The sequence below is a fragment of the Salvelinus alpinus genome, chromosome 6 (assembly GCF_045679555.1).
Source record: "Salvelinus alpinus chromosome 6, SLU_Salpinus.1, whole genome shotgun sequence".
NCBI classification, from domain to species: Eukaryota; Metazoa; Chordata; class Actinopteri; order Salmoniformes; family Salmonidae; genus Salvelinus; species Salvelinus alpinus.
The window spans coordinates 46,057,408-46,172,875 of NC_092091.1; the positions used below are offsets into that span (position 1 = coordinate 46,057,408).

A 115,468-nucleotide genomic window follows, 5' to 3' on the forward strand; every position below is an offset into this window, starting at 1 on the left:
AATATGTTGGCAACCATTTTATAAAAGCAATAAGGCCCTCAAACCCGGGGACTATCGTATGATAACTTCCTCCTAAGTGCTGTTCCCGAACAAGACAGACAGGGACAAGACAGACAGGCAGGCAGCGTTTCTCAGCCAGTCGAAATCATGAATTAGCTGGCGTAATTTTCATGGATATATACAAAGAAATGTCAATTGAAAAAAGGTCAACCAAATGAAGTGCAGCTAGTTTGCCGTCTTTCCAGCTTCAGTTTGAAGTGATAGTGTTAGCTGTGTTGTTGGCTAGCTCCTCTGAACAACAGTGTCCTGACGAGTGAGCACATTTTCTATGCCAGGCAAAATCGCACCTCATTAGCTCATTGTTATGGATGTATCCAGAATATCACTAGAAAACAGCTTCAACAAACACAAATGCAGCTACTTTGCTGTTATTCTGGCCGCACTTTTTGACGTGAATGTAAGTTAGCCGTAGTTGGCTAGCTAACAAGCAGGGATAACGTTGCAAGCTAGTATGTGTCACGACTTCCACCGAAGTCGTTTCCTCTCCTTGTTCGGGCGGTGTTCGGCGTCACCGGTCTTCTAGCCATCGTCAATCCACTTTTCATTTTCCATTTGTTTTGTCTTGTTTTCTTACACACCTGGTTTCCATTTCCTTCGGTAATTGTTGTGTATTTAACCCTCTGTTCCCACCATGTCCTTGTGTGGAATTGTTTGTTTGTAAGTGCTTGTACGCTAGGTTACTGGTGCGCTTCGGGTTTTGTACCCATGTAGGTTTCGTTTTGTATTGCCGTGGGCTTTGGAATTAAAACTGCTCCAGCTATTACCTATCTCTGCTCTCCTGCGTCTGACTTCACTGCCACCAGTTCCGCAACCCTTACAGTATGGCAATGGAACATTTAGAACGACCGACTATAGATACAGAACGACTGGGTTGCGTCTCTGGCAACCAAATCGATAGAATGAACTACCAGCCTGGTGGGGTCGCAATCATAGATTTGTATCGGAACTATGTCTTGTGAAAGGATGAAATAATATGAATAAATTCATCAAAATAATATGTCTATCGTCTATATGTCTATCGTTATTTGAATATTTTGGTAACCCTTTGTATAAAAGTGATAATGCTCTCAACGCTGGTGTTTGGAGGATATATTGACAGGGTTTGGCAGCCCTCGACTTCATCTCAGGCATAACAACACCCATGCCAATATATCCTCCAAACACTGGCTTCTTGGGCATTATCATTTAATCGTACCGTCATCAAGGCTCTCAGTCATACTGGCTTTTGACTCAACTTTTAGAACTATAGAAGACCAGGCTTGACTTATTTCAGAGTTAGCACTTTTAAAAATATAGAAAATATTTCACACATTATAAAAGTGGACGGATGAAGAGTCAGAGACTTCTGTGACAGTCACAAAAGTTCAAAATGTCCAACAGCTACACCATTAATATTGACACTGTTAAATTAATGAACACGTTGCTGGGGCAACAGACACCCTTGCACCATGGTCACAGCATAATGAGCCAGTTAACAGTCACATTTTAATTGTGTTCCATGTGGCTGCTGATTTTAACACCAGTGTGGAGAAAAGGATAGGATTAACTTTAAGTTGACATAAGGTACTATACAATGGGGAAAACCCATACAACCTGGCAGCACCTCTTAAAAGGTCTAAATGTTATCACTCTGAACCTCTGGGCCATAACATCTCAGCACACCATTTGTACATCCAACTACTTTTACTCTTTGAATATTAAGTCATTCCAACTTTGGAGCAATGACCAGAGAAAGATACAAACCCACTGCCTCATATTTGTTAAGGTTATATGGTGCTTTAGTAATGTGTGAGAATGTTTGTCACAGCTTATCAGTTCCTTATCAGATGTGACTTCGTGCTTGTGACACCCTTCTCATATTCCATTTCTCCAGACAGAAACAAAATTAAACTTGGCCAGTTCTAGAACAATTTTTTTCTGATAAATGACTCTTTACCACTTCTTCCCTCAGCAGACTTTCCCTCAAAAATCCAACATGTATGCAAGGGTTGGGATACAGTGTAGCATCATTTTTCCTTGCATATGTGCCCCATAATGTCCATCATTTAGTTTATTTTACCCGTAAAAAAAAGCAGAATGTATTGATTAAATGTCCAGACACATGTTACCCCCAGGGCGAGGCTGCCCAGCACTCTGCTCAGCATTCAGATCTGAGTTTGTCTTCCGCTGCACTGTGTCTTAACTTCTTGATCAGCTCATACCAGTAGCACACTCATCAGCACTTGCCACCTGTCAGAGCCAGAACACGACATAGCTGAAATATTCATAGGGGAGAAAGAGGAGGAAGGGAAGCGCTACTAAGGTACACTATAGTATATTTTGGTAGATAGAAGGTGCTCTTTGGTAAAAGGTGTAAATTGGTCATCAAAAAGAAAGGAGGACCAAGGCACTCTTCATATAATTAATTAAAATGCCTGGCCTGCATGGCCTTCGACGAAGCGAAGCGACGCCGAAACGCGTCGGTTTTTAAACAACTTTGTTTCTATTGAACATGCCATACTAATAAAGGCATTTTAATTAATTATATGAAGAGTGCCTTGGTCCTCCTTTCTTTTTGATTCATAGGGGAGAGTTGGGTAAATTGAGCCATTTTTTACATTCAGCATCACTCTGTAAAGGGAAAAATAGTATTATTTCTGACAAAAATATCTACATATACAGTACCAGTCAAAGGTTTGGACCTTATCTACATATACAGTACCAGTCAAAGGTTACTCATGCAAGTGTTTTTCTTTATTTTAACTATTTTCTACATTGTAGAATAATAGTGAAGACATCAAAACTATGAAATAACACATATGGAGTAACCAAAAATGTGTTAAACAAATCAAAATCTATTTTTTTGGTTGAGATTATTCAAAGTAGCCACTTTTGGCATTCTCTCAACCAGCTAAACCTGGAATGCTTTTCCAATAGTCTTTAACTTCACTGCGCTACGGATACCGAATACGGGTTCACTTTCCTAAACAACCGCTGAATTGCAGGGCGCCAAATTCAAAAATATTACAAAAAATATTTATAATCATGCAATCACAAATGAAATATACCAAAACACAGCTTAACTTGTTGTTAATCCACCTATCGTGTCAGATTTTGAAAATATATTTTACAGCGAAAGAAATCCAAGCTTTTGTGAGTGTAGCTTTCAATGCTACAACAGCTAGCCCCAAATGATCATGGTCACAAAAGTCAGAAAAGCAATAAAATTAATCGCTTACCTTTGATAATCTTCGGACGTTTCCACTCACGAGACTCCCAGTTACACAACAAATCTTCTTTTTGTTCGATAAATATTACTTTTATCACAAAAAAACGCCATTTGGGTTGCGCGTTATGATGAGAAAACAACAGCCTCGTTCCGGTCCTGAAAGGAAGATGAACATTTCCAAACGTATCAGATTTAAAAATATTACTAAAAATATTTATAATCATGCAATCACAAGTGAAATATACCAAAACACAGCTTAGCTTGTTGTTAATCCACCTATCGTGTCAGATTCTGAAGATATATTTTACAGCGAAAGAAATCCAAGCTTTTGTGAGTGTAGCTTACAATACTACAACAGCTTAGCCTTATATTAGCTTGGTTAGCTTGGTCACGAAAGTAAGAAAAGTAATCAAATGAATCGCTTACCTTTGATAATCTTCGGGTGTTTCCACTCACGAGACTCCCAGTTACACAACAAATCTTCTTTTTGTTTGATTAATATTACTTTTATCACAAAAAAACGCCATTTGGGTTGCGCATTATTTTGAGAAAACAAAAGCCGTGTTCCGTTCGACAAATCCCCAAAAGTATCCGAAATGGTCATAGAAACATTTCAAATGTTTTTTATAATCAATCCTCAGGTTGTCTTTAACAATCATAATCGATAATATTTCAACCGGACCATAACCTATTCATTAAGAGACAAAAGGAAAATGGGGTGCCCCTCTCTCGCGCGCAGGAACTATTCGCAGGACACTTGACTAGTTTTGAAAAAACTCATTAATTTTTCAAAATAAAAGCCTGAAACTATGTCTAAAGCTTGGTAACAGCCTGAGGAAGCCATTGGAAAAGTAATCTGGTTGATACCCCTTTAAATGGAGGTTAGACGGGCCAGGAAACAAAGATTTTTTTTATAGAAAATATCACTTCCGGGTTACTTTTTCTCAGGATTTCGCTTGCAGAATAAGTATTCTTATTCTCTATCCTAATCTGTAAATTATATGCATATTCTATGATCTGGGCCAGAGAAAATGTCCGTTTACTTTGGGCACGTTATTAAAATAAAAATCTGACCCCTAGCGCTAAGAAGTTTTTTTAAGGAGTTGCCATATATGCTGAGCACTTGTTGGCCGGCTTTTCCGTCACTCTGCGATCCAACTCATCCCAAACCATCTCAACTGGGTTGAGGTCAGGTGATTGTGGAAACCAGGTCATCTGATCTAGCACTCCATCAATCTCTTTCTTGGTCAAAAAGCTCTTACACAGCCTGGAGGTCTGTTGAAAAATTGTCCTGTTGAAAAACAAAATTATAGTGTCTGTGTCTGTTATTTGAACTCTGGGAAGCATTTATTTAGCCTGCAATTTCTGAGGCTGGTAAGCGTAATGAACCTATCCTCTGCAGCAGAAGTAACTCTGGGTCTTCCTTTCCTGTGGCGGTCTTCATCATAGCGCTTAATGGTTTTTGCGACTGCACTTGAAGAAACTTTCAAAGTTCTTGAAATTTTCCAGATTGACTGACCTTCATGTCTTAAAGTAATTATGGACTGTCATTTCTCTTTGCTTATTTGAGCTGTTCTTGCCATAATATGGACTTTGTCTTTTGCCAAATAGGACCATCTTCTGTATACCACCCATACCTTGTCACAACACAACCGATTGGCTCAAACGCATTAAGAAGGAAAGAAATTTCACAAATTAACTTTTATCAAAGCACACCTGTTAATTGAAATGCATTCCAAATGACTTTCATGAAACTGGTTGAGAGAATGCCAAGAGCGTGCAAAGCTGTCATCAAGGCAAAGGGTGGCTACTTTGAAAAATCTCAAATATAAAACACTTTTTTGGTGACTACATGATTCCATATGTATTATTTCATAGTTTTGATGTCTTCACTATTATTCTACAATGTAGAAAAAAGTCAAACATAAAGAAAAACCCTTGAATAAGTAGGTGTCCCCAAACTTTTGACTGGTACCATATTATCAGGATGTTGTGTATCAATGGAAATAATCAGTATTCATGTAAACATTACAGTTTTGAAAAAATAGCTTGTCCAAACAAAAGTGGTATCTAGGCACAAATAACCTGGGTATGAGTAGGTTAAACCACCTATACATTTCTGTACTGAATGAAATATTACCACTACCTTTATAAAACCATGTCTATCTTTATTTCCCAAAAACAATTCAACACATTCACAATACATTTTCTGTCTTTGAATCATTTTAAGCATCTTTTAACACAGTATGAAAGCATCGTCAACACTGTACATCTTTTAGTGTTTAAGGTATTATTATCAAACACACTTCTTTTGATATTAACACCAGTAATTTTACTTTATCTTGTCAGATGTCTCCATGGTTACTGCAACTGAGTCAAAGACTCTGAAACCTCAGGAGGACCAGCCGGCAATGTGCAAAGGTGAAAAAGGCTAGAATTACCATATTGATGCAATGATGCGTGCTGAGCTAGCTTGAAAGCTGTGTCTCTGTGTTATATCTGTTAGTGATGTCCCTTCCTCTTTTCTCTTGTCTGTGTTTGCTGCAGCTGGAGGAAAGACTAAGAACACTCAGACAGACCAGGCAACAAAGGTCAAAGGTGAACAGGACCTGGACATTGACACAGACTGGTCAGAGAGTGACTATGATAGTGACGATGGATTCATAACTGAAGAAGTATGGCAAAAGCGGAAAGAGGACAATGAGAAGAAAAGACAAAACAAAGATTACACAGTTACACCATTACCGAATACAGATATGATTGATGGAGAGATCTCAAGAGAAAAGATTGGAAAGATAAACCAAGAGCAGAGGGCTGCAGCGGAGAGAAAGACTCAGAACCCTCAGACATATCAGCCAGTAAAGGTCAAAGGTGAAAGTGACCTGACAAGTGGGGGAATGAACCAAGAGAAGACAGAGATAGAGGTCCTTCAGAGGTCTAGTCAGGAACAGCCAGCTAAGTGTAAAGGTCAGGAGGGTTGGAGGACCATGCTATAACCAGTAGAGCTGTCTTTTTACATTTAACATTTACATTTTAGTCATAGAGCAGATGCTCTTATTCAGAGCGACTATACTGGCCCCCTGTGGGAATCGAAAACACAAGCCTGGTGTTGCAAGCACCATGAAAGACCAACTGAGACACACTAAGCTCTAAATAACAGCGATGATGTTTATTTCCAATTCTCTCAGATGTCTCTATATTTGCAGCTGGGAAAAATCGTTTGGCTAAAGTCTTGAAACCCATTGTGTGCAAAAAAATGAAGGCAGAATGCATAGGTAAGAGGAGAATGTTAAAACTGATAAGTGAAGTTTATTTGACACAGTATTACAAATATTTTTAGAGTTTGCAAAGTCTTTCAAAAAAACAATCACCAGCCTTAGATTCTCCACCACATTTTTTGTCACATTAGACTTGAAAGATATGCTAACAGAATTGAGCCTGCCAGAGAAAATGGTCTCTAATGTACCCACAGATTTGTACTCAAAGCATTCTTTGTCTCTTTAGATTGTCACATATGGTTGTGGCCATAGAGCTCGCCAGTTTGTAGTCCTAAAAACTGGAAATGAAACCTTGTGGTACAGATAGGGGTCTACCTGTGCCTGAGCACCTTAGTTTAAATATCAACAGTACTGCCCCAGCATCATAACATTTGATTAACACTTGATAACACTTGATTTACATCATCATCAATTCTCGGTCTGGTTGGACTACACGCAGCAGAGAGCGGCAGAAAGACATAGAGAGGAGCGGTTGCATCTCCGACCCTCCGACCCATGTCCACCCCTTCTTCAGTCGGGAGTTGCACATGTGTGTCAGGGAAGCAGCAACACAGGTAATCTACACTCTAGCAAACCATCATATACTAACATATCTCATAGTGAGAGAACCACATCAGATTCATCCTTTCATCTCCTAGTGAGAGAACCACACCAGATTCATCCTTTCATCAAGCATTCATCAAGCATTTCTCAGCCTTGACGTACAGGTCATGCTCCAACAATCACCCAAGTACTCTGCGCACCAGAGACACATGCGCGGCGCGTGTAGCGGAATAGACCAGAATGTCATCGATATAAACCACCACACCCGCCCTTGCAGGTCCCTGAGAATCTCGTCTACAAAAGATTGGAAGACTGCTGGAGCATTCTTCAAGCCGTACTCCATGACGAGGTACTCATAATGGCCGGATGTGGTACTAAACGCTGTCTTCCACTCATCTGCCTCCCGGATACGCACCACGTTATACGCGCTCCTGAGATCCAGTTTTGTGAAAAAGCATGTCCCGTGAAATGACTCAATATGACTCTCTCAAAATATATTTTACACTAATAAATTGCTTTCATTTGTGGCCCAAAATACTTTTATTTTTGTGGTGATTTAAACTGATACATCCTTTCCAATAGTAAAGTCTTACTGATTCCCCCATTTTTGTGTAAGCTTCAGCTAGTAGCCTAGCGGTAAAAGAGGTGAGCCAGCAACTGGAGGGTTACCAGTTCGAATCCCGGGTCAGACGCAAAGAAGTGAGCTAGTAACCGGAGGGTTGCTGGTGTGAAATCCTAGATGCCATATCCTGCCGTTGTGCTCTTGAGCAAGGCACTTAATCCCCCACAACAGCAGCGCCCAGTGTGGTAGCCTCCTGCACCTCTCCTAAACCTGTGTATGTACACTGAGTATACCAACAATTAAGAACACCTTTCTAATATTGAGTTGCAACCCCCTTTTGCCCTCAGAACAGCCTCAATTTGCTGGGGGAGGACTCTACAAGGTGTTGAAAGTGTTCCACAGGGATGCTGGCCAATGTTGACTCCAATGCTTCCCACAGCTGTGTCAAGTTGGCTGGATGTCCTTTGAGTGGTGGACCATCCTTGATACACACAGGTAACTGTTGAATGTGAAAAACACAGCAGGATTGCAGTTCTTGACACAAATCGGTGCACCTGCTTGGCACCTACTACCATACCCCGTTCAAAGGCACTTCAATCTTTGGTCTTGCCCATTCACCCTCTGAATGGCACACATACACAATCCATGTCTCAGTTGTCTCAAGGCCTAACAATCCTTCTTTAACCTGTCTCCTCCCCTTCATTTAGACTGATTGAAATGACATCAATAACGGATCATAGCTTTCACCTGGTCAGTCTATGTCATGGAAATAGCAGGTGTTCTTAATGTTTTGTATACTCAGTGTTTGTATTTCGGAGGGCTTGGGTTAAAAGCGGAAGTCAAATTTCAGTTGGACCTTGTGTGTAATTGACCAATAAAGTGATCTCCATCTTAATTGCTCTTGGTACTGATTCTAAATGAGCAAGTCAATCTCAAATGGATTTGGCACATTGCCTACTTTAATACATTTATCAGATATCAGATAGACATTTACCAAATATTGCTTGTGTTTTTCAGAACACTGCTGGTAATTTTGCACGTGGAGCATTTCTTTAGCGGAGGCTCAATTCAATTTCCAATTCCTGAGAACATCTGACCACAGAACCCTGCCACCAGCAGGGCCTGGGGTCTTGAATTCTCTCAGGTGAAATTACCCTACATTGACTGACTCTACAGTCTTGCTTGACAGGTCATCTTTTTCCAGAGGCAGCGCGGTGAAAAAAGCTGCTCATTCTATTACCTTCAGGTCCATGTCACAACCTTTCAAATGCTCTGGTTCCTCCCCTTTATTAGGTTAGGGAACATTATTTTATAATGCAGGTGTCCATTTTCTCTCAGGTGTATTAAAGTTCCCTAACCTTTGTTTCCTTCTGACCGTCTCAGTAAGCTGGAAGTTAATCAAGTCCAGTCACAATGACACGGGTAAGACAAATCTCTTCCAACCCAACACCATTTTATACAGATGGACATTGTGAGTGATCAACTGCATTTCCAATGTATTTAACTGAAATTGATAATCATAGGTTCCTGTGTGTGTTATTAGTGGGATTTGATTATGCCTAATCAAGTTACTTAATCTCTTTCAACTGCTGCCTGAAAGAGAGCCTATCTTCTATGTAAAACTACCTCATCACCCGACAACAAATTTATTAGATTTTTTATTTTACCTTTATTTATACAGGTTTTTTCTCATTGAGATAATCTCTTTTCCAAGAGAGACCTGGTCCAATAGCAGCAGAAGGAACAACGTTTCAGACAAAACAACTTACATACACTAACACAACATTAAACAAACTATAAACACACATACAGTACAACAAACATTTTACATTTAAAAACACAAACATCTTGTCTAAAAACAGCTGGCCTAAAACAATTACACTCTTCTATGATCAATCAAGTGTTTAAACTCCACCAACAAAACTAGATCATCACATTTTAAAATGTTCAGGAGAGAATTCCAGGACCACGGTGCTAAGTAACTGAAACTATTTCTACCATGACCTGTTCTAATTTTTGGTACTGTTAGAAGCAAATCAGAATGGGACCGTAATTTATATTTATTTACTGACCTGACTAAAAAAGAACAGAGATAAAATGGCATTTTACCCAATATGGCCTTATAAATCAGTGTATACCAGTGTTTAAGCCTACGCAAGGTCAATGACGAGCAGCCAACAGCGCTTGTAGAGATCACAATGATGTGTTAGACGTTTCTGATTTGTAATGAACCTGAGGGCTGCATGATACACTGAATCAAGTGCTCTCAGGGTAGTGGCTGAGGCCTGCATATATATAACATCACTCAAATCTAAAACCGACAGTAATGTACATCGTACCAGCTCCTTCCTGGCCTCAAAAGAAAAACAAGCCTTATGCTGGTAATAAAATCCTATTTTCAGCTTGAGCTTCCTTATCAAGTTCTCTACATGCACAGTGAAGCTCAGCTTATCATCAACCCACACACCCAAATATTTGTACACTTTAACTTGCTCTATAGTATGTCCAGTCAATGTAGCAATGACATGATTTGTAACATGCCTGGCATTTGAAAATACCATGCATTTTGTTTTACCCAAATTTAGACTCAGCTTTAAATCATACAGATTATGTTGTATGATGTTAAATGCTCTTTGGGCATTTTCAAAAGCTAAAGATAAACTACTACCACTTGAATAAAGAACAGTATCATCTGCATAAAAATGAACATCCGCTGTTTCAATAAGATCCCCAATGTTGTTGATATACAAAATGAACAACAGTGGGCCCAAATGCAATATTGCATCATAGTGTTGGAAATTAATGTCTGGCAAACCATCCTTACATTGGCCAATTGCACCAGGCATAGCTGTATAATACAGAGCACGTTTGAAAAAGAGACCTAGGTCTCTGTCTCCCTGTTAAAATGAAGGTTAAAAATAACATTTAAAGTCAATAAGAAGTCCACACATTTATTCAGAAGTTTAAATACTATTTATACAGTCATGTACTCAGAATATTACACTGTCAACCAAAACAGACGAATCTCCACATCATTCTTCATACCGATCAGTAACATCTTGAAACCTGCAAGATCAATAAGGGAGCTGGCTTTCTGTTGTACATTTGTTTGAGGTTTTATTGGTGAAAACGTACTAATATCAGGGTCTCAGTTGTAATCTCATGATGAGACAATTCTGAGTGTGTGGTGTTCAGGGGCAATGGGGGTGTTTGTGCTGGAGATTGCAAGTTCATTACACTTGTATTGAGAAAGAAAGCGATCTGTGTCATGCAGTGTAGGGCTTCATTAAGCCTCCTCTTGAACACTTTTATACTAGAATAAGTGAGACGTCACTTCCTCTTGAACTTGCAGACGTGTTGCTGTGCGTTTTGTTGCTGTGCGTTTTGTTGCCAACCTTACTTTGCTAGCTGACAACTTTACGTTTTTTCTTTTTACTTTTTAATTACCGTTTATATTTTTAGTTTTTCCTTCACAACTTTTTTCCCTCATTCAACTTTTTCACTCCGGACGCTTTATCTGGACATGGTTCGTCAGCACCTTCAACAGCCGAAGCTAAGTAGTAACATTAACATGATGTCTTCTAATTGCAGTCGCTGTACTCATATTATACAGGAGAAAGATCGCCTTACGGCGTGGATAGCTGTGCTGCAAGCCCAGCTTCAGACGCAATCGTTAGGCAAGGGTAATTTCAGTGTAGGAAAGGATGAAACAGCGTCTGTGCCACCAGTAAGTACAGATAGTAGTATAAATCCCCCCCCGCACAGTCCCCGCAGCCGGACAACTTTCTCATGGCTTCTGGAGGGAAATGCTGTAGGAATGCTCAACTGGTGTCGCTCATTCAGCCGACAGAAACTTTCAACCGGTTTTCCCCATTAAGTAGCGAGTCGGAGTCTGAGGCCGAGTCTTCTCTTGTCTCTACTCCTCCCATTACGGGGTCTGAGACGCCGAAGGCTCCCACCATTAGCTCTGACAAATTGAAAACCCTAGTCATTGGCGACTCCATTACCCGCAGTATTAGACTTAAAACAAATCACCCAGAGATCATACACTGTTTACCAGGGGGCAGGGCTACCGACGTTAAGGCTAATCTGAAGATGGTCCTGGCTAAAGCTAAAACTGGCGAGTGTAGAGAGTATAGAGATATTGTTATCCACGTCGGCACCAACGATGTTAGGATGAAACAGTCAGAGGTCACCAAGCGCAACATAGCTTCAGCGTGTAAATCAGCTAGAAAGATGTGTCGGCATCGAGTAATTGTCTCTGGCCCCCTCCCAGTTAGGGGGAGTGATGAGCTCTACAGCAGAGTCTCACAACTCAATCGCTGGTTGAAAACTGTTTTCTGCCACTCCCAAAAGATAGAATTTGTAGATAATTGGCCCTCTTTCTGGGACTCACTCACAAACAGGACCAAGCCTGACCTGCTGAGGAGTGACGGACTCCATCCTAGCTGGGGGGGTGCTCTCATCTGATCTACCAACATAGACAGGGCTCTAACTCCTCTAGCTCCACAATGAAATAGGGTGCAGGCCAGGCAGCAGGCTGTTAGCCAACCTGCCAGCTTAGTGGAGTCTGCCACTAGCATAGTCAGTGTAGTCAGCTCAGCTATCCCCATTGTTGGGGATAGGTTGGGCAAAACTAAACATGGCGGTGTTCGCCTTAGCAATCTCATTAGGATAAAGACCTCCTCCATTCCTGCCATTATTGAAAGAGATCGTGATACCTCACATCTCAAAATAGGGTTACTTAATGTTAGATCCCTCACTTCAAAGGCAGTTATAGTCAATGAACTAATCACTGATCATAATCTTGATGTGATTGGCCTGACTGAAACATGGCTTAAGCCTGATGAATTTACTGTGTTAAATGAGGCCTCACCTCCTGGTTACACTAGTGACCATATCCCCCGTGCATCCCGTAAAGGCGGAGGTGTTGCTAACATTTACTATAGCAAATTTCAATTTACAAAAAAAAGAATGACGTTTTCGTCTTTTGAGCTTCTAGTCATGAAATCTATGCAGCCTACTCAATCACTTTTTATAGCTACTGTTTACAGGCCTCCTGGGCCATATACAGCGTTCCTCACTGAGTTCCCTGAATTCCTATCGGACCTTGTAGTCATAGCAGATAATATTCTAATTTTTGGTGATTTTAAGATTCATATGGAAAAGTCCACAGACCCACTCCAAAAGGCTTTCGGAGCCATCATCGACTCAGTGGGTTTTTTCCAACATGTCTCTGGACCTACTCACTGCCACAGTCATACTCTGGACCTAGTTTTGTCCCATGGAATAAATGTTGTAGATCTTAATGTTTTTCCTCATAATCCTGGACTATCGGACCACCATTTTATTACGTTTGCAATCGCAACAAATAATCTGCTCAGACCCCAACCAAGGAGCATCAAAAGTCGTGCTATAAATTCTCAGACAACACAAAAATTCCTTGATGCCCTTCCAGACTCCTTCTGCATACCCAAGGACGTCAGAGGACAAAAATCAGTTAACCACCTAACTGAGGAACTCAATTTAACCTTGCACAATACCCTAGATGCAGTTGCACCCCTAAAAATGAAAAACATTTGTCATAAGAAACTAGCTCCCTGGTATACAGAAAATACCCGAGCTCTGAAGCAAGCTTCCAGAAAATTGGAACGGAAATGGCGCCACACCAAACTGGAAGTCTTCCGACTAGCTTGGAAAGACAGTACCGTGCAGTATCGAAGAGCCCTCACTGCTGCTCGATCATCCTACTTTTCCAACTTAATTGAGGAAAATAAGAACAATCCAAAATTTCTTTTTGATACTGTTGCAAAGCTAACTAAAAAGCAGCATTCCCCAAGAGAGGATGGCTTTCACTTCAGCAGTAATAAATTCATGAACTTCTTTGAGGAAAAGATCATGATCATTAGAAAGCAAATTCCGGACTCCTCTTTAAATCTGCGGATTCCTCCAGGGCTTAGCTGTTCTGGATCTGCACAGCTCTGCGAGGGCCTGGGATCGGGAGAGACACTTAAGTGTTTTAGTACTATATCTCTTGACACAATGATGAAAATAATCATGGCCTCTAAACCTTCAAGCTGCATACTGGATCCTATTCCAACTAAACTACTGAAAGAGCTGCTTCATGTGCCCTCCTATGTTGAACATAATAAACGGCTCTCTATCCACCGGATGTGTACCAAACTCACTAAAAGTGGCAGTAATAAAGCCTCTCTTGAAAAAGCCAAACCTTGACCCAGAAAATATAAAAAACTATCGGCCTATATCGAATCTTCCATTCCTCTCAAAAATGTTAGAAAAAGCTGTTGCGCAGCAACTCACTGCCTTCCTGAAGACAAACAATGTATACGAAATGCTTCAGTCTGGTTTTAGACCCCATCATAGCGCTGAGACTGCACTTGTGAAGGTGGTAAATGACCTTTTAATGGCGTCAGACCGAGGCTCTGCATCTGTCCTCGTGCTACTAGACCTTAGTGCTGCCTTTGATACCATCGATCACCACATTCTTTTGGAGAGACTGGAAACCCAAATTGGTCTACACGGACAAGTTCTGGCCTGGTTTAGATCTTATCTGTCGGAAAGATATCAGTTTGTCTCTGTGAATGGTTTGTCCTCTGACAAATCAACTGTACATTTTGGTGTTCCTCAAGGTTCCGTTTTAGGACCACTATTGTTTTCACTATATATTTTACCTCTTGGGGATGTCATTCGAAAACATAATGTTAACTTTCACTGCTATGCAGATGACACAAGCTGTACATTTCAATGAAACATGGTGAAGCCCCAAAATTGCCCTCGCTAGAAGCCTGTGTTTCAGACATAAGGAAGTGGATGGCTGAAAACGTTCTACTTTTAAACTCGGACAAAACAGAGATGCTTGTTCAAGGTCCCAAGAAACAAAGAGATCTTCTGTTAAATCTGACAATTAATCTTGATGGTTGTAAAGTCGTCTCAAATAAAACTGTGAAGGACCTCGGCGTTAATCTGGACCCTGATCTCTCTTTTGACGAACATATCAAGACTGTTTCAAGGACAGCTTTTTTCCATCTACGTAACATTGCAAAAATCAGAAATTTTCTGTCCAAAAATGATGCAGAAAAATTAATCCATGCATTTGTTACTTCTAGGTTAGACTACTGCAATGCTCTACTTTCCGGCTACCCGGATAAAGCACTAAATAAACTTCAGTTAGTGCTAAATACGGCTGCTAGAATCCTGACTAGAACCAAGAAATTTGATCATATTACTCCATATTACTTCCCTACACTGGCTTCCTGTTAAGGCAAGGGCTGATTTCAAGGTTTTACTGTTAAGCTATAAAGCGTTACATGGGCTTGCTCCTACCTATCTTTCCGAGTTGGTCCTGCCGTACATACCTACACGTATGCTACGGTCACAAGACGCAGGCCTCCTAATTGTCCCTAGAATTTCTAAGCAAACAGCTGGAAGCAGGGCTTTCTCCTATAGATCTCCATTTTTATGGAATGGTCTGCCTACCCATGTGAGAGACGCAGACTCGGTCTCAACCTTTAAGTCTTTACTGAAGACTTATCTCTTCAGTAGGTCATATGATTGAGTGTAGTCTGGCCCAGGAGTGTGAAGGTGAACGGAAAGGCTCTGGAGCAACGAACCGCCCTTGCTGTCTCTGCCTGGCCGGTTCCCCTCTCTCCACTGGGATTCTCTGCCTCTAACCCTATTACAGGGGCTGAGTCACTGACTTACTGGTGCTCTTTCATGCCGTCCCTAGGAGGGGTGCGTCACTTGAGTGGGTTGAGTTACTGACGTGATCTTCCTGTCTGGGTTGGCGCCCCCCCTTGGTTTGTGCTGTGGTGGAGATCTTTGTGGGCTATACTCGGCCTTGTCTCAGGATTGTAAGTTGGTGGTTGAAGATATCCCTCTAGTGGTGCGGGGGCTGTGCTTTGGCAAAGTGGGTGGGGTTATATCCTTCCTGTTTGGCCCTGTCCGGGGGTATCATCGGATGGGGCCACAGTGTCTCCTGACCCCTCCTGTCTCAGCCTCCAGTATTTATGCTGCAGTAGTTTATGTGTCGGGGGGCTAGGGTCAGTTGGTTATATCTGGAGTACTTCTCCTGTCTTATCCAGTGTCCTGTGTGAATTTAAGTATGCTCTCTCTAATTCTCTCCTTCTCTCTTTCTTTCTCTCTCTCGGAGGACCTGAGCCCTAGGACCATGCGTCAGGACTACCGGGCATGATGACTCCTTGCTGTCCCCAGTCCACCTGGCCTTGCTGCTGTTCCAGTTTCAACTGTTCTGCCTGCGGTTATGGAACCCTGACCTGTCCACCGGACGTGCTACCTGTCCCAGACCTGCTGTTTTCAACTCTTAATGATCGGCTATGAAAAGCCAACTGACATTTATTCCTGATTATTATTTGACCATGCTGGTCATTTATGAACATTTTGAACATCTTGGACATGTTCTGTTATAATCTCCACCCGGCACAGCCAGAAGAGGACTGGCCACCCCTCATAGCCTGGTTCCTCTCTAGGTTTCTTCCTAGGTTTTGGCCTTTCTAGGGAGTTTTTCCCAGCCACCGTGCTTCTACACCTGCATTGCTTGCTGTTTGGGGTTTTAGGCTGGGTTTCTGTACAGCACTTCGAGACATTAGCTGATGTACTAAGGGCTATATAAAATAAACTTGATTTGATGTGATTTGATCCTCTGCCATGCTGTGGCTGCGTTTACACTGCACTTCCCACAGCGCTGCATTGGCACCACAAACACCACACTCCGTAGGGGTGACGGCTAGGGCCCCACAGCTCCTAGTGGAGTAATGGCCTCTCAGACACACACACTGCTCTCCACTCCATACGGGAAACCGCACTCTGCTACAGTCAGCAACTCGCAGGGATCCTGTACTGTAAATTGGGTAGGCATAAATGAAGGAGGCACCTCCAGCTTTAAGAATGCAGCATTAGGAGTGCCCCGCTGATACGTTGAGCTTCTAACGGGTCTGGAGGTGAACCAAACTGCACACACCGGAGTTCAAGAGTTGAAGGGGTGCCTAGTGCTTGTGGAGGGGATGGTGTCACAGTGGCTGATGAATCGGCATAATTCGGTTCTGCTGAGCTAAATAAAGCTAAAGGATCTTGGATGGATGGAGGATCATCTGTCTTAATGGCTGCCTGCTGGACAATTCAGAGAGGATGGTCAGAGAGGAATTGGGAATGTAGGCAAGATTCCTCGCAAAACGAGGATGCCTGAGTAGATGGTGTAATTTGAAAAGAAGAGAAGGGATTGGTCAATGTGCCCCCTTGGGTAAAATACTCTTGTACTTCAGCCTCTTCTTTCATTTGTCTCTTTCCTGGTCCTATTCTAGGAGGCCAGACGGCATGTATCATATTAAAGAGCCCTTCACTCTTCCCCCAAGTAGAGGATGTTTGAGTGCATCTCTATCTGCAGCAATGTCCTACTTATGCACATCGAGCTAATTTACAGTGAGTGGAAAAGGGGTACCACTCAAACATTACACACAGCTATCTCAGGCAAGATCGTTTCACATCCCCTTAAGTAATGCATAAGGACATACATCATTAAAATGTTATAATATCTTGAAAATATCACTTAACCTTACTCAAACAGCATATTCCATAGTACTCCTTTTTAATTCATGAAATGAATGATATTGAGAAACTAGCATGTTAAGAATGATTCTCGCTCAATTGTTCTACTGTACCTCTCCTCATAGATGTTCTATTTTAAGAGGCCGATTCTGCACGTTGTAACTCTGCACGTTGTAACCCTGCACTCTGCATGTACTCTGCACGTTGTAACCCTGCACTCTGCATGTACTCTGCACGTTGTAACCCTGCACTCTGCATGTACTCTGCACGTTGTAACTCTGCACTGCATGTACTCTGCACGTTGTAACTCTGCACGTTGTAACTCTGCACTCTGCATGTACTCTGCACGTTGTAACTCTGCACGTTGTAACCCTGCACTCTGCATGTACTCTGCACGTTGTAACCCTGCACTCTGCATGTACTCTGCACGTTGTAACTCTGCACTCTGCATGTACTCTGCACTTTGTAACCCTGCACTCTGCATGTACTCTGCACGTTGTAACCCTGCACTCTGCATGTACTCTGCACGTTGTAACCCCATCCTCAAGGGGCTCATGAAAATCTCCAACTACAGTTAGACAAACTGAACGTTTAAGAAGCATCCTTCATCTCAGCTGCACGCATAAGACCATTCTGAGACTGGATTTGAGGGAAAACTAGAGTAGAAAATGAACAAAGCTGAGTCTTTTGCGGAATACACAGAGGGAGACAGTGGATTGGCGATTGGAGTGATGGCGTTGTTTGCGTTTGAAATGACATGAGTCAGGATGTCTCTTAGTCCCTTGACAAATATGCCCAATCTGACAGAATGCACACTGAGAATTTGCTGAGCTTTTAAGCAGATACCGTGTCAGAACAGTTCAAACATTGTTATTTCACACACCAAGTCATATTGAAAAAAATTGCTCAAGGATGTGACAGTGGTGGACCAGTCAGTGACACAGCTTCTGAAACAGCAGTAACTTCACTTCAAGGCAATTTTCTGAAAGAGTATTCTACAATGTACTCAGTCTTTGATTGTTCCGTATTATAGCAGCTGCATTGTTACAAAAATGTATACTTTCAGCTTTATACAATAGTCATTGTTTGATTTGAAATGGTACAATTACTATGAGGTTACAGTGCAGCCTGTCAGCTTTAATTTGAGGTTATTTTCATCCATATCGGGTATACCATTTTGAAATTACAACACTTTCTGTGGACTGTCCCCTCATTTTAGGGGAGCAAAAGTATAGGGACAAATTCACTTAAGTGCATTAAAGTAATAAAACGTTAAGCATTTGGTCCCATATTCCTAGCACGCAATGACTACATCAAGCTTATGACTACACATTTATTGGACGCATTTGCTGTTTGTTTTGGTTGTGTTTTACATTATTTTGTGCCCAATAGAAATGAATAGTAAATCATGTATTGTGCCATTTTGGAGTCACTTTTATTGTAAATAAGAATTTCTAAACACTTCTACATTCATATGGGTGCTACCATAATTATGGATAATTCTGAATGAATCGTGAACAATGACAAGTGAGACAGTTAGATATAAATATCATACCTCCAAGACAGGCATTTTTTGAGAAGTATGATATTTGTGCGTCTCATCATTATTCAGGATTCATTCAGGATTTTCCGTAATCATGGTATCATCCACATTCATGTAGATGTTTCTGTGGCATAGCGGAATTAACATGTCCTTAGATTAGAATAAAGCACACACCACAAGCTGGTCGAGAGTTTCAAGTTCCTCAGTTTCCAGATCACTAAGGATCTATCATGGTCCACACACTGCAAAACAGCAGTGAAGAGGGCACGACAACGCCTCTTCCCTCTCGGGACTTTGAAAGTCATAGACTGTTCTCTCTGCTACCGCAGGCCAAGCGGTACCTACGCACCAAGTCTGGAACCAACAGGACCTTGAACAGCTTATACCCCGAAGCTATAAGACTGCTAAATAGTTCACCCGGGTAGCTATTTGCATTGACCATTTTTGCACGAACTTTGACTCATCATTTACGCTGCTCCTACTGTTTATTATCTACCCTGTTGCCTAGTCACTTTATTCCTAGTTATACACTCAGTGGACAGTTAATTAGGTACACCCTTAGGTACACCCATCTATACTGAACAAAAATATGAACGCAAAATGTAAAGTGCTGGTCCCATGTTTCATGACCTGAAATAAAAGATCCCAGAAATGTTCCATATGCACAAAAAGCTTGTTTACATCCCTGTAAGTGAGTATTCATCCTTTGCCAAGACCAATCCACCTGACAGGTGTGGCATATCAAGAAGCTGATTAATCAGCATGATAATTACATAGGTGCACCTTGTGCTGGGGACAATAAAAGGCCACTAAAATGTGCAGTTTTGTCACACAACACAATGCCACAGGACCTCCACATCCAGCTTCTTCACATGCGGGATTGTCTGAGAACAGCCACCCGTTCAGCTGATGAAACTGTGGGTTTGCACAACCAAAGCATTTCTGTCAGAAACCAACTCAGGGAAGCTCATCTGCGTGCTCGTTGTGCTCGCCTGGGTCTTGACCTGACTGCAGTTTGGCATCGTAACAGACTTTGGTGGACAATGGTGGAGTTGGGGTTATAGTATGGACAGGCATAAGCTACGGACATCAAACACAATTGCATTTTATCGATGGCAATTTGAATGCACAGAGATACCGTGATGAGATCCTGAGGTGCATTGTCGTGCCATTCATCCGTTGCCATCGCCACGTCTCAGCATGATAATGCACAACCCCATGTCGTCTGTACATCTGTACACAAATCCTGGAAGCTAAAAATGTCCCAGTTTTCCATGGCCTGCATACTCAGACATGTCATCCATTGAGCATGTTTGGGATGCTCTGGATCAATGTATACGGCAGCGTGTTCCAGTTCATCGGACCATGCAATGTTTTTCAAATCAATTGTCCACAGTGTTGTGATCGCGTGCCCACTGGAGCCACTTCTTTTTAGCTGATGGGAGTGTGACCTGGTGTGGTCATCTGCTGCAATTGCCCATCTGTGACAAGGACCGACGAGTTGTCCGTTCTGAGATGCCGCTCTGCGCACCACTGTTGTACTATGCCGCTATTTAACTGTTTGTGGTCCGCCTGTTAGCTTGCACGATTCTTGCCATTTTCCTTCAACCTCTCATCAACGTGCCGCTGACTGGATGTTTTTGGTTTGTCGCACCGATCACGGTAAACCTACTGTAAGCGACTCCGAGCGTGTTATGATCGTCGGTTCCAGTATCTTAGAAACGGCCGGCCTCCTGGGCTGGGTCTACCGACTGTCATGCGTGAAAAGCACAGGAGGCCGGCCGTTTCTAAGATACTGGAACCTACGATCATAACACGCTCGGAGTCGCTTACAGTAGGTCTCTTGCTTTGCCTATTCTAACAGTAAATGAATACCTCGATGCCTGTCTGCCTGCGTTATGTAGCAAGCCATGGCCATGCGACTCACCGCCTGCAGGAGCGAACCATTTTGGTGAACGAGGGGTGTACCTAAAACTGGCCACTGAATGCATGTACATATCTACCTCAATTACCTCATGCCCTTGCACATCGAATCGGTACTGGTACCCTGTGTATATAGCCAAGTTATCGTTACTCATTGTGTATTTATTCCTTGTGTTACTATTTTTCTATTTCTCCCCCTCTCTGCATTGTTAAGGGCCAGTAAGTAAGGATTTTACTGTTAGTCTACACCTGTTGTTTACAAGGCATGTGACATTCAAATTCAATAACATTTGATTTGAGATTGTAATTATATCCTTCCAAAATCAAGGCAGACTAGAGCTCTTCATCAAATGTGTATTTTTATTGCTGAAGACACACATCTCAGATCAATCTTTTCCATTCAGGCAGACACTGGGGATGCTATGTGACCTCCAGTACTAGCTGCAGTGTTAAGTCAATGGTACTAGGGAGTATACCAGACGTTTTAGGCAAAATCACGACACAATGACATCTAAACCAGAATGCATCACCACAGGAGCATGAAATCTTTCCCAGGCTGCATCACCACAGCAGCATGACATCTAAACCAGGCTGCATCACCACAGCAGCATGACATCTAAACCAGAATGCATCACCACAGCAGCATGACATCTAAACCAGAATGCATCACCACAGCAGCATGACATCTAAACCAGGCTGCATCACCACAGCAGCATGACATCTAAACCAGGCTGCATCACCACAGCAGCATGACATCTAAACCAGGCTGCATCACCACAGCAGCATGACATCTAAACCAGGCTGCATCACCACAGCAGCATGACATCTAAACCAGGCTGCATCACCACAGCAGCATGACATCTAAACCAGGCTGTATCACCACAGCAGCATGACATCTAAACCAGGCTGCATCACCACAGCAGCATGACATCTAAACCAGGCTGCATCACCACAGCAGCATGACATCTAAACCAGACTGCATCACCACAGCAGCATGACATCTAAACCAGGCTGCATCACCACAGCATACAGTTGAGACTAGTATTTTGGTCAGAAAAAAAAAAAAAAATGAAGCCGTGAACAACCATGAATTGATACTATTTTCCTTGTCCGCACCAGCAAGACCAGCTTGACAGTGAGGGCCCCCACCAGCAAGATCAGCTTGACAGTGAGGGGCCGCACCAGCAAGACCAGCACCAGCAAGACCAGCTTGACAGTGCGGGGAAAAGACACCCAGAACAGTGTGTGCAAAGGCAATATGATACGCAAGAAACCAAGCACTGCAACACTGTTTTGACAGCAACCTCAGACACATCATATTAACATGGAATGACATCGCAGCAATGGCAGAAATAGCCTGGTAAAAATGAGCCTGCTGCGTCTATTTTAATGCTACCAAGTCACATGTTTCAGGGCATAAACTGTTGATACGCTACGGTACATTGAGTTTTCAGTGTGACGCTATATAGGACATATTAAATGACCACATTAAGGTGACAGGCTAGCTGGCATCTGGCACCCATAGTGTGCTCTGGTTCATCCAATATCCTATCATCCACACAAATGTATTCAAATTCATGCTTTTTAGGTGCAGGGAAATAACATCAAACAAGTCAAGCAGCTAGAAACATTCAAACATCCTTTAATATTGGGTTTCTCCAAATGGATAAATAAACAAACAAAGCTTTGTAACAATTCTTCATCATTTGGAGCAGCATACATTCCAACACGTACAAACGGAAGTTCTACAAATGTTGAACAGCACGTTAAGTGTTGGTTAACATCTCTTTATTGCAAAAGGATAGCAGGAAGGGGGTACATTCATTTAAGATTTTCATGATTTCTTCTTCACTATAGTGGATAATGCACCAGCACTCTTTGACCTGTGAACTTGTGACCTCCAAAATGGCCCCAGAAAGTACATTAGAGAAAGGTAGTGCACAGGGCTAAGTGACAGCAGTGGGAGCCTTTGAAACGCTGTAGGACTGTTCCAGTGACTGATAGGGTAGGGCAGCGGAGGGGCGAGGGGACCTAGAGTGCACACGGGGGGTTGGCGAGGTCCTCAAACAAAGGCTGCTCTTCGATCCCTCGCGCAAACAGCTTGATCAACTGGCAGTGAACTCTGGCAGGGCAGAAGACAAAGAAAACATTGTCAGGGAAAAAAAGAAAGGCAGGAATTCAATTCAAATGTTGAAGACAGCACAGTGCAGGAAATAAACTTTTAGAAGTGTGTTATATTTCCATGTAGAGGGGTGCGTACCCGACTTCAATGGCAGCGTGGGGGAGGATCTCGCCGTCACAGTTCCAGCTGCTATAGGCAGGGCTGCAGCTGCAGGCCGGGTGGTCCCGGCAGATCTGGCTGAAGAGCTGCTTGCCGTTCTCCCTCAGGTCCAGCTCCGAGTCGTTTTGGCAGTGGCGCGGCGTGAAGCGGAAGCGCCGCACACGGTGCACCTCTACAAAGGTCATGTCAAATTGAAGGGGGGAGGAACAGAAGTGAGAAAGTGAAATCCCTGATACAGGAAAGTGGCGAGTTAACCATCTCATGCAACCACTGCTATGGACCTGGGTTGGAGTACCCACAGAAATCAAGAAATCATTGCAGTAGCCCCATCCAGTGTGGTTACCTGGTCGTCTTTGCTGGTATGGCGTAGCAGGTGGCGAAGGAAGTTGAATCGGGAGCACTTGCGTACGAGGATGAGGTCGGTGGTGCCGTCAGCGACGTGGGCGGCGGGGGACAGGCACAGCTCATACTGGCTGCGTTGATGGCCAGGAACTTCCCTCTGACCACCCCCCACCCCACTTCATATTCTGGGATAGAGCAGAACCAGAGGTTGGGGCTTTGTGGTGAAAACATTGAGCAGGTTTCAGTAGAGACCCATGGCGTGTGGAGTTGAGACCATATGTGCGTTCAGGCAGAGATACTGTACCTACCTCTGTCTGAGACATCTGGAGCAGTCTTGGATTCCTCTGGGGAATCCCCTGAATACAGCTGCCCGTTTTTGCTGGCATATGAAGCATCTGGAAAGCAGGAATGGAGTTGGCTAGCCAAGTGAGCAATCTGCTTTGCACCATCTAGACAAACATGTAATACTAAACTACACAACAGGTTGTACGTGTACAGTATTACATACCCAGCTCTACACCTGGTCTTGTCTCGCGGTGTTCCCGGTATGTCAGTTGCTGGTAGAAAAGACACAGCCCCTTCATAGTGGTGATGTGTCAGAAACGTCTTAAAACCTGCACAAAACGACATCATGCCATATCACTAGCAACAGACTACCGCAACAGTACCAATGGTTGTATTTCCTAAAACAGCTAAAGCTACTCCTCTGACCCACCTGAAAAGTCGTATCTGGCTGGTCCCATCCAGCGTTTCCTCTCGCTGTCTGCCAGCACGTCGCCGTAGAAACCGTATACAAGCAGGGAGATGGAATACCTCAAGAATGTGTTGTTGTGATGGACCGAGCACACGTCCATTGGCTGGGAGTCTCCTGTGAAGACACGCCCCCCCCCCCACAAGTCTAGTATGAGTGATCCTCCACAGATACTGTGTGTGTGGGGTACAGTCTCTTAACCCACACTGACCTCCAGCAGTTTCCTCTTATCTCAAAAGCTTTGAATAAGTAGGTCACGGCTGTCACTTGTTGGTCAGCTGAGTGTGCCATAGCGATAACATAGAAGTGACAAACACGAGACTTTTCTATTCACAATGAATCTCCAGGAATGACCTGGAACAGTGATAAAGAATGCTTATGCTACTAGTCTGTGCTGTATAAAAATGTCAGTTACACTATTTTTAAAGGCAATTTAATTGGAAGTGCTGTTAATATATAGATAGATAACTGCACCCACCCACTATGACATGTAAAGCTGAGGTCACAGGGCCATTGATGCCGGCAGTGGCATAGCAGATGCAGTCCGTTGAACCTGGATACCACACAAAACAAGACAAGACAATGATACATTATGTTCCTGCCTACACAGACAAAAGCTAGCAGTGTGTGTGTGTAATAATAATAATTTGGTGGGTGCTTAAAACTGTCCTCTCTCATACATGTACAAGTGTGTACTAATATGCATGTATTGGAAATGTTTTTTACTGCATATCCCAACACCCATGGAGACTGGGATCACGGCCAGGGTGTGTGTGTGTGTGTGTGTGGGTGTGTGTGTGTAAGATGGAAAAATGGAATGCGGAAATCAACACAGACAGTGTAGTGTACATGAAATGGACCTCATGGTTGACATTAGTTTGTAAACATACGCAGTCATGTCATAAACTGAGCTATTGATGTGATCATTGCTATGTAAACATAGTGGTGTGTGTTCTTTTCACTTTATTAGGATCCCATTAGCTGTTGCACATGCAGGAGCTACTCTTCCACATAAAAACAAAATATACGACAGAGTACAGAATAGCTATAGACAAGAACATTGTTACATTAAATCCAAAATATTACATATAAATAAGATTCTATATTGTCAAGACACCAAGAGAGGAGAATGCTTGCAGATGGCATGTATAGAATGTGTACATGCATGTGCTTGTGAATGTCTGCGTGGGGTCTTGACTAACCTGCGGGTATAATGCTGATGTGGAGACTACAGGGTACCAGCTTCTCCTCCGGGCTGTTCTGGTTTACTCCATTATCCCTGTGTTCGAGAGACCAGGCCGTGAACTATCTCGCTGAACATGCTGTCCCCGCCCACACACACTACTCTGCATAGAGGTCAAAGGTCATGTAACACAGAGGTCAGAACAACAAAACTGATCTTTTTGTTTGTCGTTTGAGATTAATATACTTGACCAGGGGTGTTTTTAGTTCAACTGTGATTGGTTGAATATGATTTAGTGACGGTTGAGCTGAAAACCAGACTACAAAGAGGTCTTTAAAACAGACCTTTGATTACTATAGCGACAATGACATTGAGAACATCTCCATCCTCGACTCACTCATCATATTTCTTTAACTCCGCCTCTTGTCTTCAGGTGGTCCCTGGCATGATTGGCATGCTCTGTAACTATGACAACAAATGACCAGGAAAGAGTTAGACGTCTCAGCATGCTTCACGTTTGTCTTTCAAGTGCTTCCTGTAGTTGGGATACACTTGAAATGTCAACTTGAACAGGTTTACAATTGATTAACTTATATCGCATGATGTTTTCCTAATTTGTTGCATAAATCGATATTTTGGACTTAAGGAGTAATCATTCACTCGCAATATATCGACTAAGCATTTTCCATAAAGAAGTCTGAGATAGAAAATGTCTACTTCAGGACTTCTGCTCTTCTCTAATTGTTAGACATTGAAACAATTTGTAGCCAAAGGAATAGTTTGATTTTATGTGCAAACATTTTCACACCCACCTTATTTTTTTATATATATTTTTTTACACAATTGTTCAAATACTGTATCAATATTTTGATATAAACCCAAGCAGCTGTATAGTTAAATGCAATTCGTCAAAATATATGACTGACAAATGTCCACAGTCTTTCGCTAGTCTGAGAAGTAAACGGGATGTAAAGGAATCCAGTATTCATCGACCATCATCCTTTCCAATGAGTAACTAGGATGTCAGATAGCAGCCGATAAGACAATCGGACAATTTTTCTTGGGTCACTATAACTATATCGATTTTGCCAATTGGATTGATCCCCTCTACCACACAGAACCCCACTAATCTACCGACGGAAACGCACGAGGCGGCAAAAAACAGACCTCCATCCTATGCTAGTGTAGCGTGGTTCATTCTGCGTTGTGTACTTTTAATTGGGACGCTGCCACAACTGACGGTCTGCTAGTTGATTTTTTTTTATTTGCCCTGCACACGAAGAGACAACACACATTATGTTAACCTGTTATGGCTGAAGGGGCAGTATTGAGTAACCTGGAAAGAGGTGCCCATTTCAAACGGCCTCGTACTCAATTCTTGCTCGTACAATATGCATATTATTATTACTATTGGATAGAAAACACTCTCTAGTTTCTAAAACCGTTTGAATTATTTCTCTAAGTGAAACAGAACTCCTGCAGCCCATTTCCTATCCGGAAGTGAGATTTCCGAAAGCGAGGTCTCTGTTCAATAGCTTGTCTATAAATGGGCATGTCACTTAGGACTATAGATACACGTCATACACCTTCCCCTGGGTGTCAAGCGGAAGTGAGAGCAGAAATGAGTTGATTATCTTGTTCAGAGATTGAATACATCATCTTGGATTGAGAGGTCCGCCAATTTTTTTTTTTTTCGAAAGCGCGAAGTAGGACCTGGAATCGCCTTCTGGAAAGCCGTCGTTATGGGCGAATACAACCTCCGGCTTAGATTTTATTTGATACATGTCACAATATCATCCTAAAGTATGTTTTTTCAATATAGTTTTATTATATTATTGACATTTATTTGGGACTTTAGGCGTGATGCGTTGTATGAATTTGTTCACGAAGGAGAGGTTAGCGCCGCATGGCCAGTGTGCTTGCTAATTCAAGAGGGAAAGAGTTCGTTCTGGATCCAAACAAAGACGGTTCTGGACAAAGGACCCCTTGTACAACATTCTGATGGAAGATCAACAAAGGTAGGACCCAATTTGGGATGCTATTTCATATATCTGTCGAACTGTGCTATCGCTACCGATTACCTGGAATCAATGCTGTTGTGTGTTAGCTATTGCAGTAAGCTAATATAACGCTATATTGTGTTTTCGCTGTAAAACACTTAAAAATCGGAAATATTGGCTGTATTCACAAGATCTTTGTCTTTCATTTGCTATACACCATATATTTTTCTGAAATGTTTTATGATGAGTAATTAGGTAGTTGACGTTGGTGTCTGTATTTACTCTGGCTACTCCCGTGCTATTTCTGACTGTAGCTATGATGGTAGCAGTAATGTAAAACTGATTTATAGCTCAAATATGCAAATTTTTCGAACAAAACATAGATTTATTGTGTAACATGTTATAGGACTGTCATCTGAGGAAGGCAAAAGAGCACCAAAAGGAAATAACAGGTGCTGCGTGTACACATTCGATGCACAACAGCACACCATACAATACAAGTAAAATTATACAGAACATAATTCGGACAAAATTAGACATACCTGCACACGAAGAGACAACACATATTAATGTTAACCCTTGGGGCAGTCACAGCTCTCAGGCACCTGCGCGAGCACATGGACACTCACTCAAACACTGTCCCAAGTACTCACAAGTTACAATAGATACCCTAGTTAGCGAGCTTTGTGAAACTTGTTAACATAAATCTTTATATTATGCACATTGTAACAAACTTATGGTTGCAAAACAGTACATTGTGTAACATTATGACGGTTTTATATTAAACAATTTCGGAGCCAAAGACAACATACCTTGCTAGCCGAAGGTCAGGCAAAAGAGAACAATAAAGGGGTAGGGAAATACAGATAACCCGCGATGGGCCAAACCAAAATATACAAAACTTTTACAATCACATGCATGTACAATATTGATATGAAAAAGTGTTTGTACACCAAATAAAAACATTAGCTATGCAGCTGTAATTAAATAAATAAAATAAACTGAATTATTATTATTATTATCAAATTATTAACATCCCCTCTTGACCTGGCCTATTTGAATTGGTCCTTGTGTGCAACTTGGTGCATAATCTAGGGGTACAACATCACACTGCTACACTAGCTTGCTACCGATAGCCAGCTACCCGGCCAGCAGTCTGAATCGCCGTGACCCCAACCAACCTCTACTCACTGGACCCTTATGATCACTCGATTAAGCATGCCTCTCCTTAAATGTCAATATGCCTTGTCCTTTGCTGTTCTGTTTAGTGTTTATTGGCTTATATAAAATAAATGCAAATGAATTACTTAAAAATCATACAATGTGATTTTCAGGATTTTTGTATTAGATTCCGTCTCTCACAGTTGATGTTAAAAATTACAGACCTCTACATGCTTTGTAAGTAGGAAAACCTGCAAAATAATCAGTGTATCAAATACTTGTTTTCCCCACTGTACATACACACACAGATTTTCCAACAATTGTTGACAGACCGATTATTTAATTTATAACTCCCTGTATCACAATTCCAGTGGGTCAGAAGTTTACATACACTAAGTTGACTGCATTTAAACAGCTTGAAAAAAAATCCTGAAAATTGTGTCATGGCTTTAAAAGTTTCTGATAGGCTAATTGACATCATTTGAGTCAATTGGAGGTGTACCTGTGGATGTATTTCAAGGCCTACCTTCAAACTCTGTGCCTCTTTGCTTGACATCATGGGAAAATGAAATCAGCCAAGACCCCAGGAAAAAAATGTTAGACCTCCACAAGTCTGGTTCATCCTTGGGAGCAATTTCCAAACGCCTGAAGGTACCACGTTCATCTGTACAAACACCATAGGACCACGCATCCGTCATACCGCTCAGGAAGGAGACGCGTTGTCTCCTAGAGATGAATGTACTTTGGTGCGAAAAGAGCAAATCAATTCCAGAACAGCAAAGGACCTTGTGAAGATGCTGGAGGAAACAGGTACAAAAGTATCTATATCCACAGTAAAACTAGTCCTATATCAACGAACCTGAAAGGCCGCACAGCAAGGAAGAAGCCACTGCACACGGGACAAAAGTGTTACTTTTTGGAGAAATGTCCTCTGGTCTGATGAAACAAACATAGAACTGTTTGAACGTAATAACCATAGTTATGTTTGGAGGAAAAAGGGGGAGGCTTGCAAGCCGAAGAACACCATCCCAACCGTGAAACACTGGGGTGGCAGTGTCATGTTGTGGGGGTGCTTTGCTGCAGGAGGGACTGGTGCAATTCACAAAATAGATAGCATCATGAGGTAGGAAAATTATGTGGATATATTGGAGCAACATCTCAAGACATCAGTCAGGAAATTAAAGCTTGGTCACAAAGGGGCTGTTCAAATGGACAATGACCCCAAGCATACTTCCAAAGTTGTGGCAAAATGGCTTAAGGACAACAAAGTCAAGGTATTGGAGTGGCCATCAAAGCCCTGCCCTCAATCCTATACAAAATTTGTGGGCAGAACTGAAAAGATGTGCGAGCAAGGAGGCCTACAATCCTGACTCAGGTACACCAGCTGTCAGGAGGAATGGGCCAAAATTCACCCAACTTATTGTGGGAATCATCCCAAAATTTTACCAAAGTTAACCTGTTTGGGCTAGGGGGCAGCATTTTCACTTTTGGATGAAAAGTGTGCCCAGAGTAAACTTCCTCCTACGCAGTCCGAGATGCTAACATATGCATATTATTATTAGTATTGGATAGAAAAAACACTGAAGTTTCTAAAACTGTTTGAACGATGTCTGTGTATAACAGAACTCATATGGCAGGCAAAAACCTGAGAAAAATCCAAACAGGAAGTGGGAAATCTGAGGTTTGTAGTTTTTAAACTCAGCCCCTATTGAAAATACAGTGGGATATTTGTTATGTTGCACTTCCTAAGGCTTCCACTAGATGTCAACTGTCTGTAGAACGTTGTTTGATGCTTCTACTATGAAGGGGGGCTGAATGAGAGGGGAATGAGTCAGAGGTCTGCCAGCAGTCACGAGCTCAGTCACGCGCATTCACGAGAGGTAGCTCTCGTTCCATTGCTTTTCTACAGACAATGGAATTCTCCGGTTGGAACATTATTGAAGACTTATGATAAAAACATCCTATAGATTGATTCTATACATAGTTTGATATGTTTCTACGACCAGTAATATAACTTTTTGGAATTTTCGTCCGACCTTTCCGCTGGAAGATGCACACGCGTTTCAATTTGTTTACCAAACGCCCTAACAAAAGGAGGTACAGTGGGGAGAACAAGTATTTTATACACTGCCGATTTTGCAGGTTTTCCTACTTACAAAGCATGTAGAGGTCTGTAATTTTTATCATAAGTACACTTCAACTGTGAGAGACGGAATCTAAAACAAAAATCCAGAAAATCACATTGTATCACATTGCGCAAGTAATTCATTTGTATTTTATTGCATGACATAAGTATTTGATCACCTACCAACCAGTAAGAATTCCGGCTCTCACAGACCTGTTAGTTTTTCTTTAAGAAGCCCTCCTGTTCTCCACTCATTACCTGTATTAACTGCATCTGTTTGAACTCGTTACCTGTATAAAAAGACACCTGTCCACACACTCAATCAAACAGACTCCAACCTCTCCACAATGGCCAAGACCAAAGAGCTGTGTAAGGACATCAGGAATAAAATTGTAGCCCTGCACAAGGCTGGGAGGGGCTACAGGACAATAGGCAAGCAGCTTGTTGATAAGGCAACAACTGTTGCCGCAATTATTAGAAAATGGAAGAAGTTCAAGATGACGGTCAATCACCCTCGGTCTGGGGCTCCATGCAAGATCTCACCTCGTGTGGCATCAATGATCATGAGGAAGGTGAGGGATCAGCCCAGAACTACACGGCAGGACCTGGTCAATGACCTGAAGAGAGCTGGGACCACAGTCTCAAAGAAAACCATTAGTAACACACTACGCCATCATGGATTAAAATCCTGCAACGCACGCAAGGTCCCCCTGCACAAGCCAGCGCATGTCCAGGCCCGTCTGAAGTTTGCCAATGACCATCTGGATGATCCAGAGGAGGAATGGGAGAAGGTCTTCTAGTCTGTTGAGACAAAAATAGAGCTTTTTGGTCTAAACTCCACTTGCCGTGTTTGGAGGAAGAAGAAGGATGAGTACAACCCCAAGAACAACATTCCAACCGTGAAGCATGGAGGTGGAAACATCATTCTTTGGGGATGCTTTTCTGCAAAGGGGACAGGACGACTGCACCGTATTGAGGGGAGGATGGATGGGGCCATGTATCGCGAGATCTTGGCCAGCAACCCCCTTCCCTCAGTAATAGCATTGAAGATGGGTCGTGGCTGGGTCTTCCAGCATGACAACACACAGCCAGGGCAACTAAGGAGTGGCTCCTTAATATTTTGAAGTGTACCTATGAAAAAAATTACAGACCTCTACATGCTTTGTAAGTAGGAAAACCTGCAAAATCGGCAGTGTATCAAATACTTGTTCTCCCCACTGTATATGGACATAAATGAACTTTATCGAACAAATCAAACATTTATTGTTGAACTGGGATTCCTGGGAGTGCATTCTGATGAAGATCATCAAAGGTAAGTTAATATTTATAATGCTATTTCTGACTAATGTTGACATTGCAACATGGCGGATATTTATTTTGGCTGGTTTGGGCTCTGAGCTCCGTACTCAGATTATTGTATGGTATGCTTTTACCGTAAAGTTTTTTTGAAATCTGACACAGCGGTTGCATTAAGGAGAAGTTTATCTAAAGTTCCATGCATAACACTTGAATTTATCAACATTTATAATGAGTATTTCTGTGAATTGATGTGGCTCTGCAAAATCACCGGATGTTTTGGAAGCAAAACATTACTTAACTTGTTATGGCTGCAGGGGGCGTATTGAAAAACTGGAAAATATGTGCACATTTTCAAACGGCCTCTTAATCAATTTTTGCTCTTACAATATGCATATTATTATTACTATTGGATAGAAAACAGTCTCTAGTTTCTAAAACCGTTTTAATTATTTCTGTAAGTGGAACAGAACTATTTTTACAGCCCATTTCCTATCCGGAAGTGAGATTTCCAAAATCGATGTCGCTCTTCAAGCCCTTGTCTATAAAAGGGCATGTCACTTAGGACTGTAGAAACACGTCATACGCCTTCCTCTGGGTGTCATGCGTAAGTGAGAGAAGAAATCACTTGATTATCTCGTCCTGGGATTGAACACAACCTCTTGGAGTGAGTGTTGCGCAGTTTATTTTTCTTTCTGGGCGCGAAGTAGGACCTGGACTCGGCTCCTGGAAAACACTCTGTAAAGGTGAATATGATCTCTGGCTTCGATTTTATTTGATACATGTCACAATATCATCCTAAAGTATGTTATTTCAATATAGTTTAAGGTTAGTTAGGTTGGCTTGTGCATGCTCCTTGCATCCTACTTGTGCTGTGAAAAATGTCTGTCCTCCTTTTTTATTTGGTGGTGAGCTAACATAAATATATGTGGTGTTTTCTCTGTAAAACATTAAAAAAATCGGACAAGTTGGCTGGATTGACAAGATGTTTATCTTTCAAATGCTGTATTGGACTTGTTAATGTGTGAAAGTTAAATATTAAAAAAAAATAGATTTTGAATTTCGCGCCCTGCACTTGAGCTGGATGTTGTCATAGGTGTACCGGCGTCGGGCTGACGTCGGGCTGCAGCCATAACAGGTTAACATAACACGCCAATGTAAAATGAGATTTTTGGATATAAAGATGCACTTTATCGAACAAAACATACATCTATTGTGTAACATGAAGTCATCTGATGAAGATAATCAAAGGTTAGTGATTAATTTTCTCTCTATTTGTGCTTTTTGTGCCTCCTCTCTTTGGCTGGAAAAACGGCTGGGTATTTCTGTGACTTGGTGGTGACCTAACATAATCGTTTGTGGAGCTGTAAAGCATTTTTGAAATCAGACACTGTGGCTGGATTAACGAGAATTGTATCTTTAAAATGGTGCCTAATAGTTGTATGTTTGAGAAATATGATTTATGAGATTTCTGTTGATTTGTATTTGGCGCCCTGCAATTTCATTGGCTGTTGGCGAGGGGATCAGCTAGCGGAACGGGGTTTCGCAGACAGGTTAAACAATTTAAAGGCAATGCTACCAAATACTAATTGAGTGTATGTACTGTATGTATGTAAACTTCTGACCCACTGGGAATATGATGAAAGAAATAAAAGCTGAAATAAATTATTCTATTATTATTCTGACATTTCACATTCTTAAAATAAAGTGTTGATCCTAACTGACCTAAAACAGGGAATTTTTACTAGGATAAAATTTCATGAATTGTGAAAAACTGAGTTTAAATGTATTTGGCTAAGGTATGTAAACTTCTGATTTCAACTGTATATAATACTCAGCAAAAAAAAAGAAACATACCTTTTTCAGGACCCTGTCTTTCAAAGAGAATTCATAAAAATCTAAATAACTCCACTGATCTTCATTGTAAAGGGTTAAACACTGTTTCCCATGCTTGTTAAATGAAACATAAATTATGTTATGAACATGCACCTGTGGAATGGTTGTTAAGACACTAACAGCTTACAGACGGTAGGCAATTAAGGTCACAGTTATGAAAACTTAGGACACTAAAGAGTCCTTAACTGACTCTGAATAACACCTAAAGAAAGATGCCCAGGGTCCCTGCTCATCTGTGTGAACGTGCCTTAGGCATGCTGCAAGGAGGCATGAGGACTGCAGATGTGGCCAGGGCAACAAATTGCAATGTCCGTACTGTGAGACGCCTAAGACAGCTCTACAGGGAGACAGGATGGACAGCTGATCGTCCTCGCAGTTGCAGCCCAGGTGTAACAGCTGGATCAATACATCCGAACATAACACCTGCGGGACAGGTACAGGATGGCAACAACTGCCCGAGTTACACCAGGATTGCACAATCCCTCCATCAGTGCTCAGACAGTCCGCAAAAGGCTGAGAGAGGCTGGACTGAGGGCTTGTAGGCCTGTTTTAAGGCAGGTCCTTACCAGACATCACTGGCAACAACATCGCCTATGGGCACAAACCCACCGTCACTGGACCAGGCAGGACTGGCAAAAAGTGCTCTTCACTGACGAGTCGCCGTTTTGTCTCCCCAGGGGTGATGGTCGGATTTGCGTTTATTGTCGAAGGAATGAGTGTTACACCGAGGCCTGTACTCTGGAGCGGGATCGATTTGAAGGTGGAGGGTCCGTCATGGTCTGAGGCGGTGTGTCACAGCAGCATCGGACTGAGCTTGTTGTCATTACAGGCAATCACAACACTGTGCACTACAGGCAAGACATCCTCCTCCCTCATGTGGTACCCTTCCTGCAGTCTCATCCTGACATGACCTTCCAGCATGTCAATGCCACCAGCCATTCTGCGAGTGATTTCCTGCAAGAGAGGAATGTCAGTGTTCTTCCATGGCCAGCGAAGAGCCCGGATCTCAATCCCATTGAGAAAGTCTGGGACCTGTTGGATCGGAGGGTGAGGACTAGGGCCATTCCCCCCAGAAATGTCCAGGAACTTGTGCCTTGGTTGAAGAGTGGGGTAACATCTCACAGCAAGAACTGTCAAATCTGGTGCAGTCCATGAGGAGGAGATGCACTGCTGTACTTAATGCAACTGGTGGCCACACCAGATACTGACTGTTACTTTTGACCCCCCCTTTGTTCAGGTACACATTATTCCATTTCTGTTAGTCACATGTCTGTGGAACTTGTTCAGTTTGTCTCAGTTGTTGAATCTTGTTATAATCATACCAATATTTACATGTTACGTTTGCTGAAAACAAACGCAGTTGACAGCAAGAGGACATTTCTTTGCTGAGTATATATGAGACGCATAATCAACTTAATTTGATATCACCCAGCCCTAATCTCCTCACCCTTCACAATGTCCCAAGAGGTGCCATCCCTTTTACAAACCAGGTCAAACCAATTCGGTTAGAGAACCGTCTGTTCACAAAAGTTCCCCCATTTTCACATAAACGTGAAACACGCAGCTGCTACAGCAGAGAATGTCCTTACTTGCACTTTTCTTTAGATATTGTACACAAACATCTCCGTAATACTTGACCTCTTCCTTGACCACACATTTTGTACATACTTACCAAGGTTGTGAACACAGAGCCATTTATGATGTGTGTGTGAAATTCCCTGTGGGAATATCACCATTGGCTGAGGGCAAGAAACCACACCACACTCCTTTACAACTAGGAGCCCTGGAGTCACCACTACACAAACAGCTCACTGTATTTGATGTAAGCCTAGATGGGAGTCAAAGGTGTTGTGTCCTGTCACTACATAGGAACCTTTTTGCAATTACTTCAAAAACATACTCGTCAAGATGAACTTCAAAATCTAGCCCGATTCATAGCAAATGGGTTTCCTTTAATCTCTCCAACTTTTATGTCCTTTAAATCTGATCGGAGATATAGGAACATTGTCAAGCAAAGGGAACCCCGTCAAATACAGCTGGCAAAAGCATTTCAAACTAGTCACTCTAGTGAGCTCCAAAAGTATTGGGACAGGGACACATGTTGTTTTGGCTCCGTACCCCAGCACTTTGGATTTCAAATTGATATAATGACTACTAGGTTAAAGTTTGAGGGTATTTTCATCCATATCGGATAGATTTGTTCGAAATTACAATACTTTTTGTACATTGTCGCCCCATTTTAGGGGACCAGAAGTATTGGGATAAATTCACTAATATGGTCCCATATTCCTAGAATGCAGTGATTAAATCAAGCTTGTCACACTACAAACTTGTTTGATGCATTTGCTGTTTGTTTTGGTTGTGTTTCAGATGATGTTCTGCACAATAGAAATGAATAGTAAACAATGTAGTGTCATTTTGGAGTCACTTTTGTAAATAAGAATAGAATGTTTCTAAACACGACATTACTGGAGGCAAGCAACATCAGCTTCATCATAAGAGCTGCTTATGATGTGCTTCCATCACCAAAAAACCTACATCAATGGTATGGCGAGGACCCGACCTGCCCCCTCTGCCCAGCTCCAGCGACTCTCAGGCATATAATGACAGGTTGCAGGACCAGCCTCTCACAGGGCCGCTACACCTGGAGGCACAATCAGGTCCTCAAGAGCCTGGCTGCAGCACTTGAGACCAAGAGGAGTGCAACCAATTCATTACCTCCAAAAACAAGCAATCCCGTCAAAACAACAACATTCATCCGGGAGGGACAGAAAAGGCCCAAGCATCCTCCTACAAAGCCAGAAACTGGACACCTAGGCATGGCCCGGGACTGGAAGATGCTTGTCGATATTGGCCAGCAACTCATTTTTCCACCTGAGATTGCTTCTACCAACCTTAGGCCAGACATGGTACTCTGGTCCCCTTCACGAAAGGCTGTGTACATCATAGAGCTCACAGTCCCGTGGGAAAACTCTGTTGAAGAGGCCTACGAGCGTAAGAAACTGCGTTACACAGAGTTGGCAGCAGACACAACTCAGCGTGGCTGGAATGCAAAAGTCTGGCCAGTTGAAGTGGGATGCAGACGATTCGTGGCTTCTTCCACCATCAGGTTGCTGAAAGAACTTGGAATCCATGGACAGGCTCTGCGGAAGACCGTCAGAGCAGTTTCTCAAGCAGCTGAAAGAGGCAGCCAGTGGATCTGGATCAACCGGAGGACCCTTGCTGGGCTATAATTTCATGACCCCCCACCTGAGAACCCAATTCAGATCCCTCCAACTTGAGGAGGGCATATGAGGTATGCGGTCAGCTGTAGGGCTGGCTCAGGGAAGAGGACGCCCCTGCCTTGCATAGTCCCGTGGGAAATCTTAATTGGGCATGGGACACAAGCTAAGGCTTGATCACCCTTTAGCTGGCCACCTTTGATGAGGGTGTTTAGTGATTAACCTTTCACTGCTACCAAACCCGGATCCGGGAGCACCCCCCACAGTAAAAAAGCTGACTAGCATAGCCTAGCATAGCGTCACAAGTAAATACAAGCATCTAAATATCATTAAATCACAAGTCCAAGACACCAGATGAAAGATACAGATCTTGTGAATCCAGCCATCATTTCCGATTTTTAAAATGTTTTACAGGGAAGACACAATATGTAAATCTATTAGCTAACCACGATAGCAAAAGACACCACTTTTTTTTCTCCACCATTTTTTCCCTGCATGGGCAGCTATCACAGTTTCGACTAAATAAAGATATATATAGCCACTAACCAAGAAACAACTTCATAAGATGACAGTCTGATAACATATTTATGGTATAGCATATGTTTTTTTTTTGAAAAATGTGCATATTTCAGGTATAAATCAAAATTCTACATTGCAGCTGCAATCTGAAATAGCGTTGGAAGCAGCCGGAATAATTACAGAGACCGACGTCAATTACCAAAATACTCATCCTAAAACATTTCTGAAAAATACACAGCATACAGCAAATGAAAGACCAACATCTTGTGAATCCAGCCATCATTTCTGATTTTTTAAATGTTTTACAGGGAAGACACAATATGTAAATCTATTAGCTAACCACGTTAGCAAAAGACACCACTTTTTTTACTCCACCAGTTTTTTACTCCATCAGTAGCTATCACTAATTCGACTAAATAAAGATATATATAGCCACTAACCAAGAAACAACTTCATAAGATGACAGTCTGATAACATATTTATGGTATAGCATATGTTTTTTTAGAAAAATGTGCATTTTTCAGGTATAAATCACAGTTTACCATTGCAGCCACTATCACAAAACTCACCCAAAGCGACTAGAATAACTACAGAGAGCAACGTGTATTACCTAATTACTCATCTTAAAACATTTCTGAAAAATACACAGCGTACAGCAAATGAAAGCCCAACATCTTGTGAATCCAGACAATATTTCAAATTTTCTAAGTGTTTTACAGCGAAAACACAATATATCGTTATATTAGCATACCACATGAGCTAACATCACCCCAGCATTGATTCAAGGCAAAAAGAGCGAAAACGTTATCACGACCAAAATATATTAATTTTTTCACTAACCTTCTCAGAATTCTTCAGATGACAGTCCTGTAACATCATATTACACAATGCATATAGAGTTTGTTCGAAAATGTGCATATTTAGCATCACAAATCGTGGTTATGCTATGTAATCAGTCAAAACATGGCATGCATTCTGGCCGGCGCCATCTTGGAAGGGCACCTAAGTATACGATTATTTATCGATTAGATTGACAAAAAAAATACAGGTTGGACAGCTAATGAAAGATGCATTGGTTATTAATGCAACCGCTGATTTAGATTTTTAAAATTAACGTTACTAGACATACAGTGTGCGTTACAGCCAGACTAGTGCCGCAATAATGGCCGAAAAATGCGTTTACATTTTTCCACATAAATACGGAATAAAATCATAAATAGCTCTTACTTTTGGACGAGCTTCCATCAGAATCTTGGGCAAGGTGTCCTTTTGTCCAAAAGAATCGTTGCTTTGTTGTAAAACGTCCACTTCAACTTCGGAACTAGCAGCTAACATTAGCTACGTGGCACACACATGTCCAAATCCTCAAACGCAATACTACGAAAATTCAGAAAATAGCAATATACTCGCATAAACTGATATAAATCGGTTTCAAATAACTTCGTTATGATGTTTCTAACACCTATATCGAATTAAATCACAGACGGATATATCTTAGCCCGATAACAAGAGCTATTCAACATGCCATTCTGATGTCCTCTCTTGCGCCTTGGCGAGCGTCCAAAAGAACGTACATGTCACTCCATTGCCTTTTATAAACTCTGAGAAATACGTAGAGACTCCATTCCACTTCTCATTGGTTACTGACATCCAGGGGAAGGCGGGTGCAGTTCATTTCGATCCATAGGGCACACACAGAGCTTTAAACTGATCTGAGAACAGAGACTATTTTTCTGACCTTCGCATGTCCTGTCATGATTTTTGCTGTAGAAAGAGTTCTGGTTCACCCACAGACATAATTCAAACGGTTTTAGAAACTAGAGATTGTTTTCTATCCAATAGTAATAATAATATGCATATTGTACGAGCAAGAATTGAGTACGAGGCAGTTTAATTTGGAGACGCAAAATGTCGAAGTTGAAACAGCACCCCCTGTAGTGACAAGAAGATTTATTAAAGGCCGAAACACCCACTGATTCGAAGGCACACTACTGAGGATGTGTCCCAAAATTGACATCTTAACCCAGTCTAAGAAATAAACCTCCCATGCCACTCTGTCAACATCACGGCAAATCTCATGTGAGTGCATACCATCTATTGGCACAATGGACAGTTTTAACATCTCGTCCCGTGTTTTATGATTCATAATGCTACCATGAATATGGATAATCCTGAATATTGATGAGAAAGTTAGAGGCATAAATATCAACCCCCACCCCCAAAAAATCTCCCATTATTATAATGGTGAGAAGTTAGCATGTTTTGGTGGTATGATATTTGAGTTGCAAACATTGTCACTCATCATAATTCACAATTTATTCAGGACTATCCGTAATCATGTTAGCATCCACATTAATGTAGAAGTGTTTAGTAACATTCTATTCTTATTTATAATAAAAGTGACTCTTGATGACTCTTCATTGTGTGCTAGCAATATGGAAACAAATACTAAACCCTTGACTACTCTAATACAAGCGAATCGCTCTCAATACGTTTGGTCCCCTAAAATGGGGGGACTATGTACAAAAAGTTAACCCGATATGGATGAAAATACCCTCCAATTAAAGCAGACAGTCTAGCTCCTGCTTGCAGGGATGTCACGTGTCCTCCTTATTATGAAACTTCTATTCAATCAAATAAACCTCACGTAACAAATAAGCCATTCATTTCTTTGTTGGTCAAATTCAACACTCATTGACCTCCAGACAAAAACTCCTTGCTTGGTGGGCAAAATGTTTAAAAAAAATATATATTATAAATTATAAATTATTATTATTATTATAAATAAATATTATAGATAAAGTAATCCTTCTAACCCCCCCCCCTTAAAAGAGTTAGATGCACTATTGTAAAGTGGTTGTTCCACTGGATATCATAAGGTGAATGCACCAATTTGTAAGTCGCTCTGGATAAGAGCGTCTGCTAAATGACTTAAATGTAAATGTAATGTAAATATATATATATATAAATTCCACCTGCAGGAAAGGAGACCGATTTCAGGATAGTTGGGCCTCTCACTTTACCTCTTCCTCTCAGTCTTAGTTCAACGTGCGTTTCTCTCAGATGCAGCAGATTTTGGCACTGAAGACAGTGGAGCCCGCTTTCAATCTACTCTGAGATAAGGTCTTGCGTAATTTGATCCCTTTTAGCTAGAGAATGGAAAATAATAATCTTATGAGAAATAAGTAGAAACTAATTGACCATTTAAGCCTGAAAAAAAGTGTTTTTATCAAAGACTATTCCCCTTTCATCTGGAGAGATGATTATTTCAACAACGCTGCTTGTGATTGCTCATTTTCCAGACTTTTGTCCTTGGAACATCAGATATCTCTGAATTTAATGGACTTTTTCCAGCTCCTGAAATAAATAGGTTCGACGCCAAAGCCCATCCATTCTGAAATAAATGAAGAGACCTTTGACAGCCTCAAGATGAAAGAACTAACGACACAGGGAGGTCACTAGTCCGTTTTATCTCTAGACAGATATATTGTCCACATGGGAAGCCACCACATACAGTGGGGAGAACAAGTATTTGATACACTGCCGATTTTGCAGGTTTTCCTATTTACAAAGCATGTAGAGGTCTGTAATTTTTATCATAGGTACACTTCAACTGTGAGACTGAATCTAAAACAAAAATCCAGAAAATCACATTGTATGATTTTTAAGTAATTAATTAGCATTTTATTGCATGACATAAGTATTTGATCACCTACCAACCAGTAAGAATTCCGGCTCTTACGGGCCTGTTAGTTTTTCTTTAAGAAGCCCTCCTGTTCTCCACTCATTACCTGTATTAACTGCACCTGTTTGAACTTGTTACCTGTATAAAAGACACCTGTCCACACACTCAATCAAACAGACTCCAACCTCTCCACAATGGCCAAGACCAGAGAGCTGTGTAAGGACATCAGGGTTGAAATTGTAGACCTGCACAAGGCTGGGATGGGCTACAGGACAATAGGCAAGCGGCTTGGTGAGAAGGCAACAACTGTTGGCGCAATTATTAGAAAATGGAAGAAGTTCAAGATGACGGTCAATCACCCTCGGTCTGGGGCTCCATGCAAGATCTCACCTCGTGGGGCATCAATGATCATGAGGAAGGTGAGGGATCAGCCCAGAACTACACGGCAGGACCTGGTCAATGACCTGAAGAGAGCTGGGACCACAGTCTCAAAGAAAACCATTAGTAACACACTACGCCGTCATGGATTAAAATCCTGCAGCGCACGGAAGGTCCCCCTGCTCAAGCCAGCGCATGTCCAGGCCCGTCTGAAGTTTGCCAATGACCATCTGGATGATCCAGAGGAGGAATGGGAGAAGTTCATGTGGTCTGATGAGACAAAAATAGAGCTTTTTGGTCTAAACTCCACTCGCCGTGTTTGGAGGAAGAAGAAGGATGAGTACAACCCCAAGAACACCATCCCAACCGTGAAGCATGGAGGTGGAAACATCATTCTTTGGGGATGGTTTTCTGCAAAGGGGACAGGACGGCTGCACCGTATTGAGGGGAGGATGGATGGGGCCATGTATCGAGAGATCTTGGCCAACAACCTCGTTCCCTCAGTAAGAGCATTGAAGATGGGTCATGGCTGGGTCTTCCAGCATGACAACGACCCGAAATACACAGCCAGGGCAACTAAGGGGTGGCTCCGTAAGAAGCATCTCAAGGTCCTGGAGTGGCCTAGCCAGTCTCCAGACCTGAACCCAATAGATCATCTTTGGAGGGAGCTGAAAGTCCGTATTGCCCAGCGACAGCCCCGAAACCTGAAGGATCTGGAGAAGGTCTGAATGGAGGAGTGGGCCAAAATCCCTGCTGCAGTGTGTGCAAACCTGGTCAAGAACTACAGGAAACGTATGATCTCTGTAATTGCAAACAAAGATTTCTGTACCAAATATTAAGTTCTGCTTTTCTGATGTATCAAATACTTGTGTCATGCAATAAAATGCAAATTAATTACTTAAAAATCATACAATGTGATTTTCTGGATGTTTGTTTTAGATCCGTCTCTCACAGTTGAAGTGTACCTATGATAAAAATTACAGACCTCTACATGCTTTGTAAGTAGGAAAACCTGCAAAATCGGCAGTGTATCAAATACTTGTTCTCCCCACTGTATGTATGACAGGATAATTTCATTTTGTTTTGACAATTTACAGCTATAACAATGTCACTGTAAGAGATATAGGTCTTAACATTGGCCTGCTGAATGTACACCATTGGTCCTTTGTAGCCGAGGACATTATAATGGTTAGTCATACCATATTTGATCGCAGGCCTAAATGCTACATAACACACTTGATTCTCAGATACTTAGTTGGCTAATGTTATCAACTCCTTGGGTCATGGTTTACTAATTTCAACAATCATCTTTCTAGTGATAAACACTGAGTAGACAAAACACCTGCTCTTTTCATGACAGACATGACTGACCAGATTACACAAAGAAAAGGGGCGGGATTTTAGTGAAAGAGCGGGAGACTGGAACATAGGTGAGCTGTGCTATCGTAAATACAGTATCTTATGCATTCTAAATTACCGCCCATTTGAAAAAGGAAAATGCAATAAATATTTACTCTGAGCTGCGCTTCAGTAGGTTGGTGGTAGATGGAAGACCGTATCGCCAACCCGAGTCCTCTGTCCTTTGAAGAATGTCTCTGGTGGTCACTGGATATGTGGTAACGTCGTTGTGGAGTAGACGGGATACTCTGACTGTCCTTCCTAACCTGCGTTTGTAGCAGCTGTTGCTAACTCAACGGCTAGGAGGTATCACTTCTGTAGTGAATACGAGTTCAAAGTTCATACCATTTACAACAAGTCCATGCGGATGTTGGCTTTGTTCTGTAGTTATTATCTGAACCATTCTGACATCGGATCGTCATCCTAATGTACCCGGAACAGGAAGTTATATTTTTGTCCATGGCTTATATAGTGGAGGGAGAGGGGTGTGTCTGAAAAGTTTATAACCCATGTCTCTTCACAGGGGCGGGCCCCTGGTTGAGCAGAAGCCCAAACTTATGAAAACCCAAATCTCTCATTTGGAAGCTAAAATTACATTTAATCTCTTCACAAATAATTTCATATTCAAACATTTGAATTAAACAACAATTCCATGTGAATCCGATACCTCTGACGTTTAGACTTTCCACAGTAGAGTTTGTCATTCTATCATTGATGAGAATGTGTCAGAGGGCAACCGAACTGACATAATATACCTTAAGTACCACCGCATATGTTCAGTTGGTCGGATTACCAGAATATACACTGCTCAAAAAAATAAAGGGAACACTAAAATAACACATCCTAGATCTGAATGAATGAAACATTCTTATTAAAAACTGTTTTCTTTACATAGTTGAATGTGCTGACTAAAAAATCACACAAAAATTATCAATGGAAATCAAATTTATCAACCCATGGAGGTCTGGATTTGGAGTCACACTCAAAATTAAAGTGGAAAACCACACTACAGGCTGATACAACTTTGATGTAATGTCCTTAAAACAAGTCAAAATGAGGCTCAGTTGTGTGTGTGGCCTCCACGTGCCTGTATGACCTCCCTACAACGCCTGGGCATGCTCCTGATGAGGTGGCGGATGGTCTCCTGAGGGATCTCCTCCCAGACCTGGACTAAAGCATCCGCCAACTCCTGGACAGTCTGTGGTGCAACGTGGCGCTGGTGGATGGAACGAGACACGTTGTCCCAGATGTGCTCAATTGGATTCAGGTCTGGGGAACGGGCGGGCCAGTCCATAGATTCAATGCCTTCCTCTTGCAGGAACTGCTGACACACTCCAGCCACATGAGGTCTAGCATTGTCTTGCATTAGAAAGAACCCAGGGCCAACCGCACCAGCATATGGTCTCACAAGGGGTCTGAGGATCTCATCTCGGTACCTAATGACAGTCAGGCTACCTCTGGCGAGCACATGGAGGGCTGTGCGGCCCCCCAAAGAAATGCCACCCCACACCATGACTGACCCACCACCAAACCGGTCATGCTGGAGGATGTTGCAGGCAGCAGAACGTTCTCCACGGCGTCTCCAGACTCTGTCACGTCTGTCACATGTGCATGTGAACCTGCTTTCATCTGTGAAGAGCACAGGGCGCCAGTGGCGAATTTGCCAATCTTGGTGTTCTCTGGCAAATGCCAAACGACCTGCACGGTGTTGGGCTGTAAGCACAACCCCCACCTGTGGACGTCGGGCCCTCATACCACCCTCATGGAGTCTGTTTCTGACCGTTTGAGCAGACACATGCACATTTGTGGCCTGCTGGAGGTCATTTTGCAGGGCTCTGGCAGTGCTCCTCCTAATCCTCCTTGCACAAAGGCGGAGGTAGCGGTCCTGCTGCTGGGTTGTTGCCCTCCTACGGCCTCCTCCACGTCTCCTGCTGTACTGGCCTGTCTCCTGGTAGCGCCTCCATGCTCTGGACACTACGCTGACAGACACAGCAAACCTTCTTGCCACAGCTCGCATTGATGTGCCATCCTGGATGAGCTGCACTACCTGAGCCACTTGTGTGGGTTGTAGACTCCGTCTCATGCTACCACTAGAGTGAAAGCACCCCCAGCATTCAAAAGTGACCAAAACATCAGCCAGGAAGCATAGGAGCTGAGAAGTGGTCTGTGGTCACCACCTGCAGAACCACTCCTTTATTGGGGGTGTCTTGCTAATTGCCTATAATTTCCACCTTTTGTCTATTCCATTTGCACAACAGCATGTGAAATTTATTGTCAATCAGTGTTGCTTCCTAAGTGGACAGTTTGATTTCACAGAAGTGTGATTGTCTTGGAGTTACATTGTGTTGTTTAAGTGTTCCCTTTATTTTTTTGAGCAGTGTAGTTCATTTCCCCCCAACTTCTGATGTTCCCAGAATCTCTATGTTAACCCATTGGTTTTCTTATGTCACATTAGTTATAATAGGGAGAGGGAAAAAGGGGGAAAGAGGTATTTATGACTGTCATAAACCTACCCCCAGGCCAACGTCATGACAACTTTATAGAGTCCATGCCCCAATAATTTGAGGCTGTTCCGAGGGCGCAACTCAATATTTGGAAGGTGTTCCTAATACAGTCACAGAATAAGCCAACATGATATTGTGCCGAGCTAAGAATAAAAGGTCTGTAGATACCGATGTTTACCGACTCCCTTTAGCTCGAGACATACAAGACAAACAACGAAAATAAAGGCTAACCTAGCTATCTGGATATGGGTCAGGCATGAAATATTCACAACACTGAAGGGAGGGAGGGACGCCAGTGATTGTGAAGTGGGGAGGGCCTTTGCTCCAGTGCTCTGGGTCATTATGTCAACTCCTCTCTGTTGTCAATGAAAATTATGTCATTAAGGCCAGGAGTCAATATGATCATGCCAGTAGACAAGGCAGCTTTTAAAAGGTAATGTGACCATGTTAGCAGAGATCGCATTCATGGTAAACGCTGCAGGTAGCGAGCGTTGTTCTCTACGTACTTTTGTTTGGCTCAAATTTTAGAACGGACCGTATACGGCGCTCCATCGTTCTGTTTGAGTAGGGTGTGCAGCGGCCTTTAAATGGCGCGATTTCAGATTGAATCCCAGCCTGAGTCATCACAGACAAACTGTACTCATCAAGGCCTACCTAAACCATAGGTTCTCATTTGACAGTTTCTCCAAATTGATATTTTGAATCTTCTCTCCTTTGAAATATACTGACACAGCACACACACACACTCGCTAATAAACAGCCATAGAAAGAAAGTTGGGTTGGGGGATGAGGAGCGGGAGAAATTCAAACCCTTGGTAGGTCATGGGCCTGCTTTGCAGGACACATGTTTCTGCCTACACCAAATCAGACTAGCTAGCATTAGCCCTCCATGGAAATGTCAAAGAGCCAAGCAAGCAGAAGGAAAATGTCAACAGAACAGCAGGCCCTTATCCATCATAGTGTGGTCATAGAGTGACATCATGAGTGAATGCCCTTCTCAGCTCTGATTCAGAGTGTTCACCGTTGTTACGAATCCCTTTTGGCCCGACAGTCTAGGGGGGATGGTAATGGGACCCGTAACATAACTCACGCAAAGTGTAATAGTGACAAAGTAATGGTGAAAACGAAATAACCACAGACAACTAAATTCTACCGTCAAACTCAGGGTTTATTAGTAAACACACGGTAATGGTGGGGGGGTTGGGGGCAGGAAAAGGGGCTGAGCTGGACCCAAGGAAAGAAAGAATAAGCATCCAAAAACACCCCTAAGCTAGACTAGCCTATTTCAACAACAGCTAACTAACTAACCAAAAATACAGTGGGTGGTCCGCCCAGTTCTAACAAATGTATTTAACAAAGTTTACCTACGGGTAGTGTATGCCCATGGGCGACCTGTCTGGTTACCCCCTTTTCCCACCATCAAACAAACACTCAAACATCATACCCAAAAACAATACTCACAGGTGCGGACAAAGTGACATGTAGATGCTAAACCACACAAGAGATCTAAAAAAATATGGCATTTACAGAGAGATTGCTACACAAAGAGATCGAGCTCCAGAGAAAACAACTGACAGGGTTTTTAAACCAAGGGAAAGGAAATGTGATTGGGTAGGAGAAAAGGAGCAGGTGTCTTCTGATTAGCGACTGATTGGGGAATGATGATTGTCACCTGTGAGTAGGGGAGAAGGAGAGAAAAGAAACACACACAGGATACACACAATACTTGTATCCGTAACAACCGTTCATCTTTATACAAATATGGATGGGTTTGCATTGGACTGTTTGAAACATTACAACATCTGATGGAAACATGTGCCAGGAACTACATTGTGGAAGACCCGTGCTAGGCCTTCCTCTATCCCTTGACAGTGAAAGTGATGGGTGTGTTTGCTTTTGGTGAGGCTGTCCTGTCCGTTGTTAGAATGAGAGAATCTGAATGGCACAGGGTCTACTACAGAATTAGGTTGCAGACAAGACTGCAACTCAATCTGTGATAGCGATCGACTAAACTGCAAAGGTGATACTGTTTGAGCTACTGGGGGATGGTTTAACTTCTGGAGGGCAGCTTTTTCACTTTCGGAACTGCTTGCTACTCATCCCCAGAATATAAGATATGCATATTATTAGTAGATTTGGATAGAAAACACTCCGACGTTTCTAAAACTGTTTGAATCATGTCTGTGAGAATAACAGAACTTATGTAGCAGGCAAAACTCTGAGGACAAACCATACAAACTGTCTTTTCAATGAGTTTTTTAAGAGACACCAGATTTCTAATGGACTTGCTTGCAGTTTCTACCGCTTCCACTGGATGTCACCAGTCCTTGGAAATCGGTTGAGATTATTCCTTTGTGTACTGAAGAAGTAGGGCTATCGTAAATGAGGGTCACATGAAGTACATTTTTGGAGAGAATCACGTTATGAAAAAAGGTGCGTCAGTTTGGTTTCGTTTTGTATTGAACACAGATCACCCCGTCTTCAAATTGATCGATTATTAACGTTTAAAAATACATAACGATGTATGACAAAAGTAGTTTGAAATGTTTTGGTAAATTTACATGTACCTTTTGATATATTTTGTAGTGACTTGGCGAAAGTTGGAAGCTGTGTTTTTCTGGATGAAACGGTCCAAATAAATTGACATTTTGGATATATATCGACGGAATTAATAGAACAAAAAGGACCATTTGTGATGTTTATGGGACATATTGGAGTGCCAACAAAAGAATTTCGTCAAAGGCATGATTTATATTTTATTTCTGCGTTTTGTGTCGTGCTTGCAGTGTTGAAATATCCTACTCTGTTGTTTACTGATGTGCTATCATCACATAATAGCATCTTATGCTTTCGCCGAAAAGCTTTTTTGAAATCTGACATGTTGGCTGGATTCACAACGAGTGTAGCTTTAATTTGGTATCTTACATGTGTGATTTAATGAAAGTTAGATTTTGAATATGAATATTATTTGAATATGGCTCACTGTATTTTCCCTGGCTATTGGCCGGTGGGACGTTTGCGTAAATAATAAACAGAGACTGCTGTCAGACTGTGGGATAAAAATCATAGAATTCCGTAATATTTTTAGATAAGTTATTAAATATCCAAATTAGCATCAAACGTGTTATATTGTTGATTTCCTGACTTGGAAATCTAAATTGTTTGGATTGGTTGACAACAATTGTCCGTGGATTCCTATAGATTCTACGTGGCCTATCATTGACCATAAGGAGCGTGAACTAGAGGCCGACCGATTAATATGAATGGCCGATTTCAAGTTTTCATAACAATTGGAAATCTGTATTTTTTTTTTACACCTTTATTTAATCTTTATTTAACTAGGCAAGTCAGTTAAGAACACATTTTTATTTTCAATGACGGCCTAAACGACAGATTTTTAACCTTGTCAGCTCGGGGGATCCAATCTTGCAACCTTGCAGTTAACTAGTCCAATGCTCTAACACCTGATTACATTGCACTCCACGAGGAGCCTGCCTGTTACGCAAATGCAGTAAGCTAAGGTAAGTTGCTAGCTAGCATTAAACTTATCTTATAAAAAACAATCAATGACTGTCATCGCTCCAATGTGTACTTAACCATAAACATCAATGCCTTTCTTAAAATCAATACACAAGTATATATTTTTAAACCTGCATATTAACTAAAAAACATCCAGGTTAGCAGGCAATATTAACCAGGTGAAATTGTGTCATTTCTCTTGCATTCATTGCACGCAGAGTCAGGGTATATGCAACAGTCTGGCTCTTTGCGAACTAATTATGACATAACATAACATTGAAGGTTGTGCAATGTAACAGGAATATTTAGACTCATGGATGCCACCCGTTAGATAAAATACGGAACGGAATAAACGTTTTGTTTTCGAGGTGATAGTTTCCAGATTAGCCAAAGGTATATGGTTTAGAGAGAAATAGTCGACGCGTTATAATTCCTGTATTAACTTGCGGCTGAATTTGAAAGGTGTTCCTTCGTTATTTTACCGTTCATGTCTTCCATAGAGAATGTCTTGATCTACTTCAAATAAGGTCTGTGTTTCGTGCAGGCTTAAACCGCCTCGGCGTTTTGATACCCGTGTAAATCTCACTAGGATAAGGTAATGTTTGTCAACATATTTTCATAAATCCACTCTACAAAAAAATTATCTTCGCTTATATTTAGCCAATATTGATCAGAGTTACCTTGTCCTATGGATATCTACACAGTTATAAAATTGGCGGTGTAAGCCTACACGAAACACAGACCTTATTTTAAGTGAATCTAAAAAATATCCTATGGAATAAATGAAGGAACCGCTTTTCAGATTTTGCTAGGTGTCATGGGAATTATGACTCGCACTTTGGTCGTCAATTCTTACCATGCCCATTATTAAAATAGGATTTCCTGCATATAGAAATTAGTTTTTGTTTTCAACATTCATCACAGGTAACTTAAACTCTATTTTTATTCAAACAGTTGAGAGTATTTGTCTCCTAAGCACTCTTCAGTATCATTGTCACTTCAGAGCTGTGTGTTTTACAGATGGCAGAAAAAAGCAGAGCACAAGTGTGGGACCATTACATGGAATTAGCACCAGGGAAAGCAAGGTGTCTTATTTGTGATAAAGATGTAAGCATGGGGTCAGCAACAGCTAAATCAGAAAATACCACCAACTTGTGGAATCACCTTAAGAACATCCATCCAAACGCCCATAAGGAAGCAATGATGAAAAAAGCAAACGCAAATTCTTCACAAGGGAAAAGTGATACAGACACATCGCAGGCTACAATCTTACAACTGTTTAATAAACAAGCAAAATGGCAGGACAAAGACCCAAGGGCCAAGAAGATGGATGTAGCAATTATTGAGATGATTGCCACTGACAACCAGCCATTCACAGTGATGTCTGACGTTGGTTAAAGTGGCTGGTTAGTCTTGCTGAACCCCGGTACAGGATCAAAGATGAAAAAAAAATTCGCACAGAAATGCTAGATAAAACATATGAAAGAGTTGTGATGAAAGTGAAGAATCTGGTGGCAGCAGGGAACGCTCCACACATGGCATTCACAACTGACTGCTGGTCAGGCACTACAGAGTCCCTGATGAGCCTTACTGGACATTTCATTGACAATGTCTGGACAAGAAAGCAGGTTGTGCTGAATGTCAAGACTATGACTGGACCACACACAGGAAACTACATCAGAGAGATGTTTTTGACCATGTTGGAATACTGGGAAATCCACACAGAACGTGTAGTGCTAGTCCTCAGGGACAGTGGGGCAAACATGGTGAATGGTATGAGACTGGCGGAGCTTCCAGACTTCAGCTGCAGTGCACACACCCTACAGCTTGTAATCAATGATGGCCTATCCAGTCAGAGCTGTGCTAGACATTATTGCCACGTTGAAGAGCAGTGCAACTCACTTTGACCACGCTGTACTGGCCAAACAGAGGCTGAGGGCCATTCAGGAAGAGCTTGGCCTTCCCAAACACAGCATCGTCCCAAGCAGTTCAAACTCGCTGGAACTCAACACTACACATGTTGCAGAGGATGTTTGAACAGAGGCGTGCACTGAATGTGTATGCAGGTGAATACGGACACATCAGCAGTTTGTCTGCTGCACAGTGGGACATTGTCTCTAACCTAATTGAGACTCTGGCACCTATGGAGGAGGTGACACTGGAGATGAGCCACTCCAACTCTACAGCAGCATGCATCATCCCCAGTGTGTCGGTGCTGAAGCTGATGCTACAGCAGGAGGGTTCTTCTACTCAGGGCATCAAAACTTTACGGAAGACCATGTTGGACAGTCTGACAAGGAGGTTCTTCAAGGCCGAGGAGACAAAGTGCCTGGTGCTGGCAACTGTCCTGGATCCACGTTACAAGAGCTATGCCTTCACCTCAGGGACAGCACTAGAGAAAGCAAAAGAGTGGCTGAAGGAGGAGCCTGAACTACTAAGGAAACCAAATCCCAGAGCCACAGCAGATGGGACAAGTGAAGAGGAGGACACAGATCCAGGTGCAAAAAAGCAAAGAATCCAAGTAGATAGATCAGCCACCCAGTCTGGTGGACAGCCTCTACGCTAGAATCCTTGGAAGCCAAGAGGGCAGGGCTGAAGTCCAGTGCAGTTTTGAAATTGAGTTGGAGCGTTACCTCACAGAGCCTGTCATTGACAGAAAGAGCGGCTTGCCTTTGGAGTGGTGGAAGCAGAATGACGACAGACTTCAATCACTTGCTCCATTGGCAAAGAAGTTTCTGTCCCCCACCTTCCTCGGTCCCAATCGAGTGTTCAGTGAGGTGGGGATTATTTATGATAAGCAGACTGACAGGGGACCAAGCAGACAAGCACTGCTTTCTGCACTACAACCTAAAACTTGAAGGAAAACAGTGCAGATGAGAAGGATCAGCCAATCGTGAAGAAGAAACATTTCTCAGATTAGAGAAGATATGAGAAAAAGAGGACTGTGATACTGCAATTGTCAAAACAACCAAAAAGGTTAACTGGGAAGAAATTAAGAATGAAATGTTTGGAAAAATGAGAGAGTTGGAGGAGGGGATGATAAAGATGGGTTCGATCCAAGATGGCGTAGCAGTGTAGACGTGTCTGTTTAGTCCTATTTAGTCCTCTCGTGTACATTTTTTTCCGTATTTCTTGTATATATATATATATATATATATTTTTTTTTATAATCTATCTCTTTTCAATTTTTAATTCGATTATACCTTCCGGTAACCTACCTCACCCAATGTGATACGGAATCGCTATTATTTTTTAACTTTGGGACACATTCAAGAACCCCCAGTAGCTAACCAGCTAATCAGCTACAAGCTACTTAGCCATTTTTAACCGCTGCTTGCAGCTTTTACCTTCTGCACAGACACCAGCCCTGTTATTAGCCTGGATATTACTCACCGATTTACCAGCATCGGACTGTCTCTCGACAACAACGCCGGATTCCTGCCGTAATCCCTGAGCCACTACTTCTGATCCTCACAGCTAGCCTGCAGCTATCGCAGCTAGCGCCACTGCCACGAAGCTAGCATCAGTTAGCAAACACAATTCTACAATCACAACCTCTCTTTCACCATCGCCATCCGGCTTGGATTCTCTGCCATCCGCTGTTCCCTCAACCGGCCTCCGTCTGAGCAGACCACCCCCCCGGGCTACTAACTTTAAACACCGCGTGCTAGCTTAGTGGCGGCTTCCCTGCTCCATCTACAGCTGCCCCCTAGACACTATGATCACTTGGCTACATAGCTGATGCCTGCCGGACTGTCCATTAATTCACGGTACTCCATTCTGTTTATTTGTGTTTTATCTGTCGGCTCTGTGTTTTAACTCAGGCTCTGTGTGTAGTTAACCCGACCCTCTCTGCCTAGTCGTTGCCATTTTTACCTGCTGTTGCTGTGTTAGCTGACTAGCTACTGTTATCTCACCTGTTGTTTTAGCTAGCTCTCCCAATCAAGACCTGCAATCACTTTATGCCTTACTTGTATGTCTCTCTCAAATATCAATATGCCTTGTATACTGTTGTTCAGGCTAGTTATCATTGTTTTGGTTTGCAATGGACCCCGTAGTTCAACTCTCCGTACCTCTGATACCTCCTTTGTCCCACCTCCCTCACATGCGGTGACCTCACCCATTGAGACCAGCATGTCCAGAGATACAACCTCTCTTATCACCCAGTGCCTGGGCTTGCCTCCGCTGTACCCGTGCCCCACCATACCCGTCTGCACATTATGCCCAGAATCTATTCTACCACGGCCATAAATCTGCTCCTTTTATTCCTTGTCCCCAACGCTCTAGGCGACCAGTTTTGATAGCCTTTAGCCGCACCCTCATCCTACTACTCCTCTGTTCCTCGGGTGATGTGGAGGTAAACCCAGGCCCTGCATGTCCCCAGGCACCCTCATTTGTTGACTTCTGTGATCGAAAAAGCCTTGGCCTCATGCATGTCAACATCAGAAGCCTCCTCCCTAAGTTTGTCTTACTCACCGCTTTAGCACACTCTGCCAACCCTGATGTCCTTGCCGTGTCTGAATCCTGGCTTAGGAAGGCCACCAAAAATTCGGAGATTTCCATACCCAACTATAACACTTTCCGTCAAGATAGAACTGCCAAAGGGGGAGGAGTTGCAATCTACTGCAGAGATAGCCTGCAAAGTTCTGTCATACTTTCCAGGTCTATGCCCAAACAGTTCGAACTTCTAATTTTAAAAATTAATCTCTCCAGAAATAAGTCTCTCACTGTTGCCGCATGCTACCGACCCCCCTCAGCTCCCAGCTGTGCCCTGGACACCATCTGTGAATTGATCGCTCCCCATCTAGCTTCAGAGTTTGTTCTGTTAGGTGACCTAAACTGGGATATGCTTAACACCCCGGCAGTCCTACAATCTAAGCTAGATGCGCCCTCAATCTCACACAAATCATCAAGGAACCCACCAGGTACAACCCTAAATCCGTAAACATGGGCACCCTAATAGACATTATCCTGACCAACTTGCCCTCCAAATACACCTCTGCTGTCTTCAATCAAGATCTCAGCGATCACTGCCTCATTGCCTGTATCCGCTACGGGTCCGCGGTCAAACGACCACCCCTCATCACTGTCAAACGCTCCCTAAAACACTTCTGCGAGCAGGCCTTTCTAATCGACCTGGCCCGGGTACCCTGGAAGGATATTGACCTCATCCCGTCAGTTGAGGATGCCTGGTCATTCTTTAAAAGTTACTTCCTCACCATATTAGACAAGCATGCTCCGTTCAAAAAATGCAGAACTAAGAACAGATATAGCCCTTGGTTCACTCCAGAACTGACTGCCCTCGACCAGCACAAAAACATCCTGTGGCGAACTGCAATAGCATCGAAGAGCCCCCGCGATATGCAACTGTTCAGGGAAGTCAGGAACCAATACACGCAGTCAGTCAGGAAAGCAAAGGCCAGCTTTTTCAAGCAGAAATTTGCATCCTGTAGCTCTAACTCCAAAAAGTTCTGGGATACTGTAAAGTCCATGGAGAACAAGAGCACCTCCTCCCAGCTGCTCACTGCACTGAGGCTAGGTAACACGGTCACCACCGATAAATCCGTGAATGTGCGCAGGCGCCGGAAAGAGATGGCTGCCTCGCTTCGCGTTCCTTGGAAAATATGCAGTATTTTGTTTTTTCACGTGTTATTTCTTACATCGGTACCCCGGGTAATCTTAGGTTTCATTACATACAGTCGGGAGGAACTACTGAATATACGATTAACGTCAACTCATCATCGTTCCTACCAGGAATATGACTTTCCCGAAACGGATCCAGTGTCTTGCCTTCCACACAATACTATGGATCTGATCCCAGCCGGCGACCCTGTGCGTCGCCGAAAAAGGGGAAAACGTGGCGGTCTCGTGGTCAGGCTTCGGAGACGGGCACATCGCGCTCCACTCCCTAGCATACTACTCGCCAATGTCCAGTCTCTTGACAATAAGGTTGATGAAATCCGAGCACGGGTAGCATTCCAGAGAGACATCAGGGATTGCAACGTGCTCTGCTTCACGGAAACATGGCTAACTCAAGGGACGCTAACGGAGTCGGTGCAGCCAGCTGGTTTCTCCATGCATCGCGCCGACAGAAACAAACATCTTTCCGGTAAGAAGAGGGGCGGGGGGGTATGCCTTATGATTAACGAGACGTGGTGTGATCATAACAACATACAGGAACTCAAGTCGTTCTGTTCACCTGATCTAGAACTCCTCACAATCAAATGTCGACCGCATTATCTACCAAGGGAATTCTCGTCAATCATAATCACAGCCGTATACATTCCCCCCCAAGCAGACACATCGATGGCCCTGAACGAACTTTATCTGACTCTTTGTAAACTGGAAACCACACACCCTGAGGCTGCATTCATCGTAGCTGGGGATTTTAACAAGGCTAATCTAAAAACAAAACTCCCTAAATTCTATCAGCATATCGATTGTGCTACCAGGGCTGGAAAAACACTAGACCATTGTTACACTAATTTCCGCGACGCTTATAAGGCCCTCCCCCGCCCCCCTTTCGGAAAAGCTGACCACGACTCCATTTTGTTGATTCCAGCCTACAAACAAAAACTCAAACAACAAGCTCCCGCGCTCAGGTCTGTTCAACGCTGGTCCGACCAATCTGAATCCACGCTTCAAGACTGCTTCGATCACGCAGATTGGAATATGTTCCGCATCGCGTCCAACAACAATATTGACGAATATGCTGATTCGGTGAGCGAGTTCATTAGGAAGTGCATTGACGATGTCGTACCCACAGCAACGATAAAAACATTCCCAAACCAGAAACCGTGGATTGACGGCAGCATTCGCGTGAAACTGAAAGCGCGAACCACTGCTTTTAACCAGGGCAAGGTGACCGGAAGCATGACCGAATACAAACAGTGTAGCTATTCTCTCCGCAAGGCAATCAAACAGGCCAAGTCTCAGTACAGAGACAAAATCGAGTCGAAATTCAACAGCTCAGACACAAGAGGTATGTGGCAGGGTCTACAGTAAATCACGGATTACAAAAAGAAAACCAGCCCCGTCGAGGACCAGGATGTCTTGCTCCCAGACAGGCTAAACAACTTTTTTGCCCGCTTTGAGGACAATACAGTGCCACTGACACGGCCCCCTACCAAAACCTGCGGGCTCTCCTTCACTGCAGCCGAGGTGAGTAAAACATTTAAACGTGTTAACCCTCGCAAGGCTGCAGGCCCAGACGGCATTCCCAGCCGCGTCCTCAGAGCATGCGCAGACCAGCTGGCTGGTGTGTTTACGGACATATTCAATCAATCCTTATCCCAGTCTGCTGTTCCCACATGCTTCAAGAGGGCCACCATTGTTCCTGTTCCAAAGAAAGCTAAGGTAACTGAGCTAAACGACTACCGCCCCGTAGCACTCACTTCCGTCATCATGAAGTGCTTTGAGAGACTAGTCAAGGACCATATCACCTCCACCCTACCGGACACCCTAGACCCACTCCAATTTGCTTACCGACCCAATAGGTCCACAGACGACGCAATCGCAACCACACTGCACACTGCCCTAACCCATCTGGACAAGAGGAATACCCATGTGAGAATGCTGTTCATCGATTACAGCTCAGCATTTAACACCATAGTACCCTCCAAACTCGTCATCAAGCTCGAGACCCTGGGTCTCGACCCCGCCCTGTGCAACTGGGTCCTGGACTTCCTGACGGGCCGCCCCCAGGTGGTGAGGGTAGGTAACAACATCTCCACCCCGCTGATCCTCAACACTGGGGCCCCACAAGGGTGCGTTCTGAGCCCTCTCCTGTACTCCCTGTTCACCCACGACTGCGTGGCCATGCACGCCTCCAACTCAATCATCAAGTTTGCGGATGACACTACAGTGGTAGGCTTGATCACCAACAACGACGAGACGGCCTACAGGGAGGAGGTGAGGGCCCTCGGAGTGTGGTGTCAGGAAAATAACCTCATACTCAACGTCAACAAAACAAAGGAGATGATTGTGGACTTCAGGAAACAGCAGAGGGAGCACCCCCCTATCCACATCGACGGGTCAGTAGTGGAGAAGGTGGAAAGTTTTAAGTTCCTCGGTGTACACATCACGGACAAACTGAACTGGTCCACCCACACAGACAGCGTTGTGAAGAAGGCGCAGCAGCGCCTCTTCAACCTCAGGAGGCTGAAGAAATTCGGCTTGTCACCAAAAGCACTCACAAACTTCTACAGATGCACAATCGAGAGCATCCTGTCGGGCTGTATCACCGCCTGGTACGGCAACTGCTCCGCCCACAACCGTAAGGCTCTCCAGAGGGTAGTGAGGTCTGCAGAACGCATCACCAGGGGCAAACTACCTGCCCTCCAGGACACCTACACCACCCGATGTCACAGGAAGGCCATAAAGATCATCAAGGACAACAACCACCCAAGCCACTGCCTGTTCACCCCGCTATCATCCAGAAGGCGAGGTCAGTACAGGTGCATCAAAGCAGGGACCGAGAGACTGAAAAACAGCTTCTATCTCAAGGCCATCAGACTGTTAAACAGCCACCACTAACATTTAGCGGCCGCTGCCAACATACTGACTCAACTCCAGCCACTTTAAAATGGGAATTGATGGAAATTATGTAAAAATGTACCACTAGCCACTTTAAGCAATGCCACTTAATACAATGTTTACATACCCTACATTACCCATCTCATATGTATATATACTGTACTCTATATCATCTACTGCATCTTGCCATCTTTATGCAATACATGTACCACTAGCCACTTTAAACTATGCCACTTTATGTTTACATACCCTACAGTACTCATCTCATATGTATATACCGTACTCTATACCATCTACTGCATCTGCCATGCCGTTCTGTACCACCACTCATCCATATATCTTTATGTACTTATTCTTTATCCCTTACACTTGTGTGTGTGTGTAAGGTAGTAGTGTGGAATTGTTAGGTTAGATTACTGTTGGTTATTACTGCATTGTCGGAACTAGAAGCACAAGCATTTCGCTACACTCGCATTAACATCTGCTAACCATGTGTATGTGACTAATAAAATTTGATTTGATTTGATTTGATTTAATCGAAGACTTCAACAAGCATTTCTCAATGGCTGGCCATGCCTTCCTCCTGGCGACTCCAACCTTGGCCAACAGCCCCGCCCCCCCGCTGCTACTCGCCCAAGCCTTCCCAGCTTCTCCTTTACCCAAATCCAGATAGCTGATGTTCTGAAAGAGCTGGAAAACCTGGACCCATACAAATCATCTGGGCTTGACAAACTGGACCCCCTATTTCTGAAACTGTCCGCCGCCATTGTCGCACCCCCTATTACCAGCCTGTTCAACCTCTCCTTCGTATCATCTGAGATCTGAGACCACCTCTACGCAGACGACACCATTCTGTATACTTGTGGCCCTTCCTTGGACACTGTGCTATCTAACCTCCAAACGAGCTTCAATGCCATACAACACTCCTTCCGTGGCCTCCAACTGCTCTTAAACGCTAGTAAAACCAAATGCATGCTCTTCAACCGTTCGCTGTCTGCACCCGCACGCCCGACTAGCATCACCACCCTGGACGGTTCCGACCTAGAATATGTAGACATCTATAAGTACCTAGGTGTCTGGCTAGACTGCAAACTCTCCTTCCAGACTCATATCAAACATCTCCAATCCAAAATCGAATCTAGAGTCGGCTTTCTATTTCGCAACAAAGCCTCCTTCACTCACGCCGCCAAACTTACCCTAGTAAAACTGACTATCCTACCGATCCTCGACTTCGGCGATGTCATCTACAAAATAGCTTCCAATACTCTACTCAGCAAACTGGATGCAGTTTATCACAGTGCCACCCGTTTTGTTACTAAAGCACCTTATACGACCCACCCACTGCGACCTGTATGCCCTAGTCGGCTGGCCCTCGCTACATGTTCGTCGTCAGACCCACTGGCTCTAGGTCATCTACAAGGCTATGCTAGGTAAAGTGCCGCCTTATCTCAGTTCACTGGTCACGATGGCTACACCCACCCGTAGCACGCGCTCCAGCAGGTGTATCTCACTGATCATCCCTAAAGCCAAAACCTCATTTGGACGCCTTTCCTTCCAGTTCTCTGCTGCCTGCGACTGGAACGAATTGCAAAAATCTCTGAAGTTGGAGACTTTTATCTCCCTCAACAACTTTAAACATCTGCTATCTGAGCAGCTAACCGATCGCTGCAGCTGTACATAGTCCATCGGTATATAGCCCACCCAATTTACCTACCTCACCCCCCATACTGCTTTTATTTATTTACTTTTCTGCTCTTTTGCACACCAGTATCTCTACTTGCACATGATCATCTGATGATTTATCACTCCAGTGTTAATCTGCTAAATTGTAATTATTCGATTTATTGCCTACTTCCTCATGCCTTTTGCACACATTGTATATAGATTCTATTTTTTTCCCTACTATGTTATTGACTTGTTTATTGTTTACTCCATGTGTAACTCTGTGTTGTTGTCTGTTCACACTGCTATGCTTTATCTTGGCCAGGTTGTAGTTGCAACTAGCCTACCTGGTTAAATAAAGGTTAAATAAAAAATGGAAAGACAGCATGCAGAGAAGACCACGATGGAGGAGGAGAAGGAGGAAAGAAAGAGGGTGGAAGACACAGTGAGGATGAAAGAGCTAAAAAAGACAGCCTTGGATGTTTGGGAATTTCACTTTGGAATGCATAAATGTCCGAAGACTGACGATAGCAAAACTGGACATAAAAATATGCTTGTTGAGGAGAAGGTAGCTACAAATTACTGTCAGAATGATCAACCAGCAAAAGTCAAAGTTCAAAACGACCTGGCAGGTGATATAGACTGGTCAGAGAGTGACTACAGCGAGATTGAGGAAATAATCGACAGTGACACTGAGGACATTAGTGAAGAAATAAAGGAAACGGATGAGGAGGAGGTTGAAGAAAAGACAGATATTGAGAGTGATGAGAGAACAGGAAGAAATGTGATAAGAAGTGAATGTGATGATGATAAGAGTGGGAAACCAAACATGAAGGCATGGTTGACAAAGACAATACGGACAACAACGTTGAGAAAGACAAAACAACACAAAGAGAGAGGAGGGTGAGAGAAAAGCGGGTCAAAGCCAAGACACAGAGGTGTCAAATCCAACCAAGAGAAAGAAAAGGATGACCAAAAGGACAAAGGACAGTTAGAGAGTCAGGAGGAGAAGGAGGACAGGATACTTGCTGGAGCAGAGGGAGACTCAGCATCCTCAGGAAGACCAATCGGAAACGTGCAAAGGTAAAAAATACAGTTGTTTGACAGCATATGTAAATTATCACTGATCTGTCATTAAATGTAGTGAACTCCACTGATATCAATGACACTTACCTTTTCACACCTTTGTCATCTCTTTCAGATTTTTCAATTTTCGCAGCGGCAACGGTTAAGACTCAGGGCCCAGGTGAGGATCAACTAGCAATTGAAGGAAAGACTAACGACACTCAGACAGACCAGGCAGCAAAGGTCAAAGGTGAACAGGACCTGGACATTGACTGCTCAGAGAGTGACTATGATAGTGAGGGAACAATGGATAGTGACAATGAGTACATAGGTAAAGACGAATTTACAAAGTGGAGAGTGGACATTGAGGAAAAGAAAGCGTGTACACAACTCCAACATGATGGAAATACAGCTGAGAGAGACGACATAAACCAAGAGAAGAAAAAGGTCCAGCCAGCAAAATGCAAAGGTGAGAGAGAGAGAGAGAGAGAGAGAGAGAGAGAGACCACTAGCTGATAAGGAGAAGTTCAGATTGTGAAGTGAGCATGAATTCCCTCAGTATGTTTATCTATCTTTTCCCTTGCCCACCTCTCTCCCCCGGAAGATGTATCCATCTTTTCAGCTGGTGCTCAGACTCAGCAGACCCAGCAGTGCAAAGGTAAGAAAGAGGGGTGCAGCATTATGGCAACAACAAAGGTCAAAGGTGAACAGGACCTGGACATTGACACAGACTGGTCAGAGAGTGACTATGATAGAGACGATGAATTCATGGCAAAAGTGGAAAGAGAACAATGAGAAGAAAAGACAAAACAAAGATTACACAGTTACACCATTACCGAATACAGATAGGATTGATGGAGAGATCTCAAGAGAAAAGATTGGAAAGATAAACCAAGAGCAGAGGGCTGCAGCGGAGGGAAAGACTCAGAACCCTCAGACATATCAGCCAGTAAAGGTCAAAGGTGAAAGTGACCTGACAAAAGTGGGGGAATGAACCAAGAGAAGACAGAGATAGAGGTCCTTCAGAGGTCTCGTCAGGAACAGCCAGCTAAGTGTAAAGGTCAGGAGGGTTGGAGGACCATGCTATAACCAGTAGAGCTGTCTTTTTACATTTAACATTTACATTTTAGTCATAGAGCAGATGCTCTTATTCAGAGCGACTATACTGGCCCCCTGTGGGAATCGAAAACACAACCCTGGTGTTGCAAGCACCATGAAATACCAACTGAGACACACTAGGCTCTAAATAACAGCGATGATGTTTATTTCCAATTCTCTCTCTCTCTCAGATGTCTCTATATTTGCAGCTGGGAAAAATTGTTTGGCTAAAGTCTTGAAACCCCTTGTGTCCAAAAAAATGAAGGCAGAATGCATAGGTAAGAGAGGAGAATGTTAAAACTGATAAGTTTTCCTTGCTAAGAAGTGACCTCTGCAATTTGACAAATATTTTTAGGGTTTGCAAAGTCTTTCAAAAAAACAATCACCAGCCTTAGATTCTCCACAACTTTTTTTGTCACATTAGACTTGAAAGATATGCTAACAGAATTGAGCCTGCCAGAGAAAATGGTCTCTAATGTACCCACAGTTTTGTACTCAAAGCATTTGTTCTCTCTTTAGATTGTCACAGATGGTTGTGGCCATAGAGCTCGCCAGTTTGTAGTGCTAAACACTGGAAATGAAACCTTGTGGTACAGATAAGGGTCTACCTGTGCCTGAGCACCTTAGTTTAAATATCAACAGTACTGCCCCAGAAGCATACCATTTGATTAACACACTAGTCCACATGTGTCAAACTCAAGGCCCGCGGGCCAGATGTGGCCCGCCAGGTCATTTTATGTGGCCCGCGAGAGCTTAAAAGTTTTGAGTGTCTAAAAATAAATACCAAAAAATAAATTAAGAGCGTGCTTTGACCAAAAACTACATTCCCACAATGCCTTTCGACTACGCTAGCCACGGCAGTGTCCATGCCAACGAGTGGAATTGAGATATAAATAATGATCCCAAAATGTCCAGAAAGAGAAAAGTTGATGCAGACGGAAGACTGTTTCAAGAAAGATGGGAAGGCGAATACTTGTTTGTGCTTCAAGGAGAAAGACCGGTATGTCTTTTGTGTTACGAGGCGGTGTCGGTTGTCAAAGAGTACAATCTGCGTCGACATTTTGACACCAAACACGGAGCTAAGTACGCTAAAGCTAGCCTTCAAGAAAAGCAACAAATTGCCCAAGAATTAAAAGGCAAACTGCGGTCGCAGCAGAGTTTGTTCATGAAATCCACAGCCAAAAACGAGGCCGCGGTGAAAGCTAGCTTCATTGTGGCTGAAGAAATCGCCCACGCTTCCAAGTCTTTTTCAGAGGGAGCGTTTTTGAAGCAGTGCATGCTGAAGGTCTGTGAGCAGGTGTGTCCCGACCAGTTACAGACTTTTAAAAATGTCCGTTTATCAAGAGACACCATCGCCGACCGAGTGAAGGAACTAGCAGAAAATCTTACAACACAGCTGGCCGAGGAGACACGCAGCTACACAGCTTTTTCATTAGCTGTTGATGAAAGCACAGATAACACGGATACAGCGCAGTTATCAATTTTTATTAGAGGCGTAAAGTCGGACCTCTCTATCACTGAGGAGCTGTTGGATGTGGCTGCAATGCATGGGACCACGACGGGACAGAACATTTTTGATGCGGTAGAGAAGTCCGTAAGTAAAAATGCATTGCAGTGGGAAAACTTGGTAGGATTAACTACAGACGGTGCACCGGCAATGTGTGGAGGAAAAGTGGGCTTGGTTGGACTAATGAAGGGGAAAATGCAAAAAATGAACTGTCACACGCCTTTGATAACGTATCATTGCATTATCCATCAAGAAACTTTGTGTGGGAAGGTGCTGGGGATGGAGGACATTGTGACCACAGTCATGAAAACAGTGAACTTCATTCGGGCGCGTGGCCTGAATCACCGTCAGTTCCAGCAGTTTTTGCTGGAGATGGGCTCGGAACACGGGGATGTGCTGTACCATACAGAAGTGCGGTGGCTGAGTAGGAGCAAAGTCCTCAAGCGATTTTTCGAGCTCAGGAAAGACATTGCTCTTTTTATGCAGAGTAAAGGAAAACTCATGTCTGAACTATCAGATCCAAAGTGGATGTGTGACTTTGCTGTGTTGTGTGACATAACCGACCATCTCGCCCAGCTGAATCAGAAGCTGCAGGGACGCAAACAAGTCATCACGCAGATGTCCGACACGATCACGGCTTTCCAGCGTAAATTGGACTTATGGATGTGGCAAGTGAAACAGGACAATCTTGTTCACTTTCCTGTTTGTCAGAGCATGTCAGCCTCATTTCCCGAGACTTTTTCATGTGCTCAGTTGGCTACCAAACTGAGCTGGTTAAAGACTGAGTTTGATCGGCGCTTCTCTGACTTCAGAGCACAACAGTCTGGCTTTGACATCTTTGCCAATCCTTTCACCACCGATGTCTGCACTGCACCCCAACACCTTCAGATGGAGCTAATTGAGCTTCAAAGCGACAGTGGCCTGAGAGCAAAGTTTCAGGATGCTACAATCCAGGACTTTTACCGTCTGCTGCCTCCTGGTTTGATGCCACAGCTTCGACTTCATGCTGCCCGTGTTCTGTCCATGTTTGGGAGCACCTATCTGTGCGAACAGTTTTTTTCCATAATGAATCTGAACAAAAACAAGCACAGATCACGCCTCACGGATGACAACCTCCATGCTGTTCTACGCATTGCCTCAGCACAGGACCTAAAACCAGACATTGGCACACTGGTAACGGGAAAACAGTGTCAGACATCTGGTCAGAAAACACACAGGCAAGCATTTTTTTTTTTTTTAACTTAATTAAAATATAATAAAATGTAATTCAACCAAGAAGAAGAACAGTTAAACTGTGTGCAATTTAATGATTGTGCTTGCATTTTGTTTTGTGTTTATCATTTTCAGAACATGATCAATCGATAGTAGAGAGAGAATCCACTTGGTGTGTTCAAGGACAGGCAGCATCTCCTCATCAAAGACTAACCGAAAAACTTGACCAATATAGTTGTGAACTGAGTCAACCTTTATTTTGGTATTTTTAGTTGATTATATTATTTATGTGTAGCTGCTGTAGTAATTATTTAATGTTTGCAGGTTTATGTGTGTATGCAGACAAATTGTTGTCATCAAACCATCAGTTGGGTGCAAGGCTGTGTGCAGCCTTTTTTTGTAAAATGCTACATGTGTCATACATGTTCTTTGCAGCTCAGTTTTATGTTATTTTTCTTTATTCACTTGGACAGTTTGATCCTTCATTAATGGAGTTATGTGGGTTTTCATAAGCTGACAAAATGTAAAAGGATTTATGTTAGAGCTACAAGCAAACATATATTTTCTATGCAACTGTAATTGTCACTTGAATAAGTTATAATAAATAATGAGTTATTTAACATTAAGGAGGAGTTACATTTATTTTACATTACATTCGATTACATTTATAAGTTACATCTGGCCCTTTGAGGACAGCCATTATGCTGATGTGGCCCTCGGTGAAAATGAGTTTGACACGCCTGCACTAGGCTCTAAATAACAGTGATGATGTTTATTTCCAATTCTCTCTCTCTCAGATGTCTCTATATTTGCAGCTGGGAAAAATCGTTTAGCTAAAGCCTTGAAACCCCTTGTGTGCAAAAAAAATAAAGGCAGAATGCATAGGTAAGAGAGGAGAATGTTAAAACTGAAAAGTTTTCCTTGCTAAGAAGTGACCTCTGCAATTTGACATATTTTTAGGGTTTGCAAAGTCTTTCAAAAAAACATCCACCAGCCTTAGATTCTCCACAACTTTTTTTGTCACATTAGACTTGAAAGATATGCTAACAGGATTGAGCGTGCCAGAAAAAATGGTCTCTAATGTACCCACAGTTTTGTACTCAAAGCATTCGTTCTCTCTTTAGATTGTCACAGGTGGTTGTGGCCATAGAGCTCGCCCGTTTGTAGTCCTAAAAACTGGAAATGAAACCTTGTGGTACAGATAGGGGTCTACCTGTGCCTGAGCACCTTAGTATAAATATCATCTGTCCTGCCCCAGCAGCATACCATTTGATTAACACTTGATAACGCTTGATTTACATCATCATCAATTCTCGGTCTGGTTGGACTACACGCAGCAGAGAGAGACAGAGAGAGGAGCGGTTGCATCTCCGACCCATGTCCACTCCTTCTTCAGTCGGGAGTTGCACATGTGTGTCAGGGCAGCAGCAACACAGGTAGTCTACACTCTAGCAAACCATCCTATACTAACATATCTCATAGTGAGAGAACCACATCAGACTCATCCTTTCATCTCATAGTGAGAGAACCACATCAGACTCATCCTTCATCTCATAGTGAGAGAACCACATCAGACTCATCCTTTCATCTCATAGTGAGAGAACCACATCAGATTCATCCTTTCATCAAGCATTTCTCAGCCTTGACGTAGAGGTCATGCTCCAACAGTCACCCAAGTACCTTGCGCACCAGAGACACATGCGCGGCGCGTTTAGCGGAATAGACCAGAATGTCATCGATATAATCCACCACACCCGCCCGTGCAGGTCCCTGAGAATCTCGTCTACAAAAGATTGGAAGACTGCTGGAGCATTCTTCAAGCCGTACGGCATGACGAGGTACTCATAATGGCCGGATGTGGTACTAAACGCTGTCTTCCACTCATCTCCCTCCCAGATACGCACCACGTTATACGCGCTCCTGAGATCCAGTTTTGTGAAAAAGCATGTCCCGTGAAATGACTCAATCGCCGTGGCAATGAGAGGTAGCGGGAAACTACCCCACCGTGATGGAATTTAAACCTCTATAGTCAATGCACGGACGCAAACCTCCCTCCTTCACAGAAAAGAAACTGGAGGAGGCAGGTGATGTGGAGGGCCGAATGTACACCTGCTTCAGAGATTCAGAGACATATGTCTCCATAGCCACCGTCTCCTCCTGTGACAGGGGATACACGTGACTCCTGGAAAGTGCAGCGTAGTACCAGGAGATTTATTGCACAATCCCCTCGTCGATGAGGTGGTAATTGGGTCGCCGCCTTTTTACAGAAGGCGATAGCCAAATTGGCATATTCTGAGGGAATGCGCACGGTGGAGATTTGCTCTGGACTTCCCACCGTCGTTGCACCGATGGGAAACCCCTACACACCTGCCTGAGCACTCCTCTGACTACCCCTTTAGAGCCCTCTGTTGCAAGGAAATCTTGGGGTTGTAACGGGCCAACCAGGGGATCCCCAGCACCACCGGAAACGCAGGAGAATCAACGAGGAAGAGACTAATTCTCTCCTCATGACCCTCCTGCGTAACCATGCCCAGTGGAGCCGTGGCCTCCGTGACTAGCCCTGACCCTAATGGTCGGCTATCTAAGGCGTGCACTGGGAAGGGTTTATCAATCTGAACAAAGGGGATCCCTAAACTATGTGCAAAATTGCAGACATTAAAATTCCCTGCTGCACCTGAATCTACTAGCGCCTTATGCCGGGAATGAGGGGAAAATTCAGGAAAAGAAATTAACACATACATGTGACCAACGGGGGGCTCTGGGTGAGCCTGGTGCCGACTCACCTGGGGTGTCCGAGCAGTGCTCGGCCTGACATCTCGACTCCCCGAAGGACCCCTCCAGCACCGGTCAGCAGTGTTCCCTCTACGACCATAGCTGGTACAGGAAAGGGCTCCTCCTCCGGTCACCCTCGCTGCAGCACCTCCTAGCTCCATGGGCATTGGAGTGGAGGGGCTGGGGGATGAAACTGACAGGACCCGATCCGGACGTCCGTGGGTCGCCAGCAAGTTGTCCAAACGAATGGACATGTCTATCAGCTGGTCCAAGCAGAGGGTGGTGTCTCTACAGGCTAGCTCCCTACGGACGTCCTCGCGCAAACTGCACCTGTAGTGATCGATCAGGGCCATGTTGTTCCATCCCGCGCCAGCGGTCAAGGTCTGGAACTCTAGGGCAAAGTACTGTGCTCTCCTCTTCTCCTGCCTTAGATGGAACAGCCTTTCACCCGTCGCTCGGCCCTCAGGTGGGTGGTCGAACACGGCCCGAAAGCGGCGGGTGAACTCTGGGTAGTTGTCCCTCGCTGAGTCTGGATCGTTCCATACCACGTTGGCCCACTTCAGGGCTTTGCCTGAGAGGCAGGAGACAAGGGCGTTCACGCTCTCACCTCCCGAAGGAGCCGGGTGAACGGTTGCCAGGTATAACTCCATCTGGAGTAAGAACCCCTGCCACCCGGCCGCCGTCCCATCGTACTCCCTCGGGAGTGAGAGTCGAATACCACTGGGACCAGGCAATGAAGGAGAGGGTTGTGGTACTGGTTGGAGTGTGGCTGGTGGAGGTGTAGAAAGGCCACCTCTCTCCTATCTTTCCATCGTCGCCATCACCTGATCCATTGCGGTACCCCAGCCAGTGTAACACTGCCATGTGGTGTTGAATGCGCTCCTCCATAGATGTTGGGAGTTCAGCTCCTGCTGACTCCATCGATCTGGTGCGGGATTCTGTGACCATGTTGCGTTAGGAGGTAGGAGTCAGGAGCAGGAGAGCAGAGATGTCTGAGATGCGTACTTTTAATAGGCAAGTCCACCAAATACAGGTATGGCACAATCCAAAAGTCAAACGCCCTCGACAACAGAGACACCCGTTACTCACACGGAGGAACAAACAAAGCTCCTAAATAACACACTCTTATTCAATGCGTGAAACAAAAAAATAGGGCCCAACCTCACCGAGCTACATCACAAAATAAAACAATCCCGCACAAACCTAGGCAGGCAACAGGGTAAATATCTACACACAGAAATGAAGGCAAATGAAACCAGGTGTGAAATAACCAAACACAAAACAAACACAAAAGGAAAAAAGGATCGGTGATGGCGAGTAGGCCGGCGACGCCGACCACCGCCCGAACAGGGAGAGGAACTACCTACGGTGGAAGTCGTGACAGCTGCGCCACTCGGGAGCCCCTTGTTGTTGGCATTTCCTGCTTAAGTTTGCCCACTTTGCCAATTAAATAATAATTTAAATGATTGGCAACATCAAATGGTTTTGTGATGAATAAGCCATCTGATTCAATGAAAGATGGAGTTGAATTTGTCTTTCTGCCCATAATTTCATTTAAAGTACTCTAAAGTTTTTCCCCTACATTATTTATATTATTGAACTTAGCTTCATAATACGGTTTCTGATTCTTTTTGTTGAGTTTAGTCTCATAATTTCTACATTTGCAGGAAGTCAGCCAATCAGATGTGCAGCCAGACTTATTAGCCACTCCTTTTTCCCCATCCCTTTCAACCATACAGTTTTTAAATTCCTCATCAATCCATGGAGCCTTAACAGTTCTAAAAGTCAGTTTCTTAACAGGTGCATGTTTATCAATAATTGGAAGAAGCAATGTCATAAATTCATCAAGTGCAGCATCTGTATGCCCCTTACTGTTCACATCAAACCAACACATATTTTTAACATTATCCACATAAGAATCACAGCAAAAGATTTTGTATGATCTCTTATACACTATTTTAGGCCCAGAATTTGGAACGTTGTCTTTCCTGGATATAGCCACTATATTGTGATCACTGCATCTAAATGTGTATGGATACCGCTATAGAACAAAGAGTGCTATGTACAGTTGAAGTCGGAAGTTTACATACACCTTAGCCAAATATATTTAAAATTCAGTATTCACAATTCCTGACATTTAATCCGAGTAACAATTCCCTGTTTTAGGTCAGTTAGGATCAACACTATTTTAAGAATGTGAAATGTCAGAATAATACTAGAGAGAATTATTTATTTTAGCTTTTATTTCCCTTCTGACCCATTCCCAGTGGGTCAGAAGTTTACATATACTCAATTAGTATTTGGTAGCAATGCCTTTCAATTGTTTAACTTGGGTCAAACGTTTTGGGTAGGCTTCCACCAGCTTCCCACAATAAGTTGGGTGAATTTTGGCCCATTCCTCCTGACAGAGCTGGTGTAACTGAGTCAGGTTTGTAACCCTCCTTGCTCGCACACACTTTTTCAGTTCTGCCCACAAATCTTCGAAGGGATTGAGGTCAGGGCTTTGTGATGGCCACTCCAATATCTTGACTTTGTTGTCCTTAAGCCATTTTGCCACAACTTTGGAAGTATGCTTGGGGTCGTTGTCCATCTGGAAGACCCATTTGCGACCAAGCTTTAACTTCCTGACTGATGTCTTGAGATGTTGCTTCTGTATATCCACATAATATTCCTTTCCTCATGATGCCATCTATTTTGTGAGGTCCACCAGTCCCTCCTGCAGCAAAGCACCTCCACAACATGATGCTGCCACCCCCGTGCCTCACGGTTGGGATGGTGTTCTTCGGCTTGCAAGCTTCCCCCTTTTTTCTCCAAACATAACGATGGTAGTTATTAGAGGTCGACCGATTAATCGGAATGGCCGATTATTCGGGGCTGATTTCAAGTTTTCATAACAATCGGAAATCGGTATTTTTGGGCGCCGATTTTTTTTTACACCTTTATTTAATCTTTATTTAACTAGGCAAGTCAGTTAAGAACACATTCTTATTTTCAATGATGGCCTAGGAACCCCTAAACGAGGCAGAATGACAGATTTTTAACCTTGTCAGCTCGGGGGAACCAATCTTGCATTGATTACATTGCACTCCACGAGGAGCCTGCCTGTTAGTGAATGCAGTAAGCTAAGGTAAGTTGCTTGCTAGCATTAAACTTATCTTATAAAAAACAATCAATCAATGACTGTCATTGCTCCAATGTGTACTTAACCATAAACATCAATGCCTTTCTTAAAATCAATACACAAGTATACATTTTTAAACCTGTATATTTAGCTAAAAGAAATCCAGGTTAGCAGGCAATATTAACCAGGTGAAATTGTGTCATTTCTCTTGCGTTCATTGCATGCAGAGTCAGGGTATATGCAACAGTTTGGGCCGCCTGGCTCTTTGCAAACTAATTTGCCAGAATTTTACGTAATTATGACAACATTGAAGGTTGTGCAATGTAACAGGAATATTTAGACTCATGGATGCCACCCGTTAGATAAAATACGGAACGGAATAAACGTTTTGTTTTCGAGGTGGTAGTTTCCGGATTAGTCAAAGGTATATGGTTTAGAGAGAAATAGTCGACGCGTTATAATTTCTGTAATAACTTGCGGCTGAACTTGAAAGGGGTTCCTTCGTTATTTTACCGTTCATGTCTTCCATAGAGAATGTCTTGATCTACTTCAAATAAGGTCTGTGTTTCGTGCAGGCTTAAACCGCCTCAACGTTTTGATACCCGTGTAAATCTCACTAGGATAAGGTAACGTTTGTCAACATATTTTCATAAATCCACTATACAATTTTTTTTTTCTTTCTTTTTTTTTTTTTTTTAAATCTTCGCTTATATTTAGCCAATATTGATCAGAGTTACCTTGTCCTATGGATATCTACACAGTTATAAAATTGGCACAGTGATGTAAGCCTACACGAAACACAGACCTTATTTTAAGTGAATCTAAAAAATATCCTATGGAATAAATGAAGGAACCGCTTTTCAGATTTTGCTAGGTGTCATGGGAATTATGACTCGCACTTTGGTTGTCAATTCTTACCATGCCCATTATTAAAATAGGATTTCCTGCATATAGAAAGTAAAGTTTTTGTTTTCAACATTCATCACAGGTAAACTCTATTTTTATTCAAACAGTTGAGTATTTGTCTCCTAAGCAGACTCTTCAGTATCATTGTCACTTCAGAGCTGTGTGCGTGTGTGTATTTATGTATTATATTAAGTTAAAATAAAAGTGTTCATTATTCATTCAGTATTGTTGCAATTGTCATTATTACAAAAATGTGTGTGTGATATATATATATATATTTTTAAAGAAAAAAAATATATTTTTTTTTAAATAAATCGGCCGATTAATCGATATCGGCTTTTTTTGTCCTTCAATAATCGGTATTGAAAAATCATAATCGGTCGACCTCTAGTAGTTATGGCCAAACAGTTCTATTTTTGTTTCATCAGACCAGAGAACATTTCTCCAAAAAGTACGATCTTTGTCCCCATGTGCAGTTGCAAACTATAATCTAGCTTTTTTATGAAGGTTTTGGAGCAGTGGCTTCTTCCTTGCTGGTCGGCCTTTAGGTTATGTTGATATAGGACTCGTTTTACTGTGGATATAGATACTTTTGGACCTGTATCCTCCAGCATCTTCACAGGGTCCTTTAATGTTGTTCTGGAATTGATTTGCACTTTTCGCACACAAGTACATTAATCTCTAGGAGACAGAACGCGTCTCCTTCCTGAGTGGTATGACGGCTGCGTGGGCCCATGGTGTTTATACTTGCATACTATTGTTTGTACAGATGAACGTGGGTACCTTCAGGCATTTTGAAATTGCTCCCAAGGATGAACCAGACTTGTGGAGATCTACAATTGTTTTTCTGAGGTCTTGGCTGATTTCTTTTCATTTTCCCATGATGTCAAGCAAAGAGGCACTGAGTTCGAAGGTAGGCCTTGAAATACATCCACAGGTATCCACACCTCCAATTGACTCAAATTATGTCAATTAGCCTATCAGAAGCTTCTAAAGCATGACATCATTTTCTGGATTTTTCCAAGCTGTTAAAGGCACAGTCAACTTAATGTATGTAAACTTCTGACCCACTGTAATTGTGATACAGTGAATTATAAGTGAAATAAACAATTGTTGGTAAAATTACTTGTCATGCTCAAAATAGATCCCCTAACTGACTTGCCAAAAGTATAGTTTGTTAACAAGAAATTTGTGGAGTGGTTGAAAAACGAGTTTTAATGACTCCAACCTAAGTGTATGTAAACTTCCGACTTCAACTGTATGTGGTGTTGAGGGACAATGGGGGTGTTTGTGCTGGAGAATGCAACTTCATCACACTTGTATTGAGAAAGCTTACTAGACAGAGTTGATCTGTGTCATGCAGTGTTGGGCTTCATTAGGGCTCCTCTGCCATGCTGTGGCTGCGTTTACACTGTACTTCCCACAGCGCTGCATTGGCACCACACATACCAAAGTCCGTAGGGGTGATGGATAGGGCCCCACAGCTCCTAGTGGAGAAATGCACAATTGTGTTCTACATCACCCACTTAGTATGATATGTTATATCCTTTTTTGGGTTTGTCAACAAAATGGGTCACAGGCCAGCGTTTGGTGTCATTGAAGTTCCTTTCAGATAAAAAGGGAACACACTGGCTTGGGTGAGTATAGAGTTTCCATTATTGGAAATTGATGAAAAAAATGTATCACTAGCCACTTTAACCTGTCTAGGACACACGTTCCCGCTAATGGTCGGTTTACATTGGTGCCATGTTCAGAAATGCCTCCAAAATATCCGAAGTAATTACAGAGAGCCACGTCATAAAACAGAAATACTCATCATAAACTTTGACGAAAGATACATGTTTTACATATAATTAAAGATACACTGGTTCTTAATGCAACCGCTGTGTCAGTTTTTTTTTTTTACTTTACGAAAAAAGCATACCATGCAATAATCTGAGACGGCGCTCAGAAGTAACAATATTTCTCCGCCATGTTGGAGTCAACAGAAATACGAAATTACATCATAAATATTCCCTTACCGTTGATGATTTTTCATCAGAATGCAGTGCAAGGAATCCTAGTTCCGCAATAAATCGTTGTTTTGTTCGATAATGTCCATTACTAGTGTCCAATTAGCTACTTTTGCTAGCACGTTTAGTTCACATGTCCAAAAGCTGGCGCTGGTCCAGGCAAACTCGGACGAAAACTTCAACAAGTTATATTCCAGGTTGAATAAACTGGTCAAACTAAGTAGAGAATTAATCTTCAGGATGTTATTATCATATATATCCAATAACGTTCCAACCGGAGCATTCGTTTTTGTGTACAGAGTAATGGAACGCAAGGCGATATCAAGAGTAATGTGCGTAACCAGGAACTGACATTCTGCCAGACCACTGACTCGAATAGCTGCCATCCAGTCCCGCTTCATTCCACGTTCTACTGACTGTTGACATCTAGTGGAAGGCGTAGGAAGTGCAAACAGATCCATATCTTACTGGGATGTGAAAAGGCGATGAGTTGAAAATCAACCAGCCCCAGAATTTCCACTTCCTGTTTGGAAGTTTGCCTGCCCTATGAGTTCTGTTATACTCAGACATAATTCAAACAGTTTTAGAAACTTCAGAGTGTTTTCTATCCAATAGTAATAATAATATGCATATATTAGCATCTGGGACAGAGTAGGAGGCAGTTCACTCTGGGCACGCTATTCATCCAAAAGTGAAAATGCTGCCCCCTATCCCTAAAAGGTTTTAAACAATGCCACTTAATATAATAATTTTTACATACCCTACATTACTCATCTCATATGCATATGTATATATACTGTACTCTATATCATCTACTGCATCTTATGTAATACATGTATCACTAGCCACTTTGTTTACATACCCTACATTAGTCATTTCATATGTTTATACTGTATTCGATACCATCTACTGCATCTTGCCTATGCTGTTCTGTACCATCACTCATTCATATATCTTTATGTACATATTCTTTATCCCTTTACACTTGTGTGTATAAGGTAGTAGTTGTGGAATTGTTAGGTTAGATTACTCGTTGGTTATTACTGCATTGTCGGAACTAGCAGCACAAGCATTTCGCTACACTCGCATTAACATCTGCTAACCATGTGTATGTGACAAATAAAATTTGATTTGATTTGATTTTGAGTTGTGAGCTTTGGAGACATGCTGCTACTGTAGCTTTCATCGACTTGGTAAAGCCCTGAATCGAGGTCATTCCTCCCACTAAGTTAATAGACTTGCTTTTCAAATATATTTTACACTAATAAATTGCTTTCATTTGTGGCCCAAAATACTTTTATGTTTGTGGTGATTTAAACTGATACATCTTTTCCAATAGTAAAGTCTTACTGATTCCCCCATTTTTGTGTAAGCTTCAGCTAGTAGCCTAGCAGTAAAAGAGGTTAGCCAGCAACTGGAGGGTTACCAGTTCGATTCCCGGGTCAGACGCAAAGAAGTGAGCTAGTAACCGGAGGGTTGCTGGTGTGAAATCCTAGATGCCATATCCTGCCGTTGTGCTCTTGAGCAAGGCACTTAATCCCCCACAACAGCAGCGCCCAGTGTGGCAGCCTCCTGCACCTCTCCTAAACCTGTGTGTATGTACACTGAGTATACCAACAATTAAGAACACCTTTCTAATATTGAGTTGCAACCCCCTTTTGCCCTCAGAACAGCCTCAATTTGCTGGGGGAGGACTCTACAAGGTGTTGAAAGTGTTCCACAGGGATGCTGGCCAATGTTGACTCCAATGCTTCCCACAGTTGTGTCAAGTTGGCTGGATGTCCTTTGAGTGGTGGACCATCCTTGATACACACAGGTAACTGTTGAATGTGAAAAACACAGCAGGATTGCAGTTCTTGACACAAATCGGTGCACCTGCTTGGCACCTACTACCATACCCCGTTCAAAGGCACTTCAATCTTTGGTCTTGCACATTCACCCTCTGAATGGCACACATACACAATCCATGTCTCAGTTGTCTCAAGGCCTAACAATCCTTCTTTAACCTGTCTCCTCCCCTTCATTTAGACTGATTGAAATGACATCAATAACAGATCATAGCTTTCACCTGGTCAGTCTATGTCATGGAAATAGCAGGTGTTCTTAATGTTTTGTATACTCAGTGTTTGTATTTCGGAGGGCTTGGGTTAAAAGCGGAAGTCAAATTTCAGTTGGACCTTGTGTGTAATTGCTCAATAAAGTGGAGCAGTCTTGGATTCCTCTGGGGAAACCCCTGAATACAGCTGCCCGTTGTGCTGGCATATGAAGCACCTGGAAAGCAGGAATGGAGTTGGCTAGCCAAGTGAGCAATCTCCTTTGCACCATCTAGACAAACATGTAATACTAAACTACACAACAGGTTGTACGTGTACAGTATTGCATACCCAGCTCTACACCTGGTCTTGTCTCGCGGTGTTCCCAGTATGTCAGTTGCTGGTAGAAAAGACACAGCCCCTTCATAGTGGTGATGTGTCAGGAACGTCTTAAAACCTGCACAAAACGACATCATGCCACATCACTAGCAACAGACTACCGCAACAGTCCCAATGGTTGTATTTCCTAAAACAGCTAAAGCTACTCCTCTGACCCACCTGAAAAGTCATATCTGGCTGGTCCCATCCAGCGTTTCCTCTCGCTGTCTGCCAGCACGTCACCGTAGAAACCGTATCCAAGCAGGGAGATGGAATACCTCAAGAATGTGTTGTTGTGATGGACCGAGCACACGTCCATTGGCTGGAAGTCTCCTGTGAAGACACGAGTCTAGTATGAGTGATCCTCCACAGATACTGTGTGTGTGGGGTACAGTGTCTTAAAGAGGTGTGATGACACACTATGTGCTTTTACTATAAAAAACACACCTGCACACCCATCCACCCACACTGACCTCCAGCAGTTTCCTCTTATCTCAAAAGCTTTGAATAAGTAGGTCACGGCTGTCACTTGTTGGTCAGCTGAGTGTGCCATAGCTAACATAGAAGTGACAAACACGAGACATTTCTATTCACAATGAATCTCCAAGAATGACCTGGAACAGTGATAAAGAATGCTTATGCTACTAGTCTGTGCTGTATAAAAATGTCAGTTACACTATTTTTAAAGGCAATTTAATTGCCTGCACCCACCCACTATGACATGTAAAGCTGAGGTCACAGGGTCATTGATGCCGGCAGTGGCATAGCAGATGCAGTCCGTTGAACCTGGATACCACACAAAACAAGACAATGATACATTATGTTCCTGCCTACACAGACAAAAGCTAGCAGTGTGTGTGTTTGTAATAATAATAATTTGGTGGGTGCTTATAATTGTCCCCTCTCATACATGTACAAGTGTGTACTAATATGCATGTATTGGAAATGTTTATTGCATATCCCAACACCCTTGGAGAGTGGGATCACGGCCAGGGTGTGTGTGTGTGTGTGTGTAAGATGGAAAAATGGAATGCGGAAATCAACACAGATAGTGTAGTGTACATGAAATGGACCTCATGGTTGACATTAGTTTGTAAACTTACGCAGTCAGGTCATAAACTGAGCTATTGATGTGATCATTGCTATGTAAACATAGTGGTGTGTTTTTACTTTATTAGGATCCCATTAGCTGTTGCACATGCAGGAGCTACACTTCCACATAAAACAAATTATACGACAGAGTACAGAATAGCTATAGACAAGAACATTGTTACATTAAATCCAAAATATTAAATATAAATAAGAGGATCACGTGACCCCTGAACGAGATGGCCGCATGAACTAGGAGCTCCGCACAAGTAGTTTCCAATTCCTAATCTTACCCCCACTTCAAGTTTAAACTCATTTAGCTTTAGTCAAAAAGTCATGGCGGCTACAAAAGGCGACACTACAGGTGACATTTTTACCCGGACTCGAGCATTAGCGACGGAAAAAGCCTCCAAGAAGCAGCTAGCTTCAGAAAAAGCTAGCGCAAGAGGACCCTTAAATCTATTGACATGGAACTGCCATGGTCTAGGTCATGCAATAAAACGGAAAAAGATACTATGTGCTCTAAAAAAGGAAAAAGCAGACATCGCGCTATTGCAAGAGACACACCTCTGTGATGCTGAACATGCCAAACTCCGCAGAGCTTGGGTGGGACAGGTGTATTTCTCATTCTTTCAAATCCAACAGTAGAGGTACGCCTTTGTCCAACTCTGCTTTGACCTCTGCAAAAACATCGAGGTCACAGAGCTGGAAATTCAACACCTCCATGCTATCAAACGAAGCATTCCATACATTGGTAACTACATGGATAGACAACTACACACAAGACAACAAAGAATCTCCTGTTTCTCCGGCGACAATGTGGGACGCTGCTAAAGCCACACTAAGAGGTCATCTAATTGCATATGCTTCCTCTAAGAAAAAAGCAATGGAAGCACACAGGCTAGATCTGGAGGGGGAGCTGGAACGCTGTGAAAAAGTACATAAACAATCCCCAGACAGCACCTCCTGGAGTCAACTTAAAGCAGCCAAAGCCAAACTGAATGAGATAAAAAAAAAAAAAAAAAAAAGTTTTCTTTACTAAACAGAAATACCATGAGTAAAACAATAGGCCTTGTAGATTACATGCTTATCAATTAAAAAAAGAGCAGTCAGAGCGTACAATTATGGCTATCCAAACAGCAGAGGACGAGGTCACATATGACCCAAAAAATATCAATTTAACTTTTCATGATTTTTACTGCAAACTATATACCTCTGAGAGAAAACACACGGAGGCAGAACTCCACTCCTTCCTAGAGGGAATCTCGCTACCTAAACTATCAGAGACCGACCAAGAAGATCTCAACTCCCCCTTCACTCCTGAGGAGGTCCAGGAGGCAATCACCTCCATGCCACCTAACAAGTCCCCAGGCCCAGATGGATTCCCCAGAGTTCTACAAAGCTTTTTAGCCCCAGCTTAGCCCTATTTTCATGCCAATGCCGGAGGATTTTTGCAAAAACGGAGTTCTCCCAGAATCAATGCACACAGCTCGCATTACAGTGTTGCTCAAAAAAGACAAGGACACCCTATCCTGCTCCTCCTTCCGGCCCATAAGCTTGTTGGATTTCGACTACAAAATAATTACCAAATTGCTCGCCAAAAGACTAAACACTCTTCTTCCCAAAATAATAAAAGTGGACCAAACTGGATTTATTAGAGACAGATACTCTTCTGATAACATTCGCCGTCTTTTTGATATTATTGATCAAGTAAACGCACAGAAGACCCCTGTCCTGCTGGCTTCACTGGATGCTGAGAAGGCGTTCGACAGGATGGAGTGGCGCTTTCTGTTCTCAGTCTTAGAAAAGTTCAATATGGGCCCAAACTTTATTAAATGGATCAAATCACTATACTCTCATCCAAATGCCATGGTGACTACTAACGGACTGAACTCTGACAGATTACATTTGGGACGGGGCACAAGACAAGGGTGCTCGCTGTCCCCCCTGCTCTACTTGTTGGGGGCGGAGCCTCTGGCAGAGTTGATAAGGAGCAATCCAAGTATTATAGGTGTTCCTGCAGGCGGCCTGCAGCACAAGATTTCGCTTTACGCGGATGATGTTCCTCCCATTTTAGACACAATTGCTCAGTATGGCACGTTTCCAGGTTGTAAGATTAATTAACAAATCCACTGTCTGCCCTCTCAATATTACACTCACCAGTTCTATGAAGACACTATGTCCATTCCAATGGAAGACACAGGGGTTTCAATACCGTGGGATATTCATAACACCAGATCTGAATAGGCTTTTCAAGGAGAATTATCTTCCACTCCTGGATCGAATCAGGAACGATCTCCAAACCTGGATCTCCCTCCCAATTAGCTTAGTAGGAAGAATTAATGTCATCCGTATGAACATCCTCCCTAGACTGAACTATTTATTTCAGATGCTACCATGCTATCTCCCAGCTTCCTTTTTCAAAACAATTAACCAAAGCATCACCAAATTTATATGGGGCAATAAAAAACCTAGGATCAAGCTCTCCACTCAATCGAAAGCTGAATCTAAGGGCGGTCTTGCCCTTCCCTCCCTTCAATTGTACTACTGTTCTGCCCAAATCCGCAACATGCTAACATGGATCACAACAGACAAGAGTCAACGTGGATCCAGATAGAAGCCCAATCCTGTGGTTCATTGCCACTAAGCTCAACTATATTGATTAATAACTTTAGTGAAGTGGGCAACATAGCCAAAACCTTTGTGATTTACAGCACCCTACTAGCGTGGAGGGACTGTAAGAAATACCTGGGCATTTCCTCCCAAAAATGTTCTCACTCGCCTATAGTAGGCAACCCAGACTTGCCAAAAGCCCTGAGGGATGCCAACTTTAATCTTTGGCATACTCTAGGAATCAGGACCTTTTCAGACCTATTTCATCAGAAGACCACTACACTGAAATCCTTTCAAGAGCTCTGCAGTGAATTCAATGTGCCAAGATCTCTTTTTTTAATATCTTCAAACTAGACATGTCATTTCCTCATTTACTTCCAAGAGGGGGTTTAGAACTCAGTTGAATGAAGTTGAAACCCTTCTTGTCACAGCACAATCCATTAAAGGCAAAATATCTTATATCTATAGACTCCTTTCTGAGAAAGGAGGCTCCTCCTTTGAAAATAATCTGGGAAAAGGACCTTGGTCTGACTATCAGTGATGAGTTATGGGCGGAGGTTTGCGACAGGGTATACTGCTCCTCTACTAATGTAAAAATGAAAGAATCTAATTACACATTTTTGTACAAATTTTATTACACTCCCTTGAGACTCCATAGAATGAAAACAGACATTTCTCCTAACTGTAAAAGATGTACCTCTGAAAGTGGAACCTATATGCATGTATTTTGGAGCTGTGGAGAGATTGACAGATTTTGGCAATCTATACATGCTGCACAGAAAATACTAGATGTACAGTTTGATATGACCCCGTGTATCTATCTTCTTAATGCCCAGCAGGACTTTGTTCTTGATCCTGACAGAGAAAATTAGCTTATGACCATTACATACTTTGCTAAGAAATGTATTCTTCTATTATGGGCCTCTAGTACCTCTCCTACATTTAAAATGTGGATTGACCAGATTGTTGACTTTCTCCCTCTTGAAAAGCTCACTTTTGACCTCCACAAGAGACAGCCCAAGTTTGATAGACTCTGGTCTCCACTACTCAACTATATTTCAAATTGGACAGAGTGAATGGGGTGATCAGGGAGATGAGCAGATGCGTGTTGTGTAAGGTGCTGTAAAATCTAAAAACTAATTATTGGCGTCATCTCAGCTAAGGCTGGAAATAGCTAATAAAGAACCTTGATAGTGCTGCTGCAAGTTCTATATTTTAAATTTTGTAATAATTATTCTTTGTGTGTGTGTGTATATATATAACAATTTTTTATTATTATTTCTTCATTTTTTTTTAAGTCTGTCACATCTGTGAATGTGGAATGTGTTTGGTTGGTTGATTGAAAAACAAACTTTAAATATATATATAAAAAAAGATATATATAAATAAGATTCTATATTGTCAAGACACCAAGAGAGGAGAATGCTTGCAGATGGCATGTATAGAATGTGTACATGCATGTGCTTGTGAATGTCTGCGTGTGGTCTTGACTAACCTGCGGATATAATGCCGATGCGGAGACTACAGGGTACCAGCTTCTCCTCCGGGCTGTTCTGGTCCACTCCGTTATCCCTGTGTTCGAGACCAGGCCGTGAACTATCTCGCTGAACATGCCGTCCCCGCCCACACACCACTCTGCATAGAGGTCAAAGGTCATGTAACACAGAGGTCAGAACAACAAAACTGATCTTTTTGTTTGTAGTTTGAGATTAATATACTTGACATGGGGTGTTTTTAGTTCAACTGATTGGTTGAATATGATTTAGTGACGGTTGAGCTGAAAACCAGACTACAAAGAGGTCTTTAAAACAGACCTTTGATTACTATAGCGACAATGACATTGAGAACATCTCCATCCTCGACTCACCCATCATATTTCTTTAACTCCGCCTCTGTCTTCAGGTGGTCCCTGGCATGATTGGCATGCTCTGTAACTATGACAACAAATGACCAGGAAAGAGTTAGACGTCTCAGCATGCTTCACGTTTGTCTTTCAAGTGCTTCCTGTAGTTGGGATACACTTGAAATGTCAACTTGAACAGGTTTACAATTAATTAATTTATATCGCATGATGTTTTCCTAATTTGTTGCATAAATCGATATTTTGGACTTAAGGCGTAATCATTCACTCGCTTGGAGCAATATATCGACTAAGCATTTTCCATAAAGAAGTCTGAGATTGCAGAAGTCCTAAAGTAGACATTTTCTCTTCTCTAATTATTAGACATTGAAACAAATTGAAGCTAAAGGAATAGTTTGATTTTATGTGCAAACATTTTCACACCCACCTTAGATTTTTTATATATATATATATATATTTTTTTTTTTACAATTGTTCAAATACTGTATTAATATTTTGATATCAACCCAAGCAGCTGTATAGTTAAATGCAATTCGTCAAAATATATGACTTTGACAAATGTCCACAGTCTTTCGCTAGTCTGAGAAGTAAACGGGATGTAAAGGAATCCAGTATTCATCGACCATCATCCTTTCCAATGAGGAACTAGGATGATAGATGGCGGCCGTAAATTATGTCATATTCCTGTGCGGCCTGAGAGAGCTTGTGCCCATTTGCCTAGAGTGAACAATTTGACTTGGCCCATAAATACTCATCTTTTATTAAAGCATGTTTAATGTCTTTGGCAGGAACTCACCAATCACGTCCGTGGAGATGGAGGCACAGGCGAAGAGAGGCGCGACTTTCTGCTCATAAATGCACTTGCTGCTTGCCCCCATAAGGGTTGATGTACACCAGCAAATGCTTGGGTCTGCTAGCTGCAAAAAGTCAAGTGAAAGCAATAGTACTGAACAATTAGTGCTCTTTGAGGTCGGTTCGGTTAGATTATTGAAAAAATAATCACGGTTTTCACTAATGTATTTAATGCTTTAAAAATGAAATAACTGCCAAAACATTGAACATATTCCATCGTCTCTGTCAGGTCCACATTGGTAGACATCAATAGAAAAATAGGAAATGACTATGAAATCAAATATCAGTTGTGTATATTAATTCCTTATTTTTCATTTCTTAAAGTAATCTCATCTCTACTCAGGTAGTAGCAGTCAGCGAGCCAAAACTAACGTTCTCTGTGCTCCCCATACTGTACTGTCTAGTCATTCTATTTAGGTAGCCTATGTTGCAGAGCTGTCTGACGAAATCATTTAACTAGTTCTTCAAAGTAGATAAGGCATACTTTCAAAATGTCTGTCACTCAGCATTTTTGTTTTCTTCATCCAAGATGAAATAGCAGTCAGACGTCTTTTTGTCCTGTATTGTCGTGTCCCGTATATATATATATATATATTTACACCTATCTTTTATATATATATTTTTCCCAAAAACTCAACTTCAAAACGCTTTCCTGCAACCCGCCTCACTAATTACAAAAAAAGTATTATTTACCTCAAATCTGAAAATCCACAATAGAAGCTAGCCAGATTACTGGCTAACGTTAGTATTTCAGCTAACCACGGTTTGTGGTCATCAGCTATTCCTTTAGCTCTATCGCCACTTTTGTACAACGCGACTCAGACCAGAACATACCGAACCTATTTTTCTCCATATCCCCGGGTTTCAACCGCAAGCTCTGGACATTTACACCTGGATCTCGCAGCTAGCTAGCTGCAAACCGTGTGTCTATTGGCTGACGTCGATCCCGGAGCTAACATCAATTGTTCCGGAGCTAGCCAGCTGAAGAGTTCCATCAGCCACTCCAGGGCTACAATCACCTATCGGGACACGTTTTACTGCCAATGCGGAGCCCCACAGGGCCTTCACGACTGACTACCGACGTTATCTGCCCGAGGGAGTTAACCAACTGGCACCTCCGTCGCGACGTTACCTGAACGCTCATCTGGGGCCCGCTAATCATTAGCTGTCTTATCGGCTGCTATCTGAATAAGTCTACCGGACAATTTTTTTGGGGTCACTATATAACTATATCGATTTTGCCAATTGGATTGATCCCCTCTACCACACAGAACCCCACTAATCTACCGACGGAAACGCACGAGGCGGCAAAAAACATTCCTCCATCCTATGCTAGTGTAGCGTGGTTCATTCTGCATTGTGTACTTTTAATTGGGACGCTGCCACAACTGACGGTCTGCTAGTTGAAATCTTTTTATTTGCCCTGCACACGAAGAGACAACACACATTATGTTAACCCTTGGCGCAGTCACAGCTCTCAGGCACCTTGCTAGCCGAAGGTCAGGCAAAAGAGCGCCAAAAGGAAATAACAGGTGCTGCGTGTACACATTCGATGCACAACAGCACACCATACAATACAAGTAAAATTATACAGAACATAATTCGGACAAAATTAAAGACATACCTGCACACGAAGAGACAACACACATTATGTTAACCCTTGGCGCAGTCACAGCTCTCAGGCACCTGCGCGATCACATGGACACTCACTCAAACACGTCCCAAGTACTCACAAGTTACAATAGATACCCTAGTTAGCGAGCTTTGTGAAACTTGTTAACATAAATCTTTATATTATCCACATTGTAACAAACTTATGGTTGCAAAACAGTACATTGTGTAACATTATGACGGTTTTATATTAAACAATTTCGGAGCCAAAGACAACATACCTTGCTAGCCTAAGGTCAGGCAAAATAGAACAATAAAGTGGTATGGAAATACAGATAACCCGCGATGGGCCAAACCAAAATATACAAAACTTTTACAATCACATGTATGTACAATATTGATATGAAAAAGTGTTTGTACACCAAATAAAAACATTAGCTATGCAGCTGTAATTAAATAAAAAAAATAAACTGAATTATTATTATTATTATCAAATTATTAACATCCCCTCTTGACCTGGCCTATTTGAATTGGTCCTTGTGTGCAACTTGGTGCATAATCTAGGGGAACATCATCACACTGCTACACTAGCTTGCTACGGATAGCCAGCTACCCGGCCAGCAGTCGCCGTGACCCCAACCAACCTCTACTCACTGGACCCTTATGATCACTCGATTAAGCATGCCTCTCCTTAATGTCAATATGCCTTGTCCTTTGTTCTGTTTAGTGTTTATTGGCTTATATAAAATAAATGCAAATTAATTACTTAAATCATACAATGTGATTTTCTGGATTTTTGTTTTAGATTCCGTCTCTCACAGTTGAAGTGTACCTATGTTAAAAATTACAGACCTCTACATGCTTTGTAAGTAGGAAAACCTGCAAAATCATCAGTGTATCAAATACTTGTTCTCCCCACTGTACATACACACACAGATTTTCCAACAATTGTTGACAGACCGATTATTTCATTTATAACTCCCTGCATCACAATTCCAGTAGGTCAGAAGTTTACATACACTAAGTTGACTGCATTTAAACAGCTTGAAAAAATCTCCGAAAATTGTGTCATGGCTTTAAAAGTTTCTGATAGGCTAATTGACATGATTTGAGTCAATTGGAGGTGTACCTGTGGATGTATTTCAAGGCCTATCTTCAAACTCAGTGCCTCTTTGCTTGACATCATGGGAAAATGAAATCAGCCAAGACCCCAGGAAAAAAATGTTAGACCTCCACAAGTCTGGTTCATCCTTGGGAGCAATTTCCAAACGCCTGAAGGTACCCCGTTCATCTGTACAAACACCATAGGACCACGCGTCCGTCATACCGCTCAGGAAGGAGACGCGTTGTCTCCTAGAGATGAATGTACTTTGGTGCGAAAAGAGCAAATCAATTCCAGAACAGCAAAGGAGATGCTGGAGGAAACAGGTACAAAAGTATCTATATCCACAGTAAAACTAGTCCTATATCAACGAACCTGAAAGGCCGCCCAGCAAGGAAGAAGCCACTGCACACGGTACAAAAGTGTTACCTTTTGGAGAAATGTCCCCTGGTCTGATGAAACAAACATAGAACGGTTTGAACGTAATAACCATAGTTATGTTTGGAGGAAAAAGGGGGAGGCTTGCAAGCCGAAGAACACCATCCCAACCGTGAAACACTGGGGTGGCAGTGTCATGTTGTGGGGGTGCTTTGCTGCAGGACAGACTGGTGCAATTCACAAAATAGAGGGCATCATGAGGTAGGAAAATTATGTGGATATATTGGAGCAACATCTCAAGACATCAGTCAGGAAGTTAAAGCTTGGTCACAAAGTGCTGTCCAAATGGACAATGACCCCAAGCATACTTCCAAAGTTGTGGAAAAATGGCATAAGGACAACAAAGTCAAGGTATTGGAGTGGCCATCAAAGCCCTGCCCTCAATCCTATACAAAATTTGTGGGCAGAACTGAAAAGATGTGCGAGCAAGGAGGCCTACAAACCTGACTCAGGTACACCAGCTCTGTCAGGAGGAATGGGCCAAAATTCACCCAACTTATTGTGGGAAGCATCCAAAAAATTTACCAAAGTTAACCTGTTTGGGCTAGGGGGCAGCATTTTCACTTTTGGATGAAAAGTGTGCCCAGAGTAAACTGCCTCCGAGATGCTAACATATGCATATTATTATTAGTATTGGATAGAAAAACACTGAAGTTGGTCTAAACTCCACTTGCCGTGTTTGGAGGAAGAAGAAGGATGAGTACAATCCCAAGAATACCATCCCAACCGTGAAGCATGGAGGTGGAAACTTTCTTTGGGGATGCTTTTCTGCAAAGGGGACAGGACGACTGCACTGTATTGAGGGGAGGATGGATGGGGCCATGTATCACGAGATCTTGGCCAGCAACCCCCTTCCCTCAGTAAGAGCATTGAAGATGGGTCGTGGCTGGGTCTTCCAGCATGACAACACACAGCCAGGGCAACTAAGGAGTGGCTCCTTAATATTTTGAAGTGTACCTATGATAAAAAAATTACAGACCTCTACATGCTTTGTAAGTAGGAAAACCTGCAAAATCGGCAGTGTATCAAATACTTCTCTCCCCACTGTATATGGACATAAATGAACTTTATCGAACAAGTCAAACATTTATTGTTGAACTGGGATTCCTGGGAGTGCATTCTGATGAAGCTCATCAATGGTAAGTTAATATTTATAATGCTATTTCTGACTAATGTTGACTGCGCAACATGGCGGATATTTCTTTTGGCTGGTTTGGGCTCTGAGCTCCGGGGTGGGTATAATTTGAGGAACGTTCCAACAGGAATCCGTTCCAAAAACTTTGTAAATATCAAGGTTGCCAATAAACAACGCATACAGTCGTATAACAGTAGAATGACATACCGGGTAGGGAGTGAGCTATGTAATTACGTTTTTCACTCACCACGTTAATTCGGAAAAATGTCTCTTCGTTCTGGTAGCCTCCACCATTTCTCGTTCGTTGGTTTAGTTATTATTTCCGGTGTTCCTGCATTTGCCGGTGAACTCTGTTGCGCTTCAATTAGGAAATCGCTGTGGTTGAAATGTAACTAATGACCGCTAGCCCCAGTATTTTTTTTTAGCTAGGTGGCTTGTACACAATTGTTACCGATGATACTGTATATACCTACTCTTACTACAGAAACATTTGCCAAGTTCTCTCTGTGTTAATCCTGTTTCCCAAATATAGCAGGTAACTTGTGTCTGTCGATGTTGTTGAGTTCATCTTGCCTAGTTAAATAAAGATTAAATAAATTAGAACATTTAAAATATATACTTTGACCTATTTCAGGTAACCCCAAGATGCTTGATTCACTACACCTGCTTTTGAATAACTTTCCAGTCGTTTTTGCTTTACATTCCGACTTTTGAACGTCTGTTTATTGGACATATAATATTAGTGTCTAATAAAAAAGAGCAACTTCTGTAAAGCATCCTATCTGTTTTAAGGTTATAGTGTGTGTGTACATGTGTGTGTAGTGTAGGTCCTCTTGATGTCCACTAGGTGTCAGCACAGTTTCAATAATGTCACACCAGGTTCACAACATGTTTTCATGTGTAACAAATCAAATTGTATTTGTCACATGCGCCGAATACTACATGTGTAGACCTTGCAGTGAAATTAAGCCCTTAACTAACAATGTAGTTGTAAGAAAAATAAGAAATAAAAGTAACAAATAATTAAAGATCAGCAGTAAAATAAAAACAGCGAGCCTATATACATGGGGTACCGGTACAGAGTCAATGTGTCGGGGCACCTGTTAGTCGAGGTAATTGAGGTGTTCCTTTCAAGTCCAGTGGTGTAAATTACTTAACAAAAATGTATTTAAACTACTCCACTACATTCCGTTTATCTGTTTTTTTTGTGTCTGTACTTTTACTCTTTCTGTTTCTTTACAACATTAAATTTTACTTCACCACATTTCTAAAGAAAATAATATTTTTTTTACTCAATACAGTTTCCCTGGCACCCAAAAGTACTTTTTGCATTTTGAATGCTAAGCCGGACAGGAAAATGGTCCAATTCACACACTTATCAAGAGAACATCCCTGGTCATCCCTACTGCCTCTGATCTAGCAGACTCACTTAACACATGCTTCGTTTGTAAATTATGTCTGAGTGTTCCCATGGCTATTTCTTAAATAAAAATACAAGAGAATTGTGCTGTCTGGTTGGCTTAATATATGGAAGGTCAAATAATTTATACTTTTACCACTGATACTTAAGTATCTTTGATGACATTTACTTAGTATTTTACTGGGTGACTTTCACTTTTACTTGAGACATTTTCTATTAACATATCTTTACTTTTACTCAAGTATGACAATTGGGTACTTTTTCAACCACTGTTCAAGACGTTTAGCACCCAATACCCAACATTCACTTGGTGGCTTGAAGTAGGAGTGCTGAACTAGGATCTGTTTAGCATTTGTGAGTAGAATGAATAACATTACTTTGACGGGGGGTGGGGGGTACTGATTCCAGTTCAGCACTCTTAGCCTGAGACATTTCATAAATGCGTACAGAGGAGCACTTTTCTACGGTCAGCTTTGCCTAGATCATTCTGAATCAGTTGTCTCTGGAATAAGATTATATGGACAGGGGTGGGTTTGATCATAGATCAGCACTCCTACTCAACACCAGTTGCTGTACCCTAACATTTTATAATCCAATTTCCCTTGCTGTCTATGTCCTTCCGGAACCCCACCTCAACATTGTTCTGTCAAGGCAACAAAAGCAAGTTGGCATGCTCTTGAAAGGAATTTAACTCATAACCTCTCCTTTGGGAATTCACCACCATAACTACTACTACAACTATTTTTAAACTATCTTAACATGTGGCTTTCTTCAGGGGGACCAAGACTAGGAACACCTTTGAATGGTCTACAAAGAATGGCCCCAGGTCAAAGTTGGCTTTTGCAGACTCTCACAACTCTATTGAAATGACATTTGAAACAAGGTGTCACTTCATTCTTGCTATTTGATGGGAACTAGCCCCTTTTCCCCTACATACCTCTTGTTTGCTCTTTCAGGCCCACAAAGGCAACAAGAAAGAAGTTGCTACATTAACTGTTTCTCTGGGATTTGAACTCTCAAACTCTGGTTTGGGGAGCAAACACCATAACCACTACTCTACCAGACAGACAGAGACTAAATGTTAAGGGGTACTTCAAAATGCACACATCAAAGACAACATTTCAGAGCTTGGAGAATGGTGTGGGGGCTTGTACTTCTTGGGTCCACCAACCGTTCCTCAATCTTCTTCTGATGACTACAAACATAGATTATGAATCTTCAAAACCTACACTATAGGATGTATGTGTTTAGGAACGGGGGACGGAATTCAAAAGGGACGTGTTTCCAATTACTAGCAAATAGACCCTAGAAATGTTATTCCAACATCTTAATATTGGAACTTTGTCCCTTCATTTGCCTACTACTGTCTATAAGCTATCATAACATGTGGGTTTTTTCTTGGGGACAAGGTATCGGAACGCTTTTGAATGGTCTACAAAGCATGCCCCCAGGTCAAAGTTGGCTTTTTGCAGACAAGGATAATATTGTTACTCCACGACATAGTATGTTATCACAACTCTATTAAAAGGACATTCTATACAAGGTGTCACTTCAGTCCTTCTATTTGATGGGAACTAGCCCCTACCCCACTACACACCTCAAATTAGCTCTTTCATGCCAACAAAAGGCAACATCAAAAATGGCTCTCTAAAAATTGCTCTTCTCAGATTTGAACTCTCAAACTCTGGTCTGGGGAGCAAACACCATTACCACTACTCTACCAGACAGACAGACTCCTTTTTCTTTTTCACATGCTATAACCTAACAACCTTATTCTAAAATCGATTACGTTAATATTTTCCCTCAATCTACACACAATACCGTATGATGACAAAGTAAATTTCGGGTTTATACATTTTAGCAAATTAATTACAAATAAAAAACAGAAATACCTTATTTACATAATGATTCTTCCCCTTTGCAATGAGTCTCAAATTGAGCTCAGGTGCATCCTGTTTCCATTGATCATCCTAGAGCTGTTTCTACAACTTCATTGGAGTACAGCTATGGTAAATTCAATTGATTTGACATGATTTGGAAAGGCACACACCTGTCCTATATAAGGTCCCACAGTTGACAGTGCATGCCAGAGCAAAAACCAAGCCAAATCAAATTATATTTGTCACATGCGCCGAATACAACAGCTGTGGACCTTACCGTGAAGGTCTTACTTACAAGCCCTTAACCAACAATGCAGGTCAAGAAATAGAGTTAAGAAAAGTTTTAATAAACTAAAGTCTTTTTTTTTTTATTAAATCCATAAGTAACACAAGACAATTACATAACAATAACGAGGCTATATACATGGGGTACCGGTACCGAGTCAATGTGCGGGGGTACAGGTTAGTTGAGGTCATTTGTAAAGTGACTTTGCATTTATAATTAACAGTGAGTAGCAGCAGTGTAAAAACACTGGGGGGGGTGGGGGCTCTTTGACTATTTTTTGGCCCTTCCTGTGACAACGCTTAGTAAATAGGTCCTTGATGTTAGGAAGCCTTGCCCCAGTAATGTACTGGGCCGTACGCACTACCCTCTGTAGCGCCTTATGGCCAGATGCCCAGCAGTTGCCGTACCAGGCGGTTATACAACCTCTCAGGATGCTCTCGATGGCGCAGCTGTAGAACTTTTTGAGGATCTGGGGATCCATGCTAAATATTGTCAGTCTCCTGAGGGGGAAAGGTTTTGTCGTGCCCTCTTCACAACTGTGTTGGTGTGTTTCGACCATGATAGTTTGTTGGTGATGTGGACACCAAGGAACTTGGAACTCTCGACTCGCTCCACTTCAGCCCTGTCGATGTTAATGGGGGCCTGTTCGGCCCTCCTTTTCCTAAAGTCCACGATCAGCCCCTTTGTCTTGCTCACATTGAGGGAGAGGTTGTTGTCATCAGGCCAGGAAGTCCTGAGGTATGGTTCCAGGGCTCAGGTCCTCTGAGAGGGAGAGAGAGAGAGAATTACAGGGTGCATGAGACAGGAGAAATACTCCAGATATAATAGATTGACCCTAGCCCTCTGACACAAACTTTTGCAGCATAAATACTGGAGGCTGAGATACGAGGGGTAGGGAGACACTGTGGCCATGTCCTATGATTCCCCCGGACAGGGCCTATGATGTAGTGGACCCTACCAGAAAACATTTAGTTACTTTTTGCATTTATTATGCTTTAAATCATACGTATACACAAGAACAACACATTTCTAAATTTTGGTGAAAGTTGGCCATTAGCTAACCACAACTTTCCTGTCAAAGACATTCATGAACTACAACTTGACGATCTGACAGTGTGGGGTAGAGAAATTCCAACTAACGGGTGAAAAATTCACCAGGTTCTTTCTGTGTATATGCAGAACAGTATACAAATACACTAATAATACATCCAGTCTCTGGTTATTGGTGATACTTTCCATTCTGCCCTATTGTGACCTTTGACCCCTTGCAAAGGGCCTTACATTTCCACATTCTGGATGACATCCTGCTGAACTTTCATCGTTTGATCTAGCGTGTGAAAAAAAATGTCCCTCTCACTTGTCCCATGTGGGCTGACCTACGGTGTAGTTAGATGGAAAGGTGCTACTTGATGTAGACATGACATGTGATTTGGGATGAGGGGAAATGTCAATCAATGACAATTGAAATTGCTAATTTATTCTGCACATTGCTATATTTGTTCATGTAGACATTGAATATGTTTCATATGTGGGTGATGCATTTCATTTGTAGTCTTTCTTAATTTGTCCTTTTGAAATATATTTAACATCATTTGGTGGGATGTCTGTAAGAAATCACTTATGATGATCGATATTTCAATTTAGTGTAATGACATCAAACATTCACTTCTCCTGAAGGGCGTACATAATATGATTCACTATTCGCCATAAATGTAAAAGCATTAGATTGGCGTATGCATGGCCCAAAAGGAGTTTCCACCATATTTCCTGTTCATGCAGAGAATTGAAAGGGGGCACTTTGGGAGAACTGAGATGTTTGATACAAATTACTGAGCAACTCCTTCCTCCCTCCTTGAAGTAATCATTGCTTAGACATGAATGGGCAGGTGAAACCAAGGGCTCCACTACATGGCATTAACCTGTCTAGTCATTTCTAATCAGTGATTACTCCTTAGGAGGACAAAAGGAGGGATATATGTAAAGATTGAGCGAGCCACTACTGTCAGCTACACAACCCAATCCTGTTATTTGCATATAATATACTTTTGACCTCTCACCTGTATATTGTCTGTAACCATTCCACAGATATCTTGTACAGTGGAAACACTTGAGCCTCTGCCTCGTCCACATCAGCAATAACTCATCACTCCTACTCCAGATAAATTCATTAGCATGAAGTTTGATACCCATATGACCCCACTCAACCCCAGGGGCCAAGTGTTAACATTCCATCTAACCTGGGGCCTTACGTATCAACTGTCTCAGAGTAGGAGTGTTCCTCTCGGATCAGTTTTGCAGTTTACAACAAGAATAAGATTATTTGTGGATGAAGTCCCAGGTCCCCCTCTGTCCATGTTATGTTGTTCAGTTGGATCTTAACATGGCTTTTGGGGGCCCTAACCAATATTTGGTTTGGGGGCTGCCCACCTCGCTGGCAAAACGTTGTAGTGCCCTCCCCCCTCTTGATGGTGGAGAGAAATTGAAATTGTTGAATTATTTACATTTCAATTGTGGCCATTTTGCCATTGTGCAGGGAAAGGTTTAGCAATTTTGAATACATTTCATGCAATTAGACTCATTTTGCCATGGAGCAGAGAAAAGCTGCAGTATTACAGTGAATTTGCTGCAATTCTACACATTTTGCCAAGATTTATGCAATGTTAACCATGTCTGAGTGAGAGTGACTAACACAATCATTGGGGGCCTCCTGGAGGTCAGGGCCCTTGGGCACATGCCCCTGCGTGCCCAGTCGGTATCGTGCCATTATTACAAGAAGTTTAGATAACTGGCTAGACTAACTTACCAATCTACATTTTTGTAGCTGACATGGCTAATTGTGACTCGGTGACTGGCAATATTTGTTCTGATATTTACTATATACATTTTTAGGATTGTGTGTTTTGTATTGTTAGGTATTACTGCATTGTTGGAGCTAGAAACCAACATTTTGCTGCCCGTACGATAACATATGTGTATGTAACTTTTATTTGCTAACCAACTGCTGATGCACAACCAAATCTCTAAATTTCACCTTGTGTATTTTACTATTGTAGCACAACAGTAAGTGACCGCTGTTAAAAAATAAATAATAATGATAATAATGGTCGGTGGCCTCCTAGCTACTGCTTATGTGGATTATGCCTGCAGCCCACTGTGGTTATGCGTCATAGCGCAATTCCATCCTCACTGGAAGTAATCATTGCTTAGACAAGTCATGTATTTAGAAATGATCATTGATTACAGGGGGGATATGGTTAAAAAAAAATACTACTGTAATTCACTTTCAATCCATGTTCTTTACATTCAATGTCAAATTCTGTATACTGATTATTTCCATTTAAAAATAAGTAACTGATGTAGAATGTAGCAGGTCTCAATTTAATTCTGAATGGACCCCAATTTAGCTTGGAAAACTATTTGAAGCACTAGGGGACATTTCTCCATATAACATTCCATATAGTTAGCCTGTAACTGTCTGGAAAACTTGTCCTATGTGTCATCTCCATACTAATCAGAATGCCAAAAAGAAAGAGGGCCCCAACTTTTGATGACATTGCCTCAGTTGTTAAAAGGCCTCTCACCAGACGAAGTTAGAGCAGCGTGCTACCATCAGGAAAATGATTATTTTCTGTGCAGAAATGGTTGAAGAGGCCAAGGCAGTCATTAAATGCAAACCAAGAAGCACACATTTTTCACTATGATACCACGTTTGACCTGGGCAATTTTTATGTTTCGCCCCTTGTTTTCCGTCATGTAGCATTTCAAGAGGCACCTGTCCTGATACAGTATCATCGGTAACAATTGTGTACAAGCAACCTAGCTAAAAAAGAAATACTGGGGCTAGCGGTCATTAGTTACATTTCAACCACAGCGATTCCCTAATTGAGGCGCAACAGAGTTCACCGGCAAATGCAGGAACACCGGAAATAATAACTAAACCAACGAACGAGAAATGGTGGAGGCTACCAGAACGAAGAGAGACATTTTTCCGAATAAACGTGGTGAGTGAAAAACGTAATTACATAGCTCACAACGGATTCCTGTTGGAACGTTCCTCAAATTATACCCACCCTCTCCCAGCTGCCCACTGCACTGAAGATAGGAAACACTGTCACCACCGACAAATCCACTATAATTGAGAATTTCAATAAGCATTTTTCTACGGCTGGCCATGCTTTCCACCTGGCTACCCCTACCCAGGTCAACAGCACTGCACCCCCCACAGCTACTCGCCCAAGCCTTCCCCATTTCTCTTTCTCCCAAATCCAGTCAGCTGATGTTCTGAAAGAGCTGCAAAATCTGGACCCCTACAAATCAGCCGGGGCTAGATAATCTGGACCCTTTCTTTCTAAAATTATCTGCTGAAATTGTTGCCACCCCTATTACTAGCCTGTTCAACCTCTCTTTCGTGTCGTCTGAGATTCCCAAAGATTGGAAAGCAGCTGCGGTCATCCCCCTCTTCAAAGGGGGGGACACTCTTGACCCAAACTGCTACAGACCTATATCTATCCTACCCTGCCTTTCTAAGGTCTTCGAAAGCCAAGTCAACAAACAGATTACCGACCATTTCGAATCCCACCATACCTTCTCCGCTATGCAATCTGGTTTCAGAGCTGGTCATGGGTGCACCTCAGCCACGCTCAAGGTCCTAAACGATATCTTAACCGCCATCGATAAGAAACAATACTGTGCAGCTGTATTCATTGACCTGGCCAAGGCTTTCGACTCTGTCAATCACCACATCCTCATCGGCAAACTCAACAGCCTTGGTTTCTCTAATGATTGCCTCGCCTGGTTCACCAACTACTTCTCTGATAGAGTTCAGTGTGTCAAATCGGAGGGTCTGTTGTCCGGGCCTCTGGCAGTCTCTATGGGGGTGCCACAGGATTCAATTCTTGGACCGACTCTCTTCTCTGTATACATCAATGATGTCGTTCTTGCTGCTGGTGAGTCTCTGATCCACCTCTACGCAGACGACACTATTCTGTATACTTCTGGCCCTTCTTTGGACACTGTGTTAACAACCCTCCAGGCAAGCTTCAATGCCATACAACTCTCCTTCCGTGGCCTCCAATTGCTCTTAAATACAAGTAAAACTAAATGCATGCTCTTCAACCGATCGCTGCCTGCACCTGCCCGCCTGTCCAACATCACTACTCTGGACGGCTCTGACTTAGAATATGTGGACAACTACAAATACCTAGGTGTCTGGTTAGACTGTAAACTCTCCTTCCAGACTCACATCAAACATCTCCAATCCAAAGTTAAATCTAGAATTGGCTTCCTATTCCGCAACAAAGCATCCTTCACTCATGCTGCCAAACATACCCTTGTAAAACTGACCATCCTACCAATCCTCGACTTCGGTGATGTCATTTACAAAATAGCCTCCAATACCCTACTCAATAAATTGAATGCAGTCTATCACAGTGCCATCCGTTTTGTCACCAAAGCCCCATATACTACCCACCACTGCGACCTGTACACTCTCGTTGGCTGGCCCTCGCTTCATACTCGTCGCCAAACCCACTGGCTCCAGGTCATCTACAAGACCCTGCTAGGTAAAGTCCCCCATTATCTCAGCTCGCTGGTCACCATAGCAGCACCCACCTGTAGCACGCGCTGCAGCAGGTATATCTCTGGTCACCCCCAAAACCAATTCTTCCTTTGGCCGCCTCTCCTTCCAGTTCTCTGCTGCCAATGACTGGAACGAACTACAAAAATTCTCTGAAACTGGAAACACTTATCTCCCTCACTAGCTTTAAGCACCAGCTGTCAGAGCAGCTCATAGATTACTGCACCTGTACATAGCCCATATATAATTTAGCCCAAACAACTACCTCTTTCCCTACTGTATTTATTTTGCGCCTTTGCACCCCATTATTTTTATCTCTACTTTGCACATTCTTCCACTGCAAACCAACCATTCCAGTGTTTTTACTTGCTATATTGTATTTACTTCGCCACCATGGCCTTTTTTATATTTTAATTTTATTTGTATATTTTTTTGCCTTCACCTCCCTTATCTCACCTCACTTGCTCACATTGTATATAGACTTATTTTTCTACTGTATTATTGACTGTTTGTTTTACTCCATGTGTAACTCTGTGTTGTTGTATGTGTCGAACTGCTTTGCTTTATCTTGGCCAGGTCGCAATTGTAAATGAGAACGTGTTCTCAATTTGCCTACCTGGTTAAATAAAAGGGATATAAAAAAAATATATATAAAAAAAATGTGTGTACAATTTTCTGTGTGCATCTAACATAGCAAGCGTAAAAGTGTATCCGTCCAGAGATCTGTATATAATGATGTCTCTGCCCTAACAATGGGAGTTGTTGTCAAAGGCAGGCGACAAGTTGAGGTCCAAAATAAGAACATAGAAACACATTGGGCTTATTTTGGACTGATGTTGGCAACCTCTCTGATCTCTGTCCAAAACTGAAGAAACTGGCACAATTGGATTGTAGTTAATTATCATGTTTCTGAGCTGAACTAGGTTGAATATTTGCTTAATGAAAATGACAACTCCCTTCAGCCCCTTGTCCCACATAGTTTACTTAATTTCTGTCGTGAATTATTTAATTTCTCTCTAGAGAAATGGCACTCGGGGCTCACATAAAAAAACGAACTAGATTGAATTCAATTAATTGAACAGACGGTCAATGAGTTGTTTAATGACCGGAAAAAATATGAAATGACGGTTAATCGCTCAGCACTACTGATTAACAGAACAGAATGACGGCCACTCTCATTTCTGAGTAAGCTTTGCAACCAAACTTCACAAAGCATATTCATTGTCAGTAATACTCAGCCATACTCAGTGCTGTGAGCTGCTCTCTGATGGTCTGGATCCACTGCTGACGCAGCGCCCCCTCTGAACAGTGGAAGGTGACGTCACTACACCGCCAGCGGTGCTGCCTCGCTCTCTCCCACATAAGACACTGTGGAAGGGGGACGCGAAGGGGTGACAGGGTACAGAGGCTTAACAAAACAAATTTACATTGCGGTATTATCTACCATATTGAGCATGGTGAAGTTATTAATTACACTGGATGGTATATCAATACACCCAGTCACTCAGGCGTCCTTCCTAGCTCACTTGACGGAGACGAAGGAAACTGCTCAGGGATTTCAACATGAGGCTAATTGTGACTTTAAAACAGTTGCAGAGTTTAATGGCTGTGATAGGAGAAAACTGAGGATGAATCAACAACATTGTAGTTACTCCACAATACTAACCTAATTAACAGAGTGAAAAGGAAGCCTGTACAGAATACAAATATTCCAAAACATATTTGCAACAAGGCACTAAAGTAATACTGCAAACAAAGTGGCAAAACAATTCACTTTTTGTCCTGAATACAAAGGTGTTATGTTTGGGACAAATCCAATACATTACTGAGTATCACTCTTCATATTTTCAAGCATAGTGGTGGCTGCATCATGTTACGGGTATGCTTGTATCGTTAAGGACTGGAGTTTATCAGGATTAAAAAAAAGAAACGGAGCTAAGCGCAGTCTGCTTTCCACCAGACACTGGGTGATTAATTCACCTTTCAGCAGGAAAATACCCTAAAACACAATGCCATATGTATAATGGAGTTGCTTACCAGAAGACAGTGAATGTTTGAGTGGCCGAGTTACAGTTTTGACAAAGTTACTTGAAAATCTATGGCAAGGCCTGAAAATGGTTCTCCAGCAATGTTCAACAACCAAATTTGACAGAGCTCGAATAATGTCTTGAAAGAAATGGGCAAATGTTGCACAATCCAGGTGTGGAAAGCGCTTAAGAGACTTACCCAGAAAGACTCACAGCTGTAATCGCTACCAAAGGTGCTTCTAAAGTATTTACTGAGGGGTGTGAATACTTATGCAAATGATGTCTATGCATTTCATTTTTCATTTCTAAAACATGTTTTAATTTTGTCATTATGGGGTATTGTGTGTAGATGGGTGAGAATTTTTATTTTAATCTATTTTGAATTCAGGCTGTATAAACAAAATGTGGAATAAGTCAAGGGGTATGAATACTTTCTGAAAGCACTGTATATGGTAGAGACATGGTTTGGACTATCGTTTTTCAGAAGCAATTCTCTATTGAATGGGCATATTTGTATAAACTTGAGTGAATTCATAATTTTATGGGTAATCACACTACATATTGAATGCATTATCTGTAGATTGCTCTAGATGAGCAACAAATTGTACCTGTGAATGCATATGGATAGGCCTCAGTCAGTTTCTGGGGCATTTTCTGCCATCTTTTTCGTCCACATCGAGCTCCCGGACTGCTAGGATCTCAGACACGGACACGCTGTGGCTGGTACCTGTTAAACACACCAAATCAATCTGTCACAATGTGGCAGGAACCAGAGATTTACCCTTTAGAAATTAAATGTATTGGAAAAGCACACACACACACACACACACAAAACAAGAGAAACTATGTGCCAGGATCTCAAGCCCTTTTTTACCTACCCAAACAAACTTGGCTGGCTGTATCAATTACAGCTTGGATAGCTTCCTGCTAATAAAGTTAATGTGATGAGATGGGAGCTCTAATGGGCTATTAACAGTTTGATTTCAGTATTAGGGTGGAGCTAGTGTTGGACAGAGAAGGCAAGGAGGGGGAGAACCATTAGTGTTGTATAGCTGTTGACCGCTCCTGCCATAGAAAGCACTACTGATGGATAATAGAAGGGGATCATTTGGAGAAAGATTAGATCAATCACTATGGACCAAACAATACCATATTGTTAGGGCAACTCCAACATTAATGGTGCCTGTTATTACCACCATTTTCCTGAAGTCATTATCATGAGCCGATCCTGCATTCATTTGTTTTTGTGCCCACAGCAGTTCTATAACAGCTCTATAGGGAATCAGGGAAACATTAATGACCTCGTGAGACTTCTGTGTTGATCATTCATTCATGATAGAAAGAGTGGGAGGTCCCGGTGCACAACTGAGCAAGAGGACAAGTACATTAGAGTGTCTAGTTTGAGAAACAGACGGCTCACAAGTTCTCAACTGGCAGCTAGGGCTGGGCGATAAATCAATATCAATAATTAATCGAGGTAATTACTTCCCTCAATAACTATATAAAACATTTAGATTCATTTTTGATAATGTCGATATAGAATAATTAGGTACAGCAGTCCATTTCACCTCTGTGACGCAGCAGGAATGTGCAGAGAAGTGACAATATGCACGTGGAGAGGTATACGCCCACTAAAAACCACTTAGCACCTCGAGTAATGGAGTAGCCACTATTAACCACGAAAAATGAGTGATATAGGTGAAAACAGCGGCTGTGATAGCCATGGAGAAGGAGCAGCTTCCAACAAAGAAATCATTGATAAAAAGGGTTAAACTATTTCAGTATTTTGAAAGTGGTTTGGCTTTTTGAAGTCCGACAAAGAGCAGAGCAATGTTCGGGGGATATTGTGCCATAGACAGGTGGCTACGAAGTCTGGTAATACGACAAACCTTTTTCAACATCAAAATCACTCTTAAGAACATGCAGGAAGTTTGAGTTTGCACCACGGTATTGATAAACGCCCCTCGAGTACCAGCCAATCTAGGGATGTTTGCCCGAAGCAGTCAACACTGACAGCGTTTATGCCCTACAAACAAACATAGAAAAGACATCACAAATGCTATTATACATTGCATTGCTAAGGACATGCTACTGTCACGGCCCCTCTGCATTGCAGGTGCGGTTCCTCCTGCAGGCAGAGGAGGGTCGTTAGTGATTGGAGCCACCTGGGCTCAGGGTATTTAAACTGCTTCACTAACCACTCGTCTCTCTCTCTCTGCTCCTCCAGGTATGATCCTGTTTTGTTTGTTCCTTTGTAGTTTTACGTAGTTTTCACTCGGTCATATTCACACACACAGATTCACGCATCCCTGCACTTTACATTCACCCTACATTATGATACTTTCACACCTCATTCCTTTTTCTTTGTTTAAAGTTAATAGTTTTTGGTTTATAATAAAGAACCTTTTTGATTGGCCTATACCTGTTGTTCGTGTCCCCTCATTTTTGCCACAGGCTATGAGCCGGCCTGTGACACTACCAATTAGCACCGTCGAAAAGGTCTCAAGAGGCTTATCAATTTAATTGACCACAGGTACGTGCTCCCTGGCTGAAAACATGGAACAATTTTCCTTTAAGTATAATTTTATGTGTAGCTCACATAATAAAAAAAAAAGTAAACTTTATTTAACTAGGCAAGTCAGTTAAGAACAACTTCTTATTTACAATGACGGTCTATTGGGGAACAGTGGGTTAACTGCCTTGTTCAGGGGTAGAACGACAGATTTTTACCTTTTCAGCTCGGGGATTCAATCTAACAATCTTTCGGTTACTGGCCCAATGCTCTAACCACGGTTTGTTCAGGGATTCTTGAGTTTGAAGCAGACATGCACCTTTTAAACATTTGATTAATATTGTGATAATTATCATTATCGAATGAAAAAATATAAATATCGTGCTAATTTATTTGCCTTATCGCCCAGCCCTACTGGCAGCTTCATTAAATAGTACCCGCAAAACACCAGTCTCAACATCAACAGTGAAGCTGCCAGTTGAGGACTTGTGAGGTGTCTGCTTATCAAACTAGACACTAATGTACTTGTCCTCTTGATCAGTTGTGCACCGGGGCCTCCCACTCTTTCTATTCTGGTTAGAGCCAGTTTGCGCTGCTCTGTGAAGGGAGTAGTACACAACAATGTACGAGATCTTCAGTTTCTTCGCAATTTCTCGCATGGACTAGCCTTCATTTCTCAGAACAAGAATAGACTGACGGGTTTCAGAAGAAAGATCTTTGTTTCTGGCCATTTTGAGCCTGTGACACATCTGTGATCGAGGAAATCAACCCAAAGCATGAAGAGTGGGATGGCAACCAGAATGATGACCCCAAGAGTGATGGGAAGAAATACAGAAGTGATGCAGAATGTTCAGATGGTGATGACAGTAAAAGTGCCAAAACACACCAAAAGAAGACAGACAAAGAGAAAATGGATGATGATGGTTTCACTGAGATGAAACAAAAGGATGGACATAAAAATATGCTTGTTGGCGAGAAGGTCGCTACAAATTACTGTCAGAATGATCAACCAGCAAATGTCAAAGTTCAGAACGACCTGGCAGGTGATATAGACTGGTCAGAGAGTGACTACGCGAGATTGAGGAAATAATCACTGAGGACATTAGTGAAGAATTAAAGGAAACGGATGAGGAGGAGGAGGTTGAAGAAAAGGCAGATATTGAGAGTGATGAGAGAACAGGAAGAAATGTGATAAGAAGTGAATGTGATGATGATAAGAGTGGGAAACCAAACATGAAGAAAGGCATGGTTGACAAAGACAATACGGACAACAACATTGAGAAAGACAAAACAACCCAAAGCAACACAAAGAGAGAGGAGGGCAAGAGAAAAGAGGGTCAAAGCCAAGACACAGAGACATACAAAAAAAATGGAGCGACAGAATCTGACGAGCTCACTTTGGCTCCTGGAAAGGGGTCAGATAGCAATGACAGTGAGAGTGTCAAATCCAACCAAGAGAAAGAAAAGGATGACCAAAAGGACAAAGGACAGTTAGAGAGTCAGGAGGAGAAGAAGGAGGACAGGGTACTTGCTGGAGCAGAGGGAGAGACTCAGCATCCTCAGGAAGACCAATCGGAAACGTGCAAAGGTAAAAAAAATACAGTTGTTTGGCATCATATGTAAATTATCACTGATCTGTCATTAAATGTAGTGAACTCCACTGATATCAATGACACTTACCTTTTCACACCTTTGTCATCTCTTTCAGATTTTTCCATTTTCGCAGCGGCAACGGTTAAGACTCAGGGCCCAGGCGAGGATCAACTAGCAATTGAAGGAAAGACTAACGACACTCAGACAGACCAGGCAGCAAAGGTCAAAGGTGAAAAGGACCTGGACATTGACTGGTCAGAGAGTGACAGTGAGACTGAGGAAATTACAGCCGATTTTGAGATTGATGAGGAAACAGACCAACCAGCAACGTGCGGAGGTAAGAAGGCAGTCAGTGGAATTACAATGAGGAGTGCTGATCTTGTTTGACAGCATGTGAAAATCATCAATAATATTTTATAATTGCAGGAAACTCCCGTGATATCATTAACACTTACCTTTTCACCCACATTTTTCAAATGTCAGACTACTCCATCTCTGTTGCTGAGGAGGTTAAGACTCAGGACCCTGACAAGAATCAACCAGCACAGCTCAAAGGTAAAAAGGGGCTAGACAGAGAATAAAGTGTGATATGTGAGGGTAGCTTCAACACTTTCACTTACACTGTCTGTATACCACCTCCCTCTCCTCCAGATTCCTCCATCTTCTTGGCTGGTGCTGAGGTCAAACAGACCCAGTGCAAAGGTTATCTTAGTTTACAGTTCTTTTGTACATTGAAAGTGTTATACAACTGCACCCCCTCCCCCCCTGTTGGTATTAATATCCTTAATTTTCCTATTTCTTGTTAGATGTCTCCTTGGTTGCTGCAGCTGAGTCAAAGACTCTGAACCCTCAGGAGGACCAGCCAGCAAAGTGTAAAGGTAAAGACCAAAGCCCGGTTTCCCGATAGCGATGGAACTGAAGCTTACTAGTGTTTAAGTGATGCAGCTTTCTTATAACGGCCGAAGATGTCACATGCGTTTCCCAAAACACCACGCAGAGAGAACGTTCACTAAGTGCATCGTTGGAGTAGGTGTCGATACTGATTGAAAGAAAGGCAGGGCTGCTCTGTGATCAGATTTCTCCATTCAAATCTTACCTTAACATTAGAATTATTCCACAATACTGATGACGGATCAGCTCCTAGAGAGCTATTACCACCTTATGGCTACAAAATATTGAGGCGACTTATTCTGTCGCTTACCCTATAATAATGCACTAAATCACAGATTAATTTGGCACATGTAGTTAAACATCATGAAATATGTATTGAGGCAAAAATTACAAACCGTGTAGTCTACAAATAGAAGTCAATTGACTGAAGATTAAATTGATTTCAATATAATTGAAATACAGGCCTATGTAGCCTACTGAACTTCGCTTGCTGAATTGCCAAGACATTGGCAACTACTGGAGTACTTCTCCTGTCTTATCCAGTGTCCTGTGTGAATTTAAGTATGCTCTCTCTAATTCTCTCCTTCTTTCTCTCGGAGGACCTGAGCCCTAGGACCATACGTCAGGACTACCGGGCATGATGACTCCTTGCTGTCCCCAGTCCACCTGGCCTTGCTGCTATTCCAGTTTCAACTGTTCTGCCTGCGGTTATGGAACCCCTACCTGTCCCAGACCTGCTGTTTTCAACTCTTAATGATCGGCTATGAAAAGCCAACTGACATTTATTCCTGATTATTATTTGACCATGCTTGTCATTTATGAACATTTTGAACATCTTGGCCATGTTCTGTTATAATCTCCACCCGGCACAGCCAGAAGAGGACTGGCCACCCCTCATAGCCTGGTTCCTCTCTAGGTTTCTTCCTAGGTTTTGGCCTTTCTAGGGAGTTTTTCCTAGCCACCGTGCTTCTACACCTGCATTGCTTGCTGTTTGGGGTTTTAGGCTGGGTTTCTGTACAGCACTTCGAGATATTAGCTGATGTACGAAGGGCTATATAAAATAAACTTGATTTGATATTTATTTTATAGTCAACTTCGTGCCGAAGTAAATCCTCAGTCACAGAGAGACAGATAAACAGCTTGTTTCTATGTTTAGGGGAGATCTTCTGTGTATAAAGTGATGCGGAAGGGCAAAAAAAGCATTTAACAAAGCACTAGCTGTTCTACGAGTGGTCTGAGATAGCGTTTTCAACTGCAACTTGACTAATTATGGTTTTGGGAAACAGCTCTGAGATTTAACAACGCTCCTATGAAGGTTCTAATGATTAACATAGCCTTATGATGGTTTTGGGAAACCGGGCCCTGGATTATAACATATTGATACAATGTTGAATGCTAAGATATTTTATTAGCATGTTCAAGGCGCTTCTCTTATTTCTGTTTTTCTGTGTGTATTTATGTCCATTCTCTCTCTTTTCTTGTCAGATTTGTCTGTGTTTGCTGCAGCTGGAGGACAGACTCAGAACACTCAGACAGACCAGGCAGCAAAGGTCAAAGGTGGACAGGACCTGGACATTGACTGGTCAGAGAGTGACTATGATAGTGAGGGAACAATGGATAGTGACAATGAGTACACAGGTAAAGACGAATGGACAAAGTGGAGCGTGGGCATTGAAGAAAAGAAAGCGTGTACACAACTCCAACATATGATGGAAATACAGCTGAGAGAGACATCATAAACCAAGAGAAGAAAAAGCTCCAGCCAGCAAAATGCGAGAGAGAGAGAGAGAGAGAGAGAGAGAAGAGAATCAGGAAGGGACAAGCAAACAGACCAGACAACCACAGTGTAAATGTAGGACCAGGCAAAGTGACAGGGGACTCGAACAGAAAACATTTAATTCTCTGTGGTTTAATAGGGAAGAGCACCATTGCTCTCTCCCAAAAGTTAGGTTGGTGCGTAAAACCCGTTCAAATAAGTAAAACAGTGCGATGGTCTGCACTCGAAAAGATGTCGCATAAAGCTTACGTCATTTTTAGATTTAAAAAATATACATTTCAACTGCATCAGGGATGGTGTACACAGATGTTTCGGCTTTGCAGCCTTCTTCAGGGTGGTTTAGCATCACTCAGACGACGCCATCTTAATCCACATGGGGAGCCTAATAAAACTATTACATTTAAGTAACAGCAGTGTATCTCACTAAGGTACTGAGTTATGTGTGACTGCAGTTTATTAACACAGTACTCCTCTAGTGCATTGAAACAGCTTGTAGGCCTTAACTATACTTGTATTGCTGTGTGTTATTGTCCTATCAAATCTCCATTCATGTATAATCCTTTCTGTCCTTAGATTACTCTATTTTCACTGCATCAGGGCTAAAGAGCAAGGACCCGTTATGATCAACAGCCAGTAAAATGAAAAGGTAAAACATGAAGGGGGATAGAGAGGGACAGACTTTTCACAAAGTATTTGATGGCACAGTGAGGTATAGGTAAAAAGGATGAGAGATATAGAAAGAGGGAGACAAAAAAGGAAGAGAGACAGAGAGAAAAGGAGAGGCAGACAGACAGAGCAAGACAGACACAGACAGAGAGAGCCAGAGAGAGAGAGAGAGAAAGAGACCACACAAGCACACTATAGGCTCTGGTACTCAATTGGAATAGAACTGTTTGATGTTTACTCAAGTCTATTTTAGGAAACATGGCTGATGTTTGTTCTGGATCATTTTCTTTCTTTCTTTCTATATATATATATATATCTCTCTTTCACGCACACGCATTTACTCTGTTTTCCTATCTCTATCAATCTCTGTCTCTCTGTCTAACACTCTCTCTCTCTCTCTCTCTCGCTCTCTCTCTCTCTCGCTCTCAGATGTCTCTATATTTGCAGCTGGGAAAAATCATTTGGCTAAGGTCCTGAAATCCCTTATATGCAAAAAAAAACGAAGGCAGAATGCATAGGTAAGAGAGGAGAATGTTAAAACTGATAAGTGAAGTTTATTTGACACAGTATTACATGATTCTAACAGTGATACTTGTTTTGTCTTTTTTCAGTTCCTGACGTTTTCCTTGCTAAGAAGTGACCGCTGCAATTTGACAAATATTTTCTGAAATTCATTTTCATTCTTTCCCTTGTTTTCTATATACATTCTTAAATTCTTCAAGCATTATAAAATAATAAAATAATTTTAGCATCAATGGTTTGTGTGTGCACATTGTTTTTAAGGGTCAGGTCAAGACCAATTCTGTGTTGTGTGTTTTGCTAGAGAGAAACAGTATGGATATTAGCCCAGATTCCTAACCTCTAGGGTTTGCAAAGTCTTAAAAAAACAATCACCAGCCTTAGATTCTCCACAACTTTTTTTGTCACATTAGACTTGAAAGATATGCTAACAGAATTGAGCGTGCCAGAGAAAATGGCCTCTAATGGTCTCTAATGTACCCACAGTTTTGTACTCAAAGCATTCTTTGTCTCTTTAAATTGTCACATATGGTTGTGGCCATAGAGCTCGCCAGTTTGTAGTCCTAAAAACTGGAAATGAAACCTTGTGGTACAGATAGGGGTCTACCTGTGCCTGAGCACCTTAGTATAAATATCATCTGTCCTGCCCCAGCAGCATACCATTTGATTAAAACTTGATAACACTTGATTTACATCATCATCAATTCTCGGTCTGGTTGGACTACACGCAGCAGAGAGAGGCATAAAGACAGAGAGAGGAGCGGTTGCATCTCCGACCCTCCGACCCATGTCCACTCCTTCAGTCGGGAGTTGCACATGGGTGTCAGGGCAGGAGCAACACAGGTAGTCTACACTTTAGCAAACCATCATATACTAACATATCTCATAGTGAGAGAACCACATCAGACTCATCCTTTCATCTCATAGTGAGAGAACCACATCAGACTCATCCTTTCATCTCATAGTGAGAGAACCACATCAGACTCATCCTTTCATCTCATAGTGAGAGAACCACATCAGACTCATCCTTTCATCTCATAGTGAGAGAACCACACCAGATTCATCCTTTCATCAAGCATCCATCAAGCATTTCTCAGACTTGACGTACAGGTCATGTCTGACCTGTACGCGTGTAGCGGAATAGACCAGAATGTCATCGATATAATCCACCACACCCGCCCGTGAAGGTCCCTGAGAATCTCGTCTACAAAAGATTGGAAGACTGCTGGAGCATTCTTCAAGCCGTACGGCATGACGAGGTACTCATAATGGCCGGATATCGTACTAAACGCTGTCTTCCACTCATCTCCCTCCCAGATACGCACCACGTTATACGCGCTCCTGAGATCCAGTTTTGTGAAAAAGCATGTCCCGTGAAATGACTCAATCGCCGTGGCAAGTACCCCACCGTGATGGAATTTAAACCTCTATAGTCAATGCACGGACGCAAACCTCCCTCCTTCACAGAAAAGAAACTGGAGGAGGCAGGTGATGTGGCAGGCCGAATGTACCCCTGCCCCAGAGATTCAGAGACATATGTCTCCATAGCCACCGTCTCCTCCTGTGACAGGGGATACACGTGACTTCTGGGAAGTGCAGCGTCTACCAGGAGATTTATTGCACAATCCCCTCGTCGATGAGGTGGTAATTGGGTCGCCGCCTTTTTACAGAAGGCGATAGCCAAATTGGCATATTCTGAGGGAATGCGCACGGTGGAGATTTGCTCTGGACTTCCCACCGTCGTTGCACCGATGGGAAACCCCTACACACCTGCCTGAGCACTCCTCTGACTACACTACCCCTTTAGAGCCCTCTGTTGCAAGGAAATCTTGGGGTTGTAACGGGCCAACCAGGGGATCCCCAGCACCACCGGAAACGCAGGAGAATCAACGAGGAAGAGACTAATTCTCTCCTCATGACCCTCCTGCGTAACCATGCCCAGTGGAGCCGTGGCCTCCCTGAATAGCCCTGACCCTAATGGTCGGCTATCTAAGGCGTGCACTGGGAAGGATTTGTCAATATGAACAAAGGGGATCCCTAAACTATGTGCAAAACTGCGGACATTAAAATTCCCTGCTGCGCCTGAATCTACTAGCGCCTTATGCCGGGGAATGAGGGGAAAATTCAGGAAAGGAAATTAACACATACATGTGACCAACAGGGGGCTCTGGGTGAGCCTGGTGCCGACTCACCTGGGGTGTCCGAGCAGTGCTCGGCCTGACATCTCGACTCCCCGAAGGACCCCTCCAGCACCGGTCAGCAGTGTTCCCTCTACGACCATAGCTGGTACGGGAAAGGGCTCCTCCTCGGGTCGCCCTCGCTGCAGCACCTCCTAGCTCCATGGGCATTGGAGTGGAGGGGCTGGGGGATGAAACTGACAGGACCCGATCCGGACGTCCGCGGGTCGCCAGCAAGTTGTCCAACCGAATGGACATGTCTATCAGCTGGTCCAAGCAGAGGGTGGTGTCTCTACAGGCTAGCTTCCTACGGACGTCCTCGCGCAAACTGCACCTGTAGTGATCGATCAGGGCCATGTTGTTCCATCCCGCGCCAGCGGTCAAGGTCCGGAACTCTAGGGCAAAGTCCTGTGCTCTCCTCTTCTCCTGCCTTACATGGAACAGCCGTTCACCCGCCTCTCGGTCCTCAGGTGGGTGGTCGAACACGGCCCGAAAGCGGCGGGTGAACTCTGGGTAGTTGACCCTCGCTGAGTCTGGATCGTTCCATACCACGTTGGCCCACTCCAGGGCTTTGCCTGAGAGGCAGGAGACAAGGGCGTTCACGCTCTCACCTCCCGAAGGAGCCGGATGAACGGTTGCCAGGTATAACTCCATCTGGAGTAAGAACCCCTGCCACCCGGCCGCTGTCCCATTGTACTCCCTCGGGAGTGAGAGTCGAATGCCACTGGGACCAGGCAATGAAGGAGAGGGTTGTGGTACTGGTTGGAGTGTGGCTGGTGGAGGTGTAGCAAGGCCACCTCTCTCCTATCTTTCCATCGTCGCCATCACCTGATCCATTGCGGTACCCAGCCGGTGTAACACTGCCATGTGGTGTTGAATGCGCTCCTCCATAGATGTTGGGAGTTCAGCTCCTGCTGACTCCATCGATCTGGTGCGGGATTCTGTGACCATGTTGCGTTAGGAGGTAGGAGTCAGGAGCAGGAGAGCAGAGATGTCTGAGATGCGTACTTTTAATAGGCAAGTCCACCAAATACACGTATGGCACAATCCAAAAGTCAAACGCCCTCGACAAGAGACACCCGTTATTCACACGGAGGAACAAACAAAGCTCCTAAATAACACACTCTTATTCAATGCGTGAAACAAAAAAATAGGTCACAACCTCACCGAGCTACATCACAAAATAAAACAATCCCGCACAAACCTAGGCAGGCAACAGGGTAAATATCTACACACAGAAATGAAGGCAAATGAAACCAGGTGTGAAATAACCAAAGACAAAACAAACACAAAAGGAAAAAAGGATCGGTGATGGCTAGTAGGCCGGCGACGCCGACCGCCGCCCGAACAGGGAGAGGAACTACCTACGGTGGAAGTCGTGACAGCTGCGCCACTCGGGAGCCCCTTGTTGTTGGCATTTCCTGCTTAAGTTTGCCCACTTTGCCAATGAAATAATAATTTAAATGATTGGCAACATCAAATGGTTTTGTGATGAATAAGCCATCTGATTCAATGAAAGATGGAGTTCAATTTGTCTTTCTGCCCATAATTTCATTTAAAGTACTCTAAAGTTTTTTCCCTACATTATTTATATTATTGAACTTAGCTTCATAATACGGTTTCTGATTCTTTTTGTTGAGTTTAGTCTCATAATTTCTACATTGGCAGGAAGTCAGCCAATCAGATATGCAGCCATACTTATTAGCCACTCCTTTTGCCCCATCTCTTTGAAACAAACAGTTTTTAAATTCCTCATCAATCCATGGAGCCTTAACAGTTCTAACAGTCAGTTTCTTAACAGGTGCATGTTTATCAATAATTGGAAGAAGCAATGTCATAAATTCATCAAGTGCAGCATCTGTATGCCCCTTACTGTTCACATCAAACCAACACATATTTTTAACATTATCCACATAAGAATCACAGGAAAAGATTTTGTATGATCTCTTATACACTATTTTAGGCCCAGAATTTGGAACGTTGTCTTTCCTGGATATAGCCACTATATTGTGATCACTGCATCTAAATGTGTATGGATACCGCTATAGAACAAAGAGTGCTGTGTACAGTTGAAGTCGGAAGTTTACATACACCTTAGCCAAATACATTTAAATTCAGTTTTCACAATTCCTGACATTTAATCCGAGTAACAATTCCCTGTTTTAGGTCAGTTAGGATCAACACTATTTTAAGAATGTGAAATGTCAGAATAATAGTAGAGAAAATTATTTATTTTAGCTTTTATTTCCCTTCTGACCCATTCCCAGTGGGTCAGAAGTTTACATATACTCAATTAGTATTTGGTAGCAATGCCTTTCAATTGTTTAACTTGGGTCAAACGTTTTGGGTAGCCTTCCACCAGCTTCCCACAATAAGTTGGGTGAATTTTGGCCCATTCCTCCTGACAGAGCTGGTGTAACTGAGTCAGGTTTGTAATCCTCCTTGCTCGCACACACTTTTTCAGTTCTGCCCACAAATCTTCGAAGGGATTGAGGTCAGGGCTTTGTGATGGCCACTCCAATATCTTGACTTTGTTGTCCTTAAGCCATTTTGCCACAACTTTGGAAGTATGCTTGGGGTCGTTGTCCATCTGGAAGACCCATTTGCGACCAAGCTTTAACTTCCTGACTGATGTCTTGAGATGTTGCTTCTGTATATCCACATAATATTCCACCTCATGATGCCATCTATTTTGTGAGGTCCACCAGTCCCTCCTGCAGCAAAGCAACTCCACAACATGATGCTGCCACCCCCGTGCCTCACGGTTGGGATGGTGTTCTTCGCCTTGCAAGCTTCCCCCTTTTTTCTCCAAACATAACGATGGTAGTTATTAGAAGTCGACCGATTAATCGGAATGGCCGATTATTCGGGGCTGATTTCAAGTTTTCATAACAATCGGAAATCGGTATTTTTGGGGGCCGATTTGCCAATTATTATTATAATAATTTTTTTTACACCTTTATTTCATCTTTCTTTAACTAGGCAAGTCAGTTAAGAACACATTCTTATTTTCAATGATGGCCTAGGAACCCCTAAACGAGGCAGAACGACAGATTTTTAACCTTGTCAGCTCGGGGGATCCAATCTTGCATTGATTACATTGCACTCCACGAGGAGCCTGCCTGTTAGCGAAAGGTAAGTTGCTAGCTAGCATTAAACTTATCTTATAAAAAACAATCAATCAATGACTGTCATTGCTCCAATGTGTACTTAACCATAAACATCAATGCCTTTCTTAAAATCAATACACAAGTATACATTTTTAAAACTGTATATTTAGCTAAAAGAAATCCAGGTTAGCAGGCAATATTAACCAGGTGAAATTGTGTCATTTCTCTTGCGTTCATTGCACGCAGAGTCAGGGTATATGCAACAGTTTGGGCCGCCTGGCTCTTTGCGAACTAATTTGCCAGAATTTTACGTAATTATGACAACATTGAAGGTTGTGCAATGTAACAGGAATATTTAGACTCATGGATGCCACCCGTTAGATAAAATACGGAACGGAATAAACGTTTTGTTTTCGAGGTGGTAGTTTCCGGATTAGTCAAAGGTATATGGTTTAGAGAGAAATAGTCGACGCGTTATAATTTCTGTAATAACTTGCGGCTGAACTTGAAAGGGGTTCCTTCGTTATTTTACCGTTCATGTCTTCCATAGAGAATGTCTTGATCTACTTCAAATAAGGTCTGTGTTTCGTGCAGGCTTAAACCGCCTCGACGTTTTGATACCCGTGTAAATCTCACTAGGATAAGGTAACGTTTGTCAACATATTTTCATAAATCCACTCTACATTTTTTTTTATCTTCGCTTATATTTAGCCAATATTGATCAGAGTTACCTTGTCCTATGGATATCTACACAGTTATAAAATTGGCACGGTGATGTAAGCCTACACGAAACAGACCTTATTTTAAGTGAATCTAAAAAATATCCTATGGAATAAATGAAGGAACCGCTTTTCAGATTTTGCTAGGTGTCATGGGAATTATGACTCGCACTTTGGTTGTCAATTCTTACCATGCCCATTATTAAAATAGGATTTCCTGCATATAGAAATTAAAGTTTTTGTTTTCAACATTCATCACAGGTAACTTAAACTCTATTTTTATTCAAACAGTTGAGTATTTGTCTCCTAAGCACTCTTCAGTATCATTGTCACTTCAGAGCTGTGTGCGTGTGTGTATTTATGTATTATATTAAGTTAAAATAAAAGTGTTCATTATTCATTCAGTATTGTTGCAATTGTCATTATTACAAAAATGTGTGTGTGATATATATATTTTTAAAGAAAATATATATTCTTTTAAATAAATCGGCCGATTAATCGATATCGGCTTTTTTTGTCCTCCAATAATCAATATCGGTATTGAAAAATCATAATCGGTCGACCTCTAGTAGTTATGGCCAAACAGTTCTATTTTTGTTTCATCAGACCAGAGAACATTTCTCCAAAAAGTACGATCTTTGTCCCCATGTGCAGTTGCAAACTATAATCTAGCTTTTTTATGAAGGTTTTGGAGCAGTGGCTTCTTTATTGCTGGTCGGCCTTTAGGTTATGTTGATATAGGACTCGTTTTACTGAGGATATAGATACTTTTGTACCTGTTTCCTCCAGCATCTTCACAGGGTCCTTTAATGTTGTTCTGGAATTGATTTGCACTTTTCGCACACAAGTACATTCATCTCTAGGAGAAAGAACGCGTCTCCTTCCTGAGTGGTATGACGGCTGCGTGATGTCAAGCAAAGAGGCACTGAGTTTGAAGGTAGGCCTTGAAATACATCCACAGGTACACCTCCAATTGACTCAAATTATGTCAATTAGCCTATCAGAAGCTTCTAAAGCCATGACATAATTCTCTGGATTTTTCCAAGCTGTTAAAGGCACAGTCAACTTAATGTATGTAAACCTCTGACCCACTGTAATTGTGATACAGTGAATTATAAGTGAAGTAAACAATTGTTGGTAAAATTACTTGTCATGCACAAAATAGATGCCCTAACTGACTTGCCAAAAGTATAGTTTGTTAACAAGAAATTTGTGGAGTGGTTGAAAAACGAGTTTTAATGACTCCAACCTAAGTGTATGTAAACATCCGACTTCAACTGTATGTGGTGTTGAGGGACAATGGGGTGTTTGTGCTGGAGAATGCAACTTCATTACACTTGTATTGAGAAAGCTTACTAGACAGAGTTGATCTGTGTCATGCAGTGTTGGGCTTCATTAGGCCTCCTCTGCCATGCTGTGGCTGCGTTTACACTGCACTTCCCACAGTTCTGCATTTGCACCACACATACCAAAGTCCGTAGGGGTGACGGCTAGGGCCCCACAGCTCCTAGTGGAGTAATGCACAATTGTGTTCTACATCACCCACTTAGTATGATATGTTATATCCTTTTTTGGGTTTGTCAACAAAATGGGTCACAGGCCAGCGTTTGGTGTCATTAAATGTCCTTTCAGATAACAAAAGAGAACACACTGGCTTGGGTGGCAAGTCTGTATTGATAATAGCGTTTCCATTATTGGAAATTGATGGAAAAAATGTATCACTAGCCACTTTAACCTGTCTAGGACACACGTTCCTGCTAATGGAACCCCCCCAACAATCCACTGAAAAGACAGCGCGGGAAATTCAAAAATATTTTTTAGAAATATTTAACTTTCACACATTAACAAGTCCAATACAGCAAATGAAAGATAAACATCTTGTTAATCTACCCATCGTGTCCGATTTTTTAAATGTTTTACAGCGAAAACACAACATACAGTATATTTATGTTAGATCACCACCAAATCCAAAAAAACACACAGCCATTTTTCCCAGCCAAAGATAGTCACATAAGCAGAATTAGAGATAAAATGAATCACTAACCTTTGATAATCTTCATCAGATGACACTCATAGGACATCATGTTACACAATACATTTATGTTTTGTTCGATAATATGCATATGTATATCCACAAATCTCGGTTTACTTTGGTGCCATGTTCAGAAATGCCTCCAAAATATCCGGAGTAATTACAGAGAGCCACGTCATATAACAGAAATACTCATCATAAACTTTGACGAAAGATACATGTTTTACATATAATTAAAGATACACTGGTTCTTAATGCAACCGCTGTGTCAGATTTAAAAAAAACTTTACGAAAAAAGCATACCATGCAATAATCTGAGACGGCTCTCAGAAGTAACAATATTTCTCCGCCATGTTGGAGTCAACAGAAATACGAAATTACATCATAAATATTCCCTTACCTTTGATGATTTTTCATCAGAATGCAGTGCAAGGAATCCTAGTTCCGCAATAAATCGTTGTTTTGTTTCGATAATGTCCATTACTAGTGTCCAATTAGCTACTTTTGCTAGCACGTTTAGTTCACATGTCCAAAAGCTGGCGCTGGTCCAGGCGAACTCGGACGAAAACTTCAACAAGTTATATTTCAGGTTGAATAAACTTGTCAAACTAAGTAGAGAATCAATCTTCAGGATGTTATTATCATATATATCCAATAACGTTCCAACCGGAGCATTTGTTTTTGTGTACAGAGTAATGGAACGCAAGGCGATATCAAGAGTAATGTGCGTAACCAGGAACTGGCATTCTGCCAGACCACTGACTCAAATAGCTGCCATCCGGTCCCACATCACACTAGAGGCTTCATTCCACATTCTACTGACTGTTGACATCTAATGGAAGGCGTAGGAAGTGCGAACAGATCCATATCTTACTGGGATGTGAATATGCGATGAGTTGAAAATCAACCAGCCCCAGAATTTCCACTTCCTGTTTGGAAGTTTGCCTGCCCTATGAGTTCTGTTATACTCACAGACATAATTCAAACAGTTTTAGAAACTTCAGAGTGTTTTCTATCCAATAGTAATAATAATATGCATATATTAGCATCTGGGACAGAGTAGGAGGCAGTTCACTCTGGGCACGCTATTCATCCAAAAGTGAAAATGCTGCCCCCTATCCCTAAAAGGTTTTAAACAATGCCACTTAATATAATGTTTACATACCCTACATTACTCATCTCATATATATATACTGTATTCGATACCATCTACTGCCTCTTGCCTATGCCGTTCTGTATCAGCACTCATTCATATATTCTTTATCCCTTTACACTTGTGTGTATAAGGTAGTAGTTGTGGAATTGTTAGGTTAGATTACTCGTTGGTTATTACTGCATTGTCGGAACTAGAAGCACAAGCATTTCACTACACTCGCATTAACATCTGCTAACCATGTGTATGTGACAAATAAAATTTGATTTGATTTTGAGTTGTGAGCTTTGGAGACATGCTGCTACTGTAGCTTTCATCGACTTGGTAAAGCCCTGAATCGAGGTCATTCCTCCCACTAAGTTAATAGACTTGCTTTTTCAAATATATTTTACACTAATAAATTGCTTTCATTTGTGGCCCAAAATACTTTTATGTTTGTGGTGATTTAAACTGATACATCCTTTCCAATAGTAAAGTCTTACTGATTCCCCCATTTTTGTGTAAGCTTCAGCTAGTAGCCTAGCGGTAAAAGAGGTGAGCCAGCAACTGGAGGGTTACCAGTTCGAATCCCGGGTCAGACGCAAAGAAGTGAGCTAGTAACCGGAGGGTTGCTGGTGTGAAATCCTAGATGCCATATCCTGCCGTTGTGCTCTTGAGCAAGGCACTTAATCCCCCACAACAGCAGCGCCCAGTGTGGCAGCCTCCTGCACCTCTCCTAAACCTGTGTATGTACACTGAGTATACCAACAATTAAGAACACCTTTCTAATATTGAGTTGCAACCCCCTTTTGCCCTCAGAACAGCCTCAATTTGCTGGGGGAGGACTCTAAAGCTGTTGAAAGTGTTCCACAGGGATGCTGGCCAATGTTGACTCCAATGCTTCCCACAGTTGTGTCAAGTTGGCTGGATGTCCTTTGAGTGGTGGACCATCCTTGATACACACAGGTAACTGTTGAATGTGAAAAACACAGCAGGATTGCAGTTCTTGACACAAATCGGTGCACCTGCTTGGCACCTACTACCATACCCCGTTCAAAGGCACTTCAATCTTTGGTCTTGCCCATTCACCCTCTGAATGGCACACATACACAATCCATGTCTCAGTTGTCTCAAGGCCTAACAATCCTTCTTTAACCTGTCTCCTCCCCTTCATTTAGACTGATTGAAATGA

General features: G+C 42.4%; 4 protein-coding genes across 15 annotated transcripts; 2 read left to right on the forward strand and 2 right to left on the reverse strand.

Annotated features, from left to right (window-relative positions):
• Nucleotides 1–22,321: 22,321 nt before the first annotated feature.
• Nucleotides 22,322–25,331, reverse strand: LOC139577568 (ceramide kinase-like). Its single transcript, XM_071404673.1, has 8 exons — nucleotides 25,276–25,331; nucleotides 24,552–24,626; nucleotides 24,038–24,190; nucleotides 23,831–23,936; nucleotides 23,631–23,717; nucleotides 23,324–23,507; nucleotides 22,960–23,152; nucleotides 22,322–22,821 (listed from the first exon to the last, which is right to left on the reverse strand). Exons 3-6 carry the CDS (start codon nucleotides 24,174–24,176, stop codon nucleotides 23,501–23,503), a joined length of 339 nt encoding a protein of 112 aa, XP_071260774.1. The 5' UTR covers nucleotides 24,177–24,190; nucleotides 24,552–24,626; nucleotides 25,276–25,331; the 3' UTR covers nucleotides 22,322–22,821; nucleotides 22,960–23,152; nucleotides 23,324–23,500.
• Nucleotides 25,332–25,651: 320 nt separating this feature from the next.
• LOC139577567 (ceramide kinase-like) lies at nucleotides 25,652–108,956 on the reverse strand. Of its 10 annotated transcripts, XM_071404663.1 has the most exons (11): nucleotides 107,299–108,956; nucleotides 97,757–97,875; nucleotides 96,366–96,489; nucleotides 86,208–90,308; nucleotides 81,619–81,739; nucleotides 80,829–80,895; nucleotides 80,457–80,596; nucleotides 75,971–76,045; nucleotides 75,440–75,592; nucleotides 75,233–75,338; nucleotides 69,532–72,323 (listed from the first exon to the last, which is right to left on the reverse strand). In XM_071404663.1, the coding sequence occupies exons 5-11, from the start codon at nucleotides 81,698–81,700 to the stop codon at nucleotides 72,212–72,214; spliced, it is 735 nt and encodes a 244-aa protein (XP_071260764.1). In that variant the 5' UTR covers nucleotides 81,701–81,739; nucleotides 86,208–90,308; nucleotides 96,366–96,489; nucleotides 97,757–97,875; nucleotides 107,299–108,956; the 3' UTR covers nucleotides 69,532–72,211. The 10 variants fall into 10 exon arrangements, with proteins under 10 accessions (XP_071260771.1, XP_071260773.1, XP_071260769.1 ...); XM_071404664.1 differs by lacking the exons at nucleotides 97,757–97,875; nucleotides 107,299–108,956 and adding an exon at nucleotides 91,604–91,695; XM_071404662.1 differs by lacking the exons at nucleotides 97,757–97,875; nucleotides 107,299–108,956 and adding an exon at nucleotides 83,299–83,360 and having other exon boundaries at nucleotides 96,366–96,479.
• Nucleotides 61,990–66,216, forward strand: LOC139577911 (general transcription factor II-I repeat domain-containing protein 2B-like). Its single transcript, XM_071405037.1, has 2 exons — nucleotides 61,990–64,026; nucleotides 66,101–66,216. Exons 1-2 carry the CDS (start codon nucleotides 62,226–62,228, stop codon nucleotides 66,214–66,216), a joined length of 1,917 nt encoding a protein of 638 aa, XP_071261138.1. The 5' UTR covers nucleotides 61,990–62,225.
• On the forward strand, nucleotides 100,279–105,342 carry LOC139577566 (uncharacterized protein DDB_G0286299-like). 3 transcript variants are annotated; one of them, XM_071404661.1, is made up of 9 exons: nucleotides 100,894–101,248; nucleotides 101,369–101,590; nucleotides 101,737–101,808; nucleotides 101,905–101,955; nucleotides 102,060–102,131; nucleotides 103,630–103,782; nucleotides 104,495–104,567; nucleotides 105,017–105,105; nucleotides 105,199–105,342. In XM_071404661.1, the coding sequence occupies exons 1-7, from the start codon at nucleotides 100,894–100,896 to the stop codon at nucleotides 104,542–104,544; spliced, it is 975 nt and encodes a 324-aa protein (XP_071260762.1). In that variant the 3' UTR covers nucleotides 104,545–104,567; nucleotides 105,017–105,105; nucleotides 105,199–105,342. The 3 variants fall into 3 exon arrangements, with proteins under 3 accessions (XP_071260761.1, XP_071260762.1, XP_071260760.1); XM_071404660.1 differs by lacking the exon at nucleotides 104,495–104,567 and having other exon boundaries at nucleotides 100,279–101,248; XM_071404659.1 differs by having other exon boundaries at nucleotides 103,630–104,567.
• Nucleotides 108,957–115,468: the final 6,512 nt, after the last annotated feature.

Bases quoted from the DNA above. Each gene is read 5' to 3' on its own strand.
- LOC139577568 (XM_071404673.1), bottom strand. From the start codon at position 24,176: ATGGACGTGTGCTCGGTCCATCACAACAACACATTCTTGAGGTATTCC. The intron at 23,937-24,037 runs GTGGGTCAGAGG...CGTTTTGTGCAG, and splicing joins AGCCAGATACGACTTTTCAG to GTTTTAAGACGTTTCTGACA. The intron at 23,718-23,830 runs GTATGTAATACT...CCTGCTTTCCAG, and splicing joins AAGACCAGGTGTAGAGCTGG to ATGCTTCATATGCCAGCAAA.
- LOC139577911 (XM_071405037.1), top strand. From the start codon at position 62,226: ATGTCCAGAAAGAGAAAAGTTGATGCAGACGGAAGACTGTTTCAAGAA. The intron at 64,027-66,100 runs GTCAGAAAACAC...CCTCCTTCACAG, and splicing joins AAAACAGTGTCAGACATCTG to AAAAGAAACTGGAGGAGGCA.
- LOC139577567 (XM_071404663.1), bottom strand. From the start codon at position 81,700: ATGGGGGCAAGCAGCAAGTGCATTTATGAGCAGAAAGTCGCGCCTCTC. The intron at 80,896-81,618 runs GTGAGTTCCTGC...TTGTTGTCATAG, and splicing joins CATCTCCACGGACGTGATTG to TTACAGAGCATGCCAATCAT. The intron at 75,593-75,970 runs GTGGGTGCAGGC...GTGTCTTCACAG, and splicing joins AGCTTTACATGTCATAGTGG to GAGACTTCCAGCCAATGGAC.
- LOC139577566 (XM_071404659.1), top strand. From the start codon at position 100,894: ATGAAGAAAGGCATGGTTGACAAAGACAATACGGACAACAACATTGAG. The intron at 101,249-101,368 runs GTAAAAAAAATA...CATCTCTTTCAG, and splicing joins CCAATCGGAAACGTGCAAAG to ATTTTTCCATTTTCGCAGCG. The intron at 101,591-101,736 runs GTAAGAAGGCAG...TTCAAATGTCAG, and splicing joins CCAACCAGCAACGTGCGGAG to ACTACTCCATCTCTGTTGCT.